The sequence below is a fragment of the Ochotona princeps genome, chromosome 2 (genome assembly GCF_030435755.1).
Source record: "Ochotona princeps isolate mOchPri1 chromosome 2, mOchPri1.hap1, whole genome shotgun sequence".
Taxonomy (NCBI): Eukaryota; Metazoa; Chordata; class Mammalia; order Lagomorpha; family Ochotonidae; genus Ochotona; species Ochotona princeps.
In genome coordinates this window covers 124813972-124927613 of record NC_080833.1, presented here as the reverse complement: position 1 = coordinate 124927613, position 113642 = coordinate 124813972, and the positions used below count along the sequence as shown (strand labels likewise).

The 113642-nt window shown below is 50.1% G+C and overlaps 1 protein-coding gene and 1 pseudogene across 1 annotated transcript; both read right to left on the bottom strand.

Annotated features, from left to right (window-relative positions):
* Positions 1–4557: 4557 nt before the first annotated feature.
* On the bottom strand, positions 4558–12523 carry LOC131478217 (taste receptor type 1 member 2-like). Its single transcript, XM_058656432.1, is given in 4 exon segments — positions 4558–4827; positions 4830–5479; positions 7370–7494; positions 12378–12523. Coding segments are annotated over 4 exon segments (1191 nt in total).
* A 19349-nt stretch (positions 12524–31872) lies between these two features.
* LOC101536152 (paired box protein Pax-7-like) lies at positions 31873–71550 on the bottom strand (annotated as a pseudogene).
* Between the last annotated feature and the right edge of the window lie 42092 nt (positions 71551–113642).

The following is a 113642-nucleotide window of genomic DNA, read 5'->3' as shown; positions in this document are numbered from 1 at the left end:
GAAGGTGAGTGAGTATATGAATGAATGAATTGGTGAGTGAATAAGTGAATGAGTAAGTGGGTGAATGAATGAGTGGATGAGTGAATTGGTGAGTGAGCATATGAATGCGTGACTGTCACCTCCAACAGCCACTGCTTGTGCAGGTCCCAGCCCTAACCACCAGCCCCGGCCATCCCCTTGCATCCTCTCCTGTTTGCTGCTGGCTCTTCAGGCTCTGAAGCCACACCCCCTCCACCCTCTCACCCCAGGGTCTGGAGCCTTTCCAGGTGTGTGAGACACATCTGGAAGTGAAATAGCCCCGGTATCCTCCTTCATACTACATACAACCTGCTGGGCTGATCAGCCTGTCAACAAGGTAAAACGCATGGTGGACACAGCAGGGGCAGGATGTGTGGGAAGGGGAAGGCAGTGAGGGAGGGGTTGCCTCACCATCTGGGGAAGGGTGTTTTCCAGAGAGTCCGCGAGTGCCCAGGCCCCGGGGCAGGGCATGGCAGGTGTCCCGCAGAGCTGTGTGTGTGTTGAACACACAGGCGTCAGAGAAGACCACCACGAGGTTTCAGAGGTGGTACTAGCCCAGTGGGTCCCACATGCACCAAGAATGCCCCCTATGGCCTGGCCAGTCCCTGTGGGAAGAATCTGGTCCCAGCCAATGTCCTGAGCCACCTCTTACTTGACCCAACCAAGGACATGTGTCCCCGGAGCCTATGATAAGCAAAGATGCAGGCTGCTTGGCTTGGCCCAGGTTCCCTGCTCCAGTCCTCTGGCCCCCGGCCACGAAGTCAGATTTATTTTCTGAGGGCAGGACCTGCTGGGGGAGGGGGAGCGGTGGTTGTGGGTCGGGGGGTGGGGGGCTGCAGTCCGTGTGAGGGAGGACCCGGCACTAGGCAGGTGCTCCTGGAGAGGTGACCATCAGCTGGAGGAGGTGCATTTAATCTGTGGTCCTGAGGCATAAAATTTCCAAACATGGAAAGGCCAGGAGGAGGTTCTGAGTCAGTGCAAGAAGCTTCTTGTCGATGCGAGCCTCCTGTCACCAGGAGGAAACTAGAAGGCACAGAGACCCCGAATGCAAGGACAGCTGTCAAAGTCAGTGAGGAGCAGGTGTGCTCAGGGGGATGCGCGGTTCCACAACTCTTTTCTTTAATGCTGCCCAGGAGGCAGAACCAGGCAATAAGGTAATTAGCTCTTTTTCTCAGGAAAAAAAAAAATTAAACCTTTAGAAACAGACAAGAAAGAGAATTAAGAGCTTAAAATTCCCAGGACCTAAGGCAATCTGGTCCCAAGAGCCACGGGGACAGGACACTGGCACAGACCAGCCAAGGTGGCCCCCTGAAAGTCCCGGACCAGGCGGAAGCCAAGACCCTGGTCTCCCCTGCAAGAAAGCAGACGGGACAGAGAAGGGATGTTCTGGAAGGATCCCACCAGTCAGGCATTCTCCAGGGCACTACCGGGTCAGGCCTATGTGCAGAGGACTGTGGGAAGGGAGCCAGTCACAGAGGAAGCTGGGCACAGAGCATTTCTTGGCGGCACATGACATTTCAGGGATCCCAGGACCTGCCTAGCGGGATTCCCCAGGGAAGAGAAAGCCCAGACACCCAGGGGCACCCCCACTTCTAGATCCAGCTCTCACCTCCACTGAGTTCTCACAATTGTACCACCTGCGCCTGCCTTGGGCTCCTTCCAGCACCCCCTTCTTCCTGCCGCCTCCCAGACCCTCCCCCACTCCCACACTTTCTGCCTTCCAACTCTCTTCTATCTTTTAATTATTTTTCCAAGTGCCAGCTTCCCACATTCCTCCTCTGGTCCCTGCCTCTTCCAGATCCAAAGCCGCCCATGACCCTGTGCTCCCTGGTCTGGGCTTACAGGGTCTTCCCAGCAGGCAGCATGGCTCCCCTGAAGCCAGCCCCTAGGCAGGGCCATTCAGGTTTGCTGCATGGAAGAAAAGGGGCTTCCTGGGGGAGTTAGGGGCTGTATGGGGCTTGCATGACAGCTAAGGGACCCTGGATATGTTGGAGAAACTCCAAACCCTTTGACTTCCATGGGACAAAGACGACATGTATGTCCAACGAAGAGAGTTCTCGGCGAGGGGTCTGGCAGTACATGCTGGCTGTGGCCTTGTGGCCAGTGCCATGGCATGGCTTCAAGCAGAGTCACACCTGGCTCTGCATCCATGGCTCTTACATCTATGGCTTGAACCCACCATACACTGACCATGTTCTAAAACAAAGGCAGACAGAGAGCTCTCATTCTCCGGCTCAGTCCCCAGAGGGATGCCTGTGATGTTAGGCTGGGCCGGATCATAAAACTGAAAGCTAGGAACTTCCCCCAGGGCTCCCAAGTGGGTGGCAGGAATCCATCACTTGGACCAGCACCACTTCCTCCCAGGGTCTGCCTCAGCAGGAAGCTGGAATGAAGAGCCAGAGGTGGGACTTGAACTCAGGCATGTCCAGGGGTGATGTGGACAGCCTCCAGGCCAAACGTCCAGTCCTGCTCAGCACCTTTGTATAAGGGACTTCAGTATTCCTGGGGTTCGGTATCCTGGGGCATACTGGAACTGGTCTCTCCCAGAAAGACCCTATTTGTTCTGAACGTGATGATCTGTTGACTATGTGAAAGGTAAAGCGAGACAGAGAGCGCCATCTACTGGTTCACGTCTCGGATGTCCACAAGACAGCGCCATCTACCGGTTCACGTCTCGGATGGCCACAAGACAGCCCCATCTACCGGTTCACGTCTCAAATGCCCACAAGAGCCAGAGCGGGGTCCCTTGAAACTAGAGCCTGGCACGCCCACGTTTGTGGCAGGGAGACCAGCCCCTGAGCCATCCTTTCCAGCCTACTGGGGCATGCAGTCACAGGAAGCTGGATCAGAAGTAGAGCTGCTCAACCCCGGGGACTCCCATACAAGATGCAGGCATCCTGACTTAACCACTGGCCCCAACACTTGCCCTCTATTTACAACACCGCTCAGCATCCGGTGTTCCGGGCTATGAGAGATGCATCAATGAGGCAGTGGTTTGAGAGAATGGGTGGTGGAGGGAATGTGAAAGGAGTTGACAGAGCCATAGCTTGGCCAGGCCTCACGATACACCTGCTACCTGTCAGTCTTCAGGAAGATGCGCAGAGGAGGAAGCAGCTACCGCCCCAGGCATATCCCCAAATACCAGATGAGTCAAGCCCCAATCCCACCGGGCCCCATTTGACTGTGAAGGAGGTAAACTGAGGGCAGGGAGAGGCTGTCCTGCCTTCCCAGCCACCTGTGAGCAGGTGGCAGCTCCTCTGGGCAGGGTCATCCCAGAGGGGTTCCACGCCACCCCCACATTGTCACTTCAACCAGCAAGCCACCTCTGCCTCTCCTGGGCCCAGCAGGCAGCGGAGGGAGCCCTGACCCTGGCTCTCTCCTCCACCAACTGGGTGCAGCTGAGGAAGCCAGGGAGTCTCTCTGGGTGGCAGCTTGAGGCTTTGGCATTGAAGCTGTGGCCCCCGGTACCTGATGATAGCCCTGCATGCCAAGAAGTCAGAGCCCCCTGAAGCTGAGCTGGAGCTTCCGTGGTGCTCAGGGGTGGGGTCTGTGCATCCCTGACCTGCTTTGTGGCGACTCCATGGGACCCAGAGGGGGAATGAGGTCTGAGTGCCGCCCACACCATGCCCAGAGTTTGTGGAACAGCTGGAGAAGACAGGGAGCAGGAGTTTGCCTCTTGCAGAGGCCAGTTCTGTGATGTACTGTGGTTCCAGGCACGCGTAGGTTTCCAGCGGCTCGTGCTTATGCAGAACCTAGCGTATCCACTCTCCACACATCCTCTCTGACCCTTGAAGGTCGCTGTGAAGCTGCTACTGTTCCTGTTTTGAAGTCTGGCTGTATATCACGGGCCTGAGGCCACACAGCTTGGAAGTGGCGATCCTGAGACTTACCCAAGCTTGCTCGTTCGCTCACTCGCTCTCTCTCTCTCTCATCCCACATGCTCTTTCTCAGGAGCCTGCTGAAGAAAACACGTGTACTCATTTTACCCAGATGGGGTTTATTCACAAGCACCCACTAATTCACTAAGCACCCACGATGCCCAACCATCACCGAAACAGAGCACAAAAGCCTGGGTCCGAGCTCTTTGGGAATCAAAAAATGAGACGCAGATGCACAAGGCAGGGAGGCTATGAGGCTAGGGCTGCTCTGGAGCTCACACCCTCAACTACCCCAGCCCACTCACAGGTTCCCCAAGCCTTGAACATGAATGAGTGAAGGCCACGAGCCAGCACCCGCAGATGTCTACTGTGGCCACCGGATGGCGCTGTAGGCTGACACTGCAGACAGCTGTTGGAGACCAACAGTGTGCAAGAGACCAAGGTCGTATGGGGTCATTTTTTTTTCTAGAAGCAATGACAGCACCTATAGCTCATAGGAATGAAATGATGTGTATTTCAGGTGTCCACTGCTATGTGGACAAAAATTACCGGGGTGCAAAGACTTGGAGAGAGATGCCAGGAGTGGAGGAGGTATCAGCAGTGGCTGGCTAGCACTCCAAGTTCTCCCCTGCCAAGTCCCCCTCCCTGTCTGCTCGCGGCTCTAGTCTTTGCGCATGGTGTAGCCCTGGATGACGCTGTTGAAGTAGCTGGGTGTGTTGCGTTCAGGAAAGAAGAGGCTCAGGTAGCACTTGGGGCCAAAGTAGCCCAGGCTGATGGCCAAGAGGTTGAAGACAGTGACCAAGACCTCCATGATGGTGACCAGCACCCCTTCGTAGACGGACATGAAGGTGCAGAGGGAGATGGTGGAGGTGAAGGAGAAGGTCATGCTGAGGGTGATGAACTTGGCCTCATTGTAGTTGGTGGGCAGCTCTCCTTGCCCATGAAGGCAAAGGTGAAGCCCCCCAGGGAGAGCAGCAGGTCCAGGCTGGCATTGCACAGCAGCGCCGTGGGATGGCAGGACAGGATGATGACCGTGGGGTCCTCAGGGTCCGTGTGGTAGGTGGGGTTGGTGGTGGTGGCTACTGAGTTGGCCAGCACGATGATCAGCTTGAGGACCGTGGGGAGCACCACGAAGACGTAGGGGTCGTGGTAGCGGATCCAGTAGCGGTAGGCGCGCGGCAGGTGGCGCGCCACTTTGAAGATGCACAGGATATGGAAGGAGCGCAAGGTGATGCAGGCGGTGCAGACGGTGAAACAGAGGTTGAAGAGGGCGTGGCGGCAGAGGCACGTGAAGCCCGTGGGCGGCCCCACGTACACAGGCACCATGGCGAAAGCCAGCAGCCGCAGTGCCAGCATCAAGAAGCACATGGGGCCCCCCGCCGAGCGCACCATGGGCGTCTGGAAGTGCCTCCAGAACACCACCAGGATGGCCAGAGTGCTGAGGAAGCCCAGGGCGGCCAGCAGGATCACGCAGATGGTGGGGGCCTCATGCCACTCCAGGAAGATGAACCGTCGCAAGAAACAGGAGGTGTCTTTCTGGTGGGACCACGTGTGGATCGGGCAGGGCTGGCAGTCAAACTCCTCTGCAAACACCCACAGCAGCTGCCGTCAGCCAGGTCCGCTGCCCGAGCACCCACATCCCCAGAGCCTTGTGTTGGGCTGGCCACCCCAATGGTCATGGCCGACGCTCGCTGAGTCTCTCACCATGCATTGCCCAGAAACCCATTTCCCAGATGTGAAGACAGAGGCCAGCAAAGGGTAAATCATTTGCCCCAAAATCACAAAGCAATAAGTCACAGAGGCAGGATGTGATCCCAGCCCTCCTACCAATGGTAATTCCTCCCTTCCAAGACCTGTCACTTCTGGTAGAGGAAACATTCAAAGAACTCATTCAGCAATTTTTTGTTGTTTTTCTTTTTGTGAATCCATCCACTGGGATGGATTCCTGAGGAAGGGGGCAAGGAAGAACAGAGAAAACCTTGGTGCTGCAGGAGGGGAGGCAGAGGGAGCCGCTTGGCAAGCTTTCATCTAACACCCACTGTGTGTCCTGAGCTGTTCCAGGCCCAGGAGATAGAAGCCTCAGGGATACCATGAAGGAGGATTCATTTGGGGTCCCAGTTTCCCCATGCTGAGCACTAATGGGGGCCAGAGATACCACTGTCCCCACCCTGCTGGTGAGGGAGCATTCACACACACAGCCTTTGCTGAGCAGCGCTGTGAGCAGATGCTGCTGGGCCCACAGGACAGCAGAGACACACAGGGGGACTTCCTAAGTTTGTGGCAAGCAGAGTTGGAAGACAAGTACAAACATCTTGAGATCCTTGGGGCCAGTGTTGTGGCTCAGTGAATTAAGCTGCAACCTGTGAAGCTGGAATCCCATATGGGCGCCAGTTCTAGTCCCGGTTCCTCCACTTCCCATCCAGCTTTCTGCTGATGCTCCTGGAAGAGCAGCAGAGGATGGTCCACGTGCATGGTCCTCTATACACACTTGAGAGACCCAGATGGAGTTCCAGGGTCTGGGTTGCAGTCTGGTCCAGTCCTGGCCATTGTAGTAGCCATTTGGGGAGTGGACCAGTAGTTGGAATATCTCTCTGTGTCTCAGTTCTCTCTCTGTAACTCTGCTTTTCAAATAAACAGATATTTAAACATCAGTTTTCAAAATCTATACATACAAACGGGTCTTTCAAAGGTTTATGGAGAATCTCTGTGATGAATGAACAATGCAGAGGCATCAAAAAGGTTGTGTAGCGCAATCACTTCATTTATGAAAGATTCATTCACTTGAAAGGCAGAGTGATGGGGGTCAGGGGACGTACAGAATCCACTGGCTCAAACGACCGCCATGACCAGAACAGAGCATGCTGAAGCCAGGGAGCCGGAACCAGGAACTCCATCCTGGTCTCCCATGTGGTCACAGGGGCCCAAGCACTTGGGCCATTTTCTGCTGTTTTCCCAGCACATTATTAGGAAGCTGGGTTGGAAGTGGAGCAGCCAGGACTTGAACTGATGCCCCAGGATGCCGGTGTTGTAAGCTGTGGCTTATCATCCTATCCTTTAAAGTCCATCACCCATGAACTTTTCAGCTCTCCTCCTAAATCAGATCCTGCCTGCCAGAAGGTATCCTTCAATGGGAAGAGCCATTCAGTCATTCACTCACTCATCCATTCATCATCCAGTGGGCATCTCTGGCCTGAGCTCTAGACAGACATAGTCCCTGGCCTTCAGACACTTAAACATCCCAACAGACACCCCAGAGACCCTGGACAAAGGAAGCACCCCAGAGGTTGTGTGGGCAGGTGGGTACGGGCAGGTGTGGGCATGTGTTGGCAGGTGCGGACACATGCTGGCACATGCAGGCAGGTGCGGGTAGGTATGGACACATACAGACATTTGCAGGCAGGTGTGGGCATGTGTGGGCACATGTGGGCAGGTGTGGGCAGGTGTGGGCAGGTGTGCCGACACGGGAGCTATACCTGCAGTTTGGTTGTAGAAGGTGCCGGGGACGCAGTTGATGCATTCGAAGCAGCAGGGGTGCATGCCCACGGCCTTCTTCTTCTGCCCGGGGCCGGCAGCTCTCAGAGCACATGGACACGGGGATCTGGAGGCAGGCATGCAAGACATCCTGAACCGCCCCTTCCCGTGCCCTGTGACTCCCTACTCCACCCCCCTTGTGGGATGCTCAGGGCACGGTTGCCTGGCCCCTCCCTGGAGGGAAAGGAATGCGGAGTCACCATCAGGGTGATGCTCTTAGCTCTGCCAGCCCAAGATTAAGCCACCTTCTGATCGAAGCACCGAACCACAGAGAGTTCTGGTGAAGTTGCGAGGGCCCAGGGTGTGAGCCTGGGCATTGCTGATGGCCCACTTGTTGGGAGGAGGACAGCAGGCCAGGAAAGCACTGAGACCCCAGGAGAGAGAGATCGCTTTGGACTCCAGCCTTGCCCAAGCCTCTATCAACACTGAGTGTTTTCAGCAATCCACAGCATGATGACCTGTGCTTATGTCCTTCTCTGCCACTCACAACCTAGACTGCTGGTCTGCAAGGTTTTTTTGGAGTTTTCTGAGTGTGCAAGAACCAGTAGGCAGTAGCCACGCCTATCGTCTCTGAAAGACCCCGAGGGGTACTTTCTTTTTGAGGAGGCCCCTTCCAAGGAACAACGAGACCACTTGAGCGGATGCAAACAGCAAGAGGTTTATTCAGATACACAGGTACCTGGGGCGACAAAGTCTTTTGGAAGACTTGCGCGCCCCAGGTTGGGGTCTAGGGGTTTTTATAGGGCTCAGGAGCAAAAAGCGCAATTACAGAAGCAAAAAGCATAGTTACAGGACTCTGATTGGTGGATTTCTATAAGGCCAGGGTCATGGTGACGGCAACTTTATTTTGATACCGGGAATTTTCAACAATGACTGATTTAGCCTTGAGTTGGTTCCCTATCTCTGATAACAGCTGAGTTGGCGCTGAGTTAGCTCTCTTTCCTAATATTTCTGCCTTATTTGGGGGCCAGATGTTTGACCACAGATATGAGGCAAGCTTGTCCTGTCCTTGTCCACTTCCTTCCCAGAGATCCTGCTATACTTAGTTCTAAGCCTTGCAAAATGGCGTTGCTGCTGCTAGAGCTCATGCCTTTTGGTGAGGGTCTTTCATTCCCCCCTTTTTCTTTTAACTCCGAATGAAATCTTTCATTCGCCTAGGTGGTAGTGGTTTCTATTTCTAGGATTTCTGGATCATTTTGTTTGATTGCACGGTACCGGGACCGGGCGACCTGGTATGGTACGGAATGCAAGGTTACTACTAAGGTTTGAATAAGTGCAAATCTGTTATTAATAAGTGCAACTAATTTCTTGAGAATATAGGGTCCAAAAAACAAAATTAAGAGAAAAATAATTAGGGGTCCCATTATTGAGGATACTAGGGTAGTGAACCAAGGTGACCGGTTAAACCAATTCTCGAACCAACCTTGTTCTGACTCTAGTAAATGCTGTCTTTGTTTGAGTCTTTCTCTAAGTTTAGCCATGTTATCTCGCACTAACCCCGTATGATCTGCATAAAAGCAACATTCTTCTTGGAGTGCCGCACATAGTCCTCCCTGTTGTAGGAATAGGATGTCTAATCCTCTTCTATTTTGCAGTACTACTTCTGAGAGAGAGGTTAAAGACTTTTCAAGGGCACTAACTGATTCTTCTAATGTTTTTATATCATTATGCATAGCATTTTGGAGCTGTTTAAATTGACCGGTTTGTATGAGGGTGGTGGTTCCTGTCCCTATTCCTGCCGTAATTCCTCCTATGGTCATGCCCCCGAGTAATAAAGCCAGAGTGAGGGACACTGGTTCTCTCTTGGTTCGAAATCTATTTTCAAAATGGTTAAAAATATATTCGGAATCATGGTAGACAATCTTAGGCCATAATTCTATTAAAACACAATAATCAGAAGTCATATTAAGTATCACAGAAGAAATGCATGGAGTCAACCCAGTATTGCATGTCCAATAGGTTCCATCGGGAGCTACTAAATTATAGGTCCCTTTAGTTAATGGTTTGATTTGACTGCATAGTGCCTGATGGGTCTTGGGAATGGTTCCTATACAAAGACCCTGCCCAGATACTTCAGACAGGGTTAATTTATGTTGAGGAACAGTAGTACAGTTAATGGGTGTAGAAGTGTGATTAGTATAATTTCCTATGATGGCGGTTCCTTTATAATAGGGAGGTCTAGAGATCAGACATAGCCAACAGTCTTGAGTCTGATCTGGGTCCGTGAGATTAAGGGCCGAATAGGCTCCTTGCAATAAATCGAATAACCTGTCCCCTGTTGTGGTTGTCACAACGCGGTTACTAATCTGTGGAGATAATGTAGTAATATTTTGGAACATATTTCGAACCTGTGGAACTTGGAGCTGGGGTGCCAATAAGGAGGGTTTTCTCTGTCTAGGGAGGACAGGGTTGGGACCAATAGGTTTTGAGGGGCCCTGGTCCAGCCGTAATCTGAGAGTAAAAATGAATCCTTGATCTGTTCCTGACATATAAAATCTCAGACCCCAGGTCCTTCCCTTAATCCATTCTGGCAGGTCATTTATTTTCCTTCCTTCAGGGGTAAAGGAAATGTTAAGGGGATTGCAAGAGAAATCTTTACAATCTCCACCTTTCCACCATTTTTTTCCAGGGTTAAAAAAACAAGTGCCGGGTCCTGAGCTGGTCGGAGTATGCTTACTCCGGCTGACCTGTATCCAATCTTTTTTGTTGGGTTTCCAATAGACTGTCCCAGATGTCTCACAACCCCATGCAGCACAAAAATAAGCATCTATTCCTCCACATGTGTGTGCCTGCGTTTTATCTCTTCCATTTCCTGGACAAACATAGAATGGAAGTTTTTGCAGTTCTACTCGAAAGCGGGGATGGGAGCATCCTGGTATCTTATAAGGTGCCCGATGGCATGGACATAAGCCATGTTCGGACTTAGGGACACATTTAGGTCTTTCTTTTGCAGGATCTATTGAGGGGATGTCCCAATTATTAAGACCGGCAACTAAATCACACACATTAGGGGTTAAGTCAGGCCACCAGGTCCCAGGAGGGGCAATTTGGGAGATTGACCACACAACATCCCCGGTTTGAGAGAGGACTTCCCAAGTCATCGACCGGGAGATATGGGGACTGCTGTGAACCAAGTTAAAATTTAACATGACTCCTATAATAATCAGGGAGCCCCACGGGTAAGTCTTATCTTTAGAGGATTTGGAGTGCGTTGGACTCTCCATGTTGGCGTGGCGTTGCTCTCTTTCTCTGAAGAGTGGGCAGCCTTGACGTGGGAGGCGTGGATCCAAGATGAGATGCCGTCTACTTTGAGCACTGTTGGTGTGGTCAGAAGAACGGTGTAGGGGCCCTTCCACCGAGGTTCCAGGTTCTTGGTCTGATGTCTGCGGACCCACACCGTATCTCCTATCTGGAAGGGATGGGGCACCGCTGGTTTATCTGATTGTTCTTGATAGGCAGCAGCAAGCGGCTTCCAGATTTCTTTTTGCACGAGCTGCAGTGCCTGTAAATGAGCTTGGAAAGATCTCTTCTAACAGTTTCTTGGTCACGATGTTCGCAGTCTCATGCTTGGTGGGGAAAGCCTCTACCCACCCTGAGAAGGTATCCACGAACACTAGAAGGTATTTATAACCATATTGTCCAGGCTTTATTTCGGTGAAATCAATCTCCCAGTGAGTCCCGGGGCGGTGTCCCCGCACTCGGGTTCCTGGTCCCAGTGTGGTTCTTCCTGCATTAACTTGTGCACAAGCCTCACATTCATTTGCCACAGTTTGTAAGCTTTTATTTTGTCCCAGAAAAAAATAAGGACTCTTTTCTCTGTCCAGGAGGGCTTTCATCTTTTTACTACTGAGATGAGTCAATTTATGTAGACAGGTAATTAACTCGTGTGTCTGCTTTTGAGGCATGACAGGTTTGTTATGGAATATCCAATGGCCTTTTTCGGCATCGTGTTGCGCCCCCAATTCTTTTAATATTTTTATATCCTCAGGGCTATATGAAAGGGGACAATCTGGTGTAGACTGAATCTCTTCTGCAGTTAAGGAAAAAGATTGGGAGGGGGTCTCGTTTCCAAGGGCTACTTTTCGAGCCGTAGTATCTGCCAATCGGTTGCCTCGGGCTTCTGGGGTTTGTCCCTTTTGATGTCCTGAACAATGGATAATACTTAATTTTCGAGGTAAGAACAAGGCCTTAAGTAAGGCCACAATTTCAGATTTGTTCTTAACTTCTTTGCCTTCTGAGGTTAATAACCCTCGTCTTCGGTATATTTCTCCATGGATATGTGCTGTGGCGAAAGCATAACGGCTGTCAGTGTAAACATTAAGCTTTTTACCTTCCGCCATTTGGAACGCCTGGGTTAGGGCGATGAGTTCAGCCCTCTGAGCCGAAGTCCCCGGTGGGAGGGCCTGAGCCCAAATTACCTCAGTTTCCATAGTGACGGCTGCTCCGGCTCTCCGCTCTCCATTATTTATAAAGCTACTCCCATCAGTGTACCAGGTGAAATCCGCGTCCTGGAGGGGCTGATCCGTTAGATCTGGTCTAGTCCCGTGTACTTCTGCAAGGATCTGAAGACAGTCATGATATTCTATATTTTCTGGTTGGGGAAGCAGAGTTGCTGGATTTAGTGCAACAACTGGTCCAAAGTGCACCCGGTCTGTGTCTAGGAGCATAGCCTGATAATGAGTCATACGGGCGTTGGAGAGCCACCGGTCTGGTGGTTGTTTGATTAAGGCCTCAACTGCATGAGGTGCCAAGATAGTCAATGATTGTCCCAAAGTTAATTTGCCAGCATCCTTAGTTAAAACGGCTATAGCTGCCACCATCCGCAAACAAGGTGGCCAGCCAGAGGCAACTGTATCCAATTTCTTAGAGAGGTAGGCTACAGGCCGTCTCCAGGGCCCCAATCTTTGGGTCAGGACTCCCTTTGCGTAGCCCTGCTTTTCATTCACAAACAATTCAAAGGGCTTCGTGATATCGGGAAGGCCCAAAGCGGGAGAGGTCAGAAGAGCCTGCTTGATGTCATCAAAGGCCTGTAGCTGTTCAGCCCCCCAGTTAAACGTTGCTCCCTGCTTTGTAAGGGGGTAAAGGGGGGCTGCCATTTCGGCGAACCCAGGAATCCATAGGCGGCAGAAACCTGCGGTCCCCAGGAATTCCCGTAGTTGGCGAGAATTCCTTGGGGCGGGAATGTTGGTCACCGCCTGCTTGCGGGCGGCAGTTAGCCACCTCTGTCCATCTTTCAACTGATATCCCAGATATGTAACCTGGGTTTGGCAGAGTTGTGCTTTCTTTGCAGAGGCTCTATAGCCTAATTGTCCCAAAGTTTGTAACAGGGACTCAGTGCCCTGGCGACACTGTTTCGGTGGTTGCCGCCAATAGAAGATCATCCACATACTGTAGAAGTATCAGAGTCAGATTCTGGACCCTGAAATCTGCGAGGTCCCGATGGAGAGCCTCATTAAACAACGTGGGACTATTTTTGAAGCCTTGAGGCAATCTGGTCCAGGTCAGTTGACCCGAAAGTCCTAAGTCCGGGTCCGGTTGCCAGCTGCACTCTTCGGTCAGTCGTCCAACGGTATCTTTTCCCTCCGGTCGCTCCTTGGACCCAAGCCGATCTGTCGCTCAAGGGTCCCGGGGCATGGGTCAACACCGAGTGCTGTGCCCCGGTATCCACTAGGAAGGTGACAGGTTGCCCCCCAACATTAAGAGTTATCCTGGGCTCAGGGGGGGGGCTCCTGGCCCTGACCTCCCTAATCTTTTAAAGTTAGTAGGGAAGCCTGGTGCCCTGGTCTTCTAAATCTCTTTGGGTTCTTAGGGCAATCTCTGGCCCAATGTCCTTTTTCCTTGCAATAGGCACATTGATCTTTATCTACTTGGGGGCTCCTCCGATCCCCTCCTCGTCTCTCCTGAGTTTGTCCTGACACTATGGTGGCTAGTAGTCTACTTATCTCCTTGTTTCTTCTGCGGTCTCTGACATTCTCTCTCTCTTCAGCTTCACGTCTTAACCTCTCATTATGTTCTTCTGTTTCCTTTTTAAGTCTTTCATCTCTTTCTTCTTGAGTTTCACGCTTATTAAAAATACATTCTGCCTCTTTAAGTAAATCTTGAATAGAGCTTTCTCTGAGATTATCAAGTCTCTCAAGTTTCTTTCTAATGTCCGGAGCTGATTGCCAGATGAAGGACATGGCCACATTAGTGGCTTGCCCTGGATCTTCTGGATTATATGGGGTGTATATACGGTAGGCCTCTTTTAGCCGCTCAAGAAATGCCGAGGGAGTTTCCTCGGACCCCTGTATTACTTGCTTGATCTGAGCCAAATTGGTGGGGCGCCGTGCCGCCCCATGGAGACCCGCTATGAGCAACTGGCGATAGAGACGCAGGTGGTTCCTACCTTCATCCGTAGTGAAATCCCAATTGGGCCGCTCCAGGGGAAAGGCTGCGTCAATTTCATTGGGCAGTTGGGTGGGGCGGCCATTGTCTCCTAGAACATTTTTCCTGGCCTCCAGGAAAACCCGTTGTTTTTCCTCGGTCGTCAGTAATGTCTGTAGTAACTGTTGACAATCATCCCAAGTAGGCTGGTGTGTCACTAAAATAGACTCAATCAAAGAGGTTAGCATAGAGGGGTCCTTACTAAAAGGGGGATTATTATGTTTCCAATTGTATAAATCAGAGGCAGAAAACGGCCAGTACTGGAGCCGATCATTGGGACCGGCCCGCAGGGGGAGGGCACGGGAAGTGGAGTCAGGAGGTTGTTCCCGGCGCCCTCGTAGCCGCCCTGCCATCGGGGAAGGTGCAGGGTCGGTTGCTGGGGTCTCTTCCGGTTCAGCTTCTGCCGCTTGTTGATGGTCTGGTCCTCGATATGGTGGGGGTTCCTCGGCCAACAGGTCCATTACAAGATCCTCTCCTGGGGGTAAGACCTTAACTTTGGGTGGTTTCCTCTTTGCATTTTGGATCTGTGTGGGTTTGACAAGGGTTGGGTAGAGTGAAGACTGAGGGGGGCGCCCAAGGGTCGAAGTGGGAGGAGGAGCAGAGGGGATGGAGGTAGAGGGTGGTTTAAGAGTAACAAAGGGCCTGACCCACAGAGGTGGAGCATGAACGAGGGCCTCCCAGGTAATTATATAGGCCACTTGGTCGGGATGACCATGTGGACCAGGATCCATCACCTTGTGCTTGACCTGTGAAATAATATTAAGATTAAAGGTTCCATCTCTTGGCCAGCCAACGTCGAAGGTTGGCCACTCTGATGAGCAGAGGGTAATCCATTTTTTCTTGCGGACATCTACTGACTGATTGTTAGCTACGTCCTGGACATCTTGCCAATGCTGTAAAGTGAGGCTAAGTGGGGTGGTAATAGATTGTCCCATTATTTCGACGGACAAAACACTGAACACAAAGACCACAAACAATAGGCCGGCACTGAAACAAAACAACTTCGCAGCGCGGCTTCGGTGCCAAACCGAAAGCAAAAACTCAAATCGAGATTGTGATGAGAGTCCGGATCTCTCGTCTCCCAAACGACCCGCGTACCCTTCGGACAGTGGGGGAGCCCCAAAGAGTCCTATTCTGGTCGGGTTCACAAAATTCAAATGAGCCAGCAACCTGACTCCAAATGTCCCCGGAACGTCTTCCAGGGTTGCGGTCGGGAGTCCGAGCCCGTCGGCTCCTCCACGGATCCGCCAAATATAAAGCGACACGGCCGGGTCGTACAAACGCAAGCGCGAGATTTCAATACAAACACAGAGACAAAGACAAAAGCAAATTTTAAGCGCTGGCCAGCTTACCTCCCGGAGGTGGGTCGGTGGTCCTTGGGCAGGGGTCTCCGATCCCGGACGAGCCCCCAGATGAAAGACTCCGAGGGGTACTTTCTTTCTGAGGAGGCCCCTTCCAAGGAACAACGAGACCACTTGAGCGGATGCAAACAGCAAGAGGTTTATTCAGATACACAGGTACCTGGGGCGACAAAGTCTTTTGGAAGACTTGCGCGCCCCAGGTTGGGGTCTAGGGGTTTTTATAGGGCTCAGGAGCAAAAAGCGCAATTACAGAAGCAAAAAGCATAGTTACAGGACTCTGATTGGTGGATTTCTATAAGGCCAGGGTCATGGTGACGGCAACTTTATTTTGATACCGGGAATTTTCAACAATGACTGATTTAGCCTTGAGTTGGTTCCCTATCTCTGATAACAGCTGAGTTGGCGCTGAGTTAGCTCTCTTTCCTAATATTTCTGCCTTATTTGGGGGCCAGATGTTTGACCACAGATATGAGGCAAGCTTGTCCTGTCCTTGTCCACTTCCTTCCCAGAGATCCTGCTATACTTAGTTCTAAGCCTTGCAAAATGGCGTTGCTGCTGCTAGAGCTCATGCCTTTTGGTGAGGGTCTTTCATTCCCCCCTTTTTCTTTTAACTCCGAATGAAATCTTTCATTCGCCTAGGTGGTAGTGGTTTCTATTTCTAGGATTTCTGGATCATTTTGTTTGATTGCACGGTACCGGGACCGGGCGACCTGGTATGGTACGGAATGCAAGGTTACTACTAAGGTTTGAATAAGTGCAAATCTGTTATTAATAAGTGCAACTAATTTCTTGAGAATATAGGGTCCAAAAAACAAAATTAAGAGAAAAATAATTAGGGGTCCCATTATTGAGGATACTAGGGTAGTGAACCAAGGTGACCGGTTAAACCAATTCTCGAACCAACCTTGTTCTGACTCTAGTAAATGCTGTCTTTGTTTGAGTCTTTCTCTAAGTTTAGCCATGTTATCTCGCACTAACCCCGTATGATCTGCATAAAAGCAACATTCTTCTTGGAGTGCCGCACATAGTCCTCCCTGTTGTAGGAATAGGATGTCTAATCCTCTTCTATTTTGCAGTACTACTTCTGAGAGAGAGGTTAAAGACTTTTCAAGGGCACTAACTGATTCTTCTAATGTTTTTATATCATTATGCATAGCATTTTGGAGCTGTTTAAATTGACCGGTTTGTATGAGGGTGGTGGTTCCTGTCCCTATTCCTGCCGTAATTCCTCCTATGGTCATGCCCCCGAGTAATAAAGCCAGAGTGAGGGACACTGGTTCTCTCTTGGTTCGAAATCTATTTTCAAAATGGTTAAAAATATATTCGGAATCATGGTAGACAATCTTAGGCCATAATTCTATTAAAACACAATAATCAGAAGTCATATTAAGTATCACAGAAGAAATGCATGGAGTCAACCCAGTATTGCATGTCCAATAGGTTCCATCGGGAGCTACTAAATTATAGGTCCCTTTAGTTAATGGTTTGATTTGACTGCATAGTGCCTGATGGGTCTTGGGAATGGTTCCTATACAAAGACCCTGCCCAGATACTTCAGACAGGGTTAATTTATGTTGAGGAACAGTAGTACAGTTAATGGGTGTAGAAGTGTGATTAGTATAATTTCCTATGATGGCGGTTCCTTTATAATAGGGAGGTCTAGAGATCAGACATAGCCAACAGTCTTGAGTCTGATCTGGGTCCGTGAGATTAAGGGCCGAATAGGCTCCTTGCAATAAATCGAATAACCTGTCCCCTGTTGTGGTTGTCACAACGCGGTTACTAATCTGTGGAGATAATGTAGTAATATTTTGGAACATATTTCGAACCTGTGGAACTTGGAGCTGGGGTGCCAATAAGGAGGGTTTTCTCTGTCTAGGGAGGACAGGGTTGGGACCAATAGGTTTTGAGGGGCCCTGGTCCAGCCGTAATCTGAGAGTAAAAATGAATCCTTGATCTGTTCCTGACATATAAAATCTCAGACCCCAGGTCCTTCCCTTAATCCATTCTGGCAGGTCATTTATTTTCCTTCCTTCAGGGGTAAAGGAAATGTTAAGGGGATTGCAAGAGAAATCTTTACAATCTCCACCTTTCCACCATTTTTTTCCAGGGTTAAAAAAACAAGTGCCGGGTCCTGAGCTGGTCGGAGTATGCTTACTCCGGCTGACCTGTATCCAATCTTTTTTGTTGGGTTTCCAATAGACTGTCCCAGATGTCTCACAACCCCATGCAGCACAAAAATAAGCATCTATTCCTCCACATGTGTGTGCCTGCGTTTTATCTCTTCCATTTCCTGGACAAACATAGAATGGAAGTTTTTGCAGTTCTACTCGAAAGCGGGGATGGGAGCATCCTGGTATCTTATAAGGTGCCCGATGGCATGGACATAAGCCATGTTCGGACTTAGGGACACATTTAGGTCTTTCTTTTGCAGGATCTATTGAGGGGATGTCCCAATTATTAAGACCGGCAACTAAATCACACACATTAGGGGTTAAGTCAGGCCACCAGGTCCCAGGAGGGGCAATTTGGGAGATTGACCACACAACATCCCCGGTTTGAGAGAGGACTTCCCAAGTCATCGACCGGGAGATATGGGGACTGCTGTGAACCAAGTTAAAATTTAACATGACTCCTATAATAATCAGGGAGCCCCACGGGTAAGTCTTATCTTTAGAGGATTTGGAGTGCGTTGGACTCTCCATGTTGGCGTGGCGTTGCTCTCTTTCTCTGAAGAGTGGGCAGCCTTAATGTGGGAGGCGTGGATCCAAGATGAGATGCCGTCTACTTTGAGCGCTGTTGGTGTGGTCAGAAGAACGGTGTAGGGGCCCTTCCACCGAGGTTCCAGGTTCTTGGTCTGATGTCTGCGGACCCACACCGTATCTCCTATCTGGAAGGGATGGGGCACCGCTGGTTTATCTGATTGTTCTTGATAGGCAGCAGCAAGCGGCTTCCAGATTTCTTTTTGCACGAGCTGCAGTGCCTGTAAATGAGCTTGGAAAGATCTCTTCTAACAGTTTCTTGGTCACGATGTTCGCAGTCTCATGCTTGGTGGGGAAAGCCTCTACCCACCCTGAGAAGGTATCCACGAACACTAGAAGGTATTTATAACCATATTGTCCAGGCTTTATTTCGGTGAAATCAATCTCCCAGTGAGTCCCGGGGCGGTGTCCCCGCACTCGGGTTCCTGGTCCCAGTGTGGTTCTTCCTGCATTAACTTGTGCACAAGCCTCACATTCATTTGCCACAGTTTGTAAGCTTTTATTTTGTCCCAGAAAAAAATAAGGACTCTTTTCTCTGTCCAGGAGGGCTTTCATCTTTTTACTACTGAGATGAGTCAATTTATGTAGACAGGTAATTAACTCGTGTGTCTGCTTTTGAGGCATGACAGGTTTGTTATGGAATATCCAATGGCCTTTTTCGGCATCGTGTTGCGCCCCCAATTCTTTTAATATTTTTATATCCTCAGGGCTATATGAAAGGGGACAATCTGGTGTAGACTGAATCTCTTCTGCAGTTAAGGAAAAAGATTGGGAGGGGGTCTCGTTTCCAAGGGCTACTTTTCGAGCCGTAGTATCTGCCAATCGGTTGCCTCGGGCTTCTGGGGTTTGTCCCTTTTGATGTCCTGAACAATGGATAATACTTAATTTTCGAGGTAAGAACAAGGCCTTAAGTAAGGCCACAATTTCAGATTTGTTCTTAACTTCTTTGCCTTCTGAGGTTAATAACCCTCGTCTTCGGTATATTTCTCCATGGATATGTGCTGTGGCGAAAGCATAACGGCTGTCAGTGTAAACATTAAGCTTTTTACCTTCCGCCATTTGGAACGCCTGGGTTAGGGCGATGAGTTCAGCCCTCTGAGCCGAAGTCCCCGGTGGGAGGGCCTGAGCCCAAATTACCTCAGTTTCCATAGTGACGGCTGCTCCGGCTCTCCGCTCTCCATTATTTATAAAGCTACTCCCATCAGTGTACCAGGTGAAATCCGCGTCCTGGAGGGGCTGATCCGTTAGATCTGGTCTAGTCCCGTGTACTTCTGCAAGGATCTGAAGACAGTCATGATATTCTATATTTTCTGGTTGGGGAAGCAGAGTTGCTGGATTTAGTGCAACAACTGGTCCAAAGTGCACCCGGTCTGTGTCTAGGAGCATAGCCTGATAATGAGTCATACGGGCGTTGGAGAGCCACCGGTCTGGTGGTTGTTTGATTAAGGCCTCAACTGCATGAGGTGCCAAGATAGTCAATGATTGTCCCAAAGTTAATTTGCCAGCATCCTTAGTTAAAACGGCTATAGCTGCCACCATCCGCAAACAAGGTGGCCAGCCAGAGGCAACTGTATCCAATTTCTTAGAGAGGTAGGCTACAGGCCGTCTCCAGGGCCCCAATCTTTGGGTCAGGACTCCCTTTGCGTAGCCCTGCTTTTCATTCACAAACAATTCAAAGGGCTTCGTGATATCGGGAAGGCCCAAAGCGGGAGAGGTCAGAAGAGCCTGCTTGATGTCATCAAAGGCCTGTAGCTGTTCAGCCCCCCAGTTAAACGTTGCTCCCTGCTTTGTAAGGGGGTAAAGGGGGGCTGCCATTTCGGCGAACCCAGGAATCCATAGGCGGCAGAAACCTGCGGTCCCCAGGAATTCCCGTAGTTGGCGAGAATTCCTTGGGGCGGGAATGTTGGTCACCGCCTGCTTGCGGGCGGCAGTTAGCCACCTCTGTCCATCTTTCAACTGATATCCCAGATATGTAACCTGGGTTTGGCAGAGTTGTGCTTTCTTTGCAGAGGCTCTATAGCCTAATTGTCCCAAAGTTTGTAACAGGGACTCAGTGCCCTGGCGACACTGTTTCGGTGGTTGCCGCCAATAGAAGATCATCCACATACTGTAGAAGTATCAGAGTCAGATTCTGGACCCTGAAATCTGCGAGGTCCCGATGGAGAGCCTCATTAAACAACGTGGGACTATTTTTGAAGCCTTGAGGCAATCTGGTCCAGGTCAGTTGACCCGAAAGTCCTAAGTCCGGGTCCGGTTGCCAGCTGCACTCTTCGGTCAGTCGTCCAACGGTATCTTTTCCCTCCGGTCGCTCCTTGGACCCAAGCCGATCTGTCGCTCAAGGGTCCCGGGGCATGGGTCAACACCGAGTGCTGTGCCCCGGTATCCACTAGGAAGGTGACAGGTTGCCCCCCAACATTAAGAGTTATCCTGGGCTCAGGGGGGGGGCTCCTGGCCCTGACCTCCCTAATCTTTTAAAGTTAGTAGGGAAGCCTGGTGCCCTGGTCTTCTAAATCTCTTTGGGTTCTTAGGGCAATCTCTGGCCCAATGTCCTTTTTCCTTGCAATAGGCACATTGATCTTTATCTACTTGGGGGCTCCTCCGATCCCCTCCTCGTCTCTCCTGAGTTTGTCCTGACACTATGGTGGCTAGTAGTCTACTTATCTCCTTGTTTCTTCTGCGGTCTCTGACATTCTCTCTCTCTTCAGCTTCACGTCTTAACCTCTCATTATGTTCTTCTGTTTCCTTTTTAAGTCTTTCATCTCTTTCTTCTTGAGTTTCACGCTTATTAAAAATACATTCTGCCTCTTTAAGTAAATCTTGAATAGAGCTTTCTCTGAGATTATCAAGTCTCTCAAGTTTCTTTCTAATGTCCGGAGCTGATTGCCAGATGAAGGACATGGCCACATTAGTGGCTTGCCCTGGATCTTCTGGATTATATGGGGTGTATATACGGTAGGCCTCTTTTAGCCGCTCAAGAAATGCCGAGGGAGTTTCCTCGGACCCCTGTATTACTTGCTTGATCTGAGCCAAATTGGTGGGGCGCCGTGCCGCCCCATGGAGACCCGCTATGAGCAACTGGCGATAGAGACGCAGGTGGTTCCTACCTTCATCCGTAGTGAAATCCCAATTGGGCCGCTCCAGGGGAAAGGCTGCGTCAATTTCATTGGGCAGTTGGGTGGGGCGGCCATTGTCTCCTAGAACATTTTTCCTGGCCTCCAGGAAAACCCGTTGTTTTTCCTCGGTCGTCAGTAATGTCTGTAGTAACTGTTGACAATCATCCCAAGTAGGCTGGTGTGTCACTAAAATAGACTCAATCAAAGAGGTTAGCATAGAGGGGTCCTTACTAAAAGGGGGATTATTATGTTTCCAATTGTATAAATCAGAGGCAGAAAACGGCCAGTACTGGAGCCGATCATTGGGACCGGCCCGCAGGGGGAGGGCACGGGAAGTGGAGTCAGGAGGTTGTTCCCGGCGCCCTCGTAGCCGCCCTGCCATCGGGGAAGGTGCAGGGTCGGTTGCTGGGGTCTCTTCCGGTTCAGCTTCTGCCGCTTGTTGATGGTCTGGTCCTCGATATGGTGGGGGTTCCTCGGCCAACAGGTCCATTACAAGATCCTCTCCTGGGGGTAAGACCTTAACTTTGGGTGGTTTCCTCTTTGCATTTTGGATCTGTGTGGGTTTGACAAGGGTTGGGTAGAGTGAAGACTGAGGGGGGCGCCCAAGGGTCGAAGTGGGAGGAGGAGCAGAGGGGATGGAGGTAGAGGGTGGTTTAAGAGTAACAAAGGGCCTGACCCACAGAGGTGGAGCATGAACGAGGGCCTCCCAGGTAATTATATAGGCCACTTGGTCGGGATGACCATGTGGACCAGGATCCATCACCTTGTGCTTGACCTGTGAAATAATATTAAGATTAAAGGTTCCATCTCTTGGCCAGCCAACGTCGAAGGTTGGCCACTCTGATGAGCAGAGGGTAATCCATTTTTTCTTGCGGACATCTACTGACTGATTGTTAGCTACGTCCTGGACATCTTGCCAATGCTGTAAAGTGAGGCTAAGTGGGGTGGTAATAGATTGTCCCATTATTTCGACGGACAAAACACTGAACACAAAGACCACAAACAATAGGCCGGCACTGAAACAAAACAACTTCGCAGCGCGGCTTCGGTGCCAAACCGAAAGCAAAAACTCAAATCGAGATTGTGATGAGAGTCCGGATCTCTCGTCTCCCAAACGACCCGCGTACCCTTCGGACAGTGGGGGAGCCCCAAAGAGTCCTATTCTGGTCGGGTTCACAAAATTCAAATGAGCCAGCAACCTGACTCCAAATGTCCCCGGAACGTCTTCCAGGGTTGCGGTCGGGAGTCCGAGCCCGTCGGCTCCTCCACGGATCCGCCAAATATAAAGCGACACGGCCGGGTCGTACAAACGCAAGCGCGAGATTTCAATACAAACACAGAGACAAAGACAAAAGCAAATTTTAAGCGCTGGCCAGCTTACCTCCCGGAGGTGGGTCGGTGGTCCTTGGGCAGGGGTCTCCGATCCCGGACGAGCCCCCAGATGAAAGACTCCGAGGGGTACTTTCTTTCTGAGGAGGCCCCTTCCAAGGAACAACGAGACCACTTGAGCGGATGCAAACAGCAAGAGGTTTATTCAGATACACAGGTACCTGGGGCGACAAAGTCTTTTGGAAGACTTGCGCGCCCCAGGTTGGGGTCTAGGGGTTTTTATAGGGCTCAGGAGCAAAAAGCGCAATTACAGAAGCAAAAAGCATAGTTACAGGACTCTGATTGGTGGATTTCTATAAGGCCAGGGTCATGGTGACGGCAACTTTATTTTGATACCGGGAATTTTCAACAATGACTGATTTAGCCTTGAGTTGGTTCCCTATCTCTGATAACAGCTGAGTTGGCGCTGAGTTAGCTCTCTTTCCTAATATTTCTGCCTTATTTGGGGGCCAGATGTTTGACCACAGATATGAGGCAAGCTTGTCCTGTCCTTGTCCACTTCCTTCCCAGAGATCCTGCTATACTTAGTTCTAAGCCTTGCAAAATGGCGTTGCTGCTGCTAGAGCTCATGCCTTTTGGTGAGGGTCTTTCAGTCTCTACTGCTCTATTTCCAGAACCTAGAAAAATACACAAGCCTCTCAGCATTGGGTCCTAAAGGAGTGAGTAAATCCTATACAGAGGACACAATAAGAGCAATGGGGCAGGAGCCAGCATTTGGGTACAGGGGGTTTAAACTATATGAGTATTGGTTCGAGTCCCAGCTGTTCCACTTCCGATCCAGCTCCCTGCTAATGTGTCAGGGAAAGCAGCAGAAGACAGCACAGGCCCTTGGCTCTCTGCCACCCATGTGGGAGACCCAGATGGAACTCCTGGCTCTTAGCTTCAATTTGGCCCTGCCCTGGTCAGTGTGACCATTTGGTGAGTGAACCAGCTGGACGATCTCTGTGTGTGTATGTGTGTTTGTGTGTGTGTGGTGTGTCCCTCTCCCTCTGTCTCTGTAACTCTTTAAACTAAATAATCTTAAGAAAAAAAAAAAAAAGACACCAGCATGCTGATGACCAGTGAGACTGTCTTGAGAGTGACAGAAGGGCCTGGGCAGGTGCCCTGGCAGCACCTGGACCCCAGAGCCCCCCCTTCTGGTCCTCCCCCGTCCTCGACACTCTCTACTCTGTCTGCCCCTCCACTTCCTCTTCTTCTTTTTTAAGCTATTTGTTGATTTATCTGAAGAGTAGTACGGCACAGAGAAAGAGTGAAATCTTCCACTGACTGGCTGGTTCACTGTCCACAGTAACGGGAGCTGGGCCAGGCTGCAGCCAGGAACTCAGCACTCTGTACAGTTCTACTGCACATTTGACAGGGAACCAAGTACTTGGTTCGTTCTCCACAGCCTTCCCATGTGCATTAGCAGGGAGTCAGATGGGAAGTGGCACAGCCGGGACTTGAACTGGTGCTCCTATGTGGAATGCCGGTATTTTAGCTGGTGGCTCAGTCCATTGCGCTGCAACACTGACCCCTGCAGCCCCTCTTGTACCTGGCTGTCAGACGATGCTTGCAGACATCTTGCTTCCCCTGATACTTCACGGACGGACCTCGGTGACGTCATCAGCCTTAGCCAAACACCGGATGCCTTTAGTCCTGGGCCGTCCATGGTCTCCCTGCCTTGCAGGTGACCTTGCACCTGTTCAGGTCGGTGCCCAAAGCAATGAGCACAGAACACATGTGCACACATCCTGCTCCAGAACCCCCCCTCAACACACACACACATATACACACACACACACACACTGTAGCCTTGGCAACATCCTACTCCCATGGCCAGGATCACCTATGTCCTATATAATCAAGTTAGCCCCTCCTCCTACCCCGCAATCTCACCCGTAATTAACTCACTAAAGAACACGCTGGGCACCAACACCAGGCACCAGGGCCACGGCAGTAAGCAGGAGGCATGGTCTCAAAAATACCCTCTTCAGAATCTCAACTGAACTTGAACTGTGGTTATGCAACAAGGTGGAGGAATCCACCATGGTGGGAGGGTTCGGGGAGGGGTTGGGAGAATCCCAGTACCTATGAAACTGTGTTACATAATACAATGTAATTAATCAATAAAAAAAAAAATACCCTCTTCAACAAGCACCCTGGGCAAGACCAGACCCAGCAGTTTAGTGGGCATCCCAAGGATCCTGGACTGGATGTTCTCAGTCCCCCAAACATATAGACACACCCCTGCTCCTAACGGATTCACATGTTAAGATATTTGTAAGGAAATTGACACTGATGGAGATAATCCATACTACAAACAGATGACACGGCAGGCGATGATAAATAGTGAGGAAGAATTAGGCAGTGCAAGGAGGATGGGGGAGACTGGGGGAGTTGGAAAAGACACCTGACAGCTGTATGCCAGGTCCACGTGCTGGCATTTGCTCCAGGCAGGGGAAACAATGTATCAGAGACCTGGCCCAGGCAGGGTGCGCCAGGCAGAATGAGCAGAGGAGGGGGCATGGCTGTCAACCCCCATGGTCGGGTCACACAAGGAGGTGTGCCTGAAAAATGCATTTTTATGGAAAATCCACACGATTTTTGCAGCAAAAATAGCTGTCTCTTAATGTCATCATTTATAAACCTCCAAAGCACCTCTGACTTCGACCTGCACTGTGAGTGGGATGTGAAACCGTCGGTCCCATCTAAAGAGAGGGCAGTGGAGGAGGCCAGAAGACGTCAGATTCGGGGTTGATTCTGGAGGCAGACTGGGCAGGGTTTCCTGCTGGGTTGGCTGAGAGAGAATGCCATCAAGGACAACTGTCGCCTTTGGGGTCTACACAACAGACAGGTGGCTTTGCCAGTCACCGAGAGCTGTGGGTCCAAGTAGGCAGTGGATCCTGCAAGTTCAGGGTCCAAGTTCAGTCTGATGTACTAGAACCCAGAAAATGTGGGTCTTCCTGATACTTCCCTGACATGGAGGTAGATCTCTGGTACCAGCTCCCTCCAGCCTTCCTGTCTCGCCAAAGGTTAGAACAGAGAGACACTGGGAAAGACCAAAAGATGGAGACCAGCCAGGAAGGAAGAGAACACTTTCCTTCTCCCCACCTTGGCAAAGCTCAGCCTCTGTTTAAGACGTCCCTAGGGAATGGGCCCGGCGGCGTGGCCTAGCACCTAAAGTCCTCACCTTGAACGCTCTGGGACCCATATGGGCACCGGTTCTAATCCCGGCAGCTCCACTTCCCATCCAGCTCCATGCTTGTGGCCTGGGAAGGCAGTCGAGGACGGCCCAAACCTTTGGGACACTGCACCTGCATGGGAGACCCGGAAGAGGTTCCTGGTTCCCGGCTTCGGATCGGCGCGCACCGGCCCGTTGCAGCTCACTTGGGGAGTGAATCATCGGACGGAAGATCTTCCTCTCTGTCTCTCTTCCTCTCTGTATATCTGACTTTGTAATAAAAATAAATCTTAAAAAAAAAAAAAAGAAGTCCCTAGGGAAGCCCAAAGATGACTGTGAAAACCAAAAAAGACAATTGCTTTTTGGCCTTTTGGCTAAGATTGAGTGAAACCAAAAAGAACATCAGAACTTTCAGCTGCTGACGTCACATCTACAGAAACCAGGATGTAGAGTCTAACTCCTTCCCAGAGAAGCAGAAGCCCTCACACTCCACTTTCATGAGCATTATCCACCCTTTTTGCCCAAGCAGATCCTGTCTGGCTTCCAACAACAGCACGCCAACAGGCCAAAAGCACAGCCTGGAGATACAGAACAAGCATCAAACTCAGATGTGACATGTTTCTTGGAACCATCAGACAGAGAGTTTGTAAGAACTGATTCCCTAAGGTCTACGATTCTAAAAGCGGAGAACATCGAAGAAAGTACGGGCCATGAAAATTCTAAATGCTGACCCACCAGGGACAACAGAACCACCAACACGTTAGCAGAAACAAGGAGTGCCTGTCTTTGATGAGTCGTCAGTAGACCAGACCTGACTGAAGGAAGAATCGATGAACTGGTAAGCGTGTCCGTGGAAGTTTCCCACACCAAGAAGCGAAGGGAGGAAACATGGACAGCAAAGAAAGAACAGAACTTCCAAGAATTATGGCACAATTATGAAAGGTATACACAAAGAAAGGTATAAGAGAAAGAAAGAAAAAGGAGGAGAAAATGAGGCAGAAAAAGAAATTTTAAAAAAGAACGGCTGTCAGTCTTCCAAAATCAATGGCAGATGCCAAACCACAGGTGGAGGAAACTCAGAAAACACTCACTTAGAACAAATCCCACATCACATGTGCGCATGTCATACTCATGTTGAAATGATGAAGACAGAGATAAAAGCTCCAAAGAAGACAAATGTGGACTAGAAGGAAGGAAAGACATGTTACAAAGAATCAATCCATCAAAATCCCACACCCCATCAGGAGAGCCCCAAAACCCAGACCAGAACTGAAGGAAGGAATGGATATATTAGCAGAGAACTTGACAGTAAGTGGAAACTTCAATATCCCACCTGCAGTAAAGCATGGGCAAGGATGGAGAAGATTTGAACCACACAACAAAACGACAAAGCTGATGGACACCTGCTGGTCACACTAGCTCACCGTAGCCTTCTCAAAGGCCCATGGCAGGCTCTTATGTACACACTATGTTAGGCCATAAAGCCGGGTTTAGGGGTCAGTGGTGTGGCATAGCCAGTTAAACCGCCCATTCCAATGCTGGCATACCTTAAAATTCCAGCTGCTGGGGCCTGGCAGCGTGGCCTAGCACCTAAAGTCCTCGCCTTGAACGCACCACGATCCCATATGGGCGCCGGTTCTAATCCCGGCAGCTCCACTTCCCATCCAGCTCCCTGCTTGCGGTCTGGGAAAGCAGTCGAGGACGGCCCAAACCTTTGGGACCCTGCACCCGTGTGGGAGACCCGGAAGAGGTTCCTGGTTCCCAGCTTCAGATCGGCGCACACCGGCCATTGTGGCTCACTTGGGGAGTGAATCATCGGACGGAAGATCTTCCTCTCTGTCTCTCCTTCTCTCTGTATATCTGACTTTGTAATGAAATAAATAAATCTTTAAAAAAAAAATTCCAGTTGCTGCACTTCCATTCTAGCGCCCTGCTAATGTGCTAGGAAAGGTAGCCAACGACGGCTCAGATGTTTGGGCCCCCCTGCACCCACATGGAAGACCTGGCTGGAGGTCTTACTTCAGCCTCATCAGCCCTGGCATTAGTGCCATTTGGGGGATGAACCAGAAGATGGAAGATTTCTTCACCCTCCCACCCCGTTCCCAATCTGCCTTTCAAATAAATAAATAGATCTTTAAGAAGAAAACAAAGAGGACCGGTGTCCTCGAGTTATGATTTAAGCACGTCAGAAATCAGCCACAGGAGGCAGTCTGGGAAGTCCCAGATCCGTGGACACAGAGCAACACGCTCCTAAAGAACGGCTCAACGCCTTCACAGGGAAAATCGGAAACCAGTGTGAGACGAATGAAAGCTAAAACACAACACGACTTCTCGAAAGGATGGATGCTGTTCATCCACATACACGAGGCATCTAACGTGTCCACAAAAGCAGAAGATAGAATGAGGCTGCAGAATGGGAAATAGGGAGAGCCGGATGGTTACTGGGCTTACGGCAAAGTTGGGGAATCTTTTTTGTCCCCAGTGCCATGTGGATATTTATAACAACATTCACCAACCATGCAAAATTATCTGCTTACAAATGAGCTTGCGGTGGATTGATTGAATTTTGAGTCCCACTTGCGATTGTGTTGACAGGGCCAGACCCAGTGAATTCTCAAGTCTTCCAGGACCCAGGGGCCATTCCCTGCCCTGGAGTTTTAATTCTACAAGATGAGAAAGTTCTGGGACGCTGTTGTAGCGCAGCATCAATACATTCAACTCTCTAACCTGCCCGGGAAAGCAGCAGCAGATGGCTGGAGCGTTTGCACACCTGCTCTCCATGTGGGAGACCCAGATAGAGGTCTGTGCTCCTAGTTTTGGCTCGGTCCAGCCCTGGCCTTTGCAGCTATTTGAGCAGTGCACCCGTGGGTCAACAGACTAGGTAAGAAAGTTCTGGAAAGCTGGTGAAGCACAGCATCAGTATACCCAGGACTCCTAAGCTGCATACTGAAAAAGTCAAGATGGGAAATGTCATATCACATGCTCTTAAGGTTTTTTTTAGGGCCTGGCGCAGTAGCCTAGCAGCTAAAGTCCTCACATTGAACATGCTGGAATCCCATATGGGCGCCGGTTCTAATCCTGGCATCCCCACCTCCCATCCAGCTCCCTGCTTGTGGCCTGGGAAAGCAATTGAAGATGGCCCAATGCCTTGGGACCCTGCACCCGTGTGGGAGATCCGGAAGAGGTTCCTGGTTCTCAGCTTCGGATCGGCATAGCACCGGCCGTTGTGGCCACTTGGGGAATGAATCAGCGGATAAAAGATCTTTCGTCTCTGTCTCTATTCCTCTCTGTATTTCTGACTTTCCAATAAAAAAAAAAAAAAAAAAAAAAAGAGGAGTACAGTGAAGTGCAGCAGGGCACAGAGAGATGTGAAACCACAACTCATGGCCAAAGGGAACATACCAGATGAAAACACAAAGCAATGAAAATCGGAGAACCTGGTGGAGCCTGGAATGTACACTGGGCAACACACGATATGCAGACAGATCCTTACAGATGGTCCCAGGCACCAGCACAACAGACACACACTGGGGGCTTCGCCTTGCTTCTTTAGTGCGTATAGATATAGATATATATATTTATATGTGTATAAAAAGTCGACTGCCTATAAACAAAGAGCACGTCACCACATTTCCAACTAATGTACAATGCGCTCCGAGGCAGGCCCCGCCCCCGCCGTGGGCAGGACCGACAGCTACTTGCCACATGTAGAAGGGAAAATCTCTCAATTTGCTATGGACTCTATTTACAGTGATATGGAAGGCGTGTCTCTGGGGTGGCCTGGCCTTTCTTTACCAGGCAATAGACACTAACCCCTAAGAGACAGAGGCCCACTGCCTGCGGTCCAGCGTCGTCATCATTTCTAGTAAAACCCCAAAATGCTGACACGAGGCTGAAGCGGACAGAACTGGCTACACACATTAATACGCAAGGTTTTAGGGACAACCTGTCTGAGTCAAGGACTCCCTCCTCAGGAAGGCGGGGGCTCCTCAGTTCTGGGACAACCTCAGAGGCGTGGGGTGAAAGCATCGACTTACTCCCAAGCAGGTCTCAGTTCCATCTCTCCACAAGGGACAGACATTTGGGGTTGGTCCTCTCATTGGAATGCTACCTCCTAGGGGTGAGGCTGAGCAGGGAAGGGGGAGGCAGGCTGGGGCTGGTGCTTCAGTGGTTCTGATGTCACCCATCTGAGGTCCCCTGCTCCCAAATCATGTGGGACGTACACGGACTCAGACACTTTCCAAGCCAGGACTCTCAGGGAAGGATGGGCCCATTCAAGGAACGTGCATGAAGAAGTGCTTGGTCCTCGGGAAGGGCTGTAACATGAACTGGGTTGCCCAGGGACATCACTGTCTCCCTTCTCGTCCAGAGCCGGAAGAACCCAAAGTCTCCTGGAGTGGTTGCTCTAGCCGAGACCGAGGTTGAACCTAACGGGCCACATATGCCTGTCTGTCCCCTATCCCCCATGACTCCGCAGGTCCTTCGCAAGTGGAGATCTAAGCCACCGTAATCATGTCCAGAACTTTCTGAAGATAAGAAGCAGGTGAGCTATGTCACAGAGGTGATGTCCATGCAGACAAGTGGCTTTGTCCCCTGCCAGTCCAGCCTCCTGGGGGAGATCTCAACTAGACATTGAGGCAGCAGCCCTTCCCTCTGTGCTGGACAAGGACAAGAAGAACGGACTGAGCAAAAAGGTGGCCTCGCATGCTCAGATAGCGACAAACCATCAGGTCCAATGTCTGTGGATTCAGCACGGAGTCCTCCATCCGAGTGCCCAGCCCCCAACAGCACTTGGTGAAGGTGATCCGAGAACAGAAGATTGTAACAACCACAATGAAGACACATCCAACTTTGAGAAGCAGATGAAAGTGGTGAGCAATTCCAAGGGAGCGGCTAACAGGGGTACCCAGCTCTTAGAGCGACTGGGGAGCTTGAGGGGTAAAAGAAGGTGCCTCCCCTCTCTACTCTGGAACCTTTGGTATCAGGGTGGTGGCTGGCAAAGTGGCCACGTGCCCTAGTTCAGCTGTGGGGCATCATGAGACTCAAGCTCCTTGGCTGGGCATTTGACCTCACTGAGTCATGCCACTCTGCATGGGACATCAGCTGAGGGATTCAGGGGCCTTCCTGTGGGGCAAGCAACCCCTGCCTGGGCCCAGAGCTCAACTCCCAAGGTCTCTGCCCCTTGGAGGTTCCCCCCTCGAACTCCCACCATGAAAATAGGCATGTGCAGAAGGGGCTCAGCACTCTGTAGCAGGCTTTGTGCAGCTCAGCTCCTGGTGCGGACTTGAAGGTTGCAAGCAAACACCTTGGCCCAAACCCCCAAGCAAAGGCCCTTCTGAGCCTGCCTTGGACCCCCTCACTGCCATGTCCCTCTCCCCAGCCCATCTGAGGAAATTAAAAGGTTCCACAAGCCCAGGCCCTCCATGGGGTAGACAAGATTGGAGGCTGAGCTGCAGGCTGAAAGCTCTCTGCTTCCAGATGCCTGCTCTCGGGCTGACAAACCCTGCTGTCACAGGGTCCTATTCCCTGATAAAGCCCCATTCCTGGTCTTTCTCCCTGGGCTGTGGCCCTCCTACAACACCCCTCCCAAGCAGAGATGTGTGGGGACGGTCCTGAAGCCCCCCCCACCCAATCCCTGGGTGGAGGCTGGACGGTCACCCTGCTTACTTCATAATAAGAACCCAGGGCCAGGCCCCTCTACTAGGGTCCAGTGTCCATGGGAGGGAAGGGCTTTGCTTCTGATGCTGGGCCACGGACCCGTCTTGGAGGGCCAGCTCCCAGCCCTTGTTACTGACAGTGGCCTTGTGGGCTTCACCTCCATGTCCACCAGGGCATCCTGCATCCAAAGCCCAAGGGCTCCAGGCCCTCATCATGGGCGCCATCCTTTTTGGGGTGGGGGGCAGAGGTGCTCTGTTCAGGGGAAGCCACAGAGCCCACTGAGGTGAGATGGCCAAGAGGCCACAGTCGATTGGATTGTGGGAGCACTGAAGGTTAGCAGGACCTCTGGGGCTAGCACGGGGTCGCACAAGCCCAGGGGTCATGAACTGGGTCCGTAGCGCAGGTGAGCAATGTGAGCTGTGCCCCTCCAGGGCCTGGGCAATGAGAAGGAAAAGGTCTCCCTTCTAGGCCTCCTGAGGCTCCAGAGGCTCCAGGGGCAGGAGGGAGCAGAGGCCAGGAGGCTCAGGGGTCAGGCAAGGCTGGGTGGGGCTGAGTCTGGGGCAAGTCACCCCAGGGACCCTAGTAGGCCTGGCCAGTTTCCACGGGCAGCAGTCCCAGCATAGCGGAGTGCTCCCCCAGCTTCATGCGGCGCTGTGTGGACAGGCTCACATTTTTGGCCAGGTAGTCAACAGCAGCTGGGGAGAGAGACAGAAACTCAGATATGGAGGTTCTTTTTGAAAATTGTTCCATCTGCCTCCTCCCTCCCTCCTTCCTTCTGTTCAGCCACCCAACCCATCCATCTACCCATCCGTCATCCATCATCCATCCACCTACCAGTCTATCCATTCAGCCATAAATCCATCTACTCACACATACATCCTTCCTTCAATCCAGCCTGCCAGCCACCCACCCACCTCTTCATGAAACTCTTTCTTTCACTCTTGACCAATCATCAGCAAAGCTTTACCTAACACTTATTTGCTCAGCTCTCTCATGGGCCCTGTGGGAAAGTACGAGACGATATTCCCATTGTTGAACAGGGAATTAAAATTGCTCTTCCAAACAGTCCTTGACATTGCCCTGCTATGGAGGCCATCTGGCAAGTCCTGCTGAGGACAGCTAGTAACGAGGCAAGCTCCTTCTGCCTTCTAATGAACTGAGTGCTCCATACAGAAGGAAGAGCAGGCTGACGGACACACAGCGAATTGAGGCCCAGTTCTGGCCACCCAGACAGGGTTGTGTGTGCATATCTGTGTAAGTGGAGTGGGATCAAGATTATCTGTGTAGTCATGATGAACATCACACAAGAGCAGCACCTGCTCAAGCACATGCACATACATGCAGGAGTCCTGTGCCCCCTTCTGAGTAGACAGACAGGGGAAGATCTGTCATGCACCGACACTGCATACAGGTGAGTGCCGCCTGAGCCAGGGACAAGCACCTGTACACGTGTATGTGCATGTGTCTGACACTGGTCCAGGTGCACATGCTTTCTGTCTTGGCTGTCCTGATTGGGCCTGTTGAGGCTGCAGCATCAATCCGTCCTGACCAGAGGCCTTTCCTGGCTCCTGGCCAAGGCCTCCTGACACACAGGGCTATAGACTCCAAAGCCAGGATCTGTCACTGTGGCCAAGCCAACACTCCAGGAGGCAGAGATGGGCAGAAACACCACCATGCCAGGAATCCTGAGGCCAGGTTCCATACCTGCCCTATCACCTGTCCAGAGAAGACCACGCTTTACATGTTGCCCCAACATAGCAGGCTCCTGCCAAGGGCAGATGGGTGGCACCCCTGGGTGGTAAGCACAGCCTAAGGATGGAGTCAAGAAAGGCAAGTGAGCAATGCCGGTTCCTGGCCCACAGAGAGGCCTTGTAGTCTGTATGATCCAGGCCTGCCACTGTTGAGTTTGCAATCTGGAGCACACAGTGTTACCCCTCCAAACCTCAGGGTTCTGGTCTGTAAAATGGGGCTACTCATAGTACTGAGGCTGCAGAGCTCCTTGGAGCTCCACAAGCCTGTGCCTGTGACCACGCTTTGTCTGGCTCATGGATAAAGAGTTTAAAGGCAGGCACAGGGACCCTAGAAGTGGGCTTGGTGGGAAAATTTGACCTCCAGTAGGTGCAAAAAGTATGGCAAATGCAGACTTGCCATGCCAGCTCCTTCCTGCTTGCGTGGTTTTGGGCAAAACCTTTTGCCCTTTAAGTCTGTCTCCTTCATTTCTAAAATGGGAGAACCTAATCAGGCTTCCCCCAGGGCTGCTGTGAGGAGTCTTATTGTGAGAAAATACTTTTTAAGATGGCCGTCACAGGGCCCAGTGCAGTGGCTCAACTGGCTAATCGTCCCCCTTCAAGTGCTGATGTCTCATACGGGGGCCAGTTCATGTCTCAGCTGCTCTACTTTCCATTCAGCTCCCTGCTTGTGGCCTGGGAAAGCACTAGAGCATAGCCCAAGTCCTTAACATCCTGCACCCAAATTGGGGACCCAGAAGAAACTCCTAGCTCCTGGTTTTGGATTGGCTCAGTTCCAGGTATTTTGCAGCCATTTGGGGGAGTGAACCAGAACACAGATAATCTGCCTCTCCTTCTCTATAAATCTGCCTTTCCAATAAAAATAAATAAATCTGTAAATAACAATAACAACAATAATAGAGATGGCCATCACAGAGGTTCAGTTGCCCTGATGCTGCCATGATGTGCCAATGTCCTGGGGTTGCTCTGGAATGTCTGAGCTTTCCAGGCTCCTGGGCAGGGGAGGGGAGGGAAGGGAAGCCCTAGCTAAGGCCCAGGAGCCACCGTCCTCCCTCTGCAGCCACCAGATCTCCAGCTGACACCGCAGAGATAGCTGCAGCTGGCCTTGTCTTGCCTGAGGCCTGTCCTTTATCCTGGAGCGAGGGCATGATGCATTCCCATCTCTGCCACCTACAGACAGACCCACCTGGGCACCAGAGTCCACCTGCCCAGAGGCCTCCCTCTTGGAGCGAGGAACCAGAATGGGAAGAGCAGGTGCTAGCGTTTACAGAGTTCCTAAGTCCTTCTGGCTCATCTTTCCCTTAATATACATGGCAGTCCTTGAGGCCAGAAGCACTGACAGGCCCATTTCCTGGAAGCTGCCCTGTGTCTGACACTCTACTGCTAGCTGCTACCCAGACCTGCAGCCTGCATGGAACAGCACCTGGAGTATGCATGGCACCGAGGCTGCACAAAGGTCTCTGTACCTCAACTCTCAAGGGGGCCCATTTGCTCTCCAGGCAAGGTTGGAGATCCTATCCTCATCACGAGAGGCTGTTGTGTGCCTCCTCCCTAAGTCCTCCATGGGCTGTGCTTGCAGGTGGGGCTGAAAGGCCCGGTTTTGGGGAAAATGTGCATGAGGGATGAGCACTCGCTGAGTGCCAGGCTGAGCCAATCCCATTTGACTCTTCCAACAGCCATGGGCTTCAGGCCTGAGGGTGCTCACTGAGCACAAATTGAAACTGAGGCCCCGAAGAAAGCCAGTCCAGAATCCCGCCCAGCACTGCTGCAAGGAGGGGCTGTATGGATGCTGCTTGCGCCTCGCATCACTCGGTGTGTCCCCTCTCGTGCCTCTCCCAGACACCTGCCATGGCCCAGCACACAGTAGGAGCTTGTCTTCGCCCTGTCCAGGTACCTAAGAAAACACCAGGAAGCCTGTCTTGGCTGGTGACCCTGCCAACGCCAAGGTCACACGATGGTCACAGGGCTTACCTCTCCCCACCTTGGAAAGGACGAGGTGGTTGAGGGTCTGCAAGGGACAAGGCTGTGACATCTCTTATCACAACCACCACCAGTGGCCGTCCCTGTCCCTGTGTCCCTGCATGTCCCCTTCTCTGCTCGCACCCGTGTCCGGGTTCTAAACATCTCAAATTAGATTACGCAGGAGGTGGCAGGAGATATGGTGGTGATGCCAAGCAGTAAACAAACCTCGGCCGTCAGCGCCTCGTCAGTCCGCGGCCCCTGAGGGGGACTCTTCTAGACACAAACTCTTATTAGACTTGGCAGATCTATTAACATTCTCTTCACACTTCTGCGTCCCATCAGTCCCATCATTAGCACAGCCCCGGCCTCTGGGAACACCAGGACCATACTAATCTGCCGGGTGCCCCGTCCCTGGCCCCCCGCCCCTCCCAGGAGCAGGCAGTGACAGATGGTCAGACAATGGCCAGGGCAGGAAAAGAAGGAGTGAAGTAGTTCTAGGGAACCAGAGGGGCCCAGAAAAAAGGGGAGGACCCTTTGGCCAGAGCCTGGCCCATGTATTTGCTCGGTCTGTGGCCCCGTGTGGACCGGGGCTGCAGGTGTGGCTGTGAACTCATTGATTTGTGCTGTTGTGTGTCCTCAGGCACGTGACCGCTCTGTGGGTCCCCTACATCCTCTGCCGTGCAATGGCAGCAGCCACAAACACTGCCAGGCCAAGCTCAGAGTGGGTGTCCAGGAGGCAGGTGTCCTTGCTTCCACACCCATATGTTTTGTGTGTTTGAATCTTACACATCTGTACGTACACACACACACACACACACGGGTGAGGGCTTACCTGCATCCAGCTGCAGGTAAAGCGATGAGCACAGACCCACATGTGGGTGAGTGCAGGTGTCTCAGTAAGGGTCTCACACAGTCTGTTTTGGCTGCAATATCAAGTGAGGGTGGCTCTAAGCCCACCACCCCTGGCTGTGGGGCTTTGGGAAAGCTGCCTAACTCTCCCACACTCTAGTTTTGGCATCTGCCCAGAGTTTTTGAGAATCACAGTGATGAAGGCCATGTCTTTTGGCCAGTGCTCCTGGGGCTAAACTGGAGTCCAGGACAGATATAAGCAGGTGAGAGGGGGAGCCTGCATCTCTTTGGGAAGGGTTAGAGGAAGTAGCCCAAGTGCAGCTCGGAGCTCTCTCTGGAGGAGCTGGGGGGCAGGGGTGGAGCTGGAGGAGAGTGAGAGGAAGAAGAGGGCTGGAGGAAGGTACAGGAGGGGAGGGGAGCTGAGGCCCAGGAACTTGTGCCCTACTCCTCCAGCTAATGGGAACAAACACTCCTTTCTCGCCTCCTGGGCCCCTTCCCTGTTTGATCCCCTCCGCTGCCGGCCTTTGCTGACTTTGGGGTTAATTTTATTTCCGAATTGGGCAGGGCTCCTGGTGTGACTAACGCCTGCCCCAGGACTGCTGCCGCTGGAACCGCTCTCAGTCTTGATCAAGAGCATGTGTGTCCCGCTGCAGTCTGGACACATGGGCGGGGTCAGGGGGTCGCCCGGGGCCCTAGGACACACTCTCATGCGCCCTGCTTTCAGACAAGCATGCAGACCTGTGCTCCCCCCTCCAACCCTCACACCCCTGCTGCTCGGGCTGTACCCCTGAATCACTGCCCACAGTGCACCTGACCATCCACACACACATACACATTGCAGTCACTGCCAGCAATGTGCATGCCTAAACACACATTTACACACATGTATATACACTTGTTATACACAGCTGCACATGCACACCTATGCCAAATACATGCATCCACGCATCCACAAACATACACCTGAAAACATTTTAACATACTCCACTGCCACAAGTGTGCACACATACATTCATATAAAATCCCGTACAGACAACCTAGGTGAGCTATGTTCATGTATCAATAGTCTATATGCATATTTCTACACAGGACTGCCACATCCCCCACACAAATGCTCACCTCTCTGCAAAGATGTTTGCCAACACACGCATGCTAGTTGCTCAGACACACCACATGCACATGGTGTGCGCAGACACAAGTCACCATACATTCATAACAGACACCACTCTGCACACGAGCAAGCATGCCCAGGCACAGGGAGGGTCCACACACACACGCAGCTGGGCAGTGCAGGCCCACACAGCTGGCTCTCATTTAGCCATGGAGGCCAAGGTCATGTGAGGAAGAGATGGAGAGGGGTACAGGAAGCAGAGGTCGGAGAGGTCAGGCCAGGGCTGCGGCTGGAGGAGAGGATCCCCCAGGCTTGGAGGCCTCTTCCCACTCCCCGTGTGCCCTTCAGATTAGTTTGACACCAGCAGGTGAGGCCTCATGTGGAGGTGGGGCAGGAGGGTGCCCTCTGGCTCTTGCTCCCCCATTGCAGGCCTGCCTTGCTGCCCTTCCTCCAGCCTTTGGTCTAAGGGGCTGTGGGCCTGGCCTCCAGGCTGGTGCCAAGCGGACAGCAGCTGGAATGAGCGAGTGAGGCCACTGCAGGGTCTGGGGAGATCGCAGGCTCAGGCAGTTAAGCACAGAGCTCAGTACTCAGAACCACCCAGCAAAGCTGAACTGGCGAACACCACCAACCAAACTCTGAATGTTTGTTTAGGTTGTTCTAATTTGAATTTTAAAGCTGCTCTTCAATTTAGCCATTTCGTGGTTGGGAAACTCAGAATTCTATTTTGGAAAAACTTGGGTGTGTCAATGTTGAAATTTAGAGTCTGAATTCCAATGGGCTGTAAGTGTAAAACACACACTGCTTGTCAAACACATTCATTCATTCATTCCATTCACCCAGCCAGCACAAAGAGCAGTGGGTGAAGTAACTCATTCATGATTTCATATTGAAGTGATCACTTTCTGGATATATGGGATTAAATATGACATGTTAGTAAAAGTAATACCACTTGTTTCTTCTTACATTTTGACATGTGGTCACAGGAAAATGCGAAGTGATGTTTCCACGGGAATCCAAAGGAAAGGAAAGGGACCTGGCTGAGAAAAGGGACCTGGATGCTCAGTTCAGTGTCATCTTGGGCTAAGTCTGTCTCCTATCTGGATTTGAACTCCCCTATCTGCAAAACAGGCGCCCACACCCTAACACCAGACTGCTCTCTCTAGAAGTAAGCAGGAGCCCTTGGAATGAGGGAGGGGAGTGGTACACTCGGGGCCGTAGGCACTCACTCTGGCCGTACTGGCCGTACTGGCAGCCAGCCACGGGGTCCACACTGTAGCCGGTCGTGCTGTAGGTGGGTGGGCCATAGGACTGGGAGGTGGGCAGGCTGTCTCCAGGCTTGATGGAGTCGCCACGCTGGCTGCAGCTGGCCGAGATGGAGGTGGCCGAGTCCAGACCGCTGTGCAGCGGGGAGAGGGAGAAGTCGGCCTGCGGCTGTGGGGGCCACGGCGCCAGGGTTGCTGAGGATGCTCATGACCTGCAGGGGACATAGGGTCAGTGTTGCAAGGACGAGCCTGTGGACAGGGCCAGGCAGCCCTGAAGCAGGACTGGGCCTGCTTCTTCCCTCCAGGTCCCTGCAGTATGGGGAGGCCTCAGTTTATCTGTTCTGTAAATCCTACCCAAGAGGCAGTCACTGGTCTTCAGCATTTCTCCTGCCCAAGTCCTGACCCGTGGGGCACCCCCTCCACTGGTTGCCCTCAGGTGCCAGACCCAATTCACTCCCTTATTCCCCAGGAACTGGCCCAAAGGTGCATCCTGAATGAACGAACAAACAAATGCATTGCCTGCATGCATGACCTGCATAAGTAATGGTACCTTTGCCCTCAGTTTGGGAGCTCTCCTAAGTCAGAGAACTGTGCCTCCTCCACCAGACTGGGGTGTCACCCTCCTCCAACACACATATTAGAGTAGGATTCTGGATCTTCCTGGCTCTACCCCTTTCCTGTACTAGGCTAGCCCTGCTCTCAGCGTCTCCAGATGGGCAGCTTCCTACAAGCACCAACACAAAGCCAAGGTTGTCCACCCACCTCCCACTATGCTATCAGTCCTGATGTCAATGGCCATCAGACGTAGCCACAGCCAACAGGACCATGCAATCGGTAGTGGCGATCTGGCTGCCAGGCCAAGGCTCGTCTTGAGCAATTCATCTTGAAAACCAGGCACTGGGACAGGGAGGCATTCACTTCCTCATTTAACAAGCACACACACAGGGTGACCATGTCCTCAGCCTCAGACCCAGAGTCCCAGGGACTTCAGGAAGAAGCAAGCACACTGTCTGCCCTCAGTGGAGGAGCTGAGCAGATCCACATCTGGTAGGCGAGACCCAGGGGGTGCTCTCTGTCCATCCTGTGGGTTCAGAAAAAGCACCTGCAGGTGGCAGCAGCTGGTGAGCTATGCGGGAAGGGTGTGGGGAAGACAGCTGGCCATGGCCATCCAGCAATGATGCTTCCACTGCACAGAGTTCCCTGTCCACGTTCTCCAGAGGCCTGGCCTGGCCGACATGGATTCTCTGGGGACAGCTCCTCCACTTCCTCTCTGTGGATATTCCTAGTATCATGGGGACCTGAGCCCCACATATGCTGTCGAGGTCTTCAAAGTGGCGAGGTGGCAGTTCGGTGAGGGGACAGCCATGCGTGAGGTTCAGATGGCACTGGGCTCTTTCTACCATCTGCATTGGAGGTCCTCAGCCCAGGAGGCTGCTGGGGGCTGGTAGGAGGGGTGGTATGAACAGGAAGGGGAAGGGAGGATCCCAGAGACATCTCAGTGATCTAATATCACCCTGGGGCTTAGGAGACAGGTTCCCAGGCTAGACCTTCCTTCCTATCAAAAGTGATAAATCAACACTCAAGCAACACTTCATCTCCCATAAACTCAGACTCCACCATCCACTCATCAGAGACGTGGGCCCTGAGAGCCTGGGGAGAACACAGGAGTCCCATTTCCTAGCCCTCAGGATCACGGGGCAAGGGACTCGAGCCCTTGCTCCATTTTTCCCACCTGCTCATTGCCAAAACGTCAAACTTACAAGCGAGGAAGGGAGAGGAATAAGGGAGAGGATGCAGGAGTTAGCTCTGAGACAGGCTGCAAGCAGTGCCCAGACCAGCACCCAGTCTGAAAGACAAGGACCATTATGGACCTGACATCCAACCTGACCCCATCCCCCAGGACTTACCCAGGGCTCTTCAGAACCTTCCACGAGGATTTGATGTAGTCTGCCTCGGCCTCCTACCCCAACCTCTGGCCTCCTACCTCCAGCTCCACCTCCCTCCTCTGCACCGCATCTGAGCTGCACCAAGCCACATGCTGCCTCCTGCACTCTCATGCATACTCATTCAACAAACACTGCACGGAGGGTCACTTGCACCAGGCCAAGGACAGGGCCGGACCTTGAGTTCTCTAATGGCAGCGTGGAGCTGGGTTTCAGCCACAGCTGCAGCCTCACGACCTTTGCTGTGTCTGCCACGGACAGTGAGCTCAAGAAAGCTCTGCCACCTTCATGCATATTCATGAAACAGGTGTTTGTGAGCAGGTTTGATGCACCATTGAACTGGTCACAGAGGATACAGCAATGAGCGAGCCCAATTGCACATCCTCCTAGAGCAGGAAGCTCTACAAATAAATGGCCATTTCTGATCCTGAAAAATGCTAGGGAGGAAAAGTAAGGGGATGTGGAATGGGATGTTGGAGGGGGAGTTGGGCAAGGGAGAGGAGACGTTCAGCAGGACTACAAAGAACCAGCCACAAGTTTCCAGGCAGGCCAATCAGCAAGTGCAAAGGCCCTGAGAGGGGAAGCAGAAGGTCAAGGTTCAGACCAAAATCCTGGGTGCTGCAGGCCTCCCACAGTCCTCTGTTCAAGCTCTGGAGACCTTGGTCCTGGCCACCACCGGCCAGTTCCTGAAGAGCTCAGGCCCAGGGAGCACCTCCTAGAATGGGATTTGTTCCATGGGCTTTGTCCTGGAACACCCAATCAGCTCCACATCTGGGTCGGCATGAATGAAGATGTGTGACCTAGGCCATGAGGCATTCAAGTCCCTGGAGGTCTGAGGACACAGCAGCTGGCTTTCTCCCCACCCTCCGGTCTCCAGCCAGAGTGCCACCAGCAACCGGGACAGCCACCACCAGAGACTGAGGCACAGGCTCATCTGGCATCACACAGGTGGGATGAGGTCGCCCAGGTGTCCCAGAGCCCCACCCCACCTCACCCTACCACAGGCTGCCAAAGGCTGGCCCAGCCCCGCAGGCCCCAGGGAGGCGCCCACATCCAGCCCTTCTCGGGTCTCTCTGCCTGCAGATGCAGGAAGCTTTTGGCCACGGGGAGGGGCCCAGTTGAGGTCTGGGGCCCGCAAACTTTTGAACTTGAGGAAGTCCTGGTCTGTTGTGGTCAGCCACCCCCTTCAAGAACGCTCCGGCCTCTCCCCGGGTGGGTCTGCCGTGTTCCCCGTGACCTTGCTCTCACTAATGTATTACTTCTTGCTATGTTACGGTTACTAACTCAAAATCAATACCGACCTCCACATCTGTAAGATTTTATCTGAAGGCAAATCTCAGGCCTGTCCGTCAAGCTGACTGACAGCCATCCCTTCCTCTCCTTTCCTCTACCCACCCCTCACCCAGCCCCCAACCCCTTCCTCCCGCTCTACCCCAAATCAGTCCCAGCCTCAACCAGACTAAATCATTGAGGAGCGTGGGCCCCACCCTCCCTTCCGCCCGCCGCTGGGGAGAGGCTAGCAGGTTTCAGGGGTGGAGCCCCCCTTGCACAGACCCTGCTTGCCTGCGCACTCCCCTACTTTAAAAGAAGGGGATCGAGAAATGTAATTAATTTCCTACGTTCCTGAGCTGGCCCTGAGGGCCTGGGACCAAGGCGGCTGAGCTGCGGGATCTGCACCCTCTGTGATAACCGAGCACAGCTCTGGGAGCACGGCAGCAATTAGAAGGGGCGATCACCATCACCGGGGCTCCGTGGCAGGGGCCAGGCGGGCGGGGGCCACAGCGGGGTGCAGAGTGGGATGGGGCAGCGGGGGTGCAGGGGCTGGAGGCCATGAGGTCAGGATGGCGGGACCTCTCTGGGAACAGAGCCTGAAATAATGAGATCAGGGATGTCAGGATCAGCTGCAGGTCGGGCTCCCATCCCGACACTGCCTAGCGGTGGGGGGAGTGGAGAAGGGTTTACTCTGAGGTTCAAAGAGACACAGCAGAGGACACTGGGCCATGCAGTACAGATGGGGAGTGGGGATGTCTCGTGTTGGCATCTGCGTTCTGCCATTGACCAGCTGGGACCCTGAACAATTACTGGAATCCCTGTGCCTCAGTTTTCTCATTTGAATGATGGGAATGATTCTTGCTGTAGCCACCTATAACCTTACTATAAGGGCTAAATGAGCAGATGCGCATAGAATGTTAACACAGTGTCAGTGCCACATTTGTTCCCGATCAATGCCACGTCTCCCATCCCCTGCCCACCCGATTTAGAGGGATGGAGGAGGGGGAGAGGCGAAGGGGCTCAAGGTCCTGGCCTGGTCCCTGGTGAACAAGCTCTGGGGTCTCCTTGAGTCAGGGACCATCTCTCTCTTCCTCTTTCCCCAGGGGGAGATGGCACCCAATGCTTCTGAACGAAGAACTACCCGGAACATAAGCCCACATTGCTCCCAACTTGCTCCCCTACTCTACAAAGGGAGCCACCAGGAATGCAGATCCTGCTGGTAAGTCTGGGACCTCTCCCAGCCCAAGGGCCAAGAACGTCCCCGCTCCATGCCACGTGGGCACAGAGCAGCCTGAGCCAAGTGCAACACATGCATCATGCCTCCTGCCAGGTGAGCAGGCAATGTTGTCTTGATACCCCCATCGAGGGTCCCTATCACCCTTACATCTGCACCCCAACTAGGCTTGAAACTCACTATGCACACACCTACACACAGAGACAGGCACAAACATGTAAGCACACCTGATACACATGTGAAATTGGGAAGACAACTTGTGGGAACAGTCAGACACTGAGTTAGTGACAACAGACTGAGGGCAGTATAAACCCACAATGCCCTCCTGCCCCAGGCCCCAGCTGGGGGTCCAAGGATGCTCTTGCCTGCAGGTGGCAGGTATAGCTTATCCATTCCCTTGATCTTTGGGAGAGGGGCAGTCTTCAAGCATGGGAGTCAGCCAAGGTGGCCTGGGTCACCACCCAGCCCCTATAGGCCTGGGACCTAGAGTCCATCTGGGTGCCCAGGACCCCACCCTGAATGATTCTTACTGCGTCATTACAAAGAGCTAGGACCCGTCTGCTGTCTGTGTTGGTCCTGGTTCTCGGCACCCACTTGCCAAAGCTGACTTAAGACCCCCAGGGGGGAAAAAGACTCCCCAGAGATTCCAACTGCAGACAATTTTCAGAATCTCTGTTTTCAAATCGTCACTGTTGTCATGCTCACACCATGAGTATGCACACCTGTAAGAGCCATGACAGGCACAGAGACACGTACACGAGCTGGCAGGAGCACACAGCAAAGACAGCACCTGCCGAGCTGCAGAGCACCCCTCCCCATCCCCATGTGCCACCAGGACCCATGCCTCCACATGCAGGCACAGACATGACAGCCTCACAGTGCCATAATTTACCTGCCTGCCTAGTCTACCCTCCTGCAGCCCCAATACACTCTCCACACCCTCCTTTACACACACACACACACACACACACACACACACCAGTCCCACCGCCTATCCCAGCTCCACGCTGAGATTAGTGCAAGTGGAGAAATCTCACAGCCAGGCAGGGGCCACCACCACTCCCTGCCTCTCAATTCTCCACTAAGAGGATCTGGGCCCCCCTCCCCTCTGCCTTCCCCCTGCGGACAGCAGTAATGGGCTTCAGGTGCTGACTGGGAGCTTCCAAACAAGATGGTACCTTATAGGCATTTTAAGGTATATAGCAGGTCCTGTATATAAACTAAAATTGAAATGTCAATGAGCTAATCATAGGTTGTGGTTAGGACTTGCTGTTTTTTTATTTTTATTTATTTATTTTTTTAACATACTGGTTACTCAAAACCATGTCAATTCCATAATATTGCAAATTGCTGTTGATGTTATATTGGGACTCTTAATTGACTGGGATGATATTCTACCAGCTCTAACATTGGACCAGAAATGGTCTCCCCAAGAAACTGTTCAACCCATCTGGACAATAAGTAGCTGGACTCTGTGCTTGTTATATGTTTGCAAGGAAAGAATCTTGATTGAATTTGAACTGTAATACTGCATCAAGGTGGAGGAATCCACCGGGGGGGAGGGGAGGGGGAAGGGTGGGGGGATTCCCAGAGCCTATGAAACTGTCACATAATACACAATAATTAATAAAAAAAAAAAAAGATTTCCTGCAGGGCTCCAGTCCCCAGCCCCTCACCTGCCAGCTCCGCTCACCCCCAACCCTCCCCACAATGCTCCACCCCTACACTGCTTGCACCAGTCAGTCTGGCCAGCAAGCTCCAACTCCCTTCCTTTTTTACCACTCCCGCCAAACCAGCTCCAGCCTGGCTGCTGCTGTCCCCTGAAAGTTGACAGCCCGCGGCCCTAGGCCTCACCACCACTCCAGGAACCAGTCACCCCGGTATTTGAATGAGGGAACTGAGGTTTAGGGGTTCATCCAGAGTCACCCCTGCATCCAGTAGTGGTCTTCATTTACCATGGACAGTTCATTCAGTAACTCACTGTGTGTGTGTGTGTGCATTAACTCTTCACATGTGTAAGGAACATGGTGTATGTATGCATGGGCACGTGGGAGTGCTATATGGGTATCTGTGGAGGGGAGTTCTGCGCATGCCTAGGAAGGGTTAGGCACACCACTGCTGAGCGCTGCCTAGGTGTGGGTGATCTGTGTGTGCATGTGTCAGTCTGCGGATGACTGAATGTGTGTAGGGGACTAAGCACAGCACATGCATGGGGAACACATGTCCCATACATGTTCTCCCAGCTGGCACTCTGCAGGGATGGGTCCAGGCCCTCAGCTCAGGTCCCCAACCACCATCTCCGACCAGCATACGGTTCCCCATCTTCCTCTCAGGAGGAGACTCCAGGGGCAAGCTCTGTGTGGGTGAAGGGGCAAGGATGGACCATGTGTGGGTGTGCACCAGAGGTCTGGGTGTGAGCCTCCTGGTGGGTGGAGGGAAAGACCTGGCTAAGCTGAGTGCAGATACATCCCATCCCTGCACTTGCAGCTGGTCCAGGAGAACGGCGCAGCCCAGCCTCTGGCTCATACAGACTGGGCCTGATGCTGCGCCACTGCCTGCCAAGACAAACTTGTGTGCGCGAGCACACACACACACACACACCACCCCAGGAACTGCCTGGGGGCAAATCCTCACTTTATACCCCATGCCTGACAACTAGCAGGTGCCTGACAAACATTCTAAGTGAGCAGATTCATGAACGTGTGAAAAAAAATGAATGAATGAGTGAGCAAATACATAGATGAGTGAATCTATCTGAATAGCGGGCACACAGGGCCTTGCCTGCTCATAACCCCTCCCCAATTCTGCAACCCAATGGACTTCAAGGAGCTCCCCACCCCTGGGGCCTCCGTGCCTTTAGGTTAAAGGCTGTCTGCAGGTGGGGAAGGCGGGTGGACAGAATGCTTCCAATGTCTGGTCTCCAAGACATCAATCTTTGAATATCCAGAAACATCTAGAAACATCTGAGCTCCCCCACCCCCCGGAGGAGATTCTGAGGTTGGCTCCAGCCTTAAGACGACCATGCCAGGATGGATCCAAGGATTCCAGGCCCCTGACGGGTGCCGGAGCTGGTGGGATGCAGGGGGGATTCAGAGCCCATCTCTGATGGTGCGATAAACGCCGGCCAGGGATTAGAGCGACTAGAGCAGTGGCGGGGCTGGGGAAGGCAGGGGCCGATCGCCGGGAAAGATATGACTATTTAAAGATAATGATTGCATAAATTTAATTAGCACACTTTCACGCGGCAAATGGCCGTTTTGTAATTAATGTATCTTGCCTTACTAAGCATGAAAGAACCCGTCTCCCCCGCCTTCCCTCCTCCCCCTCCTATGCAGTCCTAATGAAAGACAGAGAGCAAGTGACAAAAACAGTTTGTCATTGGCTCCAGGTGTCAGGGGCCTAATTGGCTGAGCCTTGGGAAGGAAGGGAGGGGGACTTCCTGACTCTGGCCCCAGCCCAGGTTGGAAGGAAGGAGGACTGGGAGGCCAGGGCTCACAGCCCCACTACCCGGGGTGGGGGTGGGGGGGTCTCTGCTGGTAATGGTCGGAAATGAGGATGCAGATTACCCATGGCAGGTGCTGAGTGCTGGCAGCGAGGCCTCGTTAGTACCTGGGCACATAAGCCGGCACTGATCACAATGCGTTAGGGCCTCCTGGCCGTGATGCCCAGACGCTGCCTGCCCACTCTGTACAATCAGCCAGTGTCATGAACAAATGCCTGCCCGGGCCTCAGTTTCTGTAGGCATGAAATGGCCCCTGGCACCTGGGATGCTTGCATGGAGTGAGAATCACAGCCTGCTGTGTGCAGGCAGCACCAACACCATGTCTGAAGGACACGGTTCAAGGACACACGTGCCCATATTTCTGAAACTGGAATGCTCTGGGCCTCCGTACCTGGTCCTGACTGGGTGACAGGAAGCTGGGCAAAAACTTCAACCCACACCTTCTGACAAAAACTCAAGAAAGTACCAGCACCAAACTGGCTTGGAGTCAAAGAATATGGTTATGATGAAAAATGTTCCATTGCACAGCTTGGGAAGCTGAGGCTTTAGGAAGCTGCAGAATGTGCTCTATCTGCAGCAGCACTAAGTGATGGGGCTGGGACTCAGAGGCGTCCATTCAAACCTGTCTCCCAGAGTGTGGGGCTGGCTCAGGTGCTGCCCACCCTGTACAGGAGGCCTAAGCAGCTTAACTGGCTCCACCCAAGCACCTCAGCGACCAGGTGCCATGCTGTGCCTCCTGGAGAGGAGACTAGGGAATGGAGCGGACAGGCTTTGAACTGTACTCCCACTCCTTGAGCCACAGCCATGCTGGGATCACCCCTAGGGTTGGCACTGTGGATCCCAACTTTCTGACAATGGTCCTCCACCATCAGCATCAGTTGCCTCACTGCCCTCTGCCAGCCTCAACCACAGGACCCTGCGCCCCTGCCCAGTCTGCTCCATGGCAGGCAGAGCAGACAGGCCTTGAGCCAGCCTGGGCTGGACTAGCAGGGCCCAGCCAGCCTGCTCCCAGACCAAATTCAATTTCGCACTTTAATGACTTTGCAGAAGAGCCCAGGAGCTTGCTGATGCCACTCCTTACCAGCTGGGTGCTTCCCCGGCCGGGCCGCCAAGCGCGCAGCAGCCTGATCCAGGAGAGCCCTGGGTCCTGTCGAGAGTGGCTGGGGTGCTGAGCGAGTGAAAAATGTCAGAGCAAATTGCTCTTGACAGTGTTAATATCTGCACCTCATAGCAATAATTACATGTAAATAAATAGCAAAATCACACTCAGCTGGAGGCAGCTTGGGGTGGAAAGGCGCGGCTAAGGACCAGCTGGGGACCCGGGCAGCTCTGTTCCATTTTTCTCTCTCCTGCTCGGGGTCTCTACTCCACTGCTCCCCTCCCCTCCAGGTTCCCACTGTAGCACAGGGCAGGGACCTCAAGATCCTTAGTGCTCCTAGTTTAAACAGAAGGGAAAGGAAACTATGTGGTTCCTCCCCCGTTATGCCAATCTGGACCAAGCATCCTCCCAGCCCTCCCCTCCCCTCCTTCCTGTGCACCTTGCTCCACCTTGGGTTCTGCAGAGCAAAGCTTCTGAAAGCCATGTGTCTACCCTCATCTCTCCCCGGGCACCCTGTGGCTCCTTCCAGCCTTGCTTTCCAAACAGCAACTCTCCTTGAGACCCAAGTCTTCAGCCTGCTGTTTCCATCGCTGCTTCACCTTCTCATCTCACAGACTCAGGATGCCCTGGTTATCTCAGCTTTCCTCTGAATTCTTAGCAACCAGTTTGGGGCCTGCAAAGTTGCAGATTAAACAAGGCACAAATTCATCCTATTATGATTGGCCAGCAGAGATGGCTCCACCATGGCAAGGAATGCAAGATCTATACGCACCTCGAAGGAAATGCAGGAGCCAGTGTTCATCCCACCTCTAGGCTCAACCATTACCAGGGGGGCTTTGAAGAAAAGTTTTGAGAAGCATTAAGGTGCACCTGCCGGCCATGCCTTAGAGAGCATCCCATCGAAGGTGACAGATGGAGATGTCGTTTCTCACCTCTCACTGCCTTGTATGGGGGTCTATGAAATCACTTGGTTATGTTCAACCAGACCATGAATTCCCCAAAGTGAAAAGGCGCCCACTGGGGTGGGGGATAGGGGGAGAAAGGCAACAAAAAGGAAGGAAAAGAGGGAAGGGATAAAGCAGAGGCAGCATGGTGAGGGAGGTGATACCATGAAAAGGACCTGTGTACTGCAGCCAGGCTTGACTCAGGGCCCCAGTCCCATCCTGGAGGACCCAAGGGCTCAGCCCCAGGGGTTGGGGAGGCTGCTGCCCATGAGCTGCCCTGAGGGTGGGTTCCTCCAGCTCGTTGAAATCCTGTGAAGCCCCTCAGCAGCCGCCCCGCCTGCCTGGCCCGCATGGGGCAGAGAACACGGGTGCCATTCTTTGCGAAACAAATATCTTCTCTGGAGCAGCCCCCGCGTTCCACACCTTCTTGTTTAGCTCACCGACTAATCCACTTATCGAGGATAAAGCGCCTGTGAATTCCCCACTTGATAAAGGCAGCGACAAAATTAACAAAACCGTGCCCACGGCGCCAACGCACCAAACAAACAAGAGGCTGAGGACGCCACATGGAGATGCTGTCGTGTTTCCGTCCTCCCGTGCCCAGGAAAGATGCGGGTGGAGACAGCGGCTTTCTGCTGGGGCTGGCGCCGGCAACAGCAAAGAACGCAGTGCTGACAGTTTACCTGTCCCTGTCCCATACACACAGCTCCAGCCTCACTGGAGGGTCCTAGAGCCGGCCACGCTTCCAGATGCAAGCTGTCTGCAGTCCCCTACCCGTGTTTCTTCAAGGCCAGCTCCATGCCCGTTGCTGTTCCAAGCCATGCAGCCCATGAACACATGGCAAGTGGGTACTGCTGTCCGCTGCATCTCATAGAAGAACACCCAGAGAGCATTTAATACTCTCCAATTCCATGTGGCAGATCTAACTCCAACCATGGTCTCAGGCGTCCAGCCAGGCCCCTCAGCTTGATTGTGCTCTGGTCTCACTGCAGAACCCAAGTTCAAACCCAAGGCATGTCTTCAGCAATGCCCTCATCACAGCTCTAGGGGCTCCCAGGACACCCCCGAAGCCTCCCTGCTCTGCCCCAGAACACCCAAGACTGGGCTGTCACCATCACAGGGTCACCACCATGATAGGGCCGGAAGGCAGGAGCTGCCAGGATGCTCAGTCTCAGCCTCCAACCCTGCTTTGAAACAGCTCTGTTCTCAGCTTCCAGTGGCCAGAGGAGGGGGTCTACAGGGGGAGAAGACAGGCCAGGAGGGGATCCTGCACCCACCCCTGTGCTGCCCTGCCACCACCCACTCACACGGCAGCCCTGGCTCCGGGAGGAAGGGTGGGTCCCGGGAGTGGGAGGGCAGGGAACTGGGGACATTAGTCACAGGGGTACACCTGTCAGGGTGGCATCCGGGACTAAACGGAAACACTTGGCTAAAGGACAGGACTTCTCACCCCAGGCTCTGGGACCAACCACCAACACACTGGGGGGCAGGGCAGCTGAGGTTCAACCCCTGCGCCTGGGGAAAGGGCCCTACCAGAGACACAAGGACTCTGGGGAGAAGAGGCCGAAGGGGATGTGGAGAGAAGGGGCCCTGCCAGATGACTGGGACCTCGCACCTGGGACCCCCACAGAGCTGGAATCTTTCAATCTGGGTCCTCTGGCTGCAGAGACAGGGCTGGCCTCTCTGTGTGGGGCCTCACATTCCCTCGCCGCACCTGCCCAGCAGCTCAGGGGTCTCCCTCTCCAGCCTACACTCCTGGGAGCCTCTGCCCACCCTCCTCGCCGACTGTATCTCTCCTTGTTATCACCCTGTTCCTTTTTCTGTCCTTGGTCCCTTCTGGTTTCCTGTTCCCTGATTTCTCTGTTCTTTAGCCCAGGGCAGGGCTGAGCCTCGATGTCAGGGCACTGGACCCCTATCTCACCCATCTGCTCATCAGCATTGGAAACAGCCTGGCTGGGGAGCCCCTGGCCGGGTTCCCTGGCTCCCCTGCCTCCTGGTCTCTGGGACCCCTTCCTGTCTCCATCTCCTGCTGTCTAATCCCCCCCCGCCCCGAGTCACAGCAACGAACTCATGGGGACATGTGGGAGGGGGCAGTTAGACAGGGCGTGAGAGCTGCACCTCAGTTGGTGCTTTCAAAATGGCACACACACACACACACACACCCAGGGAGATCTCCGGAAAGCATAGAGCTGACCCGCAACGCCAGGGTCTAGCCTGAAAGGGGGCAAGGGCCCGAGATCCTGGCTGCTACCCCTGGCTGCTCACCCTGAGTGCTATTTCTCTGAGCCTGCAGAAGGTCTCCAAGTGGGGGTGAAACAGTGAGTAGGAGCAACGATGCTGCCTTCACCAGCTGCAGGGTTCCCAGATGATGGCTGTGGACACAGGCCTGCTATCTGGGGTCAGAGAAGAGGATGTCCCCTTTCCACCCACCAAGAGAAAAAGCTGCTTCACCCCAGAGTCCAAGAGAGGGTCTGGACTCAGGGTCAGCACACCAGGGACTCAGGAAGGGATGCCAGGGACAGGGGGTGGGGGAGCATGATCTCCAACCAAGATGGAGAGGGAGCTCCTGAGGGAATGGGAGTGCTCAGGCGTTTCTGCTCCAGGCTACATGTCTCAATTTCAGCCTGGACACGTCCTCTTTGTGACATGGGTCACAAAGAATCAGGGTCCTCATGGGACTGTCATCTTCTGCTGCCGCAGGTCAGACAGCCAGGGTCTGGTGAGAGGTTCGCATTTATCAGGCTTAGGGCCAGCTCCACCCGGCAGTCCCCAGGGCGCCACGCTTCAAGTCCGCACACTCTCTGCTGGCCCCACAGTGGCATTCAGTGGCACAGGGGGACAGGAACAAGAGCAGAGCCAGGAGCGACTCCCCCCTGGGGTCACATACACTCCTCCCCAGTCCCTCTCCATCCGTGCTGGCTGCCTGACTCATGCTGTTTGAACCTACTCCCGGGGCTCCATGCACACACAGCAGGGGCTGAGGCCAGAAAATGGTGTCCATCCGCTCTTTATGCAGCCAGGCCATTGCCACAGCCATCCCTCCCTCAGCAAGGTCTTGCTGCCCACCCCCTCCATCTTCAGAGCTGCGGAAGCGTGGGACACGAAGCAGGCATCATTTCTGCAGGAATATCTGGCTTCGCAACTGCTGGGGAGGTCCCTGGTCACCAAAAACAGATCTTGCCCAGTTTAGAGCTTGCTTTCTAAAGAACAGGTCTGGTGCCAGTGGGGTACACCAGGATCCCAGGGCATCAAAAAGCTGAGGCGGGAAAGGGGGCAGTCCAGATGGCCTCCAGCTTTCCCCTGGGGTGGACGGGGGGCGGGGGTGACCAGCTCAGAACTGGCTAACACAGTGCTTCTACCACACCAGGCTTTGAAGCACACACACCCCTCATCAGGGTGCAGCCTGGGAACTGAGGCCAATAGGCATTCTGGATAATTCTGACGCAAGGTTTGGGAAGTGCGAGCTCTGACTGTCCTGCCCTGTGAAGAATGCACGCTCCTGGAACCTGGATGGGGCGACCAGCAGTGTGCTTCCAGCAGCCTCCGGCCTGGTGCCACCACCAGAGGCATTCCCTGACTGTCAGGGTTATCCCTTTTGTGCCAGTTGTGGCTGTGGACAGCCCTGCCTCATCATGGGCTGCACTGTGCCCATGCTAGTCTCCCCAACACACCCACTGACTCTCTCTGTCCCCAACAGCACACCCAGAGCTCAGAGGTTGAGTTGAACTTCCTTTTGGGATCACTTTGCATACACAGGTCTGCCAGCCACCCAGTGTCACACTAAACCCCAGCTTATCAAGGATGGAGGGGTCAGGGGGAAAGCCGCCAGGGACCCCACCCAACCATGGTGACCAGGGACTGGGGGCCACACACCCTTCCAGGAGATAGCCTCTCCTCTGCATAAATCGCCCAACTCAGGGTACATAGCCATGGTCAAACATACTGCAAGGTTCTTGAGACCAAGGGCCAGGTAGAGAACACCTGGTGCCCTCAGTGTACCTGCCCAGGGAACGGAATGAATGCTGGGAGGTACCAAGACATGCCCACAGTGGCGAGATAGCCCTTCTAGGCGCCAGGCTAGATCCACAGGCACCTGGCCCTTGCCTTGTGTACAGGGAGAACCAGATCTGAGAAGTTGAGACCTGACAGCCCCCGGGGGGTGGGGGCGAAGCGGGAGAGAGGGGGAGAACAGGGGATGTGGCTGCCTAGGCTTGAGGGTCTTGGAAGAAGGAACCAGAAGCTGAGAGGGCAGGGTGGGGTGAGAAGGTTCAGGGCCCGAGGGGTATATGGAAAGCACGGGGAGTGGATATGAGCCCCTGCGCTAGCAAGGCAGCCACGGAGCTCATGCAAACCCGGCTGTGGCCCAGCCTGGCGCGGGGACGCCAAGCCTGGGCCGCGGGGAATCAAGCGGCCACCAAGCCAAGGGCATCCTTATCTCGGGGACACAGTTGTTGGGAATCACTTTAACTGAGTGGTTTTGTCTCCCTGCATTTTCCACTGTCAGGAGGCCTCGGGCCATGGATCAAAGGCGCGGCAGTGGCAGCAGCAGCGGAGCGCGTGGAGGGGGACCACGAAGCCTCCCCCACACTCCCTGCCAGGCCCCAGCCCTGGCCCCAGCCCGGTGCCCGCAGCAGCCTAGCAACACACACAGGGCCAAGTGGGAGAGCTGGGCGCCTAGGAGGGAAAAGGGGAAAGGAGAAGGAGGAGGAGGAAACAGAAGGGCTTGCAGAGAGCAGGCAGGAAGTGAGGATAAGACTGAGAGTAGGGAACTGGGGTGGGGGGTTGTATAGGAGTGAAGGTGTAGGAGAAGGTGGGTCCAGGGGAAGAGCGAGAGGAAGAGAAACAAGAAGGAAGGGGCAGGGTACAAAACAGACCCATCAGTGAGCCCCAGGGAAAGTTTTGGCAAGAATGAAATGGACGCTGGCACTAAGGCCTGTCCCCAGGAAAGGTCCCCAACCATGCCCCGAGGGAGACCAGCCCAGATCTCCCAGGGGACTCATCTCAGCAGCTGCTAATGGCCTGGGCAGAGCCCCCCCCCCCCCGGGGGTGACTCACACACCTGTGCCTGCTGACAGAGGAGTAGGGGCACATCTGGGAGAGGACCCTGAGGGAGAAGCACCACCACGGGGATTCAGGTGGAGCAGGACTAGAACCTGGAGAGGGAAACAGGAAGGGGCGCTACAGATGCTCAAGGTTGCAGGCCAGACACCAGGCTGAGGGGAATGGGGCTGGAGGACGCTGCCTCAGGAGGCCCCGGCCCTGGTCCTGCACCACCTCACCATGGCCTTGGGCCCATCCCAGTCCCTGCCTGAGCCTCATGGCATCGCTGTCTGCAAGGAGCTGCCTCCCTTGGTGCCTGGGCTGCTCCACGTGCTTGTATGTGTATGCACACACTCTGCATCCAAACAAACACACCCACTGCCCGGTCCAGCTCTGTGTGCTAGCAGCTGCCATCAGCTTGGCTTTATGCGGCGGGGTGGGGCATTGGAAGGTGCCTGAGGCAGGGGAACTCTTGTTTGGAGTCACACAGGCAGGGAGGGACCGTGTTAGAAACCACTCCCACCACCACCCACTCCATGACCTTGCACTCCAGCTTCTTACAAGTCATGCATATGGTCAAACTTAAAGGTCAAGTTCCTGGCCCTTAGAAATTTCTCCAGCACTGGGAAGTGGAGCTCACACCAGCTGACAGTATGGTCTCCTGAGCCAGACAAGCCGGGCTCAAGTCTAGGCCCTACAGCCTGTCAGCCACTGACCCGGGATGGATTATGTAAACTAGCCAGTGCCTCTGCCCTCGCCCCTCATGGAGAGACGGAAATAATTCCTCCCCAGCGAATGTTTGGAGAATGAGGGAACTAATCCAGGCAGCGTCCTGGGCTCAAGGAGACTGAACCTCGTTATTATTATCATTACTTAGTGGTATTTGACAGGTACTTTTGATAGAAAACATGACCAAATATACAGGGGAAAGCTTAGCTAACTCACCATGAGGGGGGAGGGAGAGGGGTCGAGGAAATGGACCCAAGTAGGACTGGGTTCAAGACAATGGCCAGTGGGGAGGAAGTACCCCAGGCCAAGGGAGTAGCAGGTGCAGAGGGCTGCTGGAGACAGAGCCTGCAACTCATCCATGATGTTCCTACTTGGGGTCTTGCCTGGCCTCCTACGTCCACTTTCTTGGCCATCCCAGCAGCCTCCCCTCCCCCTGCCCAATCAGGGACCCCAGGGATGGGCCCGTGTAGCTCCGAGTCTGCCCACAGTATTAATTGCTAATCTCCCCCATTTGCTTTCCCTCTATCTGCAGGGCCTGTTTCGTTTGGAGCCCTCGTGCTAATCAGAAAGAACAAATCTGAGATTTGAATTCTTTCCCAGGGAGGCAGGCAGCTTTGCCACCATTAAGCCCCAGGCCTGCCAGGGAGGGGCCCCCAGGAGGCAGGGGATGGGGTGCAGCAGGACAAGAGCCTGAGAGGCCTGGGCCCTGCCCACGCAGCCGAGAGGCTGGGGCTCCTGTGTTGGCACAGGCCCCACAGACTGTGAGCAACTGGGACCAGTGGCGCTCTGCTCCCAGGCCATCTCTGTACTGCACAGATGGGAGACTGAACCCCCACACAGGCAGGCAGCTACTGAGATGGCACAGAGCAGGGACAGGCAGCGCCCCAGGGAGCTCAGGTCTCCTGGTTTCCCACTCCAGGGACTAGCCCTGACCTCCAGGTTCAGAAACACAGTGAAACCCAGCAAGGTTTCAATGACCCAGCTTTTGTTCGGGGCTCGGAGAAGCAGGGGGTGGGGAATGGGCACAGGGTTAAGCTCCTGCTGTATGCCAGGCCTCGTCCTGGGCATTCCTCAGCCTCATCTATTTCTCACAGCACTGCGTGCAAGGTCAATACAACAGGTCCCCACTGATGATGAAGAAACAGGTCCACAAGCTTGCGTCGCTTGCTTGTGATCACACAGCTGTAAGTGACTGAGGAGAATTAGAGCCCTGGACCACAAGATTGTCCTGCTGTGATGCCTCTCTACCAGCGACTGCTGTGGCATCCATAGCATCCCTGGCTTCTGACTCCCCTTCAGGACCCCTCCTCCAGGAAGTCCTCCCTGGCCACACCTCCGCTCCTCCACATACCCTCTGCACTTCCTTCAACTCTTCATAGTAGTTTCTACAACAGATCTTTTGGTGAGGCGATGTCTGTTTTGCCAAAATACACTTTGCAAGAGCTCAAACAATCATGCATGTTTTCCAGCTGCCCTGTGTGCTGTGTTCCTAAGAGAATTTAAAGGGGCTCCCACATGCTGACAGTCAAGTGCAAACTGAACAACCCATAGATGGCGTGAATCCTCTCGGGACAAAACACAGCTGGGATTCAACAGAGCTGCCAGGTACCCTGGAGCTTATTGACAGCTGCTGCTGGCCTACTATGTGCCAGATCCTGAGTTACATGTCACCAGGATCAGTCATCACACGCCGAGAGTGGTTAAGACTTGGAAACCTCCAGACTTGTCCCATGCCATGCCAAGCAGGCTCTTCTCCCTGCCTGTATAACTGGGCCTTCACTCTGCCCAGGCAAAGGGACAGATCAGAGATGAGTTCCTGCGACACCTTACCCAGGTGTGCGGTGAATGGATGCAGAGGTCCTGGTGGTCCAGAGGCAGACACTAACAAGACCCCCATCTCCTGCTCAGGCACTGGGAGGGGGTCTCAGACCTCCACTCCCCCCCCCCCGGCCCTATAAGGAAGTAGGAAAGGCCAGCCTTGCCCTCCTCTTTCTCCTGCAGTGACCAAAGGCACCCAATATCACCCCCACATCCCGATGTGGGCAGGGCCTGGAAAGTTCCCGCTCCCAGCCCAGCCATGCTGCCCAGGAAGAGCTGTTTCTCTCTGCACTGCCCCCAGGAAATGGGGGTGAGGAAGCCAGATACATAAACAGGGCTCGGCTTTCACAGGGGCTGGGCCTCTCCCGCAGGCTGCAGCTGGAGCCTTGAGGGACACCGGCATTTGGTTCTGCTTGCTGGGGACCACCGGGGGAAATAGCTCAGCCTTTCCCACCGAGGGAGGTGAAGCGTGGACAAAGGCGGTGCGGCCCAGGACAGGGCAGCATCTTGGCAGGCCCTGTCCTGGGCGGGCTCGAGGATGCCCAGGGCCCAGGATGAAAGCCACCTCCCGGAGTCACCACTGCCAAGGGCAGCTCAGCTGTGGTCTGGGGCTGCCTGGCCAGGAGCAAAAGGACAGGGATTTGGAGACCAGAGTGAACCAGGCAGGCGCATCCTCTGATGTGCACCATGTTCAGGGCTGGAGTGGGGGAGGAAGGCGGGCTCTGCAGCTGGACTCTTCCAGGGCAGAGTGAAAGTGGGTGGGGAAGGCAGACACAGAGAACAGCCGCCTAGCCGTGGCTCCAAGGAAACTCAGTCACGCAGACCTGGCCTCTTCCACCAATGTGCCCTGACCTCACCCCACCCTCACCCCACCAGCCATGGTGAGAATGGATAGCGTGGGTGTATGGGGCGTGCACTTAGTGAGCTTCCTCCTGACCCTGGGAAAAAGTCACCCAGAGCCATGGCCTTCAAGCCTGAGTCATGTCCACCTCGTCCAGCCCAAGGGTGGGGACAGTGAGGAGATCCTCCTCCTACGCTTCCACCTGCACCAAGACATCTCCTCTTCCTCGACCTGCGGGCAGCAGAGGCCTGCATGGCCCCAGGACAGGAGACCAACTGGGACATTTCCCAGCAGCGCAAAGAGGGCCACAGAGAGGAGAAGAGAAGTGAGTCAGAGTTAGGGGCCAGGGCCAAGATGGAGGAGGGCATAGAAAGAATGTACATTCATTATGCACCAGCTGCATCCCAAGCACTTGACTCAGACATTCCCTAGGTACTCGTAGCTCCTCCTGAGAAGGAGGGAGTACCACCCTCATTTTCAGACAAGGGAAAGGAAGCCCAGAGAGGCTAAGCAAGTGTCCAGGGTCACACAGCAAAGCAGTCAACATGGCCGAACCAGAATCCGGACTTCATGCTGCTGGCTGGTAAGTGTCTCACAGGTTCTCTTGCTCCAGGCTCACTTCCAGAGCAAAGCCTGAGAGTCAGGCCTCTGGATGAAGGAAGGGCTTAAAGGAGACCCCAAGAAGGCAGCAGGAAGCAAGCAGACAGCCAAGGAAAGTCACCCAGGGAGGGAGGAACAAGTAAGACCGGGCACGGCGCAGGGGAGCGTGGGTCAGGGTGAAAGCCCTGTGTTCCTACAACCTGCTAAGCCGGAGAAATGAATTCTGATCCTTCCACAACCCAGTCTTGGAGGATGTGTGCACAAGGGGTCTCCTTTCAGGGGGCAGGAAATCCCCTGCGCCTCCTCCCGACACCCCGGTAATGCCAGGATGTCCCCAATCTGCTTTGAGGAATGCAGAGATTAAGAATAATAAAAAAATTGCAATAAAATATGTGTGAAGGCGGGGTAATTGTGGACAAACGCAGCATTCAAATTCATTTTTCAGCTCTTTTACACACCATTTCAATCTTATTTTCTGCTTGTTAATGAGATCTTGTTGCCTGGGCTAGGCAAAAACCCTCCAATATCACAACGTAATTGCACATAATTTTCTCTCCTACCAATGATTTGCATCAGTTTTTTAAAAATTCTGGGCTATTTAACACCCCACGATCCCCCTCCCCATCTTCCTGCCTACAAATCTCTCACTCCCTCCTCCTTCCTCGTCCCTGGTCCAGCAATACTCATTTTAAATGCTTATTACGGAAGCAGTGTCATCCCTTAATGGGGCGGGAACAAAGGAGAAGAGAGGAGAGGAGGAGGCACATAGGGACTCCGTGGTGCCCAGCATGTGAGGGCATCACTTAGGGCCCCTCTTACCCTGCCGCGGGTTCAGAGACCGTGTGGCTCCCAGCTGGTGGCGTCCCATCCCTGCCACTCATGAACTCTGTGGCCTTCAGCAAGTCCCACAGCCTCACTGGGCTTCCCCAGGTGCAGAACTATTGTGGGCCTGAATGCCTGCTACAAGCAGGTGCTGATGTAAGATCCTGCACCCATGGGTGTGCTGAAACTGCCCCTGGAAACTCTCCAAGACAGGACAGTATCTCTGCCATCAGACACATCTGACACATCCTGGACTCATCTGCCATCGCCCCACCCCACTCAGAGAGTGTCCTGCTTGCCATTCCTGGACAGGGATTGGTATGCAGTGGTCAGTCTGCTGGGACCGTGATACTCAAAATATCCATGTCACATAGGGCATCCTTTGTCCTCAGCTGCCCTGAGTTGCCTTGCAGGAATCATTTGCCAAGCAAGCAGTAAGCCTCAACCAAAAGCAGAGGCGAGCGTACGGGGCAGGGGTCCGGAACAGGCCAGGTGCCAACACGGGCAAGCCGCCTTGCCTTGCTCTCTGCAGGGGAAACCAGTGCATGGACAGGGCTTCTCCACGGATGCAGCACTGGGTCCCTGGTCTCAGAAGGCTGCAGTGTGGGGGCTGTGAGGATTACGGGGGGAACGACCGAGCTCTACCCTGTGACTCAATCATGTCCCTGGTCTCTCCCCGAAAGTGATGGAATGGGCTCCTCCCTCCACTGAGGTGAAAGGTCAGATCTGTGGCAGGACTGGGCCTCATTTGTGACCCTGTATGCAGATAGATGACCAACTACAAAATGCTCAGAACCAGGTCTGGACACCACAGGACTCCCCCTTGTTGACGTCGGCGTTCAGCACACTGGGTAGACTGCTTTGTGACCGTGTTGATTGTCTATCCTGTGAGTGCCACTAGCAAGGGAGGTTTTGTCTGATGCCCATGGACTTCATGCCAAGCACCTGGGACACAGCCTGGCACAAGGTACTCAGGGCACAGGCTCAGAGCTAAGGGACTACATGCTTTTCCGACAAGTCTTGTTGGGCAGTCTCTCCATGGACCCCAGAGGCTGAGCGGTCTCTATTCCCCACGCTGGTTTGAGACAAGGACCTGAGGCCACCCTTGGGAGGGGCATGCTTCCCCAGGTGCATCTGTAAGCCGCTGTTGGGTCTTGCCAGGTGCTCTGAGAGCCCCAGCTTCATACCCCCAGCTGCAGCCCCTCTTGGCTTTTACAAGAACAAAATCTCCCTCAGGTTTCAAGGTCCAAGCTCTCCTGTGAGAGTGTGGGCCACTTGGAATCCTGGGAAAGGGACGTACCCCAAGTGCAAAGGCCATCCTCTTCCTGTCAGTCATTCGCAGAGGCTCAGGGAGACCCTGCTGTCGGGAAGAGAGGATGTGGAGAGGCAAGGCAGTTGCTCACCTCCAGCTTCCCTTGCCCCAGTCACACCTGTGGTGGCAAACCTTCAGGGTCCCCAGTTCATCATGTGCTGCCAGCCCCTGGTCCCCGATGGGGAAGGGGGAAGTATCTGGGGTTAGGGAGATGCTGGGCATGGCAATGCATGAAAGTCAGTCCCAAGGATTCCCAGACACAGCAAACCAAACACAACACCCCACTCCAAAGCCTTCAAACCCCAAGATCAGGGTGCCTTCTCCCACCTCAATCCACCTGCTCACACCCATGCGTGTTTTTCCCTCCTCTTCCCCCTTTAATCCCATTCCTAAACCCCATTCAGGAAGCCTGAGACCTCTAATCTAATATTTCCTCTGCCCAGGGATTAAAAATCTTGTTTTGGGGAATAAACTGCAGACCACAAGGGGACAGGCTGGGAGCAAGGCATCCGCATCCTGGATAGCTCGCTCCGGCCTGGCCAGTGTGGACCAGCGCCTGGTCCATTGAGGGAGACAGCTGCCCAAAGGGACTCGGCTCTGTGAGGCTGTCACTAGCACTTGCTCCATACCACAAAGCCAGGCCCGGACCGTGTCCCCTCAAAAGTCAGCTTGTCTGATTCTTGGACACATGAGACGGAAGCCATAACCTTAAACCCAAAGCAACCCAGTCAGTCGGTGCCCTTGAGAAAACGTTCTGGCCTGTGGGACCCTAGTAAGAGTGGGGGTGACCTGGCAAGGCCAGCCAGTGGCATGAGGCTGTCACAGGGATCCCAGGGGGCATTGCCATCAGGTGCCCCCTCCTTGCCCAAGCTAAGGGCTTCTAAGGCTCTCCCTCTGGTGTGGGGGGGCTGAGTCACATTCCAATGAGTCACCTTCCAGGGACAAGGGACCGAAGCACAGAGTGGAAGGAATGTGCTCTAGGTCTTCCCACCAGGGACAGAGATGCAGTAAGCCCTCTGCTACATGGGCTCACCCTGGCAGTGAAGAGCTGGCCCAAGAAAGTACCAGAAAGTACCAGAAGGCAGTGAGCAACTCAGCCAATCACACAACATTTTGCAACAGCATTGGCACTTTTTTCTTCTAAGGATCAGCCTGTAACTATTTCAGATTTTGTGCACAAAAGGTCTCTTTGGGAACCAAGCTTGGTGTGACAGCACCAAAGCACCCCTTGTGAATAGACCTAGCTGTGCACCAATAGAACTTTATCAACAAAGCAGGCCACTGGGTAGATGTGGCCCACAGGGTGTAGCTTGTGGCTCCCACTGGACTTTCTTATAGCTAGGCAGTGAGTTTCCTAGATTAACTATGTTGTGCAGCAGGACGAGAGAGCTTTTACTTGACTTTGAGTTCATTCAATGATGCAAACACTCCTGGTTAAGAGGTGTTTAGCAGGCAACAAGCCGAGGCCCTGCACAGCGGAGCTGGGATTGCACCCACCCCAAAGGGCTCACCTCTTACAACAAGGCCTGCAGTACAGAGCAGGTGGCATGGCAGGTAGCACACTCCCAACTGCACACATATGGAGTTGGCAGATGAGGCAACCTCACAATTGATTTCTCACCCTCCCCCAACACTGGATATTACAGACCCTGCTGGCGTCACATGAATGAGATCATCATCTCCTCAAATCCATTCCTGGGTCTGCTCCCCAAATGTACCAGACAGACCCCCCAAGCCCCAGAACCACCCTACTGAATCCTGCAGGCAGGTCCTGAGGCTTCAAGAAACACCAGGAGGCAGTAAGCAACTCAGCCAATCACATCCAGGGAACAGACTTGCGAAGATCCAATCAGAGTGAATCCCAGCTGATTCCCTTTGGGACTGGGCTCCACCAACAGACCCGGGCCCTGCCTTCACCATGGATCGGTCCCCTCTGGAAATGCAGCAGATGGGGCACAGAAAGGACTCGGCTAGAGGACGAATCTTTAAACATAGTTGGCGTCAGACAGGAAATGATGTGTGGCAGCCACCACCCATCTGAAAATGCCTGGTGTGTACAGACCTTACAGTCGGAGGTGGGCGCTAGCCAGCTTTCTAAATGGGGTGCCATCATGCCAAGTGCAAGTTTCCAATATAATCTCTCTCTATCTCTCTCTCTGCATGGTGAGAAATACTGATACACAAGCTTCCACTTGGCAGCTTGAGGAAGACAAACTCAAGGCAAAGGATCATGGGTGCAAAAAACTGAAGACGAAGGGGGCATCCCCACATCCCACCCAAACCTCTCCCAGGTATCAAGAGCCAGGAGCCAGCATCACAGCTCAGCATGTTAAACCTTTGTTTGGGACATCAGCATCACATTTCAGAGTACAGGTTCAAGTCGGTCTCTCCACTTCTGATCCAGGGAGGCAACAGAAGATGGTCCATGTGCTACTCACATAGGAGACCCTGAGAAGTCCCTGGCTGCTGGTTTTGGCCTTTGCCCAGCCCTAACTGTTGTATCATTTGGGAAGTGAACCAGCAGGTGGGAAATCTATTTCTCCCTCTCCTGTCACTCTGCCTTTCAAATATATAAAGACATCTTTTTAAAAAGGTACCAAGAATCAATGGTTCCACAGGGACCAGAGAATTCTGACAGGCACCTGTGTGTAATAGGGCTGGCCAGGCTGGCAACGGTGTCTGGCAAGGTGACCCAGGGTAGAAGGGCAGCCACCTAGCTGGGGATACAGGCCGTTGCTGACTGGATTCATGTGGTTGGAGGTCGCCGCCGGGTTCATGAAGCTGTCAGAGTAGCTGGAGAAGCTGTGGCGGGCTCCATATGCTGAGCTGGTGTCAGCAGCTGCCGCAGCTGCAGCCAACCCACCCTGGTGCATGGTGGATGGTGGGAGGGGCTGGGGCCGGTGCACTGTGCTGCCCCCGTCTGTGGAGACACCCAAGAGAAATCTTGAGCATGGGGCTTCCTACATGGGCCGGCACAGGCAAGCCACAAGCCTTCTCTGCCAGGCATGTGGGATGGGAGCGGCCCACTGGCAACCGGGAACTAGGGACTGCCTGGTCCTGCCTGGCAGCCACACCGTCACTGTGTACCCGCTCATTGCCTCAATGCTTAGCACCCAGTAGCTCATCCAGAAGCCACACCTGGAACAGACAGGACCAGAGTTTGCACAGCTGTTTCTGTTCCTAGCAGTTCTGCTTCATTAGAGCAGCAAAACTTGCAGAACATTATTAAAGCCTTTTTGTAAACTTTTATTGGGCACCAATTAGAGACCAATTTAATCTAAAATAATTATTCCATATCCTCTCACCACACACACACACACACACACACACACCACTCTCTCATTTAAAAATCATCAGGAGGGCATAGCTATGCAGTGGGCTAAGTCAGTGTTTACACCAAGGGCATTTCATAGGGTGGTGATGATTTAAATCCCAGCTGCTCCACTTCCAGCCCAGCTCCCTGCTAATTTGCTTAGGAAAGCAGCAAAGGATGATCCAAGTACGTGAGCCCCTGCCACTCACAGGCAAGATCCGGCTAAAAGTCCCTGGGTCCTGGCTTCAGCCTGGCCCCGCACCGACTCTTGCGTGACTTGGGGAGTAAACTAGCAGATCTGTTTGTCTCTTCTATTCAAATCCACAAATGCATTTATTTACACCAAAAGGTGTGACTCCATGCAGCGCCAGTGATCTTGAAGGACATTCTGATGGCCTCCTTGCATCCTTGGGCTGCTCTCCACCCTCTGACCAGCTGCTGCGATCTTCAATACTCACAGCGGGCTGAATCCTGAGCCCGCCCCCCGAGCTCCATCCTCAAACGCACACCAGCAATATTTCTTTTTTTTCCATTTATTTATTCATTAATTACATTGTATTACATGACACAATTTCATAGGTACTGGGATTCTTCCCTCTTCACCTCAAACCCTTCCCCATGGTGAGTTCCTTCACCTTGATGCATAACCACAGTTCAAGTTCCGTTGAGATTCCCTAACTAAAAGCTCACACCATACAGAGTCCAGAATCCCACTGTCCAGTCAAGTTCAATGGCCTCTTAGGGAGGCCCTCTCAGGTTTGAAGGCAGAGCCATCAGAGTGTCACCCCGATCAGTTAGAAGCTCCAACATATCATCCGCAACAATCCAGGTACGATGAGACTGGTGCAGAGTCCACTGATTGACATAGTCCATCTTAGAGTTTCCCCTTGTCCAGTTTTTCGCTGCAAACATATAGCTGAGGTGATTGATTGATCTACTCCATCTTCTATCTTCTCTTGGTTAATGTTTTGACTCCTCTATTTTGTTCAAGTGAATCCCCAAAGAAACTTTGAGGTGTTCCCAGTCCAGGCTCCTACATGTACTAGTAAGCACAGTGCCCGCCACAGTCCATCACTCCAATCAGCTGGTGGTTGTAACCCCTGGGTTGGTTCTATTCTCAGCCCCGACCTCCACTGGAACCAATGAGTATTGCAGCCCTTCCCGGCTCTGCCCATCACACACTCGTCCCTCACCTAAACCAGTGGGAGGTGTGCTGGTTGGGTGCTGCATTCCCTATTGGCACAGGCCATTTCACCTTGGCATTTTGTGTTTTGTACTGTTTTTATCGCAACCGAACCTGGCCAGACCCCCACACAGTTCCAGCACTCGGATTTGCCAGTGGATGACGTGAACTGACTCAGCCTGGTCTGCCCCCAACCCGAGCCAGATGTATGCCAGTGGGTCACTTCCCAAAGCCTCTTCTGGGTTGTTTACCTCCATGCTTCCAGCGTTTATTTCTAGGGTCAGTGTCCTGTCAGAGGAACTGTTCAGATTCCTCCATCAGATCCCTTCCTGGTGTCAGGCTTCACGCATACCAGCAGGTCCTTTGGCCAGCACTGTTCTTCAACCCATTCTGGTTCCTGCTGTTGAGAGTTTCAGCCCAGCAACGGCTCGTCCATACCCACATATAGCTCATATATGGCTCAGTTGGGATTGAAACCTAGCCGAGTCCGTCCCACATCTACCCTGGTCCACCAGAGCACCAAACTATGTTGCGGTCTAACCTGGCATGGTGCATCAAGTCCGAATCCATGTTTGTGCCAAGGGATTACAACTATGACCCAACTCAGCCCCTTTCCAGTTCCTGCGCCCCTTGGTGGTAATCTCCACCCAGCCAAGGCCTCCCCCAAGCTCCACAACCAGGCCTGTTCCCAGCCAGTATTAAGTATGCCAGAGGTTGCTCTGGGTCAGCCCAGCGGGCCCCATAGACTGTCATGCCTCCTGCATAGACTCCACCAGCCCTTCTAAACCATCCAGTGAGGTCAGAGTTTGCACAGGGATTGGTCCACACATACCTGACACATTCTAGCCCCAAGTATGGTTCTCAAATGCCAGACAATGTCATAGTCTTGCCTTCTTTGACCCCTCTGCTGATCCATCCTTCTATCAGGTAATGGGGTATCCTGCTGGACAAGCCAGGAATTTTGCTTTTGAAGGGACTGGTGTTGGTAATCTGCACTATAAAGTGACTACAGGTTTTTCAGAGGAAGATTTACTGCCATTGAGTATCTTAAGGACTAATACACATTCTCAGAGAACTGTGGGTTCAGCATGGAGTGACTCATGTAGCATATCAAAGAAATCAAATTCCAGAATTTCCTGGCCGGGCGGCCAGCAGGAGCAGCCTGGAGCCAAATGGCGCACTGGTCGCCCGTAAGCCACTCACCCCATGTACATACGTACGTGGTGGTAAGCCTGGCTGTGCCAGGCTGGACTGGTGGCGGGGCACCCGAGCGCCCCGGGCAGCATGGCTGCCCGAGGGTTGAGACGCTCAGGCCTCCGCCCGGATCCTCCTAGCTCCTCCCCCACTCCAACCGCATGGCGCGCTGAGGAGGTCCAGATCACTTCTCCACCAGCAATATTTCAATACAATTCCCAGAGAGACCCTGAGCATTCTACAGTGTGGGAAGTTGGGGACAGACAGGTGCATGGAGGCTGCCTACTGGTCCCAGGGGAGGGGCTGTGGTCTGTGGGCAGAGCCGTGAAGTTCAAGGGTAAGGTTGCATCTTTTTGTCTGTCCACTTGAAAGCAGAGAAACAGTCATGGGCTTGGGAGGGGCAGTGCACTCACCCTGGGAGATGCTGGAGGTGGGATAGGTGGAGTCTGGCAGCTGGTAGGGTGGCAGCGTGGGCATGCCGGTGGGTGGGAAGCCTCCTGGCAGAAGCTGGTTGAAAGCAGCCAGTTGGTTGGCACCTGCCTGCTTACGCCAACGGGCACGGCAGTTGCTGAACCAGACCTGGGGGGTTGGGTTGGGTTGAGATCAGACAGGACCGGACCCTCAGCCTGGCTCCCAGTGGAAAGCTGGAACCCAGCAGGATGAGTGCACCAGGCCCCGCCTCCTCCCCTGCCACAGCCTTGTGCAGCACAGGCACTTGCTCTAGTGGACGCCATTCCCTTTGTCTTCACCCAGTGAGGAGTTCTTCCTATTAGTCCCACTCTAGAGGCGAAGAACCTGAGACCCAGAGAGAGCAGGGGCTTGGCCCTGGACAGGGCAAATCGCTGGTCCAGTGACATCTGTGGGCCTCGGTGTCCAGAGCTCTTCCCATAGCGTGGCTGACCACACCCCAAAGTATCATTACCCCACCTCCTCCAGGAAGCCCCCGGGGAGAAAAGCAAGTGGCACACCCAGAACTCACCTGCCTTGCAACTCAAGACGCACAGGTGGAGCCCAGGACCCAGCCTACAGGAAACACACACCCAGGGATTATAAAGCAGCAGCAGGAAAGCAACCCAACCTCTCTGAATCTCTCTCCTCCCTGCATGGGCAACCATGCACCTGTCGGTCCATCTCCACCCTCGGAAATTCCTCTTCCTGAGTCCTATTGTACAGATGGAGAAACCAAGGCCAACCGAGACTAAAGAGCCTGCCCATAGCCACATAGCTGGTCTGGGACAGACAGCTGAGGTTCAAGCCTGAACCTGGCAGGCCTTTCTCCTGCCCTTCACCCAGATGTGCAGGCCTCCTGGGTCAGGGCTTCGGGGGCTCAGCTGAAATGAATCCCCTGCTTGGTTCCCAAATCTGTGCGCCTCACTTAGAACCAGGCACATCACCTGCCTTCTCCCAGGAGGGTTCCTATTTTGTGTTTCCTCCCATGAGCACTTGGGCCATCTTCCGCTGCTTTCCAAGACTAGCACAGAGCTGGATCAAAAACAGAGCAGCCAGGACTCCAACAGGTGTCCACATGGGATACTACAAGGGGTAGCTTAGTGCACAGTGCTGCAGCGCAGGCCCCCGCCTGTTTTTCCCAGATGTCTTTCTTTGTAAGGATGGCCTGCCAGTGCAGGGGTCTTCAAAAGACTTGTAGCAAAACATTTGCCTGTTATGAAAACCCCGTGCACAGACTTCTAAATGCACCAAAATAAACACTTTTTAAAATGTATTTATCCAAGGACTTTTGTATATTTATTGTGGAATGCACTGATTTTGTTAAATGTAACAATACAGATAACACTGGGATGTGGAACTGATGCTGTGGTACAGCAAGCTACTGCCTAGAACGCCAGCATCCTGTATGGGTGCTGGTTCTAGTCCTGGCTGCTCCATTTCCAAGCTGGCTGGCTCCCTGCTCATGCGCCTAGGAAAGCAGCAGAGGATGGCCCAAGTGCTTGAGCCCCCGCACTCACATGGCAGACCTGCAAGAAGCTCCTGGTTTCTGGCTTCAACTGGCTCAGCCACGGTCATTTTGGCCACTTGGGAAGTGAACCAGCAGATGGATGACTGTGTGTACGTGTGCTTGTAGCACCATCTTTCAAATAAACAAATCTTAAGTTTGTGCCCATCAGGTATTCTTGTCCGTGGCCCCTCTTTGCTCTTTGCAAAGAAGCAGCCTTCCTCCTCCTTCTCATCTTCTCTTCCCTTTCTTCTTCTTGGCCTCTCTCCTTCTCATCTCAGAATCTTGCTGGCATTTTATGCTAAGAAAGACACTGAGAACAGCACTGAGTGGCTCTCAGCTGCTGGGCTGTCCTCTGCCCGAGCACAGTGCACACAGCTGCTGGAGAAGTGCCGTGAGCTCAGCAGTGTCATGCAAGAGACCATGAGGAGGGGATTCCAACAGCACCTCTCAGAATCCAGGAGGACTTCCTGAAGGAGGAGGTCTGCCCTTGGCTGCCAGTTCTCCCATCTCTTCTTCCACATCCTATTTCTCCATCGCTTCCCTCTTTCACCAAATACAACATGTCAGTGGAGAGCAGGGACGTTGGAGCTAACTTCCTGGGTTTCAATCCAGCCTCTAACTCCTCCTACCCTAAGATACGCTTTTGGCACCTCTTACAAGCAGCCCATTTACAGATGGGGAAGCCGAGGCCCCCGGAGAGGCACACAGGCCCTAGAATCCTGCTGGAATCCCTGGTCAAGCAGGAATTAGTGGAAAGCCAGGGCTGGGTTTCCAAGTGGGATCCCAATCCTAACACTCAACTCAGACACAGGGCTCAGCAGGCACCGACTGCTTACGAAGTTGGGGATGTCCCCTGGTCCTCTGACATAGCACAGAAGAGCAGAGAGATGTGGGTCTTGTCCCAATATGACCACATCAGACCATGTCTCCAGGAAGCTACTTTCCTTGGCGCCTCTCAGCTTTTTCTCCCCACCAAGGCACAGTAAGAGTGGCTGAAGAGTGGCGGGCTGGGCGCAAGCTCCCTGGGACTGGCTCAAGACTGTCTCACCAGTGAGTTCCCTGGCACTTGCCAAGTGGGAGCTCTATCCAGAGACAATAAAGAAGTTAAGAGCAGGTTCCGTGTCGGGGCTGAACTGGCATCCAAGCTGCAGCCCAGCTGCCCAGCTCCGGGTGCTGAGTGACGAATGGGGAGACCCCAGGACCCCTCAGACCTGCAGCAGCGGTTTCTGGAAGATACTCAACAGGCTCAGAACCACGGCACTCACGGCCGAGGAATCCATTCCCCTCCAAGGAAGACACACACAAGGCTGGGATCATCCTCCAGCCCCTGGGAAAATGGGGGGCTTTAAAAAGGGAAAAGGGACGTTGCCATGGCATTATGAGCTAAGCCTCTGCTTGCAGTGCCAGAATTCCACATGGGCACTGCCTGTTTCAGCACTTCAGATCCAGCCCCCTGATTATAGCCCGGGGAAGCAGTAGAGGATGGCTCAAGTCTTTGGACCCCCACACTCATGTGGAAGACCTGAAAGAGGCTTCTGGCTCCTGGCTTCCCATCTGCTCAACTCTAGCCATGGCAGCCATTTGGGGAGTGAACCAGCGGACAATCTTTCTCTCCCTTTCTATGTAACTGACCTTCAAATTAAAAAAAAAATCTAAAAACAGGTGGAGGAAGGGTCTGTGAGGGAATCACAGGCCCATGAATTGCCCAGCAGGCTGCAAGGGGAGGGGAGTGGAGCTGGAGGGAAGCAGGGGCAGGCAGCAGGCCTGGGACATGTCCACCTGCTTCCACGTCTGCTGGAATGCCCGCTCCTCGATGGCAGCAGTGGTGGCATGTTGTGCCCAGTGCCCCCGGCAAGCTTCTGGCACACCGTGAGACCCCAATGAATGGGCACCCAAGGAACAGGCCCAGAGCCACCAAGAGCAGGCTGGGTTTCCATAGTAACAGCCCAGGGACCAGTCCCTCCGTGGGCCAGAATCCCCTGACCTTCTCTGTGTGTGTGTTTGCATTTAAGCATTTCCTCCTCACAAGAGTGGTAGACACTGCTGTGATCCTCGCCACTCTGAAGATGAAGACAGGCAGAGAGGGCTAGCGGTGAGGCTGGAGTCCACACCGAGGTGCCTGGCCAACTCCGCATCATCCACTCACCCCCCCACCTCCCAGGAGCCGCCAGCAGGCACATGCTGACACACAGGACTGCCAAATCCCAGAACTAAAGACCCAGGCATGCTGGGGTGGGGAGTACACCTCCCAGGTTCCTGCTCCATCTGTCACCTGCAGCAGGAACCTACTTTCCAGGCCCCTGGGCCATTGAAACTGCCCTGACTTGAACACTCCTGTGACTGGGAACTCGCCACCTCACGGGCACCCCTGACAGCCAGCAAGGAAGGATGTTGTACACTTATGGGGTCTTGGTGGCCACCTAGTTACAGACAGGACGCTAAGTCTCAGAAAAGGAAGCTGATTGGGTTCCCATGACATGCTGATCAGAGGCAGGGACCTGCAGGCTCTCTCTTGAACTCTCCATCAGGTGTGTCTCTGGCTTTTGTCTTTGACCAGCCTTTGTTCATTCCTTGACTTCTCTGTTGAGAAAGCTCTGTGGTTCAGCGAGCAGCCCCTGCCCTGGCCTGAGGTGGGTGGGGAGAAAGAGTATGTGGCTCTGAGAGCAGATGCAGGGGTGGAGGTGGGGACAGGGGATGGGGTCCTCTACAGTGCAGAGGGTCAGCCTTGGCCCTCAGCGTGGCTGCTCTTCCATTCCCAGAACCCCTCCCTGTCGGGACCTCTAGTGACACCTGCTTCTGGGTCCCCGGGGCCAATAAAAGCAGCGGCCTGACAGCAGGACATTTTACAAGGAGCGGCCAGGCTTCAAGGTGGTGGGAAGCCAGCTGCAGCTGCCAGACACAGGAATGAGACAGAGCCCAGGAATGTGCCCAGAACAGCTGCACGGGGACCAGGGGAGGATGGGGGCACAGGCAGGCTAGGATATCACCCTGGGATGGGGAGATTTTGGCTGCTAACGCCTGTCTTCCCCTCCCGCTCCCCCTCCTGCCCTCTACACCTGACTTGGGTTCTCCCTCAAAGGTGGCCAAGGGCCTCCAGGCTGGGAGTGGGGGAGGGGAAGTGAGAATGGGGGGGTCGGCTCCTAGAGGGCTCACTGTCCCTTTCTTCCCAGGGCTTCTGGGTTCTGAGTCAATGCTGGCCTTTTGGAGATGACCACATCCAGCTCTGCCCACCTGTAGCCCAGGGACATTCCTGAGCTGTCCTGGCCATGTGGTCTGAGGCTCTGACAGGCTATTGGTGCAAAGCCCGAGTGCTAACAGGCGGCATCCATCAGGTGCCCAGGGAACACGATTTCCCTGGCATGGCAGCTCCCCCAGAGAGCAGCAAGGGGTGGTGCCTCTCTGCCTTGCTGCCCTGTCCACCAAGAAGATGAGCCAAGAGCAGGTTCCCCGAGAGTCATTCATCACATGCCATCGGCTCTCCCTCCACCCTCCCCAGCCTCAGCCCCTTCCACTGGCTGGGCTACCCCCATCCCTCCTACCGGCACAGACGTAGTACCTGGAGCACAACCAGGCACTTCCAGGAATCTGAGGGCTCAGCCCAGCGGGAGGGGAGAAGCCCAGATTGTGGGAGAGGGGCATCCCTGCCCCCAGAAAGCTCTGCTCTCCCCACCTATGCCCCTCCCATAGCCCTGCTGGTGCGGAGCCACACACAAGGCAGGGGTATGTCCAGGTCTTGAGTCTGCCCCCGCTTTTCTGACTCCTCAAACTCCCAGGATGTACCTTCCTGGGAGGCTTGCGTACTTCTGGTGATGGGAACCTCATTACCTACCTAAGGAAGCCCGGGCAATCAGAACACTTCCCCTCATCTCATCAGAAGCTGGAGACGAGACTCACACCCTTCCTAGACCCCTTTTCCCTCTGCCTTCCCTTCCCTGCCGCTCTCCTCGGACTGTCCACCTTTGCAGTTGGCCAACATTTGCCATCTGGGAACTCTTCATCAGGCACTGACATTGCCTGTCCGTGTGGCCCCTGACCACCTGTAGCAAGCATTCCCTCCAGGGGTCGCCCCCTGAACTCACCTACCCTGTCCTGGGAAATGCACCTGCAGCAGGAAACACCCCCACTCCGGCACCACTCACCTGGACGCGTGCCTCAGTCAGCTTGGTCCTCTGCGCCAGCTCCTCACGGGTGTAGATGTCCGGGTAGTGGGTCCGCTTGAAGGCCTTCTCTAGCTCCTCCAGCTGCTCGGCCGTGAACGTGGTCCGGCTCCGACACTGCTTCCGCTTCAGCGGGAGGTCGGTTCCGACTCCACATCTGAGCCCTCGTCCAGCCAGTTCCCTACAGCCAGGGAGAGGGAGCGAGAGAGGGCAGGGGGCCTTGTGAGGGGCACAGTGGTACCCACTTCTGGGCCCTTCCTGGGCTGAGGAAGACATATGTTCACTCTGGTGCTGCTTCCCAGCCTGGAGGCCAAAAACAAACCGCCACCCCTGGCAGCAGGGGGCTGCTCTGTGTGGCCAAGCATTTCGGTTGCTCCCTTCAACATGCAAGGATGCTGCATGATTCTGACACAGGCCGGGCACTTTCATAGAGAAGCAAGCGCGATTCTGTCAGAATTCATAGAATCGTGTTCTCCCAGATAGAGTACCATTGTGTTTTAACTCAAGCCTGAATTTGACAACAAATTATTTAAGAAAAAACCGGAAAGATGGATCCCTCCTTTGGGCAACCAACACACGCCTTTTTGTGGGACCTCCATCCCTCCTCCCAGGGTAACAGGCCAACCTCCACGGCGGCAAGGCTCATGTCTTCCTATGACACACGCTTGTACAGCAGTTTTCTCCCATGATGCTCATCTAAGTCACAGTCCTTGCATTTTGGGGGAAATATTTCACAAGCCGAGGAAAGCAAGGAGGAAACACAGATGTGTGCCCGCAGCTGGCCCTCTGGAAGCTGAGCTGCCAGGCCTGGCTCTGCGCTCTGTCGCAGATGACTCCAGAGAGGTCACGCCCCTCCTTGGGACTTTGTTTCCCCACTCGTGCTGTGAAGCATTTGGGTTTGCATTTCCACAGTCCAGGGTCCATGAGTGGCTGGAGGAGACCTCCCCCAGATGACCACGGTCAGGGCCCTGGCCACCACACCCCAGCTGTACACACAAAGACCAGGAGGCTGCCGCCAGCTCACTGCCCTACCCTAGGAGGGGACTGTCGGGATAGGAGCAAGCCCCAGCCCAAGGGACAGGCTGTGGAGGCTACAGCCCAGCCTGAGCCAGATGTTCGATAGGTAACACCCCTGGGTGCTGAGCTGCCTTCGCCTGCCATCCTGTGCCTCCAGCACGACTCCTACCCCACAGACAGTGTCTGTAATGAGTTCCTCAGGCAGAGCTCTCAGGCTGCACCTTCAGCATCCCCCAAAGGAACTGGGGGAGCAGTGGGAGGGGTTGGCAGGAGAGGGAAGAGGACCATCAAGGGACAGAAGCGCGAGCAGACCACAGAACGCACTGCTTTCCCTGACTTCTGCCTTAATCCCCTCTCCTCTCTTTCCTTTTGGATCTTTGGAATTCCCAGAAGCCCTTAGATTTTGCTTTTCATTTATTTATTCATCTATTCACACCTTCATCCATGGAGCCCCTGCTATGGGTCTGTGGGGCAGGCTGTGCTCAGAGCCTCAAAGGTAAAGTGTATACTTGGTAGAGGGGAACACTGAGTCACACACCCCAAGGATCTCTGTTAGCATCCCCCTATGCTCTCCTGACCCACCAAGTCACCAACCCAGTCAAGTTCCTTCCAACTTCAGCACTGCATACATAAATAGGCCTCAGCCCCTCCCCTAGGGAAAGCCCTTTGCTGATCCTGCCCCCACCCCCCATCCACTCACAGCAGAAATGAATGGAGCCTCTTATATGTGGAGTGAAGGGAAGCAGGGACAAAGCAACACAAGGTCTGTAGAAGGGCATGATGGGTCACTGCTGAGTCCACAATCCCAACCAGCAGTTTGGGAGGTCAGGCACCTGGAATGGCATCTAATCTTGTCCAACATCCCCCTGCCCCAGGTCCCTTTTCCTCTGTCCTGATAGCTTACCCACTGGGAAGCCACTTGTGCAATGTACTGGCCACTGCCAGGCTATGCTCATGTGATGTTGTGCCATGCCACTAGGAACCGACGATAAGAGAACCCTCACCATTGCCTGTCTCTTCTCTGAAGGCAGGGATCTGGGGTCAGATCTGACTCTTCCTCTGTCCGTTCCCAGCCAGGACTGCCAGCTGCCTGCCCCCTCCCGCCCTCACCAGTCTCTGTGAGCGAATCGCGTGGGCACATGTGGCATCCCGGGGCCCCTCACCAGCATGTCTGGGACTGCAAGTGACCTCTAACTCATCCTATAGCTTCATTTCCTCGCAATTATTGCTAGCCTCGATCACCTGATGAGAACAGAGACCGTGAGCCTGTGGGGCCTCAAAAAAAGAAGTGGGCTATGGTGGGCAGGACCAGAGGCCAGCACAGCAGATGGGGACAGGCCCCAGGCTGGGTCCCTTCGCTGGCAATCCTGGAATTCAGACAGTAGCTGAGTGGGTTGGGGAGCAAATCCACCAGCAGAGGCAGGCTGCAAAGCTGTGAGGTCAGCCAGGGAAGGGAGCCATAGTCTGAAGGAGGACACATAACTATCTTGGGGTCTAGTGTTCTAAGTCCTCTGTTCAGCTCTACTCCAGTGCTGTCCAGCTTTCTACATTCGGCGGGGGGGGGGGGGGGAGTGGAACATGTGGTGCTGGTCCCGTGAGTCCAGCACTTAAATTTACACTGCAATTGAAGAGCTGAGGTAATCATATTCGAGTACACAGAGTCGCAGGGCTGACAGGGTGGTGAAAAGGATTAAGCTGCAGCCTGTGACACTAGCATCCCACAGCAGAGCCAAATACTAACCATAATTCTTGCCCATCCATACTACTAGCCCTAACCATAATCCTAGCCAAGTCCTATTTGCAGAATTTTAATACAATCTAACTGAAATGTGAGCATTAAACTAAACATAATGCCAACCATAGTCATAGACCCAACTGTAACACCAGATTTAAAGGCAACACTAAAGATTCCCTTAATCATGAACCTCGACGTATTCCTGAAACAAACCTTCCCATAAAGACAACCCTGTCTGTAACTCTAAGCCGAGCTCTATGCTTCAGCTAACAATACCCCTAGACCAAATAATGACCCTACTAAGAGCATCCCCAGTTCAAACACAAATCAAACTCCTAACGTTAATCCTAAGTTTTGGGATAATCATAGCCATCTCCACATGTGTTAGCATAACCATAACTATCACCGTAGTTTTACCTCTAGTCCTAATTCTTGCTGAAAACCAGGTGCAGGCAATTTCAGAGTTCAGGGTTTGGGGGCAAGTGCCACTCCTCACAGTGTGGCAGCTGTGGGGGGTGCCCCTGCGGGGTCGGACCCAATGCTGGGGGCTCATGCCAAAGACACTGCCGCAAGGCAGTGAACGAGTCCTCGGCCTCCCCCAGGACCCAAGACAGCTCTTTCCTCAGGGTAAGTGTGCCATGAGGGAACTTGGGAACTGGGTTAAAATTCCTAGCTCCACCCAGCTGCTAATATCTTGTGGCTGGGTGAGTCTGGGAGGGGTTTGGGCCTTGGGATTTGGGGGCAAGTGCCTCTCCTCACAGTGTGGCGGCTGTGGGGGGTGTCCCTGCTGGGTCGGACCCAATGCTGGGGGCTCACGCCAAAGACACTGCCGCAAGGCAGTGAACGAGTCCTCGGCCTCCCCCAGGGCGACCAGTGCACCATGTGGTGCCAGGCTCTGCCTGCTGGCCGCCCGGCCAGGGAGCTCTGGGGTATTGGTTGTCTGAATCCCTGCTTAGGTAGCTACTTGAGTCAAGGACACTAAGTCACACTGTCTAAGGCAGAGGCCAGGACAAGTGAGGGACTGAGACAAGCTGAGTCACAGCAACCACTGGCAGGCGCATGATCTATGGCTAGGAACAGGCTCAGTTGGGGAGGTAAGGGGACTTCTTAACTGGGTTGAGGTTCCCACCAAGGGGCATGTGTGCTGGAATGGGGGCTGCATTCTATTTAGGAAACAGTTGCAATCTCCCAAGGCACTAGTGTGGACTGGGATTGGATGCACCAGGCCAGGCCAGACCCCAACATCATTTGGTGTCCTGGAGAACCAGGGTGGATGTGGGACTGACTAGGCTGGGTCTTAACCCCCTACTGAGCCATGTGTGAGCTGTACGTGGGTATGGACGAGCCATGGCTGGGCTGAAACATCCAACAACAAGAACCAGAACAGGGTGAAAGCCAGCAAGGAAAAGCCACTGTTCCTGCTAGGACATGAGGTGAACTGAATAGGGCTGGCTCAAGGACCCCCTGGTATGAGCAAAATCTGGCATTGGGAGAGGTTCTGATGGAGGAGCCTGGGCAACTCCTCTGGCAGGACACAGTCCCTGCAGGCAAGCGCAAGAAGCATGATAGGAAACAGCCCAGAATAGGCCATGGAAAGTTTCCCACTGGCATACATTTGGCATGGGTCAGGAGCAGACCAGGCTGAATCAGTTCATGTCATACACTGGTAAATCCGAACACCAGAACAGAGTGTTGGTTGAGCCGGGACTGGTCGCGACAAAGCCAGTGCACACTATGCAACACTAGGGTGAGGTTGCCTGTACTGGATTTGACTGCAGCACCCAACCAGCACACACGAGATCCAGGAAGGGAGGGGCAGAGCCAGCGGGGGGATTAAGGGGCTGGTCCCCTCACCAGACAGCTACTCCCACTGGAGAGCTTGGGCTGGGATGGGCACAGACCAGACTAAGCAAGGCTGCAACACCTGTGCGCTACACGTGGACTAGATCAGGGAAAAGCCAGGCTAAGTGGAGGATTCCTGCTGGTGCAAGCATAAATTAGAGTGGGTGAGGGATATTTGGGCTTAACCGCAGCATCAACTGGCAGAAGCTGGCACTGGGGACTAATTCTGTCAAGTCAAATCATAGAACCACCTAAAGAGTGCATAAACCAGGACTGAGAGAGACCTGGGAGGGAAATAGTGGGTTCCCCCCTCTTGGGTCACTACTCCCATGGGAGGGCATGAAAACTTAGACTGGGGGCTGGGGTGGCTAGACAAAGAGGCACTCAACAACATCCATGAGGACTGGAGAGTTGAGTTGGTTAGCTGGAACTAAGCTTTAATACCCACTGACAAGTACAAGAGCCAAATAGGATGTGGGACAGACTGGACTAGTCTGCTATACATACTGGCAAAGCAGGGTAGGGGGCGGGCCTGGTGGGGGTTATTGTGGGTCACCCCGACTAGGCTGCAGCTCTCACTGGTTGATGCAAGGGCCGAGTGTGTGCTGGGCAGAACCAGACTGGACTGCAACACCAATTGGTTCCAGTGGAAATCAGGACTGAAAACAGAACCAACCCAGCAATTGAAACCACCAGCTGATCGTGGTGATGGACTGTGCTGGGCCCTCTGCTTGCTAGAGCATACAAGAATCTGGTCTGGGAATACCTCAAAGTTTCTTTGGAGATCTCCCCAATCGAACTGCTGGACTCAGAACCCTAGCCAAGAAAAGACAGAGGACAGAGCAAGTCAATCAACCACCTCAGCTATATGTTGGCAGCGAAATACTGGGCAAATGAAGACTCTATGATGGACTGTGTCAATCAGTGGACGACTTCAATGAGTGAAACTGGCAGCGATTCATAACTGGAGAACTATTAAAACCATCTGAGCAAGGATCTCAGAGCATGCCCCACATCCGGGACTTGGGGTGGGTGGGAAACTGGGTGGGGCTTCTCCGTCAATATCCCCCTTTACCTCAGATGCATGATGGAAACAATATGGACATAATAGTATTACCCACTTCCCTATACCCCCTGAACCTTTTTTTTTTTTTTACCGTAATTAACTATGTAAAGATTGTCAACAAAAATACAATAAAAAAATATATATAAAACAAAAAAAAATTTCAGAGTTCAGGAAGGGTGCATGATTGGCAAAAAAGAAGACAAGGAGAGACACAGACCACTACAGTGTGATGGTCATAATAGGCAACTCAGAGTAGTTGCCTTCTTTATTTTATAGGAAGCATCACAAGGTTTTACATGACATCCAGTTGTTTTAATACCACACTTTGATTAAAGAATGATTAGCAAAATAATTCTTTAAAAATTATCATTTTGCTTTATGCATATATTCTCAGCAAGCCATTGCTCATCCCACCCTGCAGTCACCTGGCTGAAGCCAGGAACTCCACGGTTGACAGCACATGTGGTTACAGAGTGACAGGTGATTAACATTTATGCAAAGCCAATTTTCTCTAAACTTATACTAATATTAGCTAAAAATCAAGAATACAAAATTTGAAAGGAAGTTTATAAAATAAAGTAATTTATGAGAACATATATCATAGATTCTTATTAAATGTTAATTTAGTCATAAACTGGTTAATTTTCACCTTCATCTAGCACTGATGCAATTGTTATATTTTCTTTTTTTCTTTATCATTGCTGTTCTTTTGTTAAAGGTCAGTGAAAGGGTGAGGTCAGCTCAGCCTTTGAATGAACAGAGGGTCTTTACAGGAAACCTCTTTTTATCTTGTTAAACTATTTTCTTTTCTTAAATATAAGTGCCAATTTAGGGTATATATTTAAAACCATTTTCCACTATGAAATCCCAACATTAGCCTCTCTTTAGATGATGTTTTATATGCATTTTGCTTATATGGTGGAACGTCACAATGTGTCATTCCATGTAATATAGCAGTTTGAGGCTGAGCAGTAAATAAAATCTTTGTACCTCCAGGATTGCCATCTGAATCTAGGATATTATAAAGATATTTCCTCAGGAGAACATTACACATCCTAGGGGAACTTCCAGGACACATATGAGAACATGCTAAGAGGATTGGGAAGAATATAGGCTCAAATGCACCACTGTATGCTTTTAGCTGTGTGTCAAGACCATTTTACCATCACTTGATTAATAAAATCAGTTTCAGAGGTTATACCAGATAAAGATATGATGTCACATTTGTAGAAAAATAACAACACCATCAAGAAAATTTCATGAAATATCAGAGAGCTGATCAAGTGTCCATACAATGGGTTGAGGCAGCAATGAGGTGATTAGAGAGACATTCTGCCAGGCCTTGCCATGCAACCAGAGACTCCTCACAGCCTTGTTAACTGTGGAGCCATACTTCTTACACCTTTGTGTCATCTGCCCCGACTGCATGTTTCTAGAATTCTTCCAGTGTTGAAGACAAAGTTCTATGAAGCCATGGGATTAAGACCCAATTTGATATGCATTTGCAGCACAGCTTTCACTCCTGTTCCACACACATCTTATCTGAATGCCATGCATCCCAGTAACAATCTTTTCTCAAGTTTTCAAGCTGGTACATGGAATCTATTCAACAACCACATTGTTTCTGAAGTTATTTCCAAGAGTAGAATTCTTCTGAAACTAGCATAGGAATGTTGCACCTTCTGGTATGCAATGTTCACCCATACCTTTCTCTCCACAATTGTAATACACAGTCATCTTACAAATGTGAGCAAGGACAGACTCTGATTTTTATTGAAACTTTTCTTGAAAGGAATTGTATGCTAAGAAAAGTAGTTTGTACCACATTTCATAGACCATGAAACATTTGTTTTTCTGGGAACTCAACACATTGATCACAACTGATTTGTTCAAGGAGCATTTCACTACCCATACTACTTTGTTTTTTCTAAGATTTAGTTTATTTTCATTTCAAAGTCAGAAACAGAGAGAGTAGGAGAGACAGAGAGGAAGATCACCTGCCCAGTGATTCACTCCCCAAGTGACTGCAATGGCTGGAGCTGAGCCAATCCAAAGCCAAGACCCAGGAGCCTATTCAGGGTCTTTCTCACAGGTGAAGGGCACCAAGGCTTTGGGCTGTCCTTGACTGCTTTCCCAGGTCATAAGCAGGGAGCTTGGATGGAATGCGGGGTTGCCAGGATTAGAACGTATTCCTATATGTGTTCTCAACAATTCAAGGTGAGAACCTTAGCTACTAGACCACAATGCTGGACCTCATGCCACATTCATCATTCTCATGCAACAGTTGAAATACATGTTGTCACTGATGCTAGTTCAATGAACCAATTTAGTCTTTCCATTTGATAGTGACTGTCACAATCTTTTTCTTCTGTGAGATCAGCAAGTGTTGCCTGTTACCAGAACTCAATCTATATGTTACACCAAAGCAAACACAAGGAGAATGAGTTCTGGAGTAAGCAGAACTCCTCTGTTGTAGACAAGATTATATGAAGTCATGGCATCCAAGTCGAATTTGATATGCATTGACAATATGTTTACATTCTCTTAGAACACAAAAATCATATGAATGCTATGCATCTGAGGAAATAGCCCTGTCCCAAATATTCAAACTCAGCATAGAAAAGGATGCTATGCCCTCTGGAATGTTGTTTCCACCAACATTGGTTTTTACATGTGCATAATATGCCATCAGCTCTTAAGACACAGTGCTATTAAAAAGATGAATTTATCTACGAAACAGAGTGTTTAACTAGTTCGGTAGAACTTCCTCCTTGGTTTCACTGTGAATATGAAACAGAAAACTTTCTCACAAAGTTTTCCTAAGAGTTGCTTGCCTGCCATGGGCCAGGTACCTTGGCTAAACAGGCTATTCATCCACCTTTCCAGTGGCAGAATCCATGTAGGCACTTGTTCATGTCCCAGCTGCTCCATGTGTGATCTGAGTCCATGCTTATGGCCTAGAAAAGCAGTGGTCAATGGCCGAAGTTTGTTTTCTTTCTTTCTTTCTTTCTTTCTTTCTTTCTTTCTTTCTTTCTTTCTTTCTTCCTTCCTTCCTTCCTTCCTTCCTTCCTTCCTTCCTTCCTTCCTTCCTTTTTTTCTTTCTTTCTTTCTTTTTTACATTTCTGAAATGGGTTAATCCTTTAAGACTTAATGATTTTTATTTTAAAGTCAGATATACAAAGAGGAAGAGAGAGAGAGAGGAAAATCTTCTAAGCACTGATTTGCTCCCCAGGTGGCCACAATGGCCAGAGATGAGCTGATCCAAAGCCAAAAGGCCAGAGTTTTCTAGGTCTCCCATGAGGGTGGAGGCTCCCAAGTCTTTGGATGGCCCAAGTATTCTATACCCTGCAGCTACACAGGAGACCCAAGTAAGCACTGCTTCAGTTCAGTTCAGCTCATTGTGGCCTCTCTTTCTCTCTGTAAAGATGCCTTTTCAAATCAAAATAATTTTTTGTTACAAAAATTGTTGCCTGCCAAAGAATTGTCCTGAAATTTATTGAATGCTGTGTTTTCTTTGTGTTGATATTCTATCAAGACAAAGGTTTAAAACACTATTCTCTGTGTATTCACAAGGAAGGTTTCATTGCTGTCATTATGTAACTCTTTTAAAGGATGACCACAGGTCCTTGGGACGCTGCAGCCACATGTTAAACCTGGAATAGTTCCTGGCTCCTGACTTTCAATGGCTCTGCCCCAGATATTAAGGCCATTTAGAGAGTGACTGAAGAATGGAAAATGTTTTGCTGTGTGTCTCAGGCCTTTTTTTAAAAAATATTTATTTATTTATTTATTTATTTATTTATTTATTTATTTATTTAAAAGGCAGATATAGAGAGAGGAGAAGAAACAGAGAGGAAGATCTTGTGTACAATGATTCACTCACGAAGCAGCTACAACAGCTAGAGCCAAACCAAAACCAGGAGCTGGGAGAATCTTCTGGGTCTCCTACATGGGTGCAAAATACACATACTTACTTACATAGGAAATATAAACTACATTGAAGCAGAATTTGAAAAACCAAATCAACCAATGAACAAAATTCACAAGGAAAACTTCAGGCCCAGACTTGTACAATACTCCAGAACTCAAGAAAGAAAAGCACTGCTTCATTTCCAAGATGTTCACAAAGGAGGATAAAAAAACAAAAAGAAACCTGTTTGACTTTCTTGTCTGAGTTCAGCATTACTTAGATGACACAGTAGTGTCAGGACTTGAACTAACAAAGTTAAAAAAGCTTTATGAAAAAGTCCACCAATATTTTAAGCAAATATTTTAAGCAAACTATGGAAGCAGATGAAATCAGTAAACAATTAGGATATTCAAAGAAGATGATAAGTGGTTAACATTCCAAATTAATTCAGTAAGTAATTCATATGGAAGGCAAAATTTTAAGAAATATTTATTTATTTTTATTGTAAAGGAGGATATACAAAGAGGAGGAGAAACAGAGAATAAGATCTTCCATCTGATGGTTCTCTCCCAAAGTGAGCGTAAGGACTGGAGGTAAACCAATCTGAAGCCAGAAGCCAGGAGCTCTTCAGGGTCTCCCACATGGGTACAGGGTCCCAAGGATTTGGGCCGCTCTCAACTGCTGTCCCAGGCCACAAGTAGGGAGCTGGATGGGAAGCAGGGAGCTGGTATTAGAACCGGCACTCACAGGTGATTCTGGGTTTTCAAGGTGAGGACCTCAACCATTATGCTGTCACGCCGGGCCCAGGAATGCAAAATTTTAAAAAGTCCATTAGTATCAAATGTTAAAAAAAGTTGCTTAAATAAAATTCAGCTCCTAGTGATAAAAAGAACCTGCTAGCAGAATGACAGAAAATGGCAATTTTACTACTATAACTGAGGCTACAATGCATGTATAATGACTAGCACTGCTAATATATAACACTGAGAGTCTTTCCCTTGAGTCAACCTAGACAAGGTTTCTTCTTCTTCTCATTTTGTCTGTTAAACATTGTTCTGGATATGTGATTGGGAAATTCAACACAGAAACAAAATTGTATGCATAGTGGCCAAGTTCTAAGCAGCAGAACTAACAATCTGTACCAATGACCCTAAAATTTGTAGAGATAATCCAAGAGATTCAAAAACCAAGGAGAACCTGAGAAGAGAATCAAGCAAGGTTTCTATATACTAATCAGACACAGATATGGAACAACATCGAAATACAAAATACAGACCACAAAATAAACATCGGTAAGAGAAATGACATTGAAAAGATTTATTTTCAAATATCTTTCCGCTTTAGAATTTGAAAAGTCAAATGAGGGGCCCGGCGGTGGGGCCTAGTGGCTAAAGTCCTCGCTTTGAACCCCCCGGGATCCCATATGGGTGCCGGTTCTAATCCCGGCATCCCCACTTCCCTTCCAGCTCCCTGCTTGTGAACTGGGAAAGCAGTCGAGGACGACCCAAGTGGGAGAGATCTGGAAGAGGTTCCTGGTTCCCAGCATCGGATTGGCACAGCATCGTCCCGTTGCGGCTCACATGGGGAGTGAAACATCGGATGGAAGATCTTCCTCTCTGTCTCTCCTCCTCTCTGTATATCCGGCTTTCCAATAATAATAAAATCTTTGAAAAAATAAAAAAAGAAAAAAGAAAAGTCAAATGGGGCCCCATGCGATAGCGTCGTGGTTAAAGTTCCAGCCTTGAACTCACTGGGATCCCATATATACGATGGTTCTGATCCCATCCAGCTCCCTGCCTGTGGCAGGGGAATGCAGTCCAGGAGGGCCCAAACCTTTGGCACCCACATGGGTGGTCCGGAGGACACTCCTCTCTCCTGGGTTTGGATTGGCTCAGCTCCAGCGTTTCAGGCACTTGGGGAGTGAAACATGCCATGGAAGATCTTCCTCTCTGACTCTCCTCCTCTCTGCATATCTGCCATTCTAATAAAAATTAAAAATGGGCCCGGCCGTGTGGACTAGTGACTAAAGTCCTCACTTAGAACGCCCCGGGATCCCATATGAACGCCCGTTCTAATCCCGGCAGCTCCACTTCCCATCCAGCTCTCTGCTTGTGACCTGGGAAAGCAGTCGAGGACGGCCCAAAGCTTTGGGATCCTGTACCCGCATGGGAGACCCAGAAGAGGTTCCAGGTTCCCAGCTTCAGATTGGCATGCACCGGCCTTTGTGGCTTACTTGGGGAGTGAATCATTGGATGGAAGATCTTCCTCTCTTTCTCTCCTCCTCTCTGTATATCTGATTTTGTAATAAAATAATAAAATATATCTTCAAAAAAATATTTAAAGAAAAACATTCAATGAACCAACGTCAAAAAACCAACACAAAAAAGAAAAGTCCCAAAACATAGTGAACATTCAGTAAATTGTAACAAATTGTTGGGGTTGTCACCCATTTTTTGGGATTCTAGACTTGAACAGGATCTTGAACTGCAGAGGGAGGAGAGAGGCCAGCAGGTGGACTTACCTTAGAGGTGATAGCAATCCCTGCTCTTCTAAAGCTGAGCTGCAAAAGAGGAGGTTGAGATGAAGCCCCACCCCTTTGCCACCCTCCCACTGAAAAAGCAGGTGTCCGCCCTTAAACCCAGGGCCGTTCTCATTGCCTGCGCTTGTTCTGACGGTTGTGCAAGCGACCCAATCACCCGCAACCTTGAAAGCCCAGAGAAGAAGGTGGGCTGATGTTTTGAGGTTCCACCATTCCTGCTTGGCTGGTTCTGATTCTGAGAGAGGCCCAGGGAGCTGAGCCAGTGCTGCCCTGGGAACTCCCTGCCCCACAGGAGCCCTCTGGAGGACACCAGACTCCTCAGGAGCTGGGAAGTGGTGAGTGTGTGCGCACATCTCCTTAGGCCCCAGGGCAGGAGGGGACAGGAGGAGGACCTTGTTGTCCCACTCGGCAGCCCTGACCTTGAACCTTAGGACTCCCATCTTTCCAAATTGTGCAGTGAGGAGGGGAGAGTGCCCAGGGACAGGTTATCCTTCATGTTGGTCTGATTTTCTGTCTGTCTCTCTCTCGGAATTTGAGATTTCTGTTTTCCTTTGGTCTAATTCAAAGCTGATATTTAAGGATCGGTGCAGAAATGATTGAATTCTTGGTTGTCTCAGCCTTCCCTAGCTAGGAAGGAAATCCGTTGCAAAGGCTTGAATAAATGCCAGGAGAATGTGCTTGGGGTACCAGAAATTTCATTTTACTTCAATAAAATTGTCAGTCATAGGAGTCTTTGTACCCACAGAGAATTTTGGTGAAGGAGCAATTCTGGTGGCCAGAGCACTTAACAATTTGTGAGAGTATTTGGTTTAATGAAAAGTTATTTTTGCACTCAGTATATGTCACAAGGACCTTAAGATGATAGGGATTTACTGGGACAAAGGAGTAGCCCTGATTCTATATAACATGCCCACCCAGAACCAAGATAAGCTAATGTTAAAGAGATAGGTCTGGGTGGGGTTCCCACATAACTTCTTGAAGGGGATAAAAGATCAGAGAGACCTAACACCTGCTCTCCACTGACATTAACCTGCACCTGTGTGTATAGTTTGTGCCTTGACTCTGAGGCCTCTATTGCCAGTAGAAGAAGAAAGAATTGAGTTGTTAAGGATTTCGTTGTTGGTGTTAAATTTGTATATAGCAGCATAGCACATCCGGTGTTAGAAGTGCTAAGAGAAAATCACAGTGGCCCCAAACATCACTGGGTTTGGGTGTGCTGTTTCAAATGGGAACTAAGAAGCTTGAGGTGACACTGCAGGCTGTGAGGGGTTCTCATGCCACACTGTCACATTGCTGGCGGCTTAGGATTCCCTCAATCAGTGCAGTGAGCCCTCTGGTCACTGTGTCCTCAGTGAGAGTGATCCACAGGGCCTGGGAACCTGAGTAAGCTGCTGAGTGTGGATCTCCCTGTGAAGTGTAAGCAGGCTGCTTCCCAGAGCTCATTCTCTGTCCTGTCCTAGTGCTTTGCTTCACAGTTTGCCCACTTGTATAGGATTGCTGCACCCTTATTTGGATGTTACATCTTTGTTCTGTTGCATGGAGCCTGAGTTTATTCAGTGGTCTCAGAAATAATAGGAAATTCTTGACAACTTTATTTTCTGCCAAGTTTCAGTAAAACTGTAAGCTCTTTAACTGAATGCATTTGTCAGTTCAGGTCTTGGTCTCTTTTACCTCTGTTCCCAAAAGTGACTAAGTCCTGGTTTTGTCTAGTGTTTGAGTTTTTTTTTTAAGATTTATTTCATTTGTATTGGAACATCAGATATACAGAGAGGAGTAGAGATGGAGAGGAAGATCTTGCGTTCAGTGATATACTCTCCAAGCTGTAGCAAAGGCCAGAGCTGAGCAATTGAGCAGGATCCTTGAGCCTTTCCCAGGTCTGGCATGCAAATGCAGTATCCCAAGACTTTGGGGTATCCCTGACTGCTATCCCAGGCCACAAGAAGGGAGCTGGATGAGAAGTTGGGCCATTGGATTAGAACCAGTGCCCATATGGCATCATGGTATGTGCAATGCATGTGCTTTAGTCGTCAGGCTACCATTCCAGGCACAGGTTTGCTGTTTTTGATTACCTAAAATTTGTTTCTTTGGCAATGTGGTAGCACAGCAAATCAAGGTGCTGCCTGCATATTGGTAGCATGTCAAGATCTAGCTGCTTCAGTTACAATTCTACTCCTCACTAATACATCTGGGAAAGTAGCCTAAATAGCTCAGAGTGCTAAGGTCCCAGGTTCCTGTTGGGACATCAAGAATCAGCTCTAATTCCCTTGCTTTAGCCTGGCCCAACAAGTGCTGTCATATAGGAAGGGAATCAGTAAATGGATGATATCTTGTTCTCTCTCTGCCTTTCCAATAAATAAATATACTTTATAAGTATATATTTTGGGGGCCGTAAGGAGTGGCCAGTGGCTAAAGTCCTTGCCTTGAATGCGACTGGATCTGATATGGGCACTGGTTCTGTTCCTGGCAGATCCACTTCCCATCCAGCTGCCTTATTCTGGCTTGCAAACGTGGTCGAGGACAGCCCAAGGCCTTGGGAATCTACACCTTTGTGGGAGACCTGGGAGAATTTCCTGCATGCTGGCTTCGGATTGGCATAGCACTGGCCATTGCGCTCAATTGGGGAGTGAATGATCGGATGAAAGATCTTTCTCTCTGTCTCTGCTCTTAGTATATCTGACTTTCCAATAAAAAGAAAATAAATCTTTCCAGGTCTTCCAAGTGGTTAATCAGGTCCCAGGCACTTGGATGATTTCCCACTTCTTTTCCCTGGAGATTGACAGAGATCTGGGTTGGAAGTTGAACGGCTGATTCCATAAGGGATGCTGGTGTTACAGTTGGCAGCTTTACATATTATACCACAATGCTGGCCTTTGCTTTCGTCTTTTTTTTTTTCCCTGATGGCAGTATATTTCTTGCCTTTACTTCTCATATGCTGATTCCTGCCAAGTGTTTTACATATGTGGAAATTTTCTTTTGTTACAAATTGTGGATGAATTCTGATGCTGTATGAGGTATTGGTAAGGCATAAAGATTGGAGTTTAACATTTCCTTGCTCTGCACTTTGTTCTTTTGTGATTCTCTAGGACTTGGTTTGACTCCTTTCTTCATGTGCATGTTAACTAGTATGCCTGTGTGATCACCTTGCCAAGTAATCACCACCATTGGCTGGGCATTGACACTGCAGCATTAACTTGTCCTGGTTCCTGCCAGTTGGTGTGTACCTTCCCTTTCTGTTCTGCGAGATTTTCCTTCCCATAAAGTGCTCCTCTATTTAGGATCAGTGGGAAGAAGTATGTGATCCTCTAAATTATGTGTGTATGTAAGAAGCTGCACATTCTCAGTTGTTATTTTCAAATTATTTCTTGTTCTCATCATTTTTTCTAAAAAAAAAAAAATTATTCTCTTCTTGCCTGTAGAGTTCTCTGAGAGGTGTCCTGTGAGTTTACTTGGCATTCCTTTATATGTCAATTGATTTTTTTACATGTACATTAAAGAATATTTCATTAAATACACACACACACACACACACACAGAACTTCTTTTTCTTGATTTCCCATCCAAAATCTCACACCTCAAGTGACTCCAGTGCCAGAGCTGTGGTGAGCTCAAATCAGGAGCCTGGAGCCTCTTTTGGGTCTCCCACACGGGTGCCATTTCCCGAGGCTTTAGGCTGTCCTTTCTGCTTTCCCAGGCCACATGCAGGAAGTTGGATGGGAAGTGGAGCTGCCAGGACAAGAAGCAGCACCCATATGGGATGCTTGTACATGCAAGGCAAAGACTTTAGCTGCTAGATTAGGGTGCTGCGCGCCCAGTAAAAACACTTTTCAAACTATGCTGCTGTCATAGTTATGGATATCCTATGGGTTAAGGCAAATAAAATCATAAAGTCAAGTTCCATTGTGGGATTAGGAGCGGGAAAGTGTCATTGGCATTTTAAGAACTTTAATTTGGAACAATTACTAGAAAGCTGTATAGAATATAAATATATATTATATCATTTTTCCATATATAGGTGTAGACAAATTTGCTTTAATTGAAAGGTGTTTTCCTTCTACTGATGTATTAACAGTAAGAAGTGTTCCAGTGGAAGTCCTTACCTGGAGTCCTATGCAGCTCACTGTAGAAATAGAGAAATACTTTATACCACCCCATTCTTTCTCAGTAGCATATATTTTAGTGACAGTATATTTTTCTATGATATTTTGTAATTTGAACAATAGTAACGATAGTTGTAGAAAAATAAGTTAGCACTTGGCAGTCACATCATTGTTTATTATTATTATGTAATTTTTATTGGAAAATCAAATTAACAGAGAGGAGAGACAGAATGAAAGCTCTTCTATCACCTGGCTCACACTCCAAGTAGCCCCAACAGCTAGAAGTCAGCCAGTCCATGGCAGGAGCAAAGAATTTCTTCTACGTCTCCCATATGGGTGCAGGGTCCCGAATCATTTTGCCATTCTTGACTTTTTTCACAGGACACAAGCAGGGTGCTGGAATAAAAATGTAGCAGTCAAGATATGAATCAGCACCCATATGGTCTCCTGACACATGCAAGTTGAGGACTTTTAGCCACTATGCTACGGCACCATGTTCAGCAATTTTAAATATGTAGTAGTTGTTTTCATTAACCTAATGATATCTTGAGTTTCATCACTGCCCGTTATTGTATTGCTGATACTGCTTCCAGGAAGCTTTCCTGGCACTTGTGAGGCACTACTCTTGCCCATGGAAGCTGATTGCTTTTGTTCCTCCAGGCATTGTGTCTGCTTCCTGCCTTGACATTACTTAGCATAGTAGGAAGCACCGAGGAAACTGGGAACAAGCAAGAAAAACTCATCACTCCCTCTGCCCACCTTCTCTTGCAGGTGTAGCCCTGCAGCCCGCTTCATGCTTCCAAGGCTAGAGAACACACACACACCTTCAGTAAGTTGTTTTACTTCTCATCTTGTTTGACATTTCATTTTAGGGACTTTATGATGATTTTTAAACTAAAATGATAAGGCAAGTATAAGAGAAAGAAGACAAAATTGTCTTAACTATGATATTGAAGCTGTCAAAGTTGATTGAAACTTTCTGTTGAGGTTTTTAATTGCATAGCCAAGACATGATTACTATTACATGATTTCAATGGAAACTAAGAATTTGCCAAGTTGGAAGTGGTGTTTATTGTCATCCTATTTATGTGTTTTTTAAGACTGACAAGCAGAAAGAGAAGGAGAGAGACAGAGACAGACATGTCTGCTATCTGCTGATTGATTCTCCCAGTGGTCACAGTGATCAGGGCTGGACCATGTCACTGATGAAGCAGGAGGTTCATCTGAGTGTCCCAAATGAGTCTCCCACCCAAGTGCTTGAGTCATCTGCCACTGTTTCCAATTCACATTGGCTTAGAACTGGATTGGAAATGACGTAGATGGTAGTTTAGACCGTTATGACACAATGCCATGCCCTAATGAAGGGTGGTTTTGCTATTGCAAGGGCTTAGTTTTTTGGGCTTTTTTTTTTGAAAGATTAATTATAAAGCGAGCTGTACTAAGAAAGAGAGAGAGAGGAAGAGAAAGAGAGAGAGAGAAATGAAGCGAGATCTCTCATGTGCTGGTTTGCTTCTCAAATAACCAGAATGAGCAGAGATGAGCAAGTCTGAAGCCATGAGCCAGGAGTATTGTCCAGGTCTGCATCTTGATTACAAGAACCCAAGTGCTTGAGCCATCCTCCACTTGCTTTCCAAGCCTGTTGTCATGGAGTTGGGTCAGAAGTGGAGCATCCAGGATATGAACCAATGTCCATGTGGGATGCCAGTATATTTATTTGCTAAATCACAGGGCTGTGTTCCTGTTGCATTCTCTTTGATTTTTATTTCAAATGCAAGGTTTCAGGAAAAGGAGAGAGAGAAAGCTCTTCCATGTGTAACATTATTCTGCACTTGGCAGCAATGGCAAGAGCTAAGCCAATCCAAAGCTAGGAACCTTTTTTGGATCTGCCACAAGGGTGCAGGTGCCCAAAGCCTTGAGCCATCCTTAATGCTCTCCCAGGGCAAAAGCAGGAAACAGGATTGAAAGTGGAACACACAGGACATGAACTGTACCCCTAAGGGAAGCTCAGCCCATCAGGCCACAGTTCAGTGCACAGATACTGACAGCTTTCAAAGGAAGCAGGGGCAGACCATGGAAACACTGACATGTTCTCTGCATCTTCCAGGGGATACCCTGTACTGGGCTGCAGTTTGTGAGATTGCCGGAGTCCAGCTCCAGCCTGGGTTTCGGAACTCGGGAAGGGTGCGTGGACGAGGCGCAGAAAGAAAGAGACGGATCACTAGGTTTCCATGATGATAGTGGACACGGCAATAAAGCTGTCCGCTTTATTTATACAGAATCAGTTAAACTCTGGCTCAGACTTTCCACGTCATGGTCAAGTGGGTGTTTCTAAGAACCATGCCATCTGCTTTATCCAAAAACAATAGAAATTCCTGCTGCAATTCTTATCCTACAACTTAATTTTGTATCACAAAGAAAAGGAGAACCTAAAGATTAAGGAAAGGATGAAACCCTAAACACAGGTCCCTTGATTAGCATAAGGTCAATGGGGACACCCAAAACAGTAGGAATAATAGAAGGCCCTTTTGTAAGACATTATCATTGACATTAACCTCCAAGTTCACATTGTGTAAAAAGCCAGTCTCACAATAATGAAAATGCCTGGACAGATTAGAATTCTTCCACTGAGCTGGCATAGTAGGCACGGGGAATGTCCAAGTGAAAAGCACACGGAGACCATGGTGGTGGTAGAAGTGCTGGGAGCCGTCTGCTCCAAAGCCTCCTTATTACATATTATCTCCTCTTCCCCCCAAGTCCATTAACAGGACAGTAGGACGTCAATGAGTCTGCAAAGGCCAGGTGCTACTGCCTTAGGCCTGATTCCTGAGTGCTCAGCTAAAGCAATGTAAATCAGCTCCACAGCCCACAACATGAGATGGTTAACACCATAGGCAGTCCTTGAGCACCATTTGTAATACCAGTTTCATCATTTTCCACTTAGATCAATACCTAATTTCCATTTCTCTTTGTGAACATGTTTGAATGAACGACATTGCAGTGCATATGAAGTGGTGGCCATTGTAGTTGCCATTTTCATTCACCTAATGATGAATCATGCTGAGAAATATCTGTTTAATTCTTTGTCCATTTTGGAATCTGTTTTTATTGCATTTGAGTCCTGTGCGTGTTAACTAGTATGCCTATGTGATCAACTTGCCAAGTAGATGCCTCCACTGGCTGACTGCAGCATTAACTTGTCCTGGTTACTGCCAGTTGGTGTGTACCTTCCCTTGCTGTTCTCTGAGATTTTCCTTCCATAATGTGCTGCTCTATTTAGCATCAGTGGGAAGAAGCATGTGGTCGTCTAAATTGTGTGTGTAAAGAGCTGTACATTCTCAGTTGTTATTTTTAAGTTATTTCTTGTTCTCTTCATTTTAAAAAATTGTATTCTTGTAACCTATATAAAAAGTCACAGAGATACAGTGATTTACCATCTGATGGCTAACTCCTTCAATTCCTGCAAGATTGTGACAAGGCCTGGCTAAACCAGGAGCCAGGAATTAAATCTGTGTCCATGACAGCAGTTGCAAAGACTTGCATACTTGAGAAATTCCCTGCTGGCTTCCACGGTGTGCATTAGCATCAAGATGGCATTTGGTGCTTAGCTTTAACAGAAACAACAGAAGTCCATTGTAGGGTGAGGGTCTCCTAGCTGTTTCTCCACCACACTAGAGATGTCCATATCTCCTCGTTTTACCTGAGCATGTTATAGGATGGCATTTTCTCTCTTTTATTAAGGTATGAAGAATATGTGTCTCCTATATTTTTGTTTGTATAGTTTTCCTAGAGTGTGTCATGTACTTTCTCAAATCTTAACCCAATTTTAAATAGCACTCTGCTATTTCTTGAGAGTTAAGGTATGTTATATTTCCCAAATTATTTTACGTTTTCTGTGTGTAATTACTGTCATTCCTTTTACTTATTAAAAACTGTAACAATTTTGTTCAATGGTAGTATCATTTTGAATGAAGATTTATACATTAAATGGCAAAGAAATGGTAAGAGTGAATATTCGTACCATCGCTGAGTGTTAAACACGTTTTTCCATTGACCCACCATCCAAAATCACATTGTACTTTTTCATTACTTTATTATTTGTTTAAGAGGATGTGAGAGAAATCAGAATTCTAATTTGCTGGTTTATTTATGAGATGCCCACAGCTGCAAAGTATAAATTAGGGCTAAGCTTGGAGCTGAGAACTAAAGGCAGGATTTTTCCTGTGGGTAGCAGAACCCCAGTGCCTTAAGCCATCACCGCAGCTTCCAAAGAACATTGCAGATTTGGGAGTGCAAGGACTCTCATCAGTCCTCCAATAGGATAAACCAACCTGATACATCAAAATGAGCCTGGAACTTCAGTACCATGTCATGTGCTTGACACTAAGAATCCAGTTAGTGTGTTTCAAGCATGCGAAAAGTGCCCTTTGCCAGGGATCATCATTCCAATATGAAAATTGAGTAGATAGGAAAAGTGCAAATAGGTAGTTGATGAGTAGTGTGTATGAAGTGATAAACTGCTGTGCTTCCTATCTCCACCCCTCTAAAAGTGAAATCCATCTGTAGGTTTAACCCAAGCTATGCAGCAACTGGGGTTTGGGTCTTTTTTCAGGTCTTATATTGCACACCAGAGCAAATGTTACCAGGAAAACTCAGTGCTTCTTTCCTCAACATACTATAGAAACAGCAACAGGAAATCAGTTTTCAATAGTTTTATTGCTAAGTGACCAGATAAACTTGGATGCAGGGCAGAGAAAGCTCCTCCAAGAAGAGATGTTAGAATTCAGCAGGCTTTTGAAAGGAGAAAAGAAAGACACCATAGCACTTTTGAAATCTTTTCCTCCCCCATGATGCCTGATGAAATGCCTCTTGAGATAAAGCATACCTCTAATTTCCCAGAGACCAATCTCCGGAGTGGGGAAACTCTCAGTCAGCATGATAAGATGCACACTTGTCAGCAGCCTTTTGAACACAATTGGAAAGTAAAAACTTTCAACAGGAAGAAGATATTCCTTGTGTGTGAGAAACTATACCAACATCCCAAGTAGTAAGCAACCTGTCAAAGTGGGAGAATCTGTTTAGGTTTAAAAGCAAATGTTCCATAACAATCCTGACTTTGTCAAACATCAACAAATAGTCAGGAGAGAAATCTCATGAGCATTTCCAGAGTGAGAAATCACTTATTTATAAAACAGATGTCAAAGTCGATCAGATAACCCAAACAGCTAGAATCCACTATATATATGGTTACTGTAAAAAGCCTTTTAACTGTAAATCTTGCAGTATAACCAGAGAACTGACACTAGATCAAATTTCTATGTGTAAAATGTCAATGAGCTAATCATAGGTTGTGGTTAAGAACTTGCTTTTTCTTTTTTTTTTTTTTTCTTTTAAACATACTGGTTACTCACAACCATGTCAATTCCATAATATTGCAAATTGCTGTTAATGTTATATTGCGACTCTTAATTGATTGGGATGATATTCTACCAGCTCTAACTTCGAACCAGAAATGGTCTCCCCAAGAAACTGTTCAACCCATCTGGACAACAAGTAGCTGGACTCTGTGCTTGGTGTACGTTTGCAAGGAAGGAATCTTGATTGAATTTGGACTGTGGTGCTGCATCAGGGTGGGGGAGTCCCCCAGGGGGGAGGGGCGTGGGGAAGAGTGGAGGGATTCCCAGGGCCTATGAAACTGTCACATAATGCAAAATAATTAATAATAAAAAAATTTCTATGTGTGGATTGACTATAAAGAAAACATTGACCAGAAGTCAGAACTCATGGGAGATCAGATCCTTGACACTGCAGAGAAGCCATATGAATATAATGAGCATGGAAAAGCCTTTCACCAGCAATTATCTCTCATTAGGTATCAGAGAATTCACATGGGGGAGGAATCCTTATGAATGCAAGGAGTATGGAAAACATTTAAGCAGAAGTCATCCCCAATCAGACATCAGATAAACCACACTGCCATAAAACCTTATGAATATAGTGTGTGTGGAAAAGCATATAAAGTGAACTCATTTCTAATCATACACCAAAGAGTCCACACAGGGGAAAAACCTTATGAATGTAGTGAGTGTGGAAAAGCATTTATGTAGAAGTCATACCTAATTCTACATCAGAGAATCCACACAGGGGTAAAACCTTATGAATGTAGTGAGTGTGGAAAAACTTTTTCTCAGAAGTCACATCTCATTAATCAGAGAATCCACACAAGAAGAAAAACCTTATGAATTTAGTGAGTGTGGAAAAGTTTTTTTTCTCAGAAGGCACATCTCATTTAACATCAGAGAACTCACACAAGGGACAAGTCTTATGAATTTAGTGAGTGTGGAAAAACATTTAAACTGAACTCATCTCTAATCATACATCAGAGAGTCCACACAGGGGAAATACCTTATGAATGCAGTGAGTGCTGAAAAGGTTTTTCTCAGAAGCCATGCTTCATTACACATCAGAGAATCCACACAGGATAAGAACATTATGAATGTCCTGTTGGGAAAAATGCTTTTGCAGGCAATCAGATTTCATTACACATCAGAATTCACATGGGAAAAACATTACAAGTATAGGTAATGTGCAGAATCCCTTTGAAAAACGTCAATTTTCATTACTCAAGCATGTAAATACATGTTAGCTACCATAAACCTGCTGGCATGCCATATCAGCTTACAGCATGAAAGAAACAAGCTTTCACAACATTGCAACAGAAAGTACTACAAGTAAAATGGACGAGGAATAACATTAGAAGTCTCAGCAACTCTTAAAAAAGTAAATATGATGAATGTCAGTGTATTTCAGAACACAGGCCATGTGTTGCGAAAATAAGATGCAATTTGTATGTAATCTGCTTTATTGTGAGGGGTAAAGTGTGAATGAGTACTGCTTTCAGATATTCATGAGGATAATAAATGTTCAATGCATAACACTTGTTTAGAATGCCATCTTTATTGTTTACACATTGTATGTAATAGGAGTTTTCTAGAATTTCAAAATTCCAGATTCTGTTTCAGACTAAAATTGAAAGCACACACATCAGCTGATGCATGTGGCAATTCTAATGCTAACGACTCAGCTATGAATAATGAATCTTGATCAGAGTGAAGAATTTCTGAGACATCTGGCCAAATGTGGATCTTGTTTGGCCACAGTCACTCCTTGAATTCTCTAGTGTGGGAGATCACCCCTGGATCTCTGTCCACTATGTCCCTGTGGGAATGTATAGGCACATGGCACACCATGTCCCTGGGGGAAACTTTAACAATAATCTTGCTGCTGTTTTCCTACCTTTTTCAAATGTAAGGTTAGCTCATTTACTTGGTACTTTGTTTTCATTTTTTATTATATTTTTGGCAATCTTTACATAGTTAGGGTAAAAAGGTTCAAGGACTATAGAAAAGTGGGTAAGACTATTATTTCCACATTATTTCTTTCATGTATCTGAGGGAAAGGGGGATATTGAGGGAGAAGTCCCATCTAATTTCCAATCCACCCCAAGTCCTGGATGTGGGGCATGTCAGGAGATACTTGCTCAAGTGGTTTTGATAGTTCATCACTTATGAATTGCTGCCAATCGCCACTCCGAGCATGATGAAGTCGTTGAAGACTCCACTGATTGACATATTCCAACATAGAGTCTCCTTTTGCCCAGTATTTCACTGCCAACATATAAAGGAGGTGGTTGATTGACTTGTTCTGTCTTCTGACGAAACAATCAGGATAAAGCAGAGAAGACACATTCCAGGAAATAGGAGAGGATAAAACAACAGCAGAGGTTTACGTGGAGACTGACAGACACAGGAAAGCTGTGAAAACAATGGTGTGGTGGTGAAGTGACTGATAATCCAGCAGCATACAAGTAATGGGGACCTGACTCTACCAGCAGCTGGAACTCCACTAGCACCAGGTGGAAAGGGACTTTCACTGGGAGCTTGGGAGGTGATCCCAGATAAGGAAATGTCCATCCTACAGGTCTGTTTGATTTGACCAGGAGCAGAGACAGAGCAGTAGATCCCAGGTGGGCAGTGCAAGAACAGGGTGGATTTCACAGCCCAGTCTGCCCACTAGAGCCATATCCAGCACAATTTTGTGTAAGGAGGCAAGGGCTATGGGGCAGGACTGTCCATGCACTGAGCTAGGAGTGAACTCATTTTTGACTCAGTGAACTGCAGCAAAGTGGCATTCTATAGGTTCCACCAAAGACAGTTCTGGGTAGCCTTCAGACCTAAGGGCCAGCAGATCAAGAACTCTAATAGTGGCATGTCACATGCCATTTTGTTAGTGTGGCAAAAGCTTTAGGACTGCATGGGACAACAGTAAACTGTGCATGTGCTGAGCTTGCAAGGACTCACTGAGTTTAGTGGTTTGCACTGGTCCCACAGGAAAATAATACTGGCTGTGACATCGTATGGGTCAAAATAGGTCCATGTGGTACCCATACCTCATGTCTAACAGGTTCCAGCAGAATCAGCACCACCAACAACCTAATTATATAGGACACCTGGTGTCTCCCTAATTCCGGGACCTGCTCCAACCAGAAGTGGGAGAAAGTTTGCAGAGACCACAGTACAGCACAGGAGGTGGATACTGGTGAAACAGGAGCTGGGGATACAGAGTTTGTTGTGGAAATCTAACATAAGAAGCCAGGCCTGGAACTTGATGGAGCAGTGTGCCAAGTACAATAAGTAAAATTGAACTATAGACCTGTGCATGATATAGTTTAGAAACCTGCCCCATGGAAAAGAATCTGATAACTAGAAGTACAATGATCAAGAGCAAAAGAATACAGAAAGGTAAAATGAATGTTATTGAAGACTCCCCTGCAAATGAGCAAAACCTGATGCCAACCTCATAGTTAACTGAGGAAGTCACTGAGACAATGGGGGACTCAGAATTCAGAAAATAGCAGCAATAAAGCAAATTAAGACTGATAAAATTAAGAACAGTAGAGCAAATTAAAAGTACAGTGGAGAGTCTCAAATACAATGAAGCAAGCAGAAGAAAGAATCTCAGAATTGGAAGATATTTCCTGTCACCAGGGAAAAGCAAACGAAAAAGCTGGAAGCAAAGCTTGATCAGGCCAAAAAAAGTATTCAAGAATTGAAAGACACTATTAAGAGGCCTAATATAGGAGTTATAGGAGTACCAGAAGGTGCAGAAAGAGAAACTGATTTTACAGATATATTTAATGAAATAATAAGGGAAAATTTTCCTAATCTAGAGAAAGACTGGGAAAACAAGATCCAGGAATGGCAAGGAAGGGTAAGGAAAAGATGCTTAAATGTGCATGTAAAAATTCAACAGGCATATAAAGGGATGCCAATTAAACTCACAGGAGATCTCTCACAGGAAACTCTACAGCAAGAAGAGAATGGAGTGACATATTCCAGATTCAGAAAGAGAAAAATTGTCATCCCAGGATAAAATATCCAGCAAAGCTTTATTTTGTCTTTGAAAATGAAATATAATTCTCCCACAGTAAAGTTAAAAGAATTTGCCTCTTCCAGACCTGCCCTACAAATCATGTTCTCTTGACAGAGAAGAGGAATAACACTCAATAAAACCAAAGGCAAATGGGAAGAATATCCCAGTAAAATGACAACAGAAGGCTAAATCAGGGAACAACCCATTGCTAAAATGACAACACCAAATTACCACCCATACATATTAACCCTGAAAGGAATTGGCTTAATATCAATCAAATGTCATATATTAGTAGACTGGATTAAAACAAAACGCATTTATTTGTTGTCTAGAAGACACATTTCACCAACAAAAATCAGTGGAAGCCATATCTCCTGGATTTTGATATTTTTATTTTTGTTAGTTTCATCTCCTCAAAACAGTTTTTTGTGATTAAATTATTCAGTGACTCATAGATCATAAGTAGCATCATTATCTTCAAGAAGTTTCTTGATTTTCTTTTTCATTTCTTCAGCGACACATGCATCGTTCAATAGGATGTTATTTAACTTCATGATGTGACTTTCTTTTTTTCTCCCTGATGTTGATTTTGTTTTGTGGCTTTTCAATTAAGGGGATGTATAGTAGCTTTATAATGGAGACTGTCATATCGAGTAATATGTTATTTAATTTAATGGCATTGTACTTTTTTTTGCTATTGTTGATTTTGCATTGTGATTTTTTAAGGGGATGTATAGTAACTGTGAGATGTATAGTAACTGTATAGATGGAGACTAACATCCAGATGTGAAGATACAATGTAGTATGCATCTCTACTTCCAAAGATGGACTGTTTACTATAAAAATGAAGCTGTTTCTATATCTTGACAATAGGATGCTGGACTCTCTGCCATTGTCCATGCCCGCAATGATGGACATATGACTGTGTATGAAAAACTATATTTCAGTAGTGATACAGAGGAACTAGGTCAGGGGGTGAATTGAGTAGAGGATAAGGGAAATGCCAGGAGCCTCTGTAACTGTATCATAAAATGATAATAATAAATAAATGCAAGATTTGAAAAAGAATGAGGAAAGAGGAAGGCAGGTTAGAGACACAGGTAGAAAGAAGGGTAGAACAAGATCTACCACTCTGCTCATAAATCTGTTCCATGATGTATGTGAAATTTGCTTGCTTTATACAAATTTTAAAAACATATGTTGAATGAAAAGCAACCACAAAAAAAGAAATTATGTGATAATCAACTCCAAGAAGTTAATCGTGATTCACATTCTGTTTTCCATTCACACGCGATGAGCAAGCCCCCAGACATGGCTTTCAGCCCAGGTGCTAAGTTGTCTTGGCCTGCCTGCATGTGGGATGAAACACAGTTGTGAATTCTTGTTGTGCGATGTGACCTGTGCTTGATTAGAGGCTTGAGAGAGATAGACATGCCTACTTAGACAGTTACAATGTCATTGTTGTGTGGGAATACTGTTGGTACCACCCTTCTGCCTTCCCCCTTTTCTACTCTATATAAGCTTGTAAGTTAGTCCCAATAAATGGACATCCCTCTCCAGTTTGTTTTTGGTGGCTCTTCAGCCAAATGATACCATCACCTCACCCCTCAGTGGTCTTAGGGCCTACTGGTCAGGAACCCCCTGACACTATGATATATATATCCCAGAGACATTAAAATTGTCCACATCATGCTCTTGGAGTTTATGTGCCAACTGCCACAACTACTTCTCAGAGTCGAACAGATTTTGTTCATCATGGCTTCCCACAGTCAGTTTCTTGCCATTGGCTGATCTACACCTCTAAATGCCAGCCTGTGTCTGAAGTCTGAACTGTAAGAGTGAGTGAACACCAGGACCAGCACTACTGTAGTGTAGTAGGTAACATGTCTGAAGTGTTGGCATTTCCAGATGGACACCACTGGTTTACATCCTAGCAGATTCTCTTCTGGTCTTACTAATGGCTTCTGGCTTCACATCAGCTCAGCTACTGCCATTAAGCCATTTGGCATGTGAACCAGTGGATGGTAATTATCTCCCTGCTTCTGTTTCTCTACTCATTATAACTCTGCACTTCAAATAAAATATATTTTAAGTGGATACCCTGACTTGTGTTGAGGTAAATCAAATATTTTATGTGGAACCTACTGACATGTATCTCAGTGACTTCCACTTATTATTTAGAGTCCAGGCCTTATCAAGCCCCAAAATGAGGAGCACTGAGTGCAGGAGAGGCAACTTTCTCTGCTGAATGTGCCATGTAATCAGTGCCTTACTGAAAGTGCAGAATAAAATTTGTACACTGCTAAATGCTTCCCACCAGCATTTTCATGTGAACTTCCAGCTGTGAACCCTCTGTTGTTGCTGATCCGCTCCTGGCTCAGGTCCTCCCTAGGAACACTCCTCATTCTACCTTGCAGTTAGATTTATTTAATGTTTTAATTGCTCTTTTCAAACATCCCGAGAATCTGACAGCTTCCTAGCATCCTTTGATTCTTGATTGCATCATAGGGAGGTGGAATAGGGCAGAGGATGGGATTAATAGGGATTGAGATAAAACAGAGGAGTGAGGTATATATTTTTAAAGTGAAAGAATTATACAGGTGTCTCTCAACAGGCACATCAGCAGCTTGCTTTCTCTTGATATGTGCTTTCCTCTTATGTCTTCTTTCCTTGCTCTCCAGGCCATTTTACAAATAAAACTTTGCTGTGTGCAATAATTAATTAATTAATAGAAATAAATGAATTAGAGATCCAGTGTGGCTGCACCAGACTGGGCCAGACCTCAGCACTCACTGGTGTTCGTGAGGACCAGGCTAGGTGTAGGACAGGCTAGATTAGGTCTTTGAAGCTGCCTGGCTGGGTATGAGCTGTGTCTGTGTGTTGACCAGGCTAGACTGGGCTGTATCATCCAACAATAACAGAATGGAATGAAAGTTGATCAGAAAAGGCCATTGTTCCTGCTAGATCAGGAGGTGGACTGAGTAGGGCTGGCCCGTGGACCCACTGGTGTGCACGAGGTCTGGCATTGGTAGTGGTTCTGATGGATGAGCCTGGGAATCTCCTCTGTCCATGCAGGTGAACTACAATAGCCCAGACTAGTCCAGGCAATGGTACCCAGCAGTATAGATTTCACGCAGACTGGGGGTGAACAAGGCAGGTCAGGTTCACACCACTGGCTGCCAAATCCAGGCACCAGAATGGAGTGTGGGTTGGACCAGGTCCAGTTGCCATACACACCAGTACATATTATAGCTTGGCCTGAGTGCCAGCTGGGCTGGGCTGGGATTTAGCCACCAACAACCTGAGCTGGAATTGGGTGTTGGCTAGGCCGGGCCAGTCTACAGCACCCAATGTCAAAAGCTGAGCTGAGGCAGGCTGTGCCAGAGCAGGCAACCAGGCCCAACCAGCATACACAAGACCAAGTGGGGGGAAAAAGTAAAGCTGATAGGGGAAATGTGGAGGGCTCCCCTGCTGGGTAGCCACTCCCACTGCAGAACATAAGCTGAAATGGAGGTAGACCAGTCTGGGTAGAGCTACAACACCTGTGGGCATCCTGTGAGCTAGATCAGGGAAAAGTCAGGCTGGGTTGGCTGCTCCTACTGGGTTGTGCAAGCATAAATCAGAGTGGGTGAGGTGATGGCCTGCCTCACCTCAGCTTTTGGTTGGGCTTTGCCTCAGCATCAGCTGGCAGATGCTGGCACATGGGGCTAATTGTGTCAAGCTAAACTGCAGAATCACCTGGAGAGTGCATGGTCCGGGAGTGGGAGTCGTCCTAGTAGGGAAATAGTAGGTAACTCCCTCCTGGGTTACCATTCCCATTGTAAAGCATGAAAACCAGGATTGGAGCAGGTGTGGCTAGCAAAACACCTGCCGGCATGTGTGGATAGTGGGGCTGGTTGAGTTGAACTAGGCTTCGGTGCCCTCTGACATGTTGGAGAGCTGAATGGAACGTGGGACAGACTGGACCAGTCTGTTGTGCATACTGGCAGGCCTGGTGGGGGTTATTAGAAGTCAACCTGACTATGCTGCAGCTCTTACTGGTTTGCATGAGGGCCAAGTGTGTGGGGGGCAGAATCAGGGTGGAAAGCAACACCCATTTTTTTTTTAAACTAGTACATTAGTACTGGAAATAGAACTGACCCAGACATTTCAACCACTAACATATGCATACCATGATTGGGTCAACAGACGATGCCGGGCAATGTACTGGCAATCACAGGCAGGACTCAGGCCTGGAGTCACCTCAGACAAAATTTCTTTTGGGATCCATCAACTAACCTGATGATTTTAGAAACCCAACCATGAAGAGAAGTACAGATTCCATGGTCTGACACAGAGTGCAAGTAACAAAGCTGAGCCCCCCACATGCTCAGATGGAAGAACCTGCAGAGGACAGATGGTACCACAACAGAGGACGGAGGACAGAACAAACAGATATCCACCTGAGTTGTGTGTTGGCAGTGAAAATCTGGGCTAATGAAGACTCTAAGGTAGACTGTGTAAGTCAGTGGATTTTGGAGCGATTTCATCATGCTTGGAATGGCAAGATTGGCAGCGTTTCAAGATGGTTGGCTATCAAAACCACTGAGGGCACGCCCCATGTTGGGGAACTGTGATGGGTGGGAGACTGGGTGGGGCTTCTCGTTTTATCTTACCTTTTATCCCAGATCCAGAAAAAAAAATAATATGCATAAAATGGTCTTACCCAATTTCTGTCACACTTGACCATTTGTGCCCTAATTGACTATGTAAACATTATCAAAATAAACTAATAAACTTTTTTTTAAAAAAAAGAGGAGAAGCTATACCCATCCTCCCAACCACCCCCATACCCAGGCATGGCGACTAGCCCTCCTAGCCCACCAACCTAGGGTCCTAATGTGCACACGTTCCAAGGGCTATGCCCAGGTGGTTTTGATACTTCTGAAATGCTGTCAATCTCACCAATTCAGTGAAAAGGGAACACTTTCAATGTTCATTGGCTGATTAGTGAACCTTAGAGTTTCCTTTCTCCCAGATACTTTCTGTCAACATTTGGCTTGGGATAGTTGTCCAATTTGTTCTGTCCTCCTTCCTCTAGGATGGCACAGATGTCCTCTGTAGAACTCAGTGAGCTGTTGTCGTCATCAGTGACACTAAAGTGACGAGGCACAATCTTGCATGTCTGGGAAAACAGGAGCCGCCACCTCAACCAGAACATGAATGAACGAACGAACGAACACACGGGCACACACACGAACAAAGGAACAAAGCAACCTTTATTGCCGAAAGTGGGCTGCTTATATACAGTTCTCTACCAATCACTTCTCCCCGTGGGTCCACTTGGGGATACCTGATAGGCCAGTAGCAATGACATAATCACAGCGAGGCCATTAGCCTACCCCCATGACTTTCTGTTTGCCTACTGGCGGGACCAACCCTGCCTCCTAGCCCTCGGCCAGCTGCCATTTTGCGACTGCCTATCATGCATGTGGGGTCAGCTCCGGTGCACTGCTCCCCACAGGTTGTCATATCATTCATAGGATCTAATCCAGCTGTCCACTAATCTGTCTTCCACTGAGGAGGTGCAGTTTCCACGGGTGGGTCAGTTATCTGGCTGTCAGACCTGAGCTAGTTAACCAGCGCACAACTCAACCACCACCCATGGGACTCATGGACCTGGCACCCCAACACAGGTGGACCAAGGATGCACAGAGGAGGGCCTACGGGAGTGTGCCATGCGACATAGCCTCCACGGGATCCTCCACCCCAGAAGCTCACAGATCCAGCACCCACTGTGAAGGCAGGACAAGGATACAGGCCAGGTGACTTGCTTCCCTCTGCATGCCCCATTCCCTAAGGCTCATGAACCCAGCACCGTTTTCATGTCAAGCCCCTCACCCATGCAGCTCATAGACCCAGCAACTACCTCTCCTGCCTAATATGGCTTGCATCACCTCTTTCACCAGTAGGTGCTGCAACCTTGCCCAGTCCAGACTGTTCCTAGCTCCAGCTAAGCTGGTGAACACTGTAGCCTAACCAGGCTCAGCCAGTCTCCAGCCATGGTCCTAATGTGAATTGGCTCTTGTTGTGACCCAAATGCAGCCCCAGCCCAGCATCTGGGTCTCAGATCTTCCAGTGAACGCTAAGACTGTCCTATCCTGGCTCCTTTGTACAATAAGTTAATCCAAGCTTGACACACAAGGCACAGGTAATGTTGTCCCTCAGAAGCAAGTGTACATAATGTTGGAGTCACCAGGATTCAGTTTCTCACATGGAACAGATTTCTTTTCAGGACCCAAGGATTCTTCTTTTTTTTTTTTTTTTCCTTTACAATCTTTACATAGGTAATTAGGGTAAGATGGTTCAAGAGCTACAGGAAATTGGGTAAGACTATTATTTCCACTTGGTTTTCTTCATGTATCTGAGGTAAAGGGGAATATTGAGGGAGAAGCCCCACCCAGTCTCCCACCCATCCCAGGTCCCTGATGTGAGGTGTGCTCCGAAGGTCTTGCTCAAGTGGTTTTGATAGTTCAACACTTATGAATTGCTGCCATTCTCGCCACTCCAAGCACGATGAGGTTGTTGAATTATCCACTGATTGACATAGTCCATCATAGAGTCTCCATTTGCCCAGTTTTTCACTACCAACATATGGCTGATGTGGTTGGTTGATTAAGTTGTTCTCTCTTCTGTCTTTTCATGGTTAGGGTTCTGAGTCCAGTAGTTTGATTGGGCTGATCCCCAAAGAAACTTTGTCTGAGGTGTTCCCAGTGTAACTTTGATTTCCAAGAAAAATAAGTGAATCTTTTAAAAAAAGTATAAAATTGTCCAAACAATACCCATAATTTCAGTGTCTACTTAATAGAATTTGATTTTACTTTACTATGAAGATTTTTTTCAAGGATTTATATTTGAAAAAAGAGAGCTCTTTCATCCACTGGTTTAGTCTCCAAATGGCTGCAGCAACCAGGGCTGAGACAGGATTAAGTCAGGAGCTCGGCGCTTGTTCTGAGGCTCGCACATCAGTGTAGTGGGTCAGCGTTTGAACCATCTTCCACTGCTTTCCCGGTGGCACCAGGAAAGAAACTGGTGCCCATATGGGGTACTGGTGCTGCAGGCAGCAGCCTCACATATTGATTCAAAACTCCGGCTTTTCTTTCTTCTTTTTTTTTTTTTAAAGATTTATTCATTTTATTACAGCCAGATATACACAGAGGAGGAGAGACAGAGAGGAAGATCTTCCGTCTGATGATTCACTCACTAAGTGAGCCGCAACGGGCTGATGCGTGCCGATCAAAAGCCGGGAACCTGGAACCTCTTCTGGGTCTCCCACGCAGGTACAGTGTCTCAAAGCATTGGGCCGTCCTCGACTGCTTTCCCAGGCCACAAGCAGGGAGCTGGAAGGAAAGTGGAGCTGCCAGGATTTGAACCGGCGCCCATATGGGATCCCGGGGCTTTCAAGGCGAGGACTTTAGCCACTAGGCCACGCCGCCGGGCCCGGCTTTTCTTTTTTAAATACTGAAGCACAGTTTAATTATGAGAACTGCACACCTGCCATCCCAGGCGAGGGCTTAGTGAAGCAGGGAGAGCCCTAGCTGTGTTCAGTTTGCAGTCCTTAGGGGTTTAGGTATGAGTCCCCTGGCGTCCTCCCGCCTCTCAGGTCTGGAATGTCTTTGCTAGGTAGAAGGGTTCCCGGGGTTGGGATAGTCCCAATCCCTCCAGGAAGCCCCTACAGCCCTCTTGATGGTGCAGGGCAAGTGAGATTCCTCTGAGCTGCTGGAAGACTGGGACCCACCCAGCTGGGTTATTGAACTTGCTATATAAATGTAAAGCTGTTTCTGACACGTATTTTATTGTCATTTAGATAGATTCTGAGGTTCACAAAACCTCTTAACTAGTGTATTTTTGCTTACTTCAGAATGTTTACCAAAACATCTAGTTTCACTTTGAAATCAAGTCAGTTTTAGACTGTATGCAACTTAGGTTATTGATTGAAGCTCTGAAACAAAATACTTCAGATAATCTCCAAAAAAGGGTAATTTTGAAGTATTTTAACATGTGTGCAATATGTATATTTTAATGTTTTTAAATAAATTGCTGCTATGTGTGAAGCCTGACACCAGGAAGGGGTCTGATGGAGGAATCTGTACAGTTCCTCTGATGGGACACTGACCCTACAAATAAACGCTGGAAGCATGGAGGCAAACAACCCAGAAGAGGCTTTGGAAAATGACCTGCTGGCATACATTTGGCTCGGGTTGGGGGCAAACCAGGCTGAGTCAATTCACATCATCCACTGGTAAGTACGAGTGCTGGAACTGTGTGGGGGTCTGTCCAGGTTCAGTTGCAATAAAAACAATACAAAACACAAAATGCCAAGGTGAAATGGCCTGTGCCAATAGGGAATGCAGCACCCAACCAGCACACCTCCCATTGGTTTAGGTGAGGGATGAGTGTGTGATGGGCAGAGCCGGGAAGGGCTGCAATACTCATTGGTTCCAATGAAGGTCAGGGCTGAGAATAGAACCAACCCAGGGGTTACAACCACCTGCTGATTGGGGTGATGGACTGTGGCGGGCACTCTGTTTACTAGTACATGTAGGAGCCTGGACTGGAAACACCTCAAAGTTTCTTTGGGGATTCCCTTGAACAAAATGGAGGAATCAAAACATTAACCAAGAAAAGATAGAAGATGGAGTAGATCAATCAACCACCTCAGCTATATGTTGGCAGTGATCAAGTGGACAAGGGGAAACTCTATGATGGACTATGTCAATCAGTGGACTCTGCACCAGTCTCATCGTACCTGGATTGTTGCTGATGATATGTTGGAGCTTCTAATTGATCGAGGTGATGCTCTGCTGGCTCTGCCTTCAAACCTGAGAGGGCCTCCCTAAAAGGCCGTTGAACTTGACTGGACAGTGGGATGCTGGACTCTATGTATGGTGTGTACTTGTAATGAGGGAATCCCAACGGAACTTGAGCTGTGGTTATGCATCAAGGTGAAGGAATCCACCATGGGGGGAGGGTTTGGGATGAAGGGGTGAGAATCCCAGTACCTATGAAATTGTGTCATGTAATACAATGTAAACAGTGAATAAATAAAAAAATAATAAATAAATAAATAAATAAATAAATAAATAGCTGCAAGAATTGCTATCTACTTTGCAAACTGGTTTATGTAAGGTACATGCAAACGTGTGTATATATATATTTAACGTTTGATTGTGCATGTAGCTCACTGTGGACTAGTTCATGAAATCTGTATTAACCAGATATTTTAAGAGATGAATTTGGATATTGGCCTTTCCAGGGTAGCTGGTTTTGAGACACTGTATCACCATTAAATATGCTTTTGATAAATGTATGTCTGAAAAAATTGGTGAGACCTTCAGAAGCCACAGTATTTTTTGTTGGTGTATAAGGAGTTATACATGTTCATTTTTGTCAATGCTGTATGGCTCTCACACCTCTTTAAATGAGTGGAAGACAGCACTGGTTTTGTGTCTTGTTAGCGTGTGGCCCCTGAAGCTGTGTGGGCTGGTGTTTGCTCACATGGGAAATGAGAAGTGCATTCAGCAGCCTTCATTCTAATTTCACTATTTCCTAGTTTGTGGTCACTGAATTAATTACCTTTGACTACGAAAGATTGACTTGGCATATGTCAGCTAATGTGAGAAGACAGAACTGGTTGAGAGAATGATCCAGCATGACTAGTTACACAACTTTCTTCTATTTTTGTTCAGTGCATTTGCTGAAGAAAACTCTACAGAAATGTGAAAAGAAGGGGTGGATGGAGCAGATCTCTGGAAAAGGATTCAGTGGCACCTTCCAGCTCTGTTTTCCCTATTACCCCAGGTAAGCACTTTCAATAGGAAGCATTGGCCATGGTGGATTTAAAGTATGATTTTAGGTTATAGGATTGCTTTAATTTATTTTTCCCTTATTGCTGTTACACACAACTGGAAGTGTATGAAAATGAAGAATTGTTCAGGCAATATTGTTTTGAAGCAGAAGGTCTCCATATAAGGACAGGAGAATGGACAGGTAACTAGACAGTACGTTAAGCTACTGCTTGGGATGCTCACATCACATCTGAGTTTCTGATTCAAGTCATGGCTTCTCTGCTTCTGATCCAATTTTGTGCTAATGCAGTCCTGAGCAGTAGCAGATGAACATTACACAAGTGCTTGAAACCCTGCCACCCCGTGGTAGAAACAGATGGAGTTCCGTCTTGTTGCTTTGACCTGGCCCGCTCCTGCCTTTGAGAGCATTGGGGGAATGAACCAGCAGACGGAAGGTCTCTGTATAACACATACAAGCACATGACACACATGTGTATACACATTCTTTATCCTGCCCTGTCTCCCTCTAAATGAATTTAAAACAAAGACTAAATTGGAGTTTTTGCTGTCCTACAGAGTTTACTAGCCAGTTGTTTTTCAAATGAAGCACTCGATTGTTGAGATTCTTGGACAGCCATTTTGATACTCATATCTATAAGTGATAATGACAGTAAGATATTGAAAAATTACATGTATGCTTCAGGGCCTGTACTGTGGTGTGTTATGCTAGGCTTTCACCTGAGATGCCAGCACCAGTGTAAGTCCCAGATGCTGCACTTCCCATCCAGCTCCCTGCTTATGAGAGAGCAGCATAGGATGGCCCAATTCCTTGGGCCCCTGCACCCATGTGGGGGGGCCCAAAAGAAGCTCCAAGGTGCTGGCTTTGGGCTAGGTCATCTCCTCTATTGAGGCCATTTGGAGAGGGTACCAACAATGGGAGATCTCTCTCCCCATGCTGCCTCCTTTGTGTACCTGTGCCTGCGTGATGGTTCATTGACTAAATCTTCATCTTGCAAGTGTCAATCCCATGTGAATCTCAGTTCATATATCAGCTGCTCCACTTCCCATCCAGTCCCCTGCTTGTGGCCTGGAAGGGCAGTTGAGGATGGCCCAAAGTCTTGGGACCCGGAGGAGGATCCTGGTTCCCGGCATTGGATCGGTGCAGCACCGGCCCGTTGTGGTCACTTGGGGAGTGAATCATTGGACAGAAGATCTCCTCCCTGTCCCTCCTCCTCTCTGTATATCTGACTTTGTAATGAAAATAAACAAATCTTTAAAAAAAATAGTTTTCTGGGTTTTTAAAAGATTTACTTATTTGAAAAGCTGAGTGACAGGAAGAAACAGATCTTTCTTCTGCTGATTCACTCCCCAGATAAGCACAACAGTTGGGCTGCGCCAGCTGAAGCCAAGAGCTAGTAACTTCCTTGGTCTCCCATGGGTGCAGACACCCACATACTTGAACCGTCCTCCACTGCCTATCCTGGCACCGTCACAGTATGCTGGATTGAAAGCAGAATAGCTGGGACTAGCATCATCACTCCGATAGAGAATGGTGGCTGTGTAAGCCTTGGTTCAATCTACCTGCACAACACTGGCCCGTTTCATACTTTCTTCAAGGCTGATAAAGATCCTAAGTCCCGCTCTTGGACTGGCAAACACTGGAGCACTACAGACAGTGGTTAGCAGTTTTCTCTTGAGCTGTGGACATTGTGTGAGGCGCTCATGATGCCCTGTGCTGGCCCAGCAGCCCTGTGACTAGTCCTGGGGAAGAGGAAGGGCTTTGAAGCACAGATGGGGCAGGCACCCTACAGTGATGAACCTGGCACCTGGGGCACTTCATTTCTGTGCTGGAGTCCCTGGGTTCCCGTTGCAGCTCTGCTTCTCATTACAGCTTCCTGTTGATACGCATCCTGGGAGCTTCAAGTCATGCCTTGGGTCGCTGATACCCAGGTGGGAGGCGAGTTGCAGGCCATTAGCTTTCGGTTGGCCAGTTCTAGGCCATTTTGGTCTCTGGAATGAGCCAGTGGGTGTTCCTTTGTCTGCTTGTCTTGCTCTGCCTGCCTGCCTTGCTCTGCCTGCCTGCCTTTCTTTGAAATCAACAGTGAAAATACTTTATGAAAAAAAAAAAAAAAAAGCAAAGGACAGGCCTGGCGGGCACCGTAGCGTAATGGCTGAAATCTTCACCTTGCATCCACCAGGATCCTGTATGGCACAGGTTCTTATCCCACCTTCCCCATGTCCCTTCCAGCTCCCTGCTTGTAGCCTAAGAAGGAAGTGGAAGACAGTTCAGATCCTTGGGACCCAGAACCCACGTGGGAGAGCTGGAAAAGGCTCCAGGTTCCTGGCTTTGCATCAGCTCAGCTCCGACTGTTGCAGTGACTTGGGGAGTGAGTCAGCAGATGGAAGATCATTGTCTCTCCTCTCTGTAAATCTGATTTTCCAGTGATAGATGAATGAATCTTAAAAATAAGTATGTATAAACAAGAAAAGGAAAGGACTTGGAAATGAAATTGCATACTCAAATTTATTAGTATGAGTGTCTTTTAAATTTTAACATATTTAAAAACACTGTCTTGACTGTGCTGTTGAAATTAGGTGTGAGATTACTGAGAAGTGTCTGGACTGCCCTTACTTCTTAAGGACATCTTCCAGATTCCACGGCTGCCCTCAAATCCTGTCCTCACAGTAGAGTCACCCTCAGCGTGGGAGGGGACAAGTTTACGGGATGCCAGCACATGCATGATCTTGTCCCCCGCCCAGAGCCGCACGCGTGTCACAGCTTTTATGATCCTACTCTGCGCTGTGGACTTGGCATTGCAAAAAAGGCCATGGGGAATTCCCAGTGAGGATTGTCAGATGAGTGGGTTGTTTGGACGTGCTGTTGCTTCGTAAGGATGAGCTGGAAGTTGGAAGTCCTGCTTGTGCACTCACTCTGCAGGGAACCTTTTTTTTAAGATTTATTTATTTTATTACAAAGGTATCCAGAGAGTAGAGACAGAGAGGAAGATCCTCCGTCTGATGATTCACTCCCCAAGTGACTGCAACTGTAATTAAAATAAATCTTTTAAAAAAAAGAAAGAAAGAACCAGGGAGAGATCTTCATCCACTTTCACTCCTCAAATGACCGCAACAGCCAGAACTAACCAAGAGAGGAGCCAGGAGCTGCTTCCGGGTCACCCAGATGGGTGGCAGAGACCCAAGCACTTTGGACCATCTTCCACTGCCTTCCCAGGGCATTGCAGGGAGCTGGTTGGAGGTAGAACAATTGGGAGTCTAACTGGGGCCCATTTGGAATGCTGGCTTCCTGGTATGCTGTTCAACATTGCCAGCCCCTACTCAGCATATTTTAAAATTAGATTTTTTTAAAGATTGATTTGTTTATTATTACAAAGTCAGATATACAGAGAGGAGGAGAGACAGAGAGGAAGATCTTCCGTCCAATGATTTACTCCCCAAGTGAGCGCAACGGCCGGTGTACACCAATCCAAAGCCGGGAACCAGGAAACTCTTCCAGGTCTCCCACACGGGTGCAGGTTCCCAGTGCATTGGCCGTCCTCGACTGCTTTCCCAGGCCACAAGCAGGGAGCTGGATGGGAAGAGGAGCTGCCGGGATTAGAACCGGCGCCCCCATGGGATCTCAGGGCGTTCAAGGCGAGGACTTTAGCCGCTGGGCCACGCCGCCGGGCCCCAAAATTAGATTTTTTAAAGATTTATTTTTATTTCAAAGGTAAAAGTAACAGAGATCTTCCATCCATGGTTCACTCCCCAAAATGGCCACAACGGCCAGATGTGAGCTGATCTGAAGCTGGAAGCTTCTTCTAGCTCTCCCACGTGGGGTGCAGGGTCCTAAAGCCATAGCCCATCCTCCACTGCTTTCCCAGGCCATAAGCAGGAAGCTGGATCAGAGGTGGAGCAGCCCAGGCTCTCTAGCTGTCAGGGAGATACAAATGAAACCCACATGGAGGTTTCACCTAATTCCAGTGAGATTGGCCTACATTCACAACTCTACTAATAACACCTGCTGGCGTGGATGTGGGGAGAATGGTACCCTCCTCCACTGTTGAGTGTAGATTAGTACAACCACTATGGAAGTCAGTATGGACTGAAATAAACCTGCCATATGACCCAGGTGTCCTAGGAATATATCCAAAGGAAATGGACTCTGCATATGCGACCAGGATCTGTGATTCTGTATTCACAGCAACACAGTCTGCAATGGCAAAGACATGGAAGCAACCCAGATGTGCGTCCAAAGAAGAGAGCTAAAGAAACTGGTACATCTACTTGGTGGAATATTACTCAACCATTAAAAAGAATGAAATTCTACTATTAGCAACGAAATTGTTCCAACTAGAGACCACTATGCTCAGTGAAATAAGTCAGCCCCAAAAGGACAAACATCGTATGTTCTCTGATATAAGGCAACTTTCATGCAAATCGTCAGATCAGTAGCCTTTTCAGTACTGTTTTTGCTGCAACCCATGTTTCGATGTTTTTATTTTTCTTCAAAATAGTTCTTTTTATTTAATTCTTCACTGACTCATAGATCATATAATAGCACCATTTTCTCCAAGAAGGTTTTTTTTTTCCATTTCTTCATCTACATATTGGTTATTCAGTGGCATGTTATTGGACTCCATGGTGTTGTAAATTTTTTTAACTTTATTCCTGTTGTTGATTTTGTTTTGTGGCTTTTCATTTATGTAACTATGTAATAGAAACTATCATATCCAGATGTGAAGATACAATGCAGTGTGCATCTCTACTTTCAAATCACAAATGGACTCCTAATAAAACCGTTAAATATATCTTGACAATAGGATGGTGCACCTTTTGCCATTGTCCATGCCTGCAATACCAGGATACACTTAAATAGCAGAATAATGAACTTATGACTATATATGAAAAGCTGTAGTATTCTAATAATAGAAGGGAAAGCAGTGGGATGGGACAATATGAGGATACACTTAAACAGCAGAATGATGGACTTATGACCTATTGCAAAGGACTATACTATTATAATAATATAGGAGAAACCATTGGGGGCAGGGAGAGGGATATTGGGAAGGGGCAATGGAAATCCCAGGGCCTATAAAATTGTATCCTAAAATAAAATTGTATAATAAAAAAAGAGGAGTAGCCAGGACATGAACTGGCCCCCTTATGGAATGCCAGAGCTGTGGGCAGCTGATTAGCTTGCTATGTCACCACACTGACCCGTAAAATGAGGCTGTTTTGTTTTGTTTTGTTTTGTTTTGTTTTGTTTTAATTGTTAAGGGCTTATTTGTTAAAAGAGGAGTGGAGAAAAAAAAGGAAATAGACCATCTTGAGTTTCCAAAGCCAGGCCCCAAAGAAGAGAAGCCAGGAGGGTAAGAGGTGTGGACGAAGAGCCAGGCCGCAGAGAGACGGAAGGCACTTGATGGGTGGTTTTGTTTTGTTTCCAGTCTTCATTCAAGTGCCAGGGGCCATTCTCTATTCCTCTGCCTCAGCTGGATTGCAGGCAGCAAGAGGCCACCTTCTGGGCCTTCAACTGTACAGATAGGGTGGGGCTTGGCATGCCATTCTGTGATGGTAAAGATGGGCACCCAGAAAGAGCACTAGAGCACAAGGGCTGGTCCGAGGAAGCCCTGGGACGCTATCACCTGATCTCAGAGAGGGCACGTTCCCTTGCAGAATGGGAGACGGTGCCCTTGGCCCTGACCCTTATGCAGGGAGAGGCCCCTGAGGTCTGTGTCCCTGCTGAAAGTGGCACTAATGGTGTGACCTTGGATAAGCACATAGTCTGTTGGCCCACCGGGAAAGGCAGAGAGTTGAACTAGAGTCTGTGGCCTGCCCTCTGGCTTGGACACTTGTTGACACTAACACATATCTTGTGCCCACCCGTCTTTCAGGCTTGTTTATTGGAGATCAGATGTGTGCAGGCGCACAGCAAACCCTCACAAACAATCTCATTTGAATTTACCTCTTCAGGGGTGGACATTTAGTCTGGCAGCTAAGACACCGGTCTGGATCCTCTGCAGCCCACAGCGCCATGCCTGGGTTCGATTCCCAGCTCTGGCTCTGGACTGCAGTTTCCTGCTAATGACGTTGTGGGAGGCAGCAGTGACGGTTCCAGTACCTGAGCTTCCATGTTGGGGGGCACTTCAAGCTGCCAGCTTTGGCTGCAGCTCAGCCCTGGCCATTGTGAGCTGGGGGTGTGAAGCAGTGGACTGCAAAGACCCCCTGCAATTCTGGTTATGTTACAACGTTAGGATCCTATTGGGAGGGATTTCAAAACAGATTTGGTGAGGTGATGACACAATCCAGTCTGTAACACTGACAATTTTTTTAAATCTCCATTCTAGGTCACTTATTGTGGGGGACAGTGCTGGATGGATTGTAGGGACAGCCATGAGCACACTTATGAGGGATAAGCAAGGGGTGCTCAGGGACAGGATGGGGTAGGGCCTCAGGGGAAAAGGAGATGCCAGCGTGTGTGCGTGAGGAGCTGCTCACGTGCCAGGCCTGCCTGAGCTCACCCCCTCGGCTCCAGGTTCAGCGCTCCACCGGTGTCGCTGCCCACTCACTGCTCAGCTGGCAACATCAGCGCCAGATTCTGGGATTTGGGAGAAAGGATGTGACAGCAGGCTCACACCTGTGCAGTTCAGTAATTGTCACTGACTCACCGGCCCCGCCTGCCTCCGCTGCCATCCCTTCCCTGGCGGAACAAGGGCTGTTCCTTGGGGCTGCCCCATGAACCCCACAGCTGTGACTCATGAACCCCATAGCTGGCCGACCCTGCTCCCGGTGGCTCCTGAGGGCTGCTTTGGCATGAACAGGGGATAGGCATTGGGCAGCAGCTGCCAGGAGCTGGCTGACCCCCAAGGGCGGTGTGTACTTCCAATGAACTGTGAATGGGGCCACAGTCATGGTAGGGACTTGGAGTCACTGTGTGCCCCGGGAATTAGGTCCACTGACTTCAGTCAGTCCAGGTAGTGGTAACAATGACACCTAAG